The sequence below is a fragment of the Xyrauchen texanus genome, chromosome 7, assembly GCF_025860055.1.
Source record: "Xyrauchen texanus isolate HMW12.3.18 chromosome 7, RBS_HiC_50CHRs, whole genome shotgun sequence".
Classification (NCBI taxonomy): Eukaryota; Metazoa; Chordata; class Actinopteri; order Cypriniformes; family Catostomidae; genus Xyrauchen; species Xyrauchen texanus.
The window spans coordinates 44,471,154-44,615,332 of NC_068282.1; the positions used below are offsets into that span (position 1 = coordinate 44,471,154).

The 144,179-nt window shown below is 38.0% G+C and overlaps 4 protein-coding genes across 9 annotated transcripts; 3 read left to right on the plus strand and 1 right to left on the minus strand.

Annotated features, from left to right (window-relative positions):
• Nucleotides 1–228: 228 nt before the first annotated feature.
• Nucleotides 229–52,613, plus strand: ccdc88aa (coiled-coil domain containing 88Aa). Its single transcript, XM_052130611.1, is given in 28 exon segments — nt 229–752; nt 2,181–2,208; nt 2,211–2,280; nt 3,744–3,846; nt 9,654–9,723; nt 10,644–10,702; nt 10,863–10,946; nt 23,600–23,740; nt 24,736–24,902; nt 25,979–26,060; nt 30,374–30,532; nt 30,637–30,783; nt 30,938–31,088; nt 32,012–32,811; nt 32,925–33,052; nt 33,639–33,780; nt 34,012–34,170; nt 34,278–34,439; nt 38,478–38,755; nt 38,845–38,988; nt 40,994–41,180; nt 41,699–41,844; nt 41,963–42,055; nt 45,191–45,414; nt 47,724–47,807; nt 48,064–48,237; nt 49,111–49,167; nt 50,692–52,613. Coding segments are annotated over 28 exon segments (4,791 nt in total). The 5' UTR covers nt 229–692; the 3' UTR covers nt 51,384–52,613.
• Nucleotides 52,614–53,903: 1,290 nt separating this feature from the next.
• mtif2 (mitochondrial translational initiation factor 2) lies at nt 53,904–73,990 on the plus strand. 3 transcript variants are annotated; one of them, XM_052130768.1, is made up of 14 exons: nt 53,904–54,066; nt 54,552–54,726; nt 54,905–55,028; nt 55,167–55,338; nt 55,755–55,915; nt 56,137–56,313; nt 58,111–58,250; nt 64,572–64,696; nt 66,930–67,134; nt 68,798–69,050; nt 69,231–69,371; nt 71,057–71,221; nt 73,056–73,196; nt 73,569–73,990. In XM_052130768.1, the coding sequence occupies exons 2-14, from the start codon at nt 54,586–54,588 to the stop codon at nt 73,739–73,741; spliced, it is 2,118 nt and encodes a 705-aa protein (XP_051986728.1). In that variant the 5' UTR covers nt 53,904–54,066; nt 54,552–54,585; the 3' UTR covers nt 73,742–73,990. The 3 variants fall into 3 exon arrangements, with proteins under 3 accessions (XP_051986728.1, XP_051986726.1, XP_051986727.1); XM_052130766.1 differs by having other exon boundaries at nt 54,576–54,726; XM_052130767.1 differs by having other exon boundaries at nt 54,581–54,726.
• Nucleotides 73,991–74,813: 823 nt separating this feature from the next.
• rps27a (ribosomal protein S27a) lies at nt 74,814–77,893 on the minus strand. Its single transcript, XM_052130769.1, has 6 exons — nt 77,846–77,893; nt 77,678–77,742; nt 75,733–75,787; nt 75,570–75,655; nt 75,159–75,290; nt 74,814–75,055 (listed from the first exon to the last, which is right to left on the minus strand). Exons 2-6 carry the CDS (start codon nt 77,723–77,725, stop codon nt 74,906–74,908), a joined length of 471 nt encoding a protein of 156 aa, XP_051986729.1. The 5' UTR covers nt 77,726–77,742; nt 77,846–77,893; the 3' UTR covers nt 74,814–74,905.
• A 14,166-nt stretch (nt 77,894–92,059) lies between these two features.
• Nucleotides 92,060–110,527, plus strand: LOC127646681 (reticulon-1-A-like). Of its 4 annotated transcripts, none has more exons than XM_052130485.1 (7): nt 92,060–92,617; nt 101,316–101,526; nt 104,480–104,618; nt 108,296–108,365; nt 108,530–108,576; nt 108,725–108,783; nt 109,362–110,527. In XM_052130485.1, the coding sequence occupies exons 1-7, from the start codon at nt 92,224–92,226 to the stop codon at nt 109,402–109,404; spliced, it is 963 nt and encodes a 320-aa protein (XP_051986445.1). In that variant the 5' UTR covers nt 92,060–92,223; the 3' UTR covers nt 109,405–110,527. The 4 variants fall into 4 exon arrangements, with proteins under 4 accessions (XP_051986445.1, XP_051986446.1, XP_051986447.1 ...); XM_052130486.1 differs by having other exon boundaries at nt 92,061–92,617; nt 101,319–101,526; nt 109,362–110,524; XM_052130487.1 differs by lacking the exon at nt 92,060–92,617 and adding an exon at nt 96,307–96,511 and having other exon boundaries at nt 109,362–110,518.
• Nucleotides 110,528–144,179: the final 33,652 nt, after the last annotated feature.

Below are 144,179 nucleotides of genomic sequence, written 5' to 3' on the forward strand. Positions count from 1 at the left end.
CTGAATTAGCCTGTTATGATATTTTAACCGCTGATTGGGGGTCGGCTGCCGTTGTTATGGTAACAGATTAAGGTCAGAGATGTGCTAAACTACATGGAATTAATGCTGTCCAGATTAGACGGATGCTGCTGAAATGCAGAATAACATGATAAAAACACACTAAAACTTTTTACAATTTAGGTTTTAATGTTAATTAGAATATATTTATTTATTTATTTATTTTATTTTCAAGAAGAACATGAAATCACCATGAATATCTCTCGGTTTAATTCCGCTATTAAAATATATGTTATTTTGTCTCTGGTCTTTATTTTTTAACTTCACACATGTACAATGTGTGACTGACGAATCTCCAGAAGTCAACACCCCTCGCGCGCACTGCAGTTCGGGTTAAAGGATGCGGCAGTCGGGATGGAATATTTAAACGGCAACAATCTGCGTTTATTTTCAAGTAAACAACCTACACCAGTGTTTTGACTAGCAGAGGAATGAGCTACATGAATACGAACTCGTGGGTCGCAGTGAATTGCAGATTTTCTCTTTTGTAAAATGATGCAGCTTCATTACTCATCCTCCTTTGGATCGGGTTGAAATAACAGTGATCGATTTACACTGCTTTATTATTCCTCTCTGGGGTTTCTTCTTTATCATAAAGTTTCATCTGAAAAGTTACTCTGATCGTGTAATATAATATGGAGGGCAGGATTCCAGTCGTATTAGAGCAGTTCATGAGCAGCCCTCTTGTCACTTGGGTGAGTTGCATTTTTCCTGTTTGATGTTGTTGCATGCAAAAGATTACACACAAAGTGTTTTAAATTTGCATATATATATATATATTTGCTCATATATATATTTGAGCTGGAATAGCAATTATCTGTAGTGGAAGATCATATTTAACTGTTTACATCATCTCATAAATTGACCATCATATAAACTTTTAAACAGTAATTCAGTGAATAGTAGGTATATTCTTAAAAATGAGTTTATATGCACATAAATTAATGTCTTGGCAAAACAAGACTTCTTCTCATGTTGACTCAATAGTGGGGCATTTTTACACAGTATGGGGTAAGTTGTCACAATGGACACATTGAAAAATATCAAACCATTGTTTTGGTTGCCTGTTTAAAATAAATTAATTTGGTAATTTGCAATCAATTAATTAAAACATAAATCTATAAAAACTGTGACACTTCCCCCCAATTGAAATTGCCCTGATCTGACATTTATGGAAAGTACCCTTGTTCTGAAAACACAGTTTAAACTTTTGTTTAAAATCTACTTATATTATATAGTGAAATCTTCCTTAAATCAAAATAAACAATTTGTATTCACACATTAGACTTATTGCTGTTTACTTTAATGGTCATGTGGTGTGTCAAATACATTTTTTGAAGTCAAAAAAGTCTCTAAATGATAGTTATATAGGTCATAAAGGTATGTACTGTATTAGAGGTAAACCGATTTTGCCGATACCGATAACTCGAACAGGCTGATAACCAATTAGTCGGCCGATAGTTTTTTAAAATCGATTTATAGAGTAAATAAAAACATTCTTATTCTTCCCTTACTATGACAGGCATAGACCCAAGTGTCTAAAATGAATAACATCACAGATGTAGTTTATTGTTGAACCACAATTCCAATAATAACCAGAAATGTTTTTTTTATTTGGTTCATAATATGGGACTATTAACTATAAACAAGCTGGAAACATATTGGTGAATCTTATTTTGAAATGACAGAGAATTTGCTCTGTTAAAAAAGCTCTATATTTAAGTAGGCTATTTACCAAATAAAGCTTTTTATAATCTATTCACCAGATGAAGGGTTTTGTATAGATGGATGGATGGATAGATGGATGGATGGATGGATGGATGGATGGACGGATGGACAGACGGATAAAAACTATCGGCAACTATCGGCATAGATTTTTGCTTATAACAGATAGTTCCAAAAAGCAACTATCAGCACTGATTAATCTGTAAAACCGATATATCGGTCTACCTCTATACAGTAAGCTATTACATAAACAGATGTCATAACAATGGCATGTCTAATAACTATGCACGTATTACACAGTTAAATAAACTGCTTCTATGGTGTAAAGCATGTCACACTGCAGGACACTGATGTCATTGCTCGACATGTCACCCCTACTGTATGTGTCTTTTCCAAAGGTTAAGACTTTTGGCCAACTAGGTGACAAAGAGGGAACATGGTCTCTGAATACACTGAATTAGTGGATGGCATATTCTTGAACAAGGTCATGAACCAAATGTAAGTACTGTATGTCAACATTCAAACATACACAGTTATATCCCAGCAGTCAACTAAACATTGTTGTGGTTTTTATTTATCTCTGCCTATTATTTTCCATACATTTTAAAGCCTGTTTGGGACATATTTACAACAGATTTACTTCTAGCACAATTTAGTTAAGATGACCCTTTTCTTCCAAAGTAGTTCAACACTCAGTTAATTGCCTTGCTCAAGGGCGTAATGTTAACTGGTTTTCTCCACACCCACCACCCTTTGGTCTCATTTGCTTTTAATATTGGGCAGTTGTTGCAGACGGCATGTGTTCCAGCTTTTAAATGACCCAGTCCATGCAGGAGCCTCAAAACACTGTATGCTTTGTCATAGGAATGAAGGAACACTTTGTAGACTGTGGCTGTTTTGAAGGACAAAAATCCATAGCAGTATTTAAATGTTAAAAAACCATCTACGCCAAGCAAGTGTTACATGTGCATATTGCATTGCCATTAGTCAATAAAGACTAGCCCTTGTATTTACAACAGCATACTAATGTACACTGCAAAAACAAAAATTAAGATATTCAAATGTTGTTAGATTTATGCTTACAAATACATGTAATTCCAGATATTCTCTGAAAAGAAGTCTTAATATCTTATGCAGTTTTGCATGTTTCTGAAGTAAATGCATCTAGTTTGAAGGATGTTTATATATCTTTTACTGGAAAACAAGACAAAAATTATTATTAAAAATAGCGGTATTGCAGTGTAAACTGTATAGTATGATGCTGGCCTCTGTAATCCCATGGATTGGGGGAGGCTCTTGGATTAAGGCTTGTTCTTAGACTTTTTTATGTGATGGTGGAATGAACCATCATGGGACAGTAGAGTTTTAGGTCACTATGTCAGCTTGAGACTTTGAGCTGCTGTATGAAGCAAAGCAGTGCTTCTCAACAGGACTGTCTGTTAGGGTCACAGACAGCAGGAAAAAGATTCTAAAAGCAAAAAATAAAATGCAACTAAACTTATTATCATGCATTGTTAGGATAGCAAAATGCATAGGCTTATTGACCTTTAAGAGGGAGTTGTTGGTTCCATGTGTTAGATTAGTAAATCATACTTCTATATCTACAAAACTGTCATTTTTTTCTTATTCAGTCTTACTCTTGTCAGTCTTGTTATCAATATTGCATCCACTGCATATACTTGCACCTCTGTTTGTAAATTTGGGTCCTCCAGGTGATCTAATGTGTTAAAGTCTCAAGGCTTGAATTTAACTGAATTCTGCTGCTTTTGCCTCTGAATGTTTGTGTGCCACAGCGCTGGGTAGTTCAGGAATGAAGTCATGTGGAAAAAAACAGAATGAATGAACATATTGTGTTTTGTTGCTATTATTAATTTTGCCCTTGTCCCAGGTTAATATACTAAACAGATTTTCAGGAACAAAATGTCCCTGCATTTATGTCTTATATACCTTTGTTTTCACAGAAATCCCAAAGTTACTGCTCAAGGTTTAAACAAAGTGAAAGGTGTTGGTCAAAAAGCTCAAAACCTGTCTGTTCTCATTTTCCACATCAAATCATACTACCAGGTAAGACATTGAGAGAAATGCAGGTCGTTTTTGGAGTATTTATTTAGAGGGTTACATGTAGGGTTGTGAAAGGGGTCATGACATGCTTATTTTGATTATTTTAATGTGTTCATTGGGGCTAACTTATACTGTAATATTAATAAAGTGTTTTGCACAAAAAACAGTCATATGTTTGTAAAACATGATCATTTTACACATTCAGCAGCATTTTAGTGCTGCATCTCCTTTAAGACTTGACAGTAAACGCCCACTGTGCTGACTGGCTCTCTGCTCTTTGACGGACCTGCTTTCTACTTGCAATCTCACTGTTGTTGAGGTGGTCAAATCACAATGTTGAGGAAGTAGAGAACAAGACGTTTTGGCAGCTTGGTTTCAACAAATGCTCTTTTTGCAGTTAGGAGGAATTCTTAAGTTCTGAATCTCAAATTATGTTTTTATAGTACAATGACCTCTTATATGTCAAAAGATCAAGGAGAACTTGATGTCCTCATATCATGACCCCTTTAAGGGAAATTTTATGTTTAGCAATAACATATAAAACTTCAAAGACAGACCTATAAACTATGAGATTAATTCATTGATGATATATGCTTCAGCAGAAACTATAAGTAACTGTGATTTTGAAATAATAAAAAAAAAGTGTTTTAATTGCTAAACTATTGAATTACTTTAGAACTGCACTACCCTTAATCCTGAAGAGAGATCGACCAATCAATGAAGTTCCTGATTCCATGGAATCGGGAATGCTTCGAACTGCGGATTGCTTAAAATCAATAGTTTTATGGTGTATTTGTGGTATGCTGTAGTTGTAATATTGTGTTTTCTAACTTGATTATGTTGTTTGTAACACTTCAGGGAATAAGTAGTTTGTTGCCTCATAAAATACATTATGTACACAGTCTTATACATTTGTCTTTTTTTCTGATTTTCAAATACTTTTTCAAATTTTCAAATCAAAAAGTTGATTTATAATCAGATTCATAACATCAAATACATTCCTGCTGCATGCATCAGTTCAAGGCCAAGTTCTGGTTTCCTATTCTAGATTCTGAACATTAACAATCAGGGGGGTCTCTGAATAAAGGAATAGGATCTAGAGTCATTGCCTAAATTTCCTACTACCCCCTGCCCCTCCACAAAGAGCCCACCCTGCATCCTGCACATCTGTCCCAGTGGAAATAGCCCCACCAACAGACCTACAAGCTCCTCTTATGGAGACTAGCCTAGATATCAGCCAGCCAAAGCCAACATCTGTGTAATCAGTAGCTAGGAAACAGCAATGGCCTAGAGCAAAGCAGGACAATGACCCATTTTATATCCTTTGAGACCTGTTTCTCTCTCAGTCTCTCATGCTGTTGGCTAAAGCGCACAGAGTAATGCAATTACCCTAAAAAAATGACTAGCCAAATGATGGATTTATATCCTGTTGCCTGCTTGTGACTGGTTTTTAACTGGTCAGTTAAGTTGTTGCATTGTGAAACGCTTGTTGACTTAAAACAGTTCACCAAAGAGTGACATTTTTGTCATTGAGTTTACATGCACAATCTTCTATAATGCCTAATAGTAATGTGCCGTTTGTGAACAAATCAATCTTTTTGAAAAAAATTTTTAAGTAAACGAATCGTTCTCATTCACCTCCATACACTGACATATCTTCCTTTCAAAACCAATGAGCTTTGCTGCTTTTCATGCCTGTAAATACTGACATTAGCAAGAGCCAATAGCAATCAAGTTCGGACTGTGAAGGAGCAAATGATAGTTTGAACCACTGAACGAATATGCCCCATTACTGAACCAGTTACTGTAACTTGTTGTTTTCAACAAATTGAATGTACTGGTACACTAATTCGCGAACTAAATGAATGACTCGGTCATCTTGTTTGTGAACGAGAATCTGCTAAGCGATCGTACGAGAGGAGGCTTACCATTCGTTCAGTTCGGCATGTGAGTCAATCGCGTTCAACAAGGAGAGAAAAAGACAAGTTTATAAACATAATCCCCAATTTATGAACGTGTAAAAATTACTTAAGACCATTAAGTTTAAATTACATGAATTACGAATGGAAATGTTTTGCTTTGGGGCGCAGTGTAAGGCATTTAGGCTTTTCTAGAACTTATTGGTCTTGGTAAAAATTAAACAAAGCATTTGACAAAACATAGGAAAAATAAGCCATATGTGGTGAAAACAGTAATGGTGTTTAAACTCTATTTTAAAAGTGTCTTCGTACATTTGTAGACATGCAAATTCTATTTGTGTTGCTTTGTCCTGCTTTTGAAGATTTATTTTAGTGCAAGCATTAGAGAGCATGCTGTGTGGTGCATACCACTGGTTTGACCCACTGAACGAATACATCCCTTCACTGGTCATTTGAGTCTGAACGAATTGAGACATCTCTTTTGTGAAAGAATTGAAATAATCCGTAAACGAGGATCTGCTGAAATAATCCATGAACGAGGATCTGCTGACTGGCTGAAAGAGAGGAGGAGCTGCAAATTGTTTGTTCATTTCGGCAGTCTCAGCAATCTCGTTAAACAAGAAAAGGGGCCTGAAGAATTATGAATAAAAGTATATGATGACCACAAATTACAAAAACATTTGGAATTTTGAAACACATTTTAATAAAGGATAATTAGACTTGTTCCGGTCATGAATATCTGTGCTTTTTGTTCAATATAAATACTCGTTCAAAACGTACAAGACAGTCATTTGCTGCCATGTACAGGCGCAAAGGTGTAATTTTCAGACATAATCAATGATCAATTTAGAATGAATCTTTTTGGAGTACAGATTCAAAAGACCTGAGTCACTGAAATGAATCAAAATAACCACCACTAATGGCTAATAATCCAGCATCATGAGAAGTCATGTAAACGCTTAAACGGTTTTCCTTTATTGGTGTTAAGTCATTAACAATTAAAAAATTGACAGATCATAGCACTTAGATCAGATCTTTTTTTTAATTGACTTAATTTCTCCCTTGAGTTTTGTTAGACTGAGGAAATTTAGAGGGGTTAATCATTGTTCTAGCTTATTCAGGGAAATTGAAAACGATCTTGCCCAAGCAGAATCTGCATTAACAAATTCAGATAAGGAAAATTGGCAGGCATAGTAAGCCCACCTGCATTTTTGACAATTTGTTTTAACATAACTTGCAAAAGGAACATCTGATATATAAGGAACTGTTCCAAAAGTGATAATACTAGTATTAATAGCACTGCAATGTTTCCCTTTTATTAACTGTGTTCGCTACATAGAATTATTATTCACACAACCATTGATCTTGCATTTTAAATAGCCAGACTGATCTCACTGTAAATTCACCGACAGTAGATTGAAAGTTCTGGTGCTGAAATTGGTCTGTGCTTACTGAAATTCAAATCAATGCCCCCAGAGGCCACACTGGAAGTGTTGTTGAACGAATGGGCATTTGTGAACTTCAGTTTCCAGGGGAAATAGCCACAGAGGATGGTGATTAGATATTTTTAGGTTCAAAATGCATAGATAGTCAGCATAAAAGTAATCAATTTTATCTCCAGCGGTGACATTAATGTCTTCTAAAGTGAATTTATCACTTTGTGTGCGAAAAAGAATGATATTTAAGCACTTATTAACTATAAAAGATCGCTTCCAGTAAGGCATTGAAGAATGGCTGAATATACGAGGGTTCCACTGATGAAAGTGCGTTGGCACATTCCTTCGACTCATTGGTTTTGTGTCTGTAACGTGTCAGTTCATGTGCCATTGTAAATTCGCCATTTGTCAACACCTGACTGGAATTGATCTTTTATAGTTAAAAAGTGCTTAAATATAATTATTTTTCACACACAAATTGATTGATTCACTTTAGAAGACATTAATGTCACCGCTGGAGACAGGATGGATTACTTTTATGCTGACTATCTGTGCTTTTTGGATTTAAAAATATCTAAACACCATCCTCTCCCAGTCTAAGGACCTTCTGAGCCAGGATATTTTTCTACAAATCTTCAAAAGGGTTTTGCAGAAGAAAGATGGCATGAGAGAGTAAATTATCAGTGAATTTTAATTTTTGGGTGAATTATCCCTTTAAAGTGGCCATTAGTCCTGTCGTACCCTACTTGATGAAATTTTATTGAGTACTGTGTAATCTAATATATCTTATATGCTTCTTGGAAAATAACAAGATTGCACAAGTTGGTGACCACAACATTTGAGTTCATTTAAAGTTCCACATCAAAGTTTAATAATTGGCTAGGTTTAAACCATCCCCTAAGGGGCTGCACACAAGTTTCCTGAACTCTTTGAGATATCTCTGAACCATAACCCTTGTCCCCAGTCCTGCCTATAATTTACAACTTAAAACGGTTGGTTGCAAAGATACTGATGTCAGCTGGGTCTGTTTTGCTCTTTAAAAAAACAGAGCTGCTGTTTTAAAGGTGCACTCTGTATTTTTTTGCTCATTAAAAAAGATTAACTCTTAAAGATATGAATTTTAATTTTGCAGTATAAGAAGGAAATCATGACCACTCACATGAAAATTAAGACTCAAGTCATATCAGTAACCTTATAAAAGCTGTTCTATTCTACATGGAGAGGGTCCGCACACGGTGGTTGCCATGTTAGAATCAAATGACCAGCCAAATACTACTCGCTAAATCTCATTAACCGTCCTATTATTTGACAATTTCACTCATTGGTTAACCCTGGGACCCGGGACCTCATTCCAACCCCTGTACCTCTTTCATTTTTTGGAGTTGTGCCCACACCGTTTTAGAATTCCTCAATGTATCGCTTATAAATAGTGTGACAAATTTTTTGTTTAAGTTTTTTGTTGGTTTTTTTTTTGCACTACCATTAACTATATTTTAACTATCTCTTATCTATTTAAGTTTACTATCCCATGATATCTATTTCTTTGTGTATTACAAGAGAAATTAGTACTATATTCATACAGATGCTATATATACTATATCACGTTGACTTTCTGTGCAACAATGAACTATCAACAACGGTGAATTATTAGTATTTTATATGTGCATACACATACATAATATAACATGTTATTTCTTACTCAAGGTGGCACTAATGTTTTCAGTGATTGATTTGATTTACATTTGCCATTGCTATTTGATGAAGAAACAACATCGAAGTAAACTATAGCAAGTTTAACGCTTGAAAAGTATGATATGACTATTGTCATTTGGGTGTAGCCTACTACTAAAATAATGTAAGTCGTGCTTCTATTTAGACTCAAGTGCCTGAGAAAATACTCATAGGATACACATACATTACACATGTGTAGATTATGTGTTATGTGTAGCTCAATACGTGTTTGACAGCCAGTTGCTTCGTGTGAAATTTCAGTGTGAAAATAACGAATCCTGTTCTAGATTTGTCCTGATTTGTTGTATTATCTCTTTAATTTATGAAAAATAAAACATCAAAATATATCAGAATATATATATATTTGATTGTTTTCTAATTGTCTTGAGAATATTTTTATATTTTTACACTATCTGGGCATTTTGTGTATCCATTTTTGATAGATATAAGTGTCTTTAAAGACCCGAATATGTGTGTGTTTTGGGAAATGACTATGAATTTAAGGGTTAAAGTAATCATGGCTGACTGTGAATACTAAATGTCTACAATAGCATCTGAAATTGAAATATATTGATTTTAAATGATGCTGCATCCAAGCCGCTAGGTTTCAGTGTCCAAGTCCAAGATAACAAAAAGACAAAAGTTACTGAGTGCACCTTTAAGGGCAAGATTCTGTGTATCTCATATCTCTGTGTATCTCATATCTCTTTTTTAACTAATTTAGGACACCCTGCATCAGCTGATCATGATGCCTCCTCCTAACGTGCTGCTGCTGGGCAGGAATCCCGTTTGTGGTATGTCAGTTCTTGGAAAACACAGATTCTGAGAAAGTGCAGAACGGTTCCATAGGGTTGAAACCAATGACACGTAAATGAACAATATGTATCAGGAACTCTAAGAGAAATTACAATGTACTGATTGACTTGCATGCTTTTGGAGCGTTTTTGTCAGACGAATTAATTTACATATTATTTTTGAGATTTATTTATTTATCTAATTTATTAAATACATATAATTATACATGTCATTATAATGCTATATTGTTTCAACAGTAGATGCAATTTATGTGCTTATATTTATTTACATTTTATTTTATAATCTTTTTTAACCACAAAAAATAATAAAATTTATTTATTTTTATTTAAATATATATATTTTTTTTTATTAATTTATACATTTTATACAAATAAAGTTGTACTATATATAAATAATATACATTTATGCGTAATTTAATAGAATATAATTTTTAAGCTTTATTCATTTATTTAATAGAATATATTAAATCTTATGTGTCTTTATAATAATAAAGTCTTTTTCCAGCTAAAACAGAAAATTCTGTATAATTAATTTATATTTATTGTTAAGCTTTATTTTTTCATTTATTAGATTATTTATATATGCAATTACAATACAATCACCTTTTTACAACAACAAAAAGAAACAAACAAAGAAAGTAGAGAAACAAAAATGCTATAAATATTTTTTTCAGGGATGCAGTATATGATTATTATTATTATTATTATTATTATTATTTTTACAGTTTATTTTAAATGAATTTGTCTTAATGATTTATCTCGTATATAAGAATCAGCTTTCTCTGGATTTTTTTGTAACTATTCAGGATGATTCAGGTTGATCTATGTGTAATTCCATTGCATTCCATTAAAAAGCATAGATTTTGGCTTTGTTGATGAGAAACCTACTTTGTTTCTAGAGGAAGGTCTAGAAGAAATGAGGAAGTTGCTGTTACTGTTGCTTGGATGTGCTGTGCAGGTGATATTTCTCAGTATTACACAATATTTAAAATTTTCACAACACTACGTGGACAATTTGAAGCAGAGATCTTGCCATCTTTGTTCAATTATCTCTTTACACAAACTAAATCAATAACTCAATAACTCATTTTGGCTCACTGTCTGTTACTGTTTTGCAGTGTGAAAAAAAAGAGGAATACATTGAGAAAATACAAAGTCTTGACTTTGACACAAAAGCAGCAATCGCAGCTCATATCCAAGAGGTATCTGAATATATATAAATATTACAATAATACATATTCATATCCCATTTTGATCTGTCGCAAGGGTTGATTTGATTTTGTCTGTCAAATATGACACAATATGTCTTATTATGCAATTATGATCAAGTGAACTTCATAGGAAGAATGTTATGGTTACTGTTGTAACCTCCATTCCCCAATGGAAGGAACGAGATGTTGTGTCGATTGTAGTGACACAAGGGGTCTCTTCTGAGAGCCTTGCGTAGCTCTGAACTTTAACTTGAGAAAAGGCCCATGTCAAGTTGGCAGACAGAATTTGCATGCCCCGCCCCTGGACATACGAGTATAAAGGGAGCGGGCCAGCGAATGCCAGACAGGTTTTCACTGAGGAGCCGAGAATACGGTTATGGCGCATTACAGTGGTAGGGATAGTGACGTGGCAAGGGGAACACAACGTCTCATTTCTTCCATCGGGGAACGGAGGTTACAACAGTAACCATGACATTCCCCTTCTGTCAGTCCCTCGACGTTGTGTCAATTGTAGTGACACAAGGGGTCCCACTTAAAAACGACATGCACTAACCCGTGTTACGTGGCTGCTTAGCCAGGTGCAAGCAGGCTGTTGCGTGCTAGAAGCAGCTGGGTCGGGTGCACGTAACCCTCCCCAACGCCCCCAATAAAAGGTGTCATATACCGCTCTTAGGTTCCCCGTTCCGTACGGAAACAGGCGACATGACTTGCATGGGAGCCAGCCGGCCAGCCGTGCCTTTTTTCGCTCTGTTTCTCGTCATAGAGTCAAAAAGCGGCTGGGGCTATCTTAACGCTATAGATGCATTGGGAAAGGCGTCCTTTCCCGTTCCTATTCTTTCAGGGGGAAAAGGCCCTGCGGAGACCACGACCTGCCCAAACTGGGGGAGGTAACTTGTGGCTAATAAACACAGGGGTTGTCAGGCCACCCATGGACATGGTGCGGTGGTAGATCCTGCCTGGCAAGGGAGGAGTTGCTACAGACACGGCGACTGGGGGACAATGAGGACTGCCCATGGGAGAGGCGGGTCCTGCCAGTGGGGACGAAAATACGTCACAGGTAATTGACTGAAGTGGGAACTATGCCTGTGGAGCCCAAGCCCAACACGGAGCACTCGACTCGTGGTGGGTCTGGTGGCGAATTCCTCCACTGAATCTGCGGCCAGTGGGCTAGGGAGGAAGAGCATCCAGGGAGCAAAAGCTTGTTGGCTCACCTGGGAATAAAGGAGCACTGGATCAGCTTGGTGAAGGGCACATGGTGCAAGCAGAACACCCAGTCGGTTGTTCCGTATTACCGAGTTCTACCGGCTCAGACCTGTCAAAACATGGGACGAGACCGACTCAACCCTGAGGTTGTAGAACCTAGCAAAGGTGTTGCCCAGCCCGCCGCTCTGCAGATGTCTGCTAAGGAGGTGCCGTGGGCCAGTGCCCACGAGGATGCCACACTTCTCGTAGAGTGTGCTCAAACCTACAAGGGGGGGCACGGCCTGGGTGTGATAGGCTAGGGAAATTGCGGCAACACCCCAGTGAGCTAACCTCTGTTTGGAGACGGCGTTCCCTTTCCGCTATCTGCCAAAGCAGACAAAGAGCTGCTCAGAGCATCTAAAGCCTTGCGTGCGGTCCATGTAGGTACGCAAAGCACGTGCCGGACACAGCAACGAAGAGGCTGGGTCTGCCTCCTCCCTGGGCAGCACTTGGAAGTTCACGACCTGGTCCCTGAAGGGGGTCATAGGAACCTTGGGCACGTAGCCCGGTTGTGGTCTTAGGATGAAGTGAGCATCAGCCAGACCGAACTCCAGGCAAGTGTTGCTGACAGAGAACACTTGCAGGTCCCCAACCCTCTTGATGGAAGCGAGCGTGGTCAGGAGGGCTGTCTTCAAGGAGAAGGCTTTGAGCTCAACTGACTCAAGCAGCTTGAAAGGGAGGTCTCTGAAAGCCTGAGAGGACCACTGAGAGAACCCAGGAGGGTGTAAGGCAGGTGCCAGTGAGTCTGGGCTACTCCTCGAGAAAACAAAAGGCTCTCATGAGAATTAACATCTGAACTCTCTCTCGCAGATGTAACAGCAACATCCGAGATGCAACATACTGTGCAGCTAACACCTCCCTTCTAAAGTATCTTCATCTTACTCCTCCTCCTCACTTAAAGCTCACTAAAAACCTATGCAATGTGAAGTGTGTACAAAAAGTAACTATAACATGTTTGGTATCATTTAAAGTCTCTCAGTGCGCCTGGTAAACTGGTCTCATCCTCCCAGCCATAATGAAAAGCTAAAAGAAGTTATAAAATATGTGAAATGTGGTGTGCCCTCCCCCAGATCCTCCATACCTCCTGTATGTTAATCTACAGGAACCCCCTCAACAGGGGACCAAAATCTAATTATAATGACAGACACCACCATTTGGTAAGCATGTTGAATTATCTGGGTATTTAAGGAGAGGCCACACATTGCTCAGGGCTCTCTGTAATCAGACGATCCCAAACAGTTTACTGTTTGTAGTTTATTTCAGGTGATTGCAATTCGTATTTCTTATGTTTTGATAAAATGTCTAACTTTGACTTATCAATGTCTAATTGGAATTGATGAATTGATTATGTTACCTGGTCAATAAATTGTCAACATTTGATTTTATTCTGACTGACTCTGACATTGTGTTTCCCAAACAGATTAAACGATTCGTATGTTACCGCAAGTCTGCGTCAGATTAGTGACGACTAATATTTGGCATCGATTCAAGTGTACTTGGTTTGCAAAGACAAAAAGGGAATTTCCGTTTAGAACAGCAAACGCTGCTTGATCAATCTAAATCTGGGTGTCTTACCTCTGTTTTAATTTGATGTTTCTCCAGATAAGTGTACGTGGGAAACCACGCATGGCCAATCCAAAGCTATTATAAGAGAAGTTATGTTGGTCAACTTACATCTATAATAGTGGCCGTGACCTCTACTGAAGAAAACGTTAAGTTACATTCAAGTGTGTGCAATTCCATGGGGCTATACTGAAGTATCTTTGATTGTGTATACGTGAACGTGACCGATCTCAGGTATATAGCAATTACCTCTGTTTGATGATCCAATACTGACCGCTTGTGATCGTGAGACCCGCGGTGTAGAGAAAACACGCGAGGACCTCAAAGCGACATAGTTTCTTAATCTAAACGGGTAAAGTATAATTAAAGAGTTAAAGGAATAATCAAACATTCGCTCACTTTTAATGATACTCAGATATCATTAAAAACCTTTTTCATTTATGGAGTCAGATGAAATAACGAGATAATACATAAGAGAAAATGTATTTCATTTAATATTGTTGTGTTGCGTACAAGAAAGACTGTAACGCGCAGAGACCTTCACCCGTATTATTGGAGACCGTCATTGGACCGATAAACGGGCTTACAAAGTGGTGACAGCCCTTCCGTGATCTCGCAACCAGACGAGCAACGTCTTTCCAGCGCAACATTCAACTTGATCCCTGCCCGGGACATGAGGTTTGACCTTCTCACCTATCTCCAGCTGCTGTGGTAAGTCAATCTTTATTTGCCTTTAAGAAGTGTTGAGGGGGAGATTGTTTACACCTCACATCTATTAAGACCGGAACCGAAAACTCCGTTGGGCATAAGAATTAGACTGGAAACATGTCTTTCCAGGGAAAGCACAGCAGCGGTATAGACGGGGAAATTATGGATATTTTAGGTGTGCAATTAAAAAACCTCCTTGTTCGGTTAAGCGACAAGGGACTAAAATTAAAGTGGAGCAACAACGAATTAATATCCTGGTATTCTGCTGAGGGTGCGAAATTGAAATCAAAATCAAAATACAATAACATTCCCGCTGCAATTGTTTATTTGCTTCGTCGTAACGACCTCGAGACCATAACCGAGAACGAACGAACAATAGCAGATATCAAAGAAATCGAAAGATTGCGATCTGACGAATTGCAAAAGTTAAGAGCACAAGTCGAAGCCTTCACGTACGAGCAACAGGGGTGGGCTAGACAACGCGAAGAAATGGCAAAAACAATTGATCAAATTCAAAGAAAACTTAAAACCGGCAGGAATTACATATCTGCTCTCGAAGATTGCTGCGATAAATCCGGGTTTCCAGTAGCTGCAGTTAAACGAGCAGCACTGGATAAAACCTTTGAGCTAGAGACTCAAAATGATGATGACAATGCCGCGTTAGGAGACACTCGTAACCGAGCTCTTGTGAACCTGCGGCCTGAAGAACCAAACCTGCGAAGCCCAGTAAACACTCGAACAAAATCTAATGACTTGCCAAAGAAATCAGTTAATGTCGCTGTGCTTAAAACCATGACGCACGCGGATGATGAAATCACAACAATCAGCCGCCCGTTAACATGCGAAGAATGCTCTAGACATAAACAAGTCGTAGGAATTATGCCGAGAAAAGGGCCGTTTCAACCCTACTGGGAAGCATTGATGTTACAGGCCACGGTGTACAAATTAGAAACTAGAGATGTTTGGCAAATAGCTCTCTTCACAATTCCTGAGGAGCTCAGACCAAAACTAACCACAGAGATGAAATCTGGCAACATTATGAACCGAGACAATAACGAAACCGACGAAATGATCTACGAGCGTCTAAAACAGGCATTATTAGACATGAGGGACCGACACATGCAGATTGGAGAAAAATATTTGAAATCAAACAAGCCAGTAATGAGTCATTTGAAACGTATGCAGAACGGTTATGGGTAACATACAAAGAACACTCAGGCCTAGAAAATGCAAACCGTGACCATGACGCATTACTACAGCTTGTTAAGAAAAATGCCAGCATCCCAGTTCAAACGGCTTTATCCAATGGTGTCGACCCGGCCGAACACACGTTCAGATCAATAGTAGACTGGGGTTCAAGAATAGAAAGCAGGTGGAGATCAAAACCCCGTAGTGTTGCGTCTGCAAAATGGTTAACAGAAGGGAAAGGCCCAGAGAAACTTAACCAAAGATCTCAGAGCAAAATGCAATGCCATTATTGCAAAAAGTGTAACCATCTCATAAGAGATTGCCAAAAAGAGAAAGAGATTTGAGAAAACAAGCAAAACATTGCCAAAAAACGCCCTATAGCGACCTGTTGAAACTATTCACAAATTTCTTCACAGAGTTTAAAAAACAAAACTGCCAAAAGGGCGTGGCCCACAACGCAAACGGAATAATGGAAAATACCATCACCAATATGGATATGTGGCCTCCATCCCCATAAGGAGATGAATGGCAGCCTGACAGGCTGATTGTTCCTGCTGAGAGTGCGGTTCAGACTATTCCTATTAACTCAAAACAGTACCAACAAGAACTGTGGAGCTCTGATGGAGAGCTGACACCGCACCTGCAGCAGGACCAACTAGTCAAGGTCACTGAAGGCATGATTTATGACGATAAATACATCGTTCCAGAAGCCCTCCAGAAACCAGTGATAAAATCAGTTTAATTTATACTATTTTAATATAATATAGTTGTATTATAATCACATTATAATATGCATTATATTATAATGGCCATGCATGGCCACAGACGGGGAAAGGTTATGCATGGCATTGCAGATGTATATTAGACATGTATATTTGTAGTGACACTGCAAACCGAACAACCTTACCGGCCCTGAAAATTCTTGTGATTTGAATTTCATTGGTTCTCTTCTCAGTGCCAAGAGGGAGGAGTATCACGGTCGTTGTTTGCTGTGCACCAATGCAGTGGCACATGATAATGAACCAAATCATCTCTCGCTGAGAAGCACCAATTGAATTTAAAATCTGATCAGGGGAACCATTCCACTGGATAGACAATGAAAAAATTTGTGTAAAATGCTAAACATCAGGCAAAATTTCATAACCCTAACGGACCACCGAGATCATAGGTCATAGATGATCAAACGTGTGAATAGCATCCTTAAAAAATGCTAAGCAGAAGAAACATCACCAAAATGTGAATTGATTCTTTGACCACAGAGCTGTGTTGGGAGCAATAAAACAAAGCTCAGAAAGTTCCCCAGCAGAACTGGGGCTTATATTGCTCACAACAGCAGACTGTACAGACTCAACTGTGAGAACAGCTTAAGGTGCTTCACACTCCAAACTGCACTAAAATATCAGCAGTAATTCAGATCTCACCAAAGATGCTCAGTCTAATTTGATCTTTGAAATAAAATTTGCATTGGACATTGCAATGGTACATGTTTCTCCCCTGATGGCACAAACCATACATTATGAGACTAAAGCTGTCTGTAACAGTTTGGCTTTGACCATCGGAGGAAAATAAAGTACCACATGTCTAAATGCAAATTAATTAAAGGTTCAACATTAACTGTTTTCTCTTTCTGTAGTTGTTCATATTTCAGGTTACAATGTCGTGAGGGACAGATGAAAAAGAATTCTGATCCCCGGCCTCAAGCCAGGACATCAATTTGGCCATGCTGGAGATGGGTGCGAAAGCAAATCTAACAGGCCATTCACACCTCACAGCTCCACAAAAACAAAAATATCTGTACGGCCTCCCGGTTTAGCACCGGAACCAAAAATTATACAACACCAATTGCTCTAGATCAGGTTCCACCCATCTCCTAAACATACAGAGCACCCACTTTTATTACGACACATCATGGAACAAAATAATGGCCAAGATTCTGAAGATACTAATCCACTGAAGATCTGGCCCGCCTCTCACATACACATAGCCTCTCACACATAGGATATTACAAACCTGTTTCCATAAAACAGGCACTATTTACAACTTTCCTTTAAATACTGTAATATACATGGGACACGTGCATGGCTACAGTCACACATCGATGATTTAATTACTAATTGCAAGCAACAAAATTTCAACATTTCCACGTACGTATAAATCAAACCAATTGATTGTTGTTGGAATGGTTGCAAACCAGAGGGCCCCTGGTTTCCAACGCATTGCTAATAACAATATAAAAATAAAATAAGTTGACGATATGAAATGCAGAGGCTTCTATCGATCCACTTCACATTTTGAAAATAGACATGTATCATCGATTGTGACTTAGCCACCAAATCACACACATTAGATCATTTTGAATTAACACTGTTATTATTATTATATATGTCTGTAACTGTGATTCTAAAATCATAGAATTAGTATTATAACTATATGTTTATTGATGCCTGCCACTGATGGAAATACTAGTTATACTGACTTTGTGGTATGTTTCCTTTAATTTAGTATCCACTGTAATATGGTATATTGATGATACATGTTCTAATTGCCTTGAGCTCTGTGCCACCTTTCCTTTAATTAATTCAGATTAATTAGTCCCCTTTGCATTTTTAAATACACACTTGAGACCTGGATTACCACTCGCACTGGTGACATTGATTCATTGTTTGTCTTTTCATCATGTATTACTCAACCTTTTATTGTGTCAGTTAAGTTCTTCAGAGTTTCATCTTTACATGGTCATTTAAGAAGCTGTTCAGGTGTATATGCATTGCCAGGGAGAACTCCTTCACCTAATTGAGGTCTGCCCAGAAGACCACCAATGGAGGTGGCAGAGAATTCTTCAAAGAGTCAGATCATCATTAAAGGTACAACCAGAAGCAGATGTTTCTCCATGATGGAATGACATGTCCACTGAACAAGCCACAAATGCCTTGATGGACTCTATGAACTGAACACATGTGCTAACCTCAACCAGACACAGTGTTGCGACTTCAGATGCATCATCAGGTCTATCAACAGACATGGCACTTGCTCTCAGCCCCTTACAGCTGCCCACCTTACAAAGACTGAAGTGACACCGCAGGAAACCCTGTGTGTGGCCCACGGTGCCAAACGGGAAAAACTGTAAGGCAGGTGCCAGTGAGTCTGGGCTACTCCTCGAGAAAACAAAAGGCTCTCATGAGAATTAACATCTGAACTCTCTCTCGCAGATGTAACAGCAACATCCGAGATGCAACATACTGTGCAGCTAACACCTCCCTTCTAAAGTATCTTCATCTTACTCCTCCTCCTCACTTAAAGCTCACTAAAAACCTATGCAATGTGAAGTGTGTACAAAAAGTAACTATAACATGTTTGGTATCATTTAAAGTCTCTCAGTGCGCCTGGTAAACTGGTCTCATCCTCCCAGCCATAATGAAAAGCTAAAAGAAGTTATAAAATATGTGAAATGTGGTGTGCCCCTTAAAGGTGTGCCCTCCCCAGATCCTCCATACCTCCTGTATGTTAATCTACAGGAACCCCCTCAACAGGGGACCAAAATCTAATTATAATGACAGACACCACCATTTGGTAAGCATGTTGAATTATCTGGGTATTTAAGGAGAGGCCACACATTGCTCAGGGCTCTCTGTAATCAGACGATCCCAAACAGTTTACTGTTTGTAGTTTATTTCAGGTGATTGCAATTCGTATTTCTTATGTTTTGATAAAATGTCTAACTTTGACTTATCAATGTCTAATTGGAATTGATGAATTGATTATGTTACCTGGTCAATAAATTGTCAACATTTGATTTTATTCTGACTGACTCTGACATTGTGTTTCCCAAACAGATTAAACGATTCAGTATGTTACCGCAAGTCTGCGTCAGATTAGTGACGACTAATATTTGGCATCGATTCAAGTGTACTTGGTTTGCAAAGACAAAAGGGAATTTCCGTTTAGAACAGCAAACGCTGCTTGATCAATCTAAATCTGGGTGTCTTACCTCTGTTTTAATTTGATGTTTCTCCAGATAAGTGTACGTGGGAAACCACGCATGGCCAATCCAAAGCTATTATAAGAGAAGTTATGTTGGTCAACTTACATCTATAATAGTGGCCGTGACCTCTACTGAAGAAAACGTTAAGTTACATTCAAGTGTGTGCAATTCCATGGGGCTATACTGAAGTATCTTTGATTGTGTATACGTGAACGTGACCGATCTCAGGTATATAGCAATTACCTCTGTTTGATGATCCAATACTGACCGCTTGTGATCGTGAGACCCGCGGTGTAGAGAAAAACACGCGAGGACCTCAAAGCGACATAGTTTCTTAATCTAAACGGGTAAAATATAATTAAAGAGTTAAAGGAATAATCAAACATTCGCTCACTTTTAATGATACTCAGATATCATTAAAAACCTTTTTCATTTATGGAGTCAGATGAAATAACGAGATAATACATAAGAGAAAATGTATTTCATTTAATATTGTTGTGTTGCGTACAAGAAAGACTGTAACGCGCAGAGACCTTCACCCGTATTATTGGAGACCGTCATTGGACCGATAAACGGGCTTACAAGGGGAACAGGCTTGGCCGGGAAGGGTTTAACCTCCGGGCGCCTCTAAGGAACCTGATAATCAAGTTGTGCTTACCTAGGGACTTGCCGTCTACTGCGTCGTGGTGGGCTGCGATGGCATCGACATACACCTTCAAGGTGGAGGGGGACAGCCTCCCCTCCAGCCTTTCCTGCAGGAATGAAAGTACTGACTGAACTGCGCATCTCTGCGGGTCTTCAGATCTGGAAGAACACCAATTTGTGAACAGACGCCACTTGAGGGCGTAAAGTTGCCTGGTAGAGGGAGCTCTGGCTTGGTTGATCGTGTCCACAACTGCAGGTGGTAGACTGCTTAAGTCAGAAGTGGAGATTCCAGAGGTCTGGACACGGGTGCCAGAGGGTGCCCCATCCCTGAGAAAGAAGGTCCTTCCTCAGGGGGATTTACCAGGGAAGGGCTGTCGCGAGGAGCATGAGATCCGAGAACCAGGTCCGGGTGGGCCAATAAGGAGCCACCAAGGTGACCTGTTCCTCGTCCTCCCTGACCTTGCGCAGCACAAGTGCAAGAAGGCTCACTGGGGGAAATGCGTACTTGCGCAGCCCCCGGGGCCAGCTGTGTGCCAGCACATCTGTGCCAAGAGTGGCCTCCATTAGGGAGTACCAGAGCGGGCATTGGGAGTTGTCTTGAGAGGCAAAGAGGTCTATCTGTGCCCTGCCGAAACGGCCCCAAATCAGCTGGACCACCTTGGGGTGGAGCCTGCACTCTCCGCTGAGCGAGACCTATCGCGATAGTGCGTCCTCTGGAACTGTTTGAGAGGAACTGCTGTGCTTGAAGCGCGCAAGGCACATAAACACTGACTGCGCGTGCTCTGTCATGAGGCGCGCTGACATTGAGACCGAGTCTAACTCCAAACTGAGAAAGGAAATGCTCGGAACTGAAGAAAGCTTGCTCTTTTCCCAGTTGACCTGAGGTGCACGAACACCTGGTCCCTGTGGGCGCATAGTAACTCTCTCGTGTGCTAGGATGAGCCAATCGTCAAGGTAATTGAGTATGTGGATGCCCCTTTCCCGCAGTGGGGCAAGGGCTGCCTCTGCGACCTTGGTGAAGATGCGAGGGGACAGGGACAGGTCGAAGGGTAGGAGCTTATACTGATATGCCTGGCCATCGAACGGGAACCGCAAGAAGGGTCGGTGTCGAGGCAGAATCGAGACGTGGAAGTACGTGTCTTTCAGGTCTACCGCCGCAAACCGATCTTGATGTCGAACGCAGGTTAAAATTTGCCTCTGCATGAGCATTTTGAACGGGAGTCTGTGTAAAGTCTGGTTGAGAACTCGCAAGTCCAAGATTGGCCGCAACCCACCACCTTTTTTGGGTACGATGAAGTAAGGACTGTAGAAACCCTTTTTCATCTCGGCTGGAGGGACAGGCTCTATCACGTCCTTGAGTAGCAGAGTGGCAATCTCTGCTCGTAAGGTGCTGGCATTTTCGCCGCGCAACGGAGTGGAGCGAATACCGCTGAAACGAGGCGGGAGCCTGGCGAATTGAATCGCGTAGCCGAGTCGGATGGTCCTGGCCAGCCAAAGCGACTGGCTGGGAAGCGCAAGCCATACATCTAAGCACCATGCGAGGGGCACTAATCTGACAATCGTTTTGGATGTACCGGGTGGGGCCTCGCGGCGGGGGGAGCGGGAAATTGTACATCGGGAGGCAAATATGCATCCCGAGGCTTGAATGCTGAGAAAAAGCTCAAAGCACTTACCTTGCTCCGCGCACCCGGCAGGGTGGGTTGTAGACATAGTAGGGGGTCCTGTAGGGATGTCCTTGAGACTCGTCAGCGCTGGCCTGCTGGGGCTGGGCAGTCGTGGGTCCGGAGCCAGGACTGCAAGGTTTTGGTGCTGGGGTGCCGTGAGAACGGCGCGCGCTGGTCTGATGACCCAGGAAGTGAGTTTATTTAAAATTTGGGTACCGCAGCCCAAAGGGGTAATGAAAAAGGGAGTACTGAGGACACTCATCCCGGCCCTCCACCAGGGGACGGAGTGGTCTTGCTACCATCTCCGGAGCAAACGTCTGGCTTCCTGGGTACGCCGTCTCAGGAGCGTTTAGGGGCTTTACGGGCCCTAGAAGAGGTCCTGGAGACGGGGGGTGTACACCGCATGCGGGGCGCTCGGGTTGAAGCGGAGCTGCCGGTTGTTTCTTTGCAGGGTGATGCCCGCGACGAGCAGACGGGGGCGGCCTGCGCTGCGAGAGCGCAGCATGATGTGTTAGATGGCCTCCGTCTGTTTCTTCACCGCTGAAAACTGCTGGGTGAAGTCGTCGGTGGTGTCGCTGAAGAGACCGAACTTGGAGACGGGGGCATTGAGTAAGCGGGCTTTGTCAACGTCGTGCATCTCGACCAAGTTCAGCCACAGGTGCCGTTCCTGGACCACCTCGAGTGCTTGCGCGGTGACCTTCGTAGCCCTGAGTGCGAGGTCGGTGGCAGAGCGCAGTTCCTGCAGCACGTCGGGATTGGGACTACCCTAGTGCAGTTCTTTGAGTGCCCTGGCTTGGTGTACCTGCAGGAGAGCCATGGCATGCAAGGCGGAGGCGGCCTGTCCAATGGCTTTCGCTGTAGGCTTTCGCTGTCAGTGACAACATTGTCCTACAGGTCTTGGAGGGGAGTACCGGAAGAGATACCGGCCACATCCAGGAACTACACAGCGGCAGAAGGGCATCTTTAGAAAGACACATCCTGAAAAGGATGTTCAATGCCCGCTTGTGTTATTGCTCTTTACCAGAAAACAAACTCTTTTAGAGGAAAATAAACTCTTTCAGATAAGTCAACTCTTTTATGAGAGAAGCGCTGTCAAAGCGCCCAGGGGCAGAGACTGCACAACCTGCAGAGGGGAGAAAGCCACTGGAATGTGACTTCAGATCCAACAGAAAGCTCTCTTGCAGAGGTGGGTGAAACAGTCATGACACACAGCTCGCTGATCACACAACCATTCGGCTCTGAAGAAAAAATCTGTCTGGCATTCGCTCACCCGCTCCCTTTATACCCGAATGTCCGGGGGCGGAGCATGCAAATTCTGTCTACCAACTTGACATTGGCCTTTTCTCAAGTTCAAGTTCAGAGGTACGCGAGGCTCTCAGAAGAGACCCCTTGTGTCACTACAATCGACACAATGTCGAGTGAGTGACAGAAGGGGAACTTATTAACCACACATCATATCTGCCTGAACGCACCCACCAACAGACACACCATGTGTCTTAATATCATAACAGGATAATAAATTAGAGGCCCTTTTTTGTTTTCTGATTGTGAACAACTGTTCTTAGCAGGAGCTGTTTTGTTTAAAACAATACGGTTTTAGAGACCACAAAATGCCAAATAAGTCATTGTTTTGTGTAAATGCTTCACTCTAGGTGACTCACTGTCAGGACAGTGTGTTTGATCTGCAATGGTTGGAAACAGAGGGTCTGTGTCCAGATGAATGGGAAAACATCTGCAGAAGTATGACAATCAATCTCAAAATACTAGTGGACCAGAGAGACCGGCAATTTGAGGTATCTTCAAAAGTTTAATGAGATTTTCAGTTAATGGTCTCTGAAGGGATAGTTAACTTTTCTCCTTTGCTGTCTTGTCCTAGTATTTAATTCAGGAATTTGGAATTTTGTTACTTTTATGACTACATTCTAACCAAAAGATTAGAATAATATTGCTTCACACATCATTTTATCTTATCCAAACTAATGTTTGGACTTTCATAATGCCTTTTTGGTGGAGTCAAAGCAGTTTAACTCTTGGATGGACTCACGGATCAATTTGACCCATTTGAACTTTTAATACTAATTTACATAAACTAAACTTTAAGTTTTCCGCCTGAAATTTCATGACATCCTCCACATAGGTGATCTGAACCAGGCAATATATTTTTTTTAATGTCATGTATTTATAAACAAACCTACTTTGTACCTCTAGGTCAATTTGACCGGGTTCATATAAAAACGGGTAAAACGAGAAAGTATTTAATTCAGGAATTTGGAATTTTGTTACTTTTATGTGCACATTTTAACAAAAAGATTAGAATAATATTGCTTCACACATAATTTTGTCTTATCCAAACTAATGTTTGGACTTTCATAATGCATAACTGTTAATTTAGTGTTCATTAAAATGTTTGACATGTTCAAATGAGATATAAAAACAAATAAACACCTGTTTGAAAAAAATTATTAAATTCAAATTCAAAATATTAGTTATTTGATTATTTTGTTTACATTATATAATAATCAAAATAATATAATGTCTGCTCAGAGCACTGCTTCTGTAAGCCACAAGTAGCCACAAATATTTTATCAGCTCGTACTTTAGGTTGTTTTTTACAAAATTAGTCTATTTCTACTTGTCTGTCAGTTTGCCAGGGTACATAAAAAAACAGCTGAATTTGACCCAGCTGGTTCTAGCAGGGACTTGATTGTGAAGCTCATCCAAGGGTTAATTGCATAACTACTTAATTCTTCCCAATTACCCCAATGGCTCTTTCTGCCTCTGCTGGTAGACACTGGTGGAACTGTTGCAGGGGAAAGAGACGGTGCAGTCTGCAATGTTCAGTGATGACACCTACCTCTCCGAGTCCTACAGCAGTCAGCTCCCTTTATCCCAGCAGCATCTGGCACTAGAGCTGAGCGATGCTAAAGCCAAGATCAAACGCCTCAGACAGGAGCTGTAAGCATATGTACACACACAAAACTGACTTAGGCATGCGCAGATATCATGAATGACCAACTGAGCTTCAACGAACCCAGGGTGACTGCCTGTGTGTTTGTTTATAGGTGTGAGATTTTTTTTTCTCTGTGTCTAAAATACCCCATGAAATGAAAATGGTACTTTTGTGGCATTTAGTCCAGGTCCCAGCTTTAAAAAAATAACATTAAAATCAGTTAAACCAGTCTAAAATGGTTGGGAGACCATCGTAATCCAGCTAATACCAGCATAAGCCACCTAAAACAAGAAAACCAGGCTCTTAGGATTGAGCAGTGGACTGTTAGCTTTGTGGCCATCTATATGCTAGAGACAAAATAAGAAATACAACCATACAGGAAAGAAAACAAGTCAAGTGATTTCATTATGTCGTTAACACCTAGCTGATGAAAAATATATAAATGGCTATATCTATACAGATTGGCCCCATTCACTTCCATTGTAAGTTCACTGTAACCCAGATTTTAGTGACAAAATTCAAAATAAGTTTTGTGGTTATCAACATTATGCCACAAATGCTATTGATTGTGGTTAACTTGTATTAAACCTGGAAAATTCCTTTAATCAATAAGCAGTGGTTCTGTGGTTATGGTAAGAGATGTCTTTAGGAAGCTTGCCCCAGATTAAATAGACTGTGCAGTGCAGGGTCCTTCCTCATTCTTCTGACCCACTTTGATCCTCTTAGTGTAATGCCAAAGACAACCCCCCACCCCCCTCCCATTTCCACTCATCCATTCTTCCATCCATACATTTTTCCATCCCTCTACAAGACCCAATGTAAAATACCCCTCATACTGTAGCATTCTTGAGCTTCTATTTTGGAATATGTCCTCGGGTGGCACTTGAATGCAAAAGAACACAGCTCTGTCAGTGTTACGAAATGAAAATGTGATTGTGAATATTCTAATTATCAGTGATTTTCTAATAAAGATCTATTATCACATATATCACAATGTTACATATATTAATCATCTGGATGAAACTTGCGTGAATAATTGTTTCTTAAGCCTACCAACCTTCTGTTTGCTGTGTCTCAACAGAGAAGAGAAGAGTGAACAGCTGTTGGACTGCAGACAGGACCTGGACAATATGGAAGCAGAGCTTAAAAGGCTCCAGCAAGAGGTACTGAAAATAAAATTATATTTTACATGATTGTGTCTGATATCAGGCTCCATCTATGAACTTGATATTTTGAAGTATTTTATATTTTTAAAATAAGTTCAGCCGATAGGTTCTTTTAACTTGTTAACCAGTCAGCTCACTCACATGTGATATGTCAAGCCAACTGGCTCAATTTTAAATGTATCAGTTTGCAAGTAAGTCGGTTTTACGGCAGCACGCTGCTAGTTTTCTCAGAAACCCTCCTCCTCCCCAGCTCCACCTGTCTAGATCTGCAAACTGGGATTTGTATTTATGTCTAATAGTGCAGCAGCATTTCATATGACATGCTTGATGCAACATGTTTTGTGTTTCTCTAATTGTGCAGCAATAGCAGCATGTCCTCATGCATATCTCAGTATGTCTGTGTATGTTCTAGCAGAAGCAGCATCATAGCAGATCTAGTACATCAAGACCAAATTCCAATCAATATATCATACCCACATTGACGTGCTAAATCTTTTCAAGAGTTGTGAAAATTGTGTTGAAATTTAGTTTTATATGGCCATTTTCCAACCACTCTCTTATCCTTAGTATTAAACAGGTTGATTTTGCTAATTTTAAAAAGGAACACATGAAAATGACCTGTGTTATGATTTGCTAAACCAGCATAGTTCACAGTATCGTTCATGGGGAAAGTTGCTGAATACTTGTGGTGGGGATTTTGATTAATCTTAGTGGCTCGAGTCTTTTGAATCCATTCACCAAAAAGATTTGTTCAGATTAATTCATTGATTCATTTATTTCTGCAAATTACAGCTTTGCGTCTGTAGATGGCGCCAAATGACGGTCTTATAAGTTTTGAAGGAGTATGTACATTGAACCAAAAGCACATTAATGTCGGGAACATGTCTAATTATTTTTTATTAAATATTGCGTGTCCACAATTCAACAAAGAGCCTTTAGCATGGCAGAGTGTTTAAGCATGATAAGCATTTCCCCATAAATTTCAACAAAGCATATCTATAGTATCATATTGTGAACTATTGTGAACTGCTGAACACAACTCAAGCTATACAAAAAAAAGACAAAAATACTACAACAAAACCTAAAAAAAAAATAATTATGAGTTTCATTAATGGCCATATGTCATTGTAATGTGTGGTCATCATTCACTTTTATTCATAATTCATCTGGACTTGTTGAACGAGATTGATGAACTGAACAAACGACATGCAGCTCCTCCACTCATTCAGCCAGTCAGCAGATCCTCATCCACAAACGAGATGAATGATTCATTCATTTAGTTTGCAAATGAGTTTACCAATGCATTCAGCTCGTTTATGTCTCGTCTCTTTCAGACATAAATGACCGACTGGTTCAGTGAAAGGTTGTATTCGTTCAATGGGTTAAACCAATAATATGCTCCAAACAGACCACTTTCAAATGCTATTGGCTCGCACTAATGTCAGGCTTTACATGCATGAAAAGCAGTAGAGCTCATTGGCTTTGAAAGGGAGTGATGTCAGTGAATGAGAAATATGAGTCAGAGTACAGAGGCAAATGAGAACGTTTCGTTCACTTAGATGTCTCGTTCAAAAAGACAAACGAAACATCACTACTGAATACTGAATAGCTGTAGAATTGTGCATTTGCATGGTCATATTTTTGTTCTAATCCACTGATTCACTGCAAAAAATCATTTTTTTACTGATCATTTTTTACTTGTTTTTTTGGTAAAAATATCTAAACATTCTTAAAACAAGATACATTTACTTGACACGCGGCGCATGTGGCAGGGCATCCAGGCCATCACCAACTACAGGACAACATCAGTTGCCTGTGACAAAGATGCCTCCCTTCCAGATGCGCTGAACGACTTCTACGCTCGGTTTGAAGTGCAGAACGACGTGGTGGCGAGGAAGACCACCCCTCCTCCCAACGACCAGGTGCTCTGTCTTACCACGGCAGATGTGAGGAAAACTCTATGTAGAGTCAACCCACGGAAGGCTGCTGGACCAGACAACATTCCTGGCAGAGTGCTCAGAGGATGTGCAGACCAGCTAGCAGATGTTCTTACCGACATCTTCAACATCTCTCTGAGCAGCGCCGTCGTTCCAACGTGCTTCAAGGCCACCACCATCATCCCCATGCCAAAGAAGTCTTCAGTGTCCTGCCTCAAGGACTACCGTCTCGTCGCACTTACACCCATCAACATGAAGTGCTTCGAGAGGCTCGTCATGAGGCACATTAAGACCCAGCTGCCCCCCTCACTAGACCCACTACAGTTTGCGTATCGTCCAAACCGTTCAACAGACGATGCCATCGCCACAACCCTCCATCTGGCCCTCACCCACCTAGACAATAAGGACTCATACGTTCGAATGCTGTTCATAGATTTCAGCTCAGCATTCAACACAATCATTCCCCAGCACCTGATTGGAAAGCTGAACCTGCTGGGCCTGGACACCTCCCTCTGCAACTGGATCCTGGACTTCCTGACTGGGAGACCTCAGTCAGTCCGGATCGGGAACAGCATCTCCACCACCACCACACTGAGCACTGGGGCCCCCCAGGGCTGTGTGCTCAGTCCACTGCTGTTCACTCTGCTGACTCACGACTGTGCAGCAATGCACAGCTCGAATCACATCGTCAAGTTCGCCGATGACACGATCGTGGTGGGTCTCATCAGCAAGAACGACGAGTCAGCATACAGAGAGGAGGTGCAGCGGCTGACGAACTGGTGTAGAGCCAACAACCTGTCCCTGAATGTCGACAAAACAAAAGAGATGGTTGTTGACTTTAGGAGAGCACAAGGTGAACACACTCCGCTGAACATCGACGGCTCCTCTGTGGAGCTCGTCAAGAGCACCAAATTCCTTGGTGTTCACCTGGCGGAGAACCTCACCTGGTCCCTCAACACCAGCTCTATCACCAAGAAAGCCCAGCAGCATCTCTACTTTCTTCGAAGGCTGAGGAAAGCACATCTCCCACCCCCCATCCTCACTACATTCTATAGAGGGACTATTGAGAGCATCCTGAGCAGCTGCATCACTGCCTGGTTTGGGACTTGCACCGTTTCGGACCGCAACGCCCTGCAGAGGATAGTGAGGACAGCTGAGAAGATCTTTGGGGTCTCTTTTCCCTCCATCAAAGACATTTACAAAAAACACTGTATACGCAAAGCATCCAGCATTGTGGACGACCCCACACACCCCTCACACAAACTCTTAACCCTCCTGCCGTCTGGCAAGAGGTACCGAAGCATTCGGGCCCTCACGGCCAGACTGTGTAACAGCTTCTTCCCCCAAGCCATCAGACTCCTCAATACTCAGAGACTGGTTTGACACACACACACACACACACACACACACACACGTGTCCTGAGTTGCACTTTAATTACTGTCACTTTATAACTGTCTGCTACCTCAATAACTGCTATGTGCATAGAACACTATCTCATAGTATGTTATGTTTACGTTTTTAGAAACTGTCATCTTTTTGCACTTCTGTGTACTGGTCGGCGCTGCACTGTGTCTATTGTCCTGTTCATTATCTGTAATTTGTTGTACTGTCCCATACTTTGCACATGTTTGCATGTGCACTTTATATAGGTATATATATTTATTTTATATAGGTATTTTATTTCGTTGTGTTGTCTCATGTGGTCCTGTGTTGGTCCTTTGTTGTTTTTATGTAGCATCATGGTCCTGGAGGAACGTTGTCTCGTTTTGCTGTGTACTGTACTAACTGTATATGGTTGAAACGACAATAAAAACCACTTGACTTGACTTGACTTGAAGCACAATGACAAGATATTTTTCACTTTTATGCTTATAACAAGAAAAAAAACTATTTGCCAATAAAAAAACTTGATTCAAAAGGAAAATACGTTAAAAAAAATAGCGCATTGGCTAAATCCCTATAAACTTTGTTACATCTCTCTGAAACAACATTCTGCTTCTCGCTTATTTGTTTCTTGTTTCAAGGATGTTTAGATATTTTGGTCACACTTTTTTACATTTTACAATGTTCATGTTACTATGTATTTGCGTAGGTAATTACTGATTAATACTAATAAACTACATGTATTTGCTGTGTAATTATTTTGTAGAGCTGCTTATTGTTATTGTTATTTTAATTGTTTTTATAAATAAGCAGCATTCCAAGAGTTCTGATCATTTGTATAACAGTATTGGAACATTTTGCTGTTACATAAAATTCCAATACTTGATCCTGCTTTGTTTTTTTGTTTTATTTTTTGTCATTATTTTAATGTTAGTACAGAACTTTATACACTTTATACAGTCCCATGTCTTTTTGGGGGTACGTCATAGAACATGCAGCTGCTAACAGATGCGCGAGCGGCAAGAATGTACCGTGATGAGCTGGATGCCATGAGGGAACGAGCCATCAGAGCGGACAAACTGGAGAGTGAAGTCACTCGCTACCGAGATAAACTTCACAATATGAACTTTTTCAAGGTCAAACTGGAGGTGTGTATTTAATTATGTTTTTAGTGTGTATTTGTGAATGAGAGAGAAATCTCATCTTAACTTTCTTATAGTTTGACTTGTGGTTTTCTTTCTGTCATTGATAGGAGCTAAAAGAGGATAATCAGGTATTGATGGAAAGTAAAGCCATGCTGGAGGAACAGCTACAGAACATCATAGCACGATCTGACAAACTGCACCATCTTGAGAAACACAACCTTCTACTAGAAGCAAAAGTCCATGACATGGAAGAGGTGGGAAAGAAGGAATGATACCATCAAAAGGATCTTTTAATGTGCCTCAATATTCCTATTGTATCTACCATCACCGTACTCTCACCATTCCAAGCCATGCTTTGTGCAATTATCAAGCTTGGTGGGATTCATTCAGCTGCCTAATGTGTTATAGGAGAGAGATGTGGACAGGAGACACATAGAGGAGCTACTGGAAAGAAACATTGCACTAGAGCTCTCGCAGAAAAGAAGTATGGAGGAGTCACAACATCTGGGATGGGAGCTAGAGCAGCTCACCAAGAACCCACATCAAACTTTTGGAACAGGTACAGTATATAATTAATAAATGGGTAATTGACAAATTAGGTTGTCAGAGGTGATACAAATGAGAAATCTTAAAATACGCTTAAAACATGTATATCAAGTTTGTAGAAATTGAATCTTTGTGTCCATGTTGGTTTCAAAAATCTTAGCATTTTCTACAAAATATTGATTTAATGACTTAAAATTCTCTTATCATTTAATCACCCTCATGCCATCCCAGATGTGTATGTCTTCCTTTCTTCTGAAGAACAGAAGTGACCCAATAGTTTTGGGTGAAAACAGACCAATATATAACTCCTTTTTCAATATACATTTTCAATTCTCCAGTCTTCTTGGCGATCATTATTTCAAGCTTGATTACACTTCCTAGCGCCATCTAGCGCTCTGCGCATTCGTCAAGCACTAGGAAGTGTAATCGAGCTTGAAATCATGATCGTGCCTAGAGATTGCAATGGCAAGATGTACAGTAAACTGGAGACAAATGGATTACTTTTATGATGCCTTAATGTGCTTTTTGGAGCTTCAAATTACTGGTCACCATTTGCTTGCATTGTATGGACCTACAGAGCTGGTATATTTTTCTAAAAATCTTTGATTGTGTTCTACAGAACAAAGTCATACACATCTGGGATTTCATGAGGGTGAGTAAATGATGAGAGAATTTTCTATTTTAGTTGAACTGTCCTTTTAAGGCCCAGAAAGAAACATTTAAAAAAAAAAAAACACACACTTTGAACTCAGAAATTAAAAACATGTTCATCATAGAAGAGGTGTATTCAATTCAGTTAACTGTTTTGTGTGAATTGCATTTCTAACCTATGAACCAACATGGTAGCATGCAGAAAACTGCATTTTCTTTTGCCATTCCTTTGAGAATATGACAAATAATAAATAAGAATAAACTTAAAGGGTGTTTTGGTTGTAGAGCTGAAGTCTTTGGGCCAGGAGGTATCAGAGACGACATGTAGCAGGTTGCTGAAATTGGAAAAAGAGAACCAGATGATGAAAGCCCTGGAAAAACTAGGAGGAACCAGACACCCATCAGATGACTTTCATTCTTATACCAGTGAAGGGTGCCCTGCACAGGGAACACTGGAGAATGACACTAATGGGAAAGAACAGGACAATGGAAGTGCTCAAGTAACTGAATGCTTTTCTGAAAAGGAGAAAGAAGCAATGGACACCAAACATGAATATATAGTGGAAAATGGGGGAATAGAGCTAGAAGATTGTACTACTGCCATATTTTCTTCAGCATTTGCTGGGCACAACTTTCCAGTGACCACACAGACCCCCAAAAAGGAACATCTGCATGCATCCTTGGAAAACGGTAACTGCAAGCTCCAATGTCTTGAAGTAGAACTCCATGAACTAGAGATAGAAAAACAGATTCATCAACATAGTTTCAAGTCAATCTCCAACCAACACCAAGGACAACTGGAGATAGAAAACCAAGGTCTAGTGGAGAACAGACATGTAAATCAAGATAGGAATTGTATGGAGAAGGAGATTAGGAGACTACGGCAACAAGTGAAGATTCAGGAGGCCTCATTGGAAAGTAGCACTCTGAAGTTGGCAGTTCTGGAGAAGGAGAAACGTACCCTAGTAAAAAAGGCTTCTTATCTCAGTGAGGCTTGTGCCACGAACAAAGAGCTAGAGAAGGACAACCAGGAACTGCTTGAACAGAATGGAGTTGACCAGAAGATGTTGACTTCATTAAGAGAGGTCAAGAGTGCAATCAAGGCTTTATAAAATCTTAAGTTTTGGTGCTGTTATTTTTCCTCAATTATAAGTGGATCATTTAAAAGGATACTTAAAGGGCATCTTGTCTTCTGTAGGAACTGCTGGACCAGAGGTTCAAAAATGAGCAGAGGGAGACTGATCTTGAGAAACTGACTTATGAACTGGAGCGGTTGAGGTTAAAGCAGGAGACATGCATTGGAGACCAGGGCTCTGTAGACCAGAAGTATGTATATATTCACTCATATGTTCAGTGACTCTAAAGGTAATCCCATAGGAAAGAAAAATCTGAAATTATATATCTTTGATGTCTCAATTGTTTCTCCTGCAATGATATTAAATACAGAGTATACTCAGACTATACAGTATGTCAACAATTGTCTCATTTGTGTCTATTTCTATTTCTCCAAAGGAATTTAAGGAGAAACGTCTGAAACAAAGTTAACGCTTACATGAAACGAAACTGAGTCTTTCTCCTTGGGGGCCATTTACACTAAACACGAGTTGTACATTTGTGGTGTTTTACAATAGTTTTTCAATGTAAATATGTGCTAGACAGACATCTTTGTCTGTTGCGCTGTGTTTTGCTGTTTGTTCATCGTCTTCTGCAGGAGCGCCACATTTCTTATATGGCGTTTCAACTTAAAAAGAACTTTATCTTTTCAAAACGTGCCTCAAGACACCTATGTTTTGTTATTTCCGTCGCGCTGTGTCTTTTTTTGCATAAGAATGCGATTGGTCTAAATGGCAGCATTGACAGGTTTTTCACTCTCTCATTCTTTGTCTCGTGTCACTCTCTCGACCTTTCACAGCCTGTGTAAGCAATTGGAGTCCGAGATGGAGTCTTCTCTAATCAAATCTCTAAAGATTAAAAAAGAAAGAATGGCAGCCCTGGAGGCCCGTTTGCAGGAGTCTTCCAATATAAACCAGCAACTACGGCATGATCTCAAAAATGTGAGTAAAACCAAAGTCATTTTTAAGCAAGACAGATCACTTTGCAACCGTCTTGGTAACAAGACTGCCACTCTATATCTTTGGAATAAGAACAATATGTTCAATATTTTCTCCAGTGGCCCATTCAGGATCATGTTGAAAATACTTTCAATAGTGGAAGTCTTTTCTGACTCATATCTAACACATTACATGATAATTATGAGATAGTTTGTAATTAGTGAACTGTTGCAGGTCAAGCAGAGCTATGAGGCTTTGCTCCAGAGGGTGGAAGAGGAAAATGAGGGACAAAGATCTCCACCACAGGCTCCAAGCGCATGGCAGAGAGAGAACCATGAGGCCACGTGGGCTTTGCTCAAGCTCAAAGATCGACTCATTGAGGTGGAGAGAAATGTGAGCCTTCGAAGTATACACTGACCTTCAACAACAAATTCAGTAATTAATATCAAGTTTATTGCTTAGATCTTTATAACTACTCACCATTGGTTTCTCTTGCATAGAATGCAACATTGCAGGCAGAGAAGCAGGCATTGCACACCCAACTGCAGAGCCTGCAGACACAGTCAAATGGGTCGCAGGCACAAATTGTTGCATTGCAACAGCAGACAGCATCCTTGCAGGAGAACAACACAACACTGCAGACACACAATGCACAACTGCAGGTGAGTTATATTAAATGGACAGACTGATCAAAGTGTCGAAAGTTGTGCTACCGAAATCGGTCTGTGCTTACTGAAATTCAAAGCCACTTCCCCCATAGTGGCCATAGCTGGAAGTGTTATTGGGATGAAATGTCCACAGGGTAGAGCCAAAAGCGAGTTGTGATTTTAGTTGTTAACTACAAATACATTTAATATGAATGCATGTTTTTTTTTACCTCTACCCCTAACCCAAACCTTTAAACCTCAGTGGACTAAAAATTGTATTTAACCTTGTGCGACCCCGCATGTACAAATGCATGGACGTGGTAATTTGCCTTTGCCAAACACAACACATCATTTAAATTAATTTAATCTGATCTCAGTTCAGGAGAATCTGTGCTGTCAGTAAAGAGTTAAACTTTCGACTTTCTGACGTTGTTTTGTCATGTGACAAAACAACATGGTGCCGACCACATTGGAGTTTGTCTTTGGGAGAAATGCCAACAAAAGTACATCTGGTAAGAAACCTAATTAAGTTTCTCTAGTTTCATCCAATATGCCATTTTTAGAATTTGAGCGATTTATTTCGAAACACCAAGCTGCTAAACACAATGTACACTAATGTTGTCATGTGTATTTTGTTGATTCATGTTTTTTATGTCTTTTATTTTGAAAAGTTTAGTACCTGTTTCATGTCATGTGTTCCCTGGTAATGTGATTCCTGTTTCCCTCCATGTATTGTTTTCATTGGGTTATTGTGTTTTATCTTGTTATCAGTTCTGTCTGTTCATTGGTTTATGTTCCCCCATGTCTAGTATTTAAGCCCTCATGTTTTCCATTGTCCCTGGTCAGGTATTGTGTGTTTAGTAACGAGTTATGCTAAGTCTAAGTCAAGTCAAGTCAAGTTTATGTCAAGATTATGTCAAGCCAAGTTTATGTCTAGTCATAGTTTATAGTCACGTTCATGTTTATGTTTCACGTTTATAGTTAGGGTTTTTGGATTTCACATTTATTAATAAATTGCACTTGGGTTCTTCACTTCATCGTCTTCGTCATCGTCATTGCCAGCGTCAGCAGCAACGTTACAGAAATACCTGACAGAACAATGAACCCAGCAATCCAGCTCCTCCGCCTACATCAGGGGAATCGTCCCCTGGATGTTTACGCCAGGTGGACTTTAACGAGGTTTCCCTCAAAGACTGTTTCCGATTTGGACTAAATGAGCCCATCTCTATTCTGATGGCAGGCGGTCAGAGTACCCACAGCCTGGCTCAATATATTGACCTTGCCCTGCAGATTATTGGTTCCATGTTCACTGTGGGGGAGGTGGATGCCGAGCCAGAGTTCCACAACGTGGCCGCCAAGCCAGAGTTTCACACCATGGCCACCGAGCATAAGTTCTATGTCATGGCCGCTGAGCCAGAGTTCCATGTCATGTCACAGCAACGCCTCAGCCTGCTCCATGCCATGTCACAGCCACCTGAGCCTGCTCCATACCACGTCACAGCCAAGCCTGAGCTTGCTCCATGCCACATCACAGCCACGCCTGAGCCTGCTTCATGCCATGTCACAGCCACACCTGAGCCTCCTCCATGCCACGTCACAGCCACGCCACAGCCATGCCTAAGTCTGCTCCATGCCTTGTCATAGCCACATCTGAGCAGTTGGACCTAAAGATGGTTCCCACTCTTGGACCCACCCTTAGTTCTCTTGAGCAGGCAAGGGGAACTTTCAACCCGGCAACCCCAACTGGACCCTCCAAGCCCTGGAATCTGCCTTGGCCTGTCGGTCCCTCGACATCGCCTCGGCTCTGTGTTCCTTCGGCTCCACTGTGGTACTTCAGCCTGTCGGCTTTGCCGGGGTCTCTCGTCCCTCCTGCTCCTCCTTGGTCTGTCGGTCACCTGGCTCTGCCTTGGCTCTCTGATCCTCTGGCTGGGCCTCGTCTCTCCGATCCGTCAGCTCCACCGGGGACCTCCTTCCCTTCAGCTCCACCTTGGTCCCACCGGCTCCGCCTCAGTCTTCCGATCCCCCAGCTCCACCTTGCCACCTTGGTCCTCCCTGCCATCGGCTCCACCCTGGCCCTTTGAGTCTCTCACAGTCCCACGCCCTGTCATGCCAGGCCACACCCCATGCCTCAAGAACCCCCCCACAGCTCCCTACAGAACTTTGGGATTTATGTCATGTGTTATGTGTTTGTTCATGTGTTGGGACAATGAAAAACACAAGGGCTTAAATGCTAGACATGACAGAACTTATAACAAGATAACAAGACAATAACCCAATTAAAACAATACACATGAACATGGAGGGAAACAGGAATCACATGACCAAGGAACACATGCATGACATGAAACAGGAACTAAACTTTTCAAAATAAAAAACATGAATAAAAAAAATAAGCATGACAAATGCGTACTTTAGTGCATTTCTTCCTTAGAAATCCTGTATTTACTGAACATTATCACATTGAGAATCAATTGGTTCATCCAAAAGCTGAAAAATTTTGCTTTCAGAGACTTTATATGGCGTTAGGATGAAAATGAGTTGCATTTTGAAATGTTCTGAGATCAGTGCAGACAGACAGCACACATTCCCTAATTAGGGGAGTATAAGGGTGTATCCTATAGCTAAGTTAATTAAATCCAAACTTCCTATCAAAAGTTTAGTTTCAGGCTGTAGATGATGTTGGACCACTCAACATGTTGGCAGACATGGGACAATGGTAATCAGTACATAGATAAACAGAATTTATAAAGTAAAAATTGATATTTATATGTTTGGCATTGATTGAATGATGATGGCCATTACTTTGAATCAGAATGAATTATGCCCATTTCTTATATAATGTCTGTAATGTCTCAAAAACATGATTAACCAACATTCTTGGAAACATAATAAACTATTTAACTTAGTCCCACTTAACTTAGTCAGAACTTAGTCCCACTGTCCACATATGTCTACATAATGTTATAGATACATTTTTAGGAAAACTATTTGCTCTTGAAAGGATTATTATTATTATTGTTTTTTGCTTTTTTATTAGGTCTGACTAGTCACAAATTAAAAAGGGAAATGGAAAATGCACAGCAGTCATGCTCATGTCTCAGGAGGTTAAGAGTGAAAAATGTAACCTCAGAATTGCGCTTGTTTATGTGAACATTATTTACTTCCTGGTTTCCATGGGACCAGAATGTATGTCCTGGAGATTGCATGATGCTATCAGTAGCACCATAGAGAAATGTGCACCTGTTGAAATTAATGTAAAAATGTCTGATGTGGGATGGAGCTTGTCAGTAATTCGGCAGAATGGGGTCGGTTTAATAGTACATGAACATTCAGAAGCAACATGTCGATTTCACATTTGATCTTGTTGAATACAAAATGGGTAAATGTCCCCAAAACAGGTCTCATTTCACACTAAAATTCAAAGAAAATAAATATTTTGCACAAAGAAAATAAAGCCTATTTTTAAGACCATTGCTAATTTTTTACATTGTGACATTATTTTCATTACAATTAAACACATTGTAATATTACTGTAATGCATCCTAACATGTTACTTTTTAGTTTTTTTTTTTTTTAAATACAATTTCCATTATTCTAAATGATGATTCTAATTAGATTTTTGTTAATGTAATTCAGTACTTTTATTGTTAAGTGCTGAATAAATATTGGTTTTTGTTAGTTCATGTCAATTAATGTAGTAAACTAATGCTAACAAACACAACCTTATTGTAGTGTTACCAATAAATGTAATTTCTTATTTAAAAAATTTGATTTGGGTCAAAGATGACCCCAAAATTAAACGCATTTGGCAGGCTTTTTTTTCCCCAAAGCAACTTACAGTGCATTCATGGTACACTTTTAATCAGTTTGTGTGGTTCCCTGGAAACAACCCCCTCGAGGTTGAATTTTTCAGAGTTGACAGAAGGGTGAAATATTTATTGCAAAAATATGTTTTTAACAATAGTAATAAGATATGAAAGGTTAAAGTCAAAAACACCGTAAACAGTGCCACAGATTTGATCAAACATCAGCCTCATTTCATGCCTCTCCCAGGTAGAGAAGTCCACTGTATCTTCTCAGAATGCATCACTGGTGGCCCATAATGCCCAGCTGCAACGGGAGTGTCAAAGTTCAGAGGTAGAAAGAGAGGGTGTAGCACGAGAGAGAGAAGATCTGCGCACCGTTAATGAACTTCTCCTGCGGGATCACGAGAGGGTGAGCGTCCTACACGAGAGACAGGCCGCAGAGCTGGAGGTGCTGTCCCACAGATACTCCACACTGGAGAACAGCCATAGAACCCTGGAGATAGAGCACAGATCACTGGAAGACAGGTAAGTACACATACTCTTATTTACCCACAAACAGCTGTGACTGGTCTGCTGGATGGCTTTCTTAACATGATGTGTTCATCTGTTTGCAGGTATAACACATTACTTCAACAGAGTGCTCAGCTTGAGGGGTTAGAGAGAGCTCTGAGAGAGGAACAGCAAAAGATGCAGAATGAGATCTGCACACACAGGAACGCAACAGCAGAGTGCCAGAGACTCAGAGATGAAAAAGACTGGTCAGTGTTGTGTGTTTGCTTGTGAGTCTTAGCTGTCATTATGGGAGTGCATTTTTTGAAAATGTTTCTATAAAAATAATAAAACATGAAAAAAAACATCACGTTGGTATATCCCCACTAAATGTCCACATGTGCATTAAAGGAATAGTTCACCCAAAACATTTTATTTTGTTATTATTTACACATACCAAACTTGAATGACCTTCTTTGTTTCATGGAACACACACACACACACACACACACACACACACATAAAAAAATAAACTTTTTACAATAGTGCTGTGAGGTAATAGTGCTATCCACTGAGCAACCGTGCTATATAAAACATCAATTATGTTCATATTTTAGTTTGTTTGCATTTGACAGCTGAATAGTGTGTGGGACGTAGTTGTTAAAGGTGTAAGTTGTTAAAGTTGTTAGCAATGTGATTAATTTTTGATAAAGTAATGACTAGCATAATTAAATTACATTTTGAGAGAATTCAAAATCTGCAGTGGAGTACTTTGAGTAAAATGTTCATGACCAAATGTCATGATGTCAAACCATATTTAAAGAAATATTTCACCCAAATATGAAAATTCTCTCAAAAAACGTTCTAAAAATTTTTTGAAAAATATTTCAGCTTTGTTGGTCCTCACAGTGAAGGGTTACCAAAATGTTGAATCTCCAAAATGCACATAAACACAGCACAAAAGTAATCCATAAAACTCCAGTGGTTAAATCCATGTCTTCAGAAGATTGAAAAATATTTAAGTCCTTTTTTTATTATAAATTCTCTTCCCTGTCCAGTAGGTGGCAATATGCATGAAGAATGCGAATCGCCAAATACAAAAGAAGAATTTGAAAGTGAAAGTGGACATTTATAGTAAAAAAGGACTTAAATATTGATCTGTTTCTCACGCACACTTATCGTATCACTTCTCAAGATATGGATTAAACCACCGGAGTCTTATGGATTACTTTTATGGTGCCTTTATGTCCTTTTGGAGATTCAAAGTTTTGGTACCCATTCACTTGCATTGTGAGGACCTACAGAGTTAAAAATATTCTTCTAATAATCTTTGTTTGTGTTCAGCAGAAAGAAGAAAGTCATAAACATCTGGGAATGCATTAGAGTGAGTAAATGATGAGAGAATTTTGATTTTTATGTGAACTATCCCTTTAATTTGGGCAGTGCATACTCAGATCATCAATGATTTGATCTGAGAGTGAAAAATGTATAACATTTTGGTTTGTGATCATATGGCTTCTGAAGACTTGGAATATAGTGCACATTTCAGTAGTTCGCAAGTTAATGTAATCCTGCAGTTAGGATAGCGTAAACATATGTGGCTTGCTGTCCCTGGCAGAGGGCTTGAGACTCGACCTGAGCTCGAATGCCACCCGGAAGGGATTAGTATTGATGGAATAGATAGGAGGAGATGGGGAGGTGGTGGGATGCCAGAGACTCTCAATGCTGCGTAGAGGTAAGCATCTGTTTATATACGCTTACTCTGGCTGTGTGATTGGTCAGATTAAATTAACTTGCTCCTCCCTAACTTTGTTAATAAAACACCATATGGTATCCATTACTTTTACTGTGGTTTTATTGTGTTTTATTGTTTACCCGAAGTCAATATTTACTTATTTAAATATTATATGGCAAAAAGCAGTATAAAGACTTAAAACATTTTCCTTTTGTATTTTACAGAAGAAAGAAAGTCAGACAGGTTTGGAGTGACATTTGTGCGAGTACATAATTACAGAATTTTCAATTTTGGGTGAACTATTCCTGTAAGTTGTAGAACAAACACAAAAGAGCGGAAAAAAAAATAATTTGTGTGAGGACGCTTTCGCAAAACAAATAGTTTAAAATAAAACATAAAATGTTTGCGATAAAAAACTAACCCAATTTAATCTTAAAAATATACATGAAATAGTGACCTAAAACCTGTACAAACAAATGTTTGCTATTCTCTCATTTTTCAAATTTAGCACCAAACATTGTGCTTCGTCCTCTTCCCAGGCTGAATCAGACATACCAGAAGCTGTTGGCAGAAAACGAGCGACTTCAGGCAGATCACAACAGCATGAAGAGTCAGCTGAACTCAAGCAAACTGGAGCAAACACAGCTGGAGTCAGAACTGTTCAAACTCAAAGAGCACAACCAGCAGCTGAACATCACCACCATCAAACTGACCAACCAGTGTGAGGTACACAACATCAGTTAGACACGTTGTCAGATGAGCTGTAGACAGCAAGAGCAGTTCAGAGTGCATTCAAACAGAGCAGAACAGAACGTTTTGTGAGATGTTTTCTTTATACTTCCATACAGTAACTTCTGAGAAGGTCAGCTTAGACCAGCATGAATTTCCATGTTGGACCAGGCTGGTTTATGCAAGTTAGTGCTGATTTTGCACAACTCATGACATGAAAATCACCATCAAAATGTATCTGATGAAGTATTAACCAGCATGGTCTTCATGGTGAAGCTGTTTAACTGAGGAAGTCTTACTGGTTAAGCAAGTTAAGAAGCCTGGTGGGAACAACAACACACCAGCATCCAAACAAAACATTTGCTGGAGACCAGATGCTTGTTTTTTACAGCAGGGATATTTATACTAATCCACCATATCATCGTATTATCTGTCTGTTGCTTCTTACACACAGCTACTAATTAAACCCTGAAAGTCTTTGATGAGTCAACTCTTTATGTGGCTCCTCTGTTCAGTTGCTGACTCAGCTGAAAGGGAACTTGGAAGAAGAGAACCGCCACTTGCTGGACCAGATCCAGAGCCTGATGGTGCAGAACCGAACCCTTCTAGACCAGACTATGGAAAGCAAGGACCTGTTCCATGTAGAGCAGAGACAGTATATGTGAGTTTATTTGGTAAAAACGTTGATTTATGTAATATAGAATTTAATTCTCACAAAAGCACATTTCAGATGTTCAAAGCATGTAAGTGGTGTGCTAATTATATTTTCAATTTTATAGAGACAAACTGAATGAACTTAGGAGGCAGAAGGAAAAACTGGAGGAGAAAATCATGGATCAGTATAAGTTTTATGACCCATCACCTTCACGCAGGTACTTTTCTATAATGGTATGCTAAGAGGCATGTTTGGAGGAAGAATAAAGGTTATTTTATAATTTGTGATTCACAGCTATAAAGTTTGAATGTTTAAGTTCCTAGATCCAAGATTTTGAGAATGATATTCATAATATTATGTGAATGAAGTCGTAATCTTTTGAGAATAATCTCAAAATAGGAGATTAAAGTATTAGTATTTGAGAATAAAGTCTAAATATGAGAATGAAGTTGTATCATGAGTTTTTGTAATATTTTGAGAAATATTAAAATTAAGAGTAAATACATAGCATTTTGACATTAAAGTGGAAATATTTTGAGAATATAATAAAACTTATGAGAATTAAATCAAAGTGTTTTGAGATTAAAGTAGCAATACAGTATTTTGAGAATAAAGTCATAGTATTATTAGATTAAAGTAGCAATATTTTGAGAATAGTCAAAATTACAAGATTAAAGTATTAGCATTATGAGATTAAAAACATAATATTTTTTAAATAAAGTCAGTAATTACAAGAATAAAGTTGTAGTGTTTTGAAAATAAAGTAGAAATGTTTTGAGAATAATATCAGAATTATGAAATTAAACTCATAGCATTATAATATTAAACTAGCAATATTTTGCTAATAAAATCAAAATGATGAGAATAAAGTCTGAACATTATTAGATTAATGTAGCAATATTTTGAGAATAGTCAAAATTATGAGAATTAAGTCAAAACATTTTGAGATTAAAGTAGCAATATTTTTTGAATAAAATCTAAATTACAAGATTAAAGTCATAGTGTAATTAGATTAACGTAGCAATATTTTGAGATTAAAATCAATCATTTCAAGAATAAAATCTTAGTGTTTGGAAAATAATGTAGAAATATTTTGAGAATTCAAAATTACGATAGCAATATTTTGAGAATAAAGTTGAAATAACGAGAATAAAGTTATAGAATTATGAGATTAAAAAATTATGTTTTGAGAATAAAATTAAAATGAGTATGAAGTTGTAGCATTTTGCAAATAAAGTAGCAATATTTTGAGAATAAAGTCAAAGTTACTAGATTAAAATCATAGCATTATGAGATTAAAGTCGTAATATTTTGAGAATAAAGTCAAAGTTACTAGATTAAAATCGTAGCATTATGAGATTAAAGTAGTAATATTTTGAGAATAAAGTCAAAGTTACTAGATTAAAAATGTAGCATTATGAGATTAAAGTAGTAATATTTTGAGAATAAAGTCAGTTACTAGATTAAAATCGTAGCATTATGAGATTAAAGTAGTAATATTTTGAGAATAAAGTCAAAATTACTAGATTAAAAATGTAGCATTATAAGATTAAAGTAGTAATATTTTGAGAATAAAGTCAAAATTACTAGATTAAAAATGTAGCATTATGAGATTAAAGTAGTAATATTTTGAGAATAAAGTCAAAGTTACTAGATTAAAAATGTAGCATTATGAGATTAAAGCAGTAATATTTTGAGAATAAAGTCAAAGTTACTAGATTAAAAATGTAGCATTATAAGATTAAAGTAGTAATATTTTGAGAATAAAGTCAAAATTACTAGATTAAAAATGTAGCATTATGAGATTAAAGTAGTAATATTTTGAGAATAAAGTCAAAATTACTAGATTAAAAATGTAGCATTATGAGATTAAAGCAGTAATATTTTGAGAATAAAGTCAAAATTACTAGATTAAAAATGTAGCATTATGAGATTAAAGCAGTAATATTTTGAGAATAAAGTCAAAGTTACTAGATTAAAAATGTAGCATTATGAGATTAAAGCAGTAATATTTTGAGAATAAAGTCAAAGTTACTAGATTAAAAATGTAGCATTATGAGATTAAAGCAGTAATATTTTGAGAATAAAGTCAAAGTTACTAGATTAAAATCGTAGCATTATGAGATTAAAGTAGTAATATTTTGAGAATAAAGTCAGTTACTAGATTAAAATCGTAGCATTATGAGATTAAAGTAGTAATATTTTGAGAATAAAGTCAAAGTTACTAGATTAAAAATGTAGCATTATGAGATTAAAGTAGTAATATTTTGAGAATAAAGTCAAAATTACTAGATTAAAAACGTAGCATTATGAGATTAAAGTAGTAATATTTTGAGAATAAAGTCAAAGTTACTAGATTAAAAACGTAGCATTATGAGATTAAAGTAGTAATATTTTGAGAATAAAGTCAGTTACTAGATTAAAATCGTAGCATTATGAGATTAAAGTAGTAATATTTTGAGAATAAAGTCAAAGTTACTAGATTAAAATCATAGCATTATGAGATTAAAGTAGTAATATTTTGAGAATAAAGTCAAAGTTACTAGATTAAAAACATGGCATTATGAGATTAAAGTAGTAATATTTTGAGAATAAAGTCAGTTACTAGATTAAAATCGTAGCATTATGAGATTAAAGTAGTAATATTTTGAGAATAAAGTCAAAGTTACTAGATTAAAATCGTAGCATTATGAGATTAAAGTAGTAATATTTTGAGAATAAAGTCAAAATTACTAGATTAAAAACGTAGCATTATGAGATTAAAGTAGTAATATTTTGAGAATAAAGTCAGTTACTAGATTAAAATCGTAGCATTATGAGATTAAAGTAGTAATATTTTGAGAATAAAGTCAGTTACTAGATTAAAATCGTAGCATTATGAGATTAAATTAGTAATATTTTGAGAATAAAGTCAAAGTTACTAGATTAAAATCGTAGCATTATGAGATTAAAGTAGTAATATTTTGAGAATAAAGTCAAAATTACTAGATTAAATAACGTAGCATTATGAGATTAAAGTAGTAATATTTTGAGAATAAATTCAAAGTTACTAGATTCAAATTGTAACATTATGAGATTATAGTAATATTTTGAGAATAAAGTCAAACTTGCAAAAAAAAAAAAAATATGTAGCATTATTATACCTTTGAAGTAATGTTGTGTTTTTTTTTTATCTAAATATTTATACTTTATTCACAAAGTATTACATCTTTTAATCTCATAATTTTAAGACTTTATTCTCAAAACTTTACAACTTTATTCCCAAAATCTTTGGAGTTTTTATATTAAAGTGGCACTAAAATGCTCCGGGACCAAAGAACTTTTTCTTTCCCTAAACTCTTGCTTAAAGCAGACGTGGGAACTGGATAACACTGAAAATGAGGAAGTTGATGAAGACTCGGAATCGTGATCAGGAGAATGTTCACTGTTCTACTCCCCCGCTCCACTCGGAGTCCTGTGAAGGTCTAGATAAACTGAGCTGCCACGACAATAGTTCTTACACTGGCTCCCAGGGCTCAGAGGAATCTCCCTCCAACTCTCTCAATGGTGACACACCATCCCCCAAGAAGAGTAGCAGTGAGTATGACCTCAATGACCTGAGACAGTCACCCATTTCCAATTCCAGCCAGGAACATTCAGAAACAAGCCATCCAGTGAGCTGCAAGCTGTTTGCCCCAAACCCAACATCCCAAGGTCAGGCAAAGTATAGCAAAAAGGTTTATGGTGGACCCTTTCAACTGTCAAGGAATAATGATTCAAAGGATAGCTGCGATAATTGTAACACGCCCCACGCATCACCTCTGTTGTTAAAGAAAATCGTCAACTTCTGCTCTCCAGACCTTAGAAATGTTCGCTATAGGGCACTTAAAGAGGAGATCAGTGCCTCAAAATAAAACTTTATTCAGATATCTGGACATTTGATGTGTTTTCTCATGCATGTGAAGTATGTGCATGTTGTATGTGTGCATGATGGGGTTTCTTCCTGATTCCTTAAATAATCCATTCTCTTCCATGGTCTTCCACCCTTTTCCACACTGTTAAAAGACACTTTCTTGCTTACATCTTTAGGTTTTTATAGAAGATAAGCCTGTGAAATTTGTCACAATAATCATGGAAGGTTCTACAAAATCGAATTCTTTCCTATAAAAACTTTTTACACTACTGACCACAAGGGGAAATTATGACGGTGCTTTCAAGGCAGCATAGTAGCCTATTGATAATCCTCAGATATTCTGGTTAGTGTTTGTTCTAAACCCCTAACTCTAATACTAAGTATAACTCCTCTGCATTTACTTCACATCGACACTCAAATAAATTATTTTAATTATTTATAAGATTTATAAATTCATTAAAAAATCCATCCATCTATAAAAAAACGAAATATTTTAAGTTTAATAAATATTAAATTTAGTTAATAATTACACAATTCAATTTAATAGAATTTTGTTATGAAATTGAAATGAGTCATTCTAAAAAAAATATGCTAAAATCTTTTTTTAAGTGTATTGTGTGCTATCTTTTTTGTAAACTTTATACTAAAATTTTAATTCCAATAAATGCAGAATGAATTGTGAAAGATCTTTTCATTCTTTTATGAGAATTTTATGAGAAAACCATTCTTTTAACCCTTTTTAAATATTACTTTTATGCCGCAAAGTAGGAACAGAACCCACTTTGTGTGTCATGAGAAAGTGATTCTTTTTCCTCATTAAAAAAGTTTAAATCCTAAAGTCATGAATTGTAATTTCTCAATATAATAAAGACAAAGTCATATCAGTAACCTTATAAAAGCTGTTTTATTTTACATAGAGAGTGACCGCACACAGGGGCTGCCATATTCAAATCACATGACCAACCGAATAATACTGGCTTACCGTGCGTTCAGACCAGAGGCGGCGAGAGCGTCAAAATTCGCCAACAACTCTATGGAAGATTCGTGGATGCTCTGACGTAGTTGAAATAGGCGGCAAGATTCGTTGAGAATGCTTGGTTTTGTGAACTACATTTAAAGGGGCCCCAAAACATCCAGACATGTTGACCGGTATCTTTTTGCTGACATATCACAAGTAGCGTATATCCTCATGAAATCTTTTAATATATTATTAGATAATATTATATAAACCAAATTATCCACTTCATCAACTCACCTGGCACACCAACAATTTCAGACACCTTTGTCCACGCATCGTTTTTTATTTTTTATTTATATCCCTGTAAGCAAACAGGGACAGATCAAATAATACGGGGAAAACCTCGGGAAATACGGGAAATCCTCCATTTTGTCTTCGGAACTAATGGTTGGTGGGAACCAAAGTTTACACTGTTGTGTTCTCTAGACTTCACTAGAGCGGAACATTTCTATACTCCAATAGCTTACCGCCGAACTGCATCAAAGCTCATTACCATAATGTTGCTTGAACTTTCCTTTCCAGATGTGCCGTGCCGCTTCTCGCCGCGAGAGATGCTGGCTGCCATAGAAAATTTATGACTTCTGGTCGATTTGACGCTCTCGACGCCTCTGGTCTGAACGCACCATTAATCTCAGTAACCGTCCTGTTATTTGACACTTTCACTCATTGATTAAATGAATCATGGCTGACTGTGAATACTACATTTCCACAAATGGCATCTGATACTGAAAACTGATATTGATTTTAAATGATGCTGCATCCAAGCCACTAGGTGTCAGTGTAAGTCCAAGATGACACAAAGGCAAAAGTTGCTGAGTGCACCTTTAATTTCGACTGAACCACAACCTAAAACCTTACCTTAGTTGAATTTACTGCCATGCAAGCACTTATATTTCCTTCACAAAATGCTAATCTAGTTTTCATATTTTTCCTCCCTCTTTTCCTGTCTTCATGTGTTCCATTGTGGTGGTCAAGTCAACGCTCTGAAAATGTTTCATGTTAAACGTTCCAAACCAAAGGAGAAAGAAAAAGTCAAGTCTCTCTTTCGTCGATCTCTGTGTAAGACCTCACCTGTCTTTCCTGTTATGCCTGTGACTTTCATTGTCTTTAATTTGTTTTCATGGTTGATAAAAGATTGGCTCCAATTATCTTTGCATCAGCAATAGCATTGCTTTTAAATATTACCCAAAGTACTTGTAGCATTTCACACCCAAGGCAACGTTCATCCTTAGCTATCTTGAAATCTTCAGAAAAAGAGAGAGAAGGAGAGATCTCATCACTTGTCATCTTCATCTCTTGTCATGTTCCATCTCAGCCATGTTTGACCTGCTCCAGTCAGAGGGATGTTTGGATGGTGATTCTGGGCAGCTGAAGGAACAAGCAGGAGAGAAAATAATGCAGCACTCCATTGCCATGTCAAAAAAACACTCCACATCATCATCACTACTTCATTACTCCTACATTAGTCATAGTACTATTCTTAATCAAGGTACTAATTCAAAACTGTACATATCACATAGAAGTCACATTGAAATTGGTACTTCCTCTGACATATGGATTTGCTGCTTTACCGTTTTGCATTTTGCAACTCAAATAAGTCTTCAAAGTCATTATCCAACGTAGAAAGGTATAGTTCACCCATGAAATTCTGTCATTATTTACTCACCCTCATTTCTTTCCAAACCTGTATGAATTTATCATCTGTGGGAAACAAAAGGAAAAATTTTTAATGAGTATTTTGGTTCGTCTTTTTTAAATACAATGGCAGTGGATAGCGACACACCCCTTACAAAAACCGAGAGTTTTGGCAAATTTGCCGCAGCTTCACCACTCTTTATTTTCACATGCAAATGTGCTTTGCGACAAACTCTTCATTGTTGCCAAAGGTTTGCTGCAGGTTCACCACTACCGGTGAAGAGCTGCAAACTTCTGGAAAAAATTTTCCCGCGAATCGCTAGCTCATTTGCATGTGAAAATAATGAATGGGAAATTTGCTGCAAGTTGTCAGAACTCTAGATTTTTTTGTAAGGGGATTTAAAGCTTAACAAAAGGACCCAAAGGTATCATAAAGTAGTCAGAATCTTCTGAAGGCATACAATAGGTTTCAGTGAGAAACAACCCAGAATTTCGCAGTGAAAATTGTGGAGTCCGTTGAGTGTTCATGAGCACTGAAAGAAGTTTGTTCACAGTGGTTTGCGTGTTCACATGAGAACTTGTGTTGTGTTCATCATAAGAAAGTCATACAGGTTTAAAATGAAATGAGGGTTTGTAACTTATGAAACAATCGTCATTTTTGCATGAACTATTCCTTACATTAGATTTTCCAGCATCTAATAGTGTGTTTACGTATTTGACCCTTCAGGTAAGAATTTACAAGAAGAAGCGATTCCACCTAATGGCACTGAAGAACAAAGTCATGGTAAGAACTTTCTGAATTTCATTCCAAGTCCCACTTCATGATTGCTAGAAACCACAAGCCTATTGCTAATAACACTTCAGATAGCCTCATCTCTTGAAAATTGCATGACTGATGATGACATTTTTGCAAAATTCATTACACGTATCAAATAGTTTCATGGTGCAAAATCCATTTAGCTAAAAGTGAGTTAAATTTTCTCCCAGATGATGCAAGTGTATCTGGCAGCTTCAAGCGAGATGAATGAATACCCACTACACAACACACCTACTCAATGTGTCCCCCCTTGGATCACAAAACTATTCTATTGTCTGAAAGAGCCATTAAAATCCAATGCAATCGCTTTAGGATACATTTCGTCTTATTCGTGTAAATATTACAAAGAATAACTTTTAAATGATTAGTCACATATGAAATCCAAGATTTCCAAGATGTTAGCCTATTAGATTAGCATCTTCTTCTACTCCTCATTTTCGTCATGTTTCCTCTCACTGTGACCATCTACTGATATGGCAGAATGATTGTATTCAAATAGAAATTTGCATTGCAGTATATTTAATAATTTTTACAAACTTTTCATTTTTCAGTCTTTGTGGTTAGGATTGGATTAGGCATAGGGAAAGGTGTAATAGTAAGGTTGCTACGGGACTTCAAATAAACACAACAAACACAATGTGTAAATGTGAAATCCCACTGTTATAAGACTTTACCATTTCGCTGGTTATTTGAAGGGAGCGTAACTTGTAGTGGGCTGGCCTTGCAGGTCTTGCAGGACCCAAACAGACCATTCTTTAACGGATGAAGGTTAATGCTCTATCAAGTTTTAAATCAACAACACTGACCTCCTTAAACTAAACCTAAAACCTAAACCTTACCGATAGACCTCATTCACAGCAGAGCCATCTTCGATATTTGACGGGAATGACAACGAGGCTGTGAAGGATAGACGTACAGTCTCTTCAGTGGGCTGTACTGCAGTTTAAAGTGTTGATTGGATCGTTTTTTTTGAACCTCAAAAAAACATTGAAAAAAACATTTAGTTGACAACATGAGTTGTTGAAAATTAGGTGTGATCCATGACCTTTTTACAGCTTTATACCATGCGTGCCATTGAAGAGATGGAAAGTCTATCCCTCACAGCCTCGTTGACATTCCCTTTAAAAATCAAAGATGGCGCTACGGTGAATAGTGTAATAAAAAGCATATGTAAGATGAAAATTCAATTGCTGAAGCGATCATGACATTCTGTGGTGCTTCTATGACACGTTCAGCTCTCATGCCGACTTGCATGCTCTTCAGGACTTGTACTCCGGTCCATTGAATCACAAGTGCAACGATCTGTCAGTTGCTCACAAACAAGCTTGTTAATGTAGTTGGTTAAATGTTTCGCTTTACAAGTCATAGTCTTTCGTTAAAGAGTTTCGAAGTCATAAAATAGCATTGTGTGAGGAACAGGGTGAAAAGTAAGTATAAGCTAGGATAAACAGGATGTTACATCAGATGATGATTATTACTTATTACATTCAGCAGGCTTGAATGGCAAATCGTGTCGTGCCCCCAGTGCAAGCAGTGGTGAATTCAGTGTGAGCTTTGAGAATGAAGCCTGGTCCAGTGATAGCAGCCCCCATGTGGATCCACTCTCATCCAGACACCACACATCCAGTGACTCCTCATCGCCAGCCCAGCCCAAACACGAGGAACCCAAACTAGGCTTCTGCTCTTCAGGGAGCAGGGTACGGCGATCCAGCAGTGGAAGATCCACTAGGGATCATTCAATCCAAAAGCTGGACAAAGCGAGCATTGGACTGTATAAAACTCAGAGTGTGCAAAGCACAGAGGCTGATCCTAAACTTGCTCTTGAGACACAAGGAAAGTCATCCTCTGTTTCAGGGTGTCTGAACTGCTTTGCCACTCCAATGCAAAGCCCCAAACCAGGCCAGGCACTGGCCAGTTTACCCCGTGCCAGTTACGTTATCTCCACATCAGAGGGCAGCGCCCGGCGTGCTAGTGTCCACAGCACTATGTCAGGGAAATCTGTAGCATCTCAGTCCATTAAGAATGGAGCTGAACCTCAAATGACTCAACCTGAACCCAATGAAGAGGGTTTAAAAGGAAGCCCAGTATTGGAAGAGGAAGAACACAAACCGGAAGACATTTTTGATTCAGCTTTCACCATAGATTCAGTCTTTACTAACACTATTTTCAGTGAGTCAAGTTAGAGTAATACAAATCAGACCAGGCTCTATGTAGACACCTATGTAGTCCTGAATTTCCATGCTGTCCAGACATGCTGGTATTAGGTGGTTAAAGCTGGTCTAGCAGATTCAGGCTGGAATTAACAACACAGGAAATGGCAATGCTTTGGTATTGATCTTTTGGGTAATGCTAATTGGTAGTTATGTGAATGGTTGATGCATGAAGTCATATGAATTGGAACAAATTTGCCATATTTTAGTATTGAGATGAATTCTCATGAGACTATGTTGGAGAAAACCTCTTAAACTTAAGATGGTTTAGTTAGTTGGCCAGTTGAGCACCAGTTTGCCAGACTGGGAGACCATCTTAAACCTGCTAACACCAGCAAAAAACCTTAGACTGTTTGAAGATGGGGTTTTTTCTGCCAAGAGAACACTGATATGGAAAACTGGAAACTAGCGTTCAAAATACAACATTAGTTGTATGTGATGGACCAGTCATGCCAGAATCATCCAAATGAAAGACAGTTATATACAATGGAAACTATAGAGGTGAAGTCAGAGATGGTGTAATAAATCAGGATGCAAATAAACACTTTATTGATCTTGAATAATCACTGAATATGTCTTGAATATGTTGATTCTGTACTAAAGATATTTTGAATGATATCAAGCTTCATTATTTTTCTCTTATCTCCCTTTATTTTCCATTATTTTTATGTCAAAACATCTTTGTTATTTTGTTTGCTTTTATGTTTGTGTTAAATTATCCTTTTTGTGTTATATTAATTTGTGTGGAATTGCATGCATGAAAGACAGAAAATTGCCAGTGGAAATGGATACCAAGTGTCTTACCCCTGTTTGCATGAGCATCAAACTGCTGTTTCATTGTCCTGACTACTGTATATTACAGTCATATTTCCCTTTGCATAAAGCACAGTGTGATGGGTCTGTTCTGTTATTTTTATTTAATTGTAAATACACATTGTATTTGTTAAACCCAGCAATAATCTGAGACTACCTGTGTATTTTCTGCTTTTATTTTGTTTTTAGCATTTTCCCTGTTCCCATTGCAACATAATGATATATGCTAGTTTGTTTGCTTATGCACTCAAAATAAATATGTCAATCATAATTTAATGATTTACATATTTCAATTTCATAACAAAATTCCTTGTTATTGATAAAACAATATATTAAATGTTTTATTGTTTTGTTAAAGATTATTAAAATAAATTTAATTTAATGAATTGAAATGCGTACATCTTAAAAAATATATTATTATTATTATTATTATTATTATTATTATTATTATTATTATTATTAGTGTGTTGTGGTATTTTGTGTTAGTCTTACCTACTTTATACGAGGTATATGTTGCTCAAAATATGAAAAATAAAAGATTGCATGGTTTTTTTATTAAATAAAAAAAGTTTCCATTTTCTTTTGTGGAATTTATTTGAACTTTATTTGATAGCTGATAAATTTTTCTTGAATTAATAGTTCACCCCAAAAAAGATTAATTCTGTCATCATATAGGCTACTCAATCTCACGTTGTTTGTCAAAGGGAGAGTTTGGCAGAATGTAAGGGTCTTACGTCTCAGTCACCATTCGCTTTCAGTGGGGGCGGCAAAAGAAGTGAGTGGTGTCAGAAGCTAGCATGCAGCCTAACATCGTGTTTTGTATTCCACGGAATAAAGAACCTCTTACAGAAAATCTTAACTAGCCACAAACTTGCAACAAATTTGCCTCTTGTTATTTTCACATGCAAATGAGCTTTTGATTTGCAGCAAATATTTGCCATAACTTTGAAGCTCTTTGCCAGTAGTGGTGAACCTCTGACAAACATTTGGCAAAAATGTACAATTTGCCACAAGTTTGAGGCAAAGCTCATTCGCATGTGAAAATGATCAGTGGTGAATTTGCCTTGAACTTTCGATTTTTGTAAGGGAAGTCAGGGTTTGGTAAAACACGAGAGTGAGTAAATTATGGTACATTTTCATTTTGGGTTGAAATATAGGCCTACCTAGCACACAAAATCTTTCTCAATGGGGCTCAGGGTGGCCTATAAAACCGAAAGCACCACTGAGCAAAATTTTAATCTCTGGAGGTTTTTGTCTCTTTGTAGGCTTGTGTGCACTAAAACATATAATAGTTAACATGAATATGACATCTGAAATTCAAATGAAAATTGGCCTCAGCAATGAGTATTTTTTTTTAATCCTTCACCAGCAATCACAAATGACTATGTATGGTCCAACCCCACTTGCGCTGAAAAAGTAACAGACATCACGTGACATCTCCGTCATTTGAGTTACTTCAGCAGTGGACTGGAAAATAACTTACAACTAAATAATGACACAGGGAAACTTAATTAGTCATAGCTGAATTTAAAATATTAGAGTTATTATTTCTAGACCACTCCCATTGACTCGCTTATTTGCTTTCTGTAGCGTAATCAAAGAGTAACGACAGCGCGTGATCATGTCTCCCCCTTGTGTTTTGTGTTTTGAACTGCAGTCTTTACAATGCATTGTGGGATACACTGTTATGGCGGCGTCCATACAGCAGAAATGACATCTAACTACAGATTTAATGAGCTTCTGTTGATTTTTGCCTCCACATTCTGCCTTACATGTCGGCACATTGAATGAACACAGCGGTGGCCGTACATGTCTTATTGAGTGCGTTTCTCCTTGTTATTTAGTAAGTATAAAACATAACATAAAATGCAGGTTAATAATTATGCTGATAATCTGCTTTAAGATAATGTGATAATATAATAGTGTCGAATTTACAAATGAATGTGAGGGTGAAACACTTGATAGTCATTTTACATAACAGTGCTTGTGTATCCCCGTGTTTTTGGAAACGTTCCGTGGTTAAAAAAAATTAGGTTATACCAAGTTTTTGGATATGTACTATGGTAAAACCCTGTTTATTTGGAACAGTATCATGTTTATACCATGTTTTTGGATATGTACCTTGGTAAAACCATGTTTATTTGGACAAGTATCATGGGTATACCATGTTTTTGGATATGTGCCATGGTAATACCATATTTATTTAAACAAGTGCCATGGTTATACCATGTTTTTCCACTCATTTTACATTTAAATTGTGTACTGTCTAGATGTACTAAGATTAAAGTGCATTATGTAAATTATGGTATATTTGTCTCTTCATGTGAGCTAAAAAGTAAAATTTTCTATAAGAAAAGCTGCTATGAAGCGGATATCAGCCCTGATTGGCAGGACTGCATCATCCTGTTGGCACTATGGGAATCCAACTCCAACCCTGTTGCCTGCCTGGGCACCTGTACCCCCATACACCTGTCTACAAATCCGGCACCTGGCTGCAAAACAGGTGAAAAAGCAGTATACAGAGCCCACCAATATAAAACACTTCACTAATGCTTTTCAGAGTGGTCACAACAGTATGCAGAATGCACACAACAAGATTCCAGATTACATTACAAACATGACTGTTTAAATGCCTTGTGTGCTTGTATTGAGCTGAAAATCTTTTGTTGATTTTGCTGTAGAATAAAGGCAATTTTAAAGGTCAGAAGATCAAACCGAAACTAGAGAAACAGCAGAAGCAGGAGGTGGAGATCAAACAAAGAATGACTGTGTCTGAACTCGCCAAAGCCATGAATAAAGACATCAGTGAGTGCTAATAACATTCCTAACATTCAGTAATGAAGAAAGTTTTGCCTCCCCTTCCAACTAAAAAAATTTTGTGCCATAATAACACACAATTTATAGGTAGTATGTTAAATCTGTAAGTTTATCAACCCTTTGTAGATCATGTCTATGAGGCCCTGCTAAACACAGAAGTAGATCTGGATGAGTTGGAGCCCGAAACATTGCTGGAGGAGAAATGGATTAAAGAAGCTGTGAAGAGATCCGGCATGAAGCACAAATGGGCCAAACTGGTTGAAACCAAAGTCAGAGAAAACAAAGACATCCAAAGACAGTGAGAAGGATTTTAATCATCTAATGTTTGCATTCTGTGGTTTGTGATCCCTTTGTAATCAATTCTGAGATTGAATGAGATAAGACAGAGATTAAGTCAGAGGCAGCAGATCTGTAAAATGCTGTAGCATGTGGGCCTTAAAGATCACAACACAGTAAAGAAAGTCTTCAATTTTGGATTAATTCTGTCTTTTAAATATGTGTCCTGCATCGTACAACTGTTTGTAATGGACTTGTTTATATTAGTATATTTTAATTGTAATTTTTTTAAATCATATATATATATATATATAAAACAACATTAGTAATAAATACTTTTATAATTTAGTATTTTCATAATGTAGTATTTTTAATTTTATATTCATGATTTAGTCTATTTCTGTGGCTTATAAAATAAATTGCATGAATTTTTGTCAGACCTCCTCCAGATCCTGCTCAGTTAGTCGCTCGTCCTCCAGTGGTGACCATCATGGGTCACGTTGACCACGGAAAAACCACACTGCTGGACAGTCTCAGGAAGAGTCAGATTGCTGCTCAGGAGGCAGGGGGAATCACGCAGCACATCGGGGCTTTTCGGGGTAATGAACTATTAAGCTTATTAGTGCCATATGCCAGGGATTTGTTGTCTACACACCAGGAAAGCAGCAGTTTTCTTTAAAAAAAAAACAAAAAAACAAGCAAAGTTTTACCAAGGATAAAAAAAAAAATCACATTTCTTCAATATGACCTTAATACAAATGTAAAGAATGGCTCACGCAGAGATCTGTCATGATAATGAATGATTCTGTCTCTTGTTCAGTTCAGCTGCCCTCGGGTGAGAAGATCACTTTTCTGGACACACCTGGACATGCAGCGTTTTATGCCATACGGGCACGTGGAGCCATGGTCACGGATATAGTCATCCTGGTAGTTGCTGCTGACGACGGTGTGATGAAACAGACAATTGAGTCCATACAGCATGCCAAAAAATCCAAAGGTAGCTGACAATTGAAAAAATATTAGGTTAATTATTAAAACATATATTAAAACAATATTATATAAAACCATTATTGTAATGTATTTATTTAATTTAATACAATTGCATATTTCTTATATAATTATATTAAAATTATATTTGTTCACAATTTACTGATTTAAAAATATGATTATAATGTGTGTGTGTGTGTGTGTGTGTGTGTGTGTGATATATATATATATATATATATATATATATATACATACATACATACTCACCGATCAGCCACAACATTATAACCACCTGCCTAATATTGTGTAGGTCCCTCTCGTGCCATCAAAACAGCACCAATCCGCATGCTATTCTTCTCACCACAGTTGTACAGAGTGGTTATTTTATTTACTGTTGACTTTGTCAGTTCAAACCAGTCTGGCCATTCTCTGTTGACCTCTCTCATCAAAAAGGCATTTGTTGTCTACACACCAGGAACTACACATCAGTTGCTAGTGCACCTCTTGAGGTCAGGAGAGTGAGGTTTACACACTGCACAGCTATCTACCAGCTGGCTCCTGGAGGTTGTGGAGGTCATTTCCATCCACAGAACTGCCCCTAACTGGATGTTTTTTTGTTTTTGACATCATTCGTAGTAAATTCTAGAGTCTGTTGTGCATGAAAATTCCAGGAGATTAGCAGTTACAGAAATACTCAAACCAGCCCATCTGGCACCAACAATCATCAATGCGATAATCTAATCAGCCAGAAATATGTCCTTTTCTGCATATCACGGCACTGTTTTATGGTCCGTTCTGCATAACGCGGCGGCCCATTCGGCACGTTTTGTGGCCGACACCGGCACGTTCGGTTCTCCCGACGACCAGTCCACCAATGATCGGCCCCAAAGTGTGTCGGCCCACCGGGAAAATGCCTGGTATGCCAGATTGCCAGTCTAGCCCTGGGTGTACCTGGTCTGAAACTATGTTTAATTAGGTGGCGCATGTCCACCTGAATGGCCGGGCCCAGGATTTCCCAGCAGAACATTGCCCAGAGCATCACACTCCCTGCCATCACTTCCCCAGGTAAACGGCACACACGTACAATGCCGTCCACGTGATGTAAAAGAAAACCAGACTTATCAGACCAGGCGATCTTCTTCCACTGCTCCAAGGTCCAGTTCCGATGTTCAAGTGCCCATTGTAGGCTCTTTCGATGGTGGACAGGGGTCATCATGGGTACTCTGACTGGTCTGCAGCTACGCAGTCCCATAGGCAGCAGGGTGCAATGCACTGTGTGTTGTGATGCATTTCTCCCGTAAACAGCTTTACAATGTTCTGCGACTTGTAGACCTCGGTCGGTTTGCACCAGATGGTATAGCCTTATATTTAGGTCTTATAGCCTTTGTTGCCCAACACCCTGTCACCGGTTTGTCCCTCCTCGGACCACTGTCGGTAGGTACTCACCACTGCTGACCGAGAGCACGTTTCAGAGATGCTCTGACCCAGTCGTCTGGCCCTTGTCACTCAGGTTTTTACAACTGCCCATGTCTCCTGCATTCAACACGTTGACTATGAGAACTGATTGTTTGCTTGCCATCTAATCAACCCAGACCTTGACATGTGGCCTTGTTAGGAGATGGCCTTGTTGATTCGCTTCACCTGTGAGTGGTCATAATGTTTTGGCTTATCCGTGTATAGTTATATCATTATTAAAAAATCTTCTATTTGTAATATACTGATTTAATCTAGCTAGTGTCACAGTTCTGTGTTAATTTTGTGTCATACGTTTCAAGGTTTCTCTGTGTGAACGTGCTTTTATCTGCAGTGCCAATCATTGTTGCCGTGAATAAATGTGATAAACCTCACACCGACCCTCATCGTGTTAAAGAAGAGCTTTTAGCCCATGATGTGGTCTGCGAAGAGTTTGGAGGAGACATTCAGGCCATTCATGTGTCCGCATTAAAGGTATAGTGACAACCAAAATTATTTTAAGCCACACTTAAAAATGTTTGAATGTCATTGCATTTAGATTAGTATTGTCAGATTAAGAAACCAATATCCAACCACTAGTCCATGGTGCACCTTTTTTCCGAACTAACTTCAGAACAATTTTCTTTGCCAAGTTTTTAATTGCTTTTAACCAACTGTTGTCAAGGTGATTTTTAGTGAATGTATGAACTCAGTTCCCCCGCAAGTTCACACAAGTGTCCTAGTAAGGAGTAACCATGGACATGCTTCTCAAACACTGACAACCAGAAAGTGTCCTTTATTTTAAACAGTATATTGTTTTATTATTTAAAACCTAACAAACTTCTTGTGAAATATTTTGCCTGAAAATTGTGCTTGTGCTAACTTTCTTTATAATAAATGCCACTTTTGATATTTTGTTATCTAATGCAATGACACTCATACATTTTTTATTGTGGCTTAAAGGGATATTTCACCCAAAACAAAACTTCTCTTATTATTTACTCACCCTCATGCCATCCCAGATGTGTATGCATTCTTCTTCTGAACACAAAGATTTTTAGAAGAATATTTCAGCTTTGTAGGTTCTCACAATGCAAGTGAATGGGTACCAACATGTTGAAGCTCCAAAAAGCACATAAATGCAGCATAAATGTAATCCGTTTTACAAATCAATATATTTAAGTCAGTTTTTACCAAGCATTCTCCTCCCTGCCCAGTAGGTGGCGATATTCACAAAGAATGTACATTTCCAAAAACAAAAGAAGAAAAATGTTAAAGACGTCGAAGTGGAGATTAATAGTAAAAAATAACTTAAATATTGATCAGTTTCTCACCCACACTTATCATATCGCTTCTGAACAGTGTCGGGTTCGAGTCCACCTTAGACGCGTCCGAGTCTTTAAACAATCGTGTCCAGAAGGGGTAGAGTCGGACTCAAGACACAGTCCATAACAGGCCGAGTCTGAGTCGAGTCCGAATTAATCTGTTCATGGATATGTATTTAAATTGAAAACGTAAATTTAGCATCAATATTTTAAGTTTAATTTGACCTTCACAACTAAGAAAAGTTATTTTTTTATATAAATGCAACAAAAACACTTATTTTGTCTTTCATGTATAGATGTTATGATTATTATCCTGATGAACAAACTTCAAAGTGGGTTCAGAATGAAAGCATATGCTTTAGTTGTATGTAGACAAAACTGTCCTCAAACACTTTTTTTTCCTGCGTTTTGTTGACAATTAAATTATTTGTTGCTTTTTTTCCCTCTACTGAAACAGAGACTAAAGACAGTGAAAGCTGTGTTAGTCATTACACCCAGGGTTATTACTGTTCGGATGTTAATTTACTTTATGTATTTAATTTTCAATTTGTCCTTTCAAGTTTAGTTTTATCTAAAACGATCCTTGTCTAAAGAAATAATAGTCTATATTGAAATTTCTATGTACTGGTTTGGAAAAATACATACAAATGAGTCAACACAGTAGTAATTAGTACTCGCCGAGAAGTTACATCTCATGATTTGACTGCAAATGCTACATTTAAAATCACTGGAAAAGCCCACTGATAATATTAGAGCCATTTAATATGGATATGACAGTATTGTTTAGTTAATTAGTGGAACACGGCATAAGAATAAGATTCAACTTTATTGTCATTGTGCAGAGTAGAGTTACAGAGCCAATGAATTGCAGTTGTTTTTCCAACTAAGCTGGGGTCAGAGCGCATGGTCAGCCATGAAACAGCGCCCCTGGAGCAGATAGGGTCAAGGGCCTTGCTCAAGGGCCCAACAGTGACATCTTGACGGTGCAGGGGCTTGAACCCCCGACCTTTCGGTCAGTAACCCAGAGCCTCAACCGCTGAGCCACCACTGGCAAAGTAAATTTCACAGTGCTCTTTACAACTGTACATTCTTTGGTTTCTCCGCATCTTCCGCAGATTTCAGTTCTTCCCAACAGTGGCAATAATATATTGACATCCAGCTTTTGACACTTAGGACAGTTGAGGAACTTATACACAACTATTACAAAAGATGCAATCATTCATTGATGCTAAAAAGGCAACTCAAGAACCAAGAACAAAGGAGATGCAAATTTGTGTACATTTGAGTAAATTTGTGTTTTGTAGTTTCTGAAGGGCAATACTACATAAACCTGATTTCTTGTTTTTGTGTATATCTCATACTAAATTGTTTAAATCTAACATATATCTAACATAAAACAAAGGTAATCTGAGTAAACACAAAATACAGTTTTTAAATCCCTAAATCTATGAAACTGCATTCATAATGGGGTTCAGCTGGACTAGACACACACAGGCCTAATTACTGCCAGCCCTGTTCAATCAAATCAACACCTAAATAGAATTATTTCAGCAGCATGAAGTTGTCTAAAAGGTCTCACCTAGTAGCACACTATGCCAAGGTAGAAAGAATTTCCAGAAGTGATGAGGAAAAAGAAATACATCAGTCTGGGAAGGGTTACAAAGCTATTTCAAAGGCTCTTGGACTCCAAAAAAAACACAGTGAGAGACATTATCTCCAAATGGAGAACAATTGGCACAGAGGTGAACCTTTCCAGAAGAGGCCAACCTTCCAAAATTCCCAAGAGCACAGGGAAGACTCATCCAGTAAGTCACAAAAACGCCAAGGACAACATCCAAGGAACTTCAGGCCTTTCTCACATCAATAAAGGTCACACTGTTCATGACTCCACTATCAGAAAGACACTGGCCAAAAATGGCATCCATGGAAGTGAAAACCTCTGCTAACCCTGGAGAACATTAAGGCTTGTCTGAATTTTGCCAAAGCACACCTTGATGATCCTCAAACATTTGGGGAAAATGTTCTGTGGACTGATGAGTCGAAAGTTGAACTGTTTGGAAGACAGGTGTCCTGTTACATCTGCCGTAAATCAAACACAGAATTCTACAAAAAGGACATCATACCTACAATCAAGCATGGTGGTGGTAGTGTGATGGTGTGGGGATGCTTTGCTGCTTCAGGGCCAGGGTTGCCTGCAATAATTAAGGGAAACATGAATTCTGCTATCTACCAGAAAATCCTAAAGGAGAACATCCGGTCGTCGGTCCATGAGTTGAAGCTCAAACGCAACTGCATTATGCAGCAAGACAATGATCCAAAGCATAGGAGTAAGTCCACCTCTGAATGGCTCAAAAGAAGCTAAATTAAAATTTTGGAGTGGCCTAGTGAAAGTCCTGACTTGAACCCAATTGAGATGCTGTGGCAGGACCTTAAATGGGGAGTTCAGGCTCAAAAACCCAACGATGTGGCTGAACTAAAGCAGTTCTGCAAAGAAGAGTTGGCCATAGCGTTGAGGGCTCAGTGTTGTGAAAGAACTCATGTCAGGTACACATTTAAACAAAGTTCACAACATTGGACCCTAATATTAAAAATACAATCCCACATTTCAACATTTAATGCTTGCACTGTTAAAAAAGATAAGAAAAGTGCAGTGTAGTTGTCTGAATTTGAAATTGTCTGATTTACCTCCGTGGTCGTGTGGAAATGAACATTCACTGTAACCGCAAAACATCTTGCATTTTCACATGTCGTGTGAAGAAATTGATCGGCTTCTTTTAGCTCGTTGTTGAAAATGCATTTTTATTTGGGAATTTCAAACTTGCGCTGACTGATAGGATGACAAAGAGCGAGAGCGCCAAGCTCATGACAATATTGAGTGTGTGCGTGTGTGTTCAGGTATACAGTTGAAGTCAGAAGTTTACATACACCTCAGCCAAGTAAATTTAAACTCAGTTTTTCACAATTTCTGACATTTAATCGTAGAAACCATTCCCTGTCTTAGGTCAGTATGGATCACTGCTTTTATTTTAAGAATGTAAAATGTCAGAATAATAGTAGAGAGAATGATTTATTTCAGCTTTTATTTCTTTCATCACATTCCCAGTGGGTCAGATGTTTACATACACTTTGTTAATATTTGGTAGCATTGCCTTTAAATTGTTTAACTTGGGTCAAACTTTAGGGTAGCCATCCACAAGCTTCTCACAATACGTTGCTGGAATTTTGGCCCATTCCTCCAGACAGAACTGGTGTGACTGAGTCATGTTTGTAGGCCTCCTTGCTCGCACACACTTTTTCAGTTCTGCCCACAAATTTTCTATCGTATTGAGGCCAGGGCTTTGTGATGGCCACTCCAATACCATGACTTTGTTGTTCTTAAACCATTTTGCTACAACTTTGGAGGTATGCTTGGTGTCATTGTCCATTTGGATGACCTGTTTGTGACCGAGCTTTAACTTTCTGGCTGATGTCTTGAGATGTTGCTTCAATATTTCCACATAATTTTCCTTCGTCATGATGCCATCTATTGTGGGAAGTGCTCCAGTCCCTCCTGCAGCAAAGGTACCCCCACAAAATGATGCTGCCACCCCCATGCTTCACGGTTGGGATGGTGTTCTTCGGCTTGCAAGCCTCACCCTTTTTTCTCCAAACATAGTGATGGTCATTATGGCCAAACAGTTCAAATTTTGTTTCATTAGACCAGAGGACATTTATCCAAAAAGTAAGATCTTTGTCCCCATGTGCACTTGCAAACTGTAGTCTGGCTTTTTTATGGTGGTTTTGGAGAAGTGGCTTCTTTCTTGCTGAGCAGCCTTTCGTGTTATGTCAATATAGGACACGTTTTACTGTGGATATAGATACTTGTCTACCTGTTTCCTCCAGCATCTTCACAAGGTCCTTTGCTGTTGTTCTGAGATTGATTTGCACTTTTCGCACCAAATTATGTTCATCTACAGGAGACAGAATGTGTCACCTTCCTGAGTGGTATAATAGCTGTGTGGTCCCATGGTGTTTATACTTGCGTACTATTGTTTGTACAGATGAACATGGTACCTTCAGGCATTTGGAAATTGCTCCCAAGGATGAACCAGACTTGTGGAGGTCCACAAAGTTTTTCTGAGATCTTGCCTGATTTCTTTTGATTTTCCCATGATGTCAAGCTAAGAGGTACTGAGTTTGAAGGTAGGCCTTAAAATACATCTGCAGGTACACCTCCAATTCAGTACAAATCCTATCAGGAGCTAATTGTCTAAAGGCTTGACATCATTTTCTGGAATTTTCCACGCTCCTTAAAGGCACATCTAACTTAGTGTTTGTAAACTTCTGACCCACTGAAATTGTTATATAGTCGATTAAAAGTGAAACAATTGTTTGAAAAATTACTTGTGTCATGTACAAAGTTGATGTCCTAAACGACTTGCCAAAACTATAGTTTGCTAATATTACATTTTGACACGGAAAAGAGAGCGAGCTGCGGAAAAACTGCTGACACTAAACGATACTGATAACAGCCGCAACGGACACTTATCATAACATTCAAACAAACACATTCCAGCACGAATCACGAATCAAAACACACACAGATGAAATAGAAACTCAAGGACTAGTCAAGATCTGGAGATGTTTCATTTGGCTTATAAACATACCTGATGAAAGCTATTTCAAAAAGTGGTGAGGACAAGTCTCATCCATCTCAACCCATAACTGACGGCGATGTATCAAATAATCATTCGGTGAATACTTGGAAACAACTGAGAAATTAATCTTTTATCTCTTTTTGTTTTTTCCACGTATTTGTCCATGTGGTCATTGTTGTTGAGGAAATAAGCTCATCAACCCGCAAGAGCCCAAACACTGTACACACACTGCAATAATTGGTAGGCGACGAGAGTTCTCGCAAACAACAAATACCAGCATGTGTGTATGTTTGTGTGTGTTTGCTAACACTGTGAAACAAACTCTGGCTTTATTTCATTATTTATTTAATTATCGTTGTTCTTAATTTGTTTCATTATCTTTGTTTTGGAAACAAGTGAGAAAGGCTCGAGTCTGAGTCAAGACTGAATAAAAATGCATCCGAGACTGTGACAAGTCCAAGTCCATTAAAATTGGACTCATGACTTGGACTCAAGTCCTGCAGCTCTACTTCTGAAGATATGGATTTAACCACTGGAGTCTTATGGATTACTTTTATGCTACCTGTATGTCCTTTTGGAGCTTAACAATTGTGGCACCCATTGACCTACAGAGCAGAAATATTCTTCCAAAAATATTTGTGTTCATTTTCATTTTCATTTTTGGATGAACTATCTCTTTAAGTGGCCACATACATTGTGAGTTGTCCTCTTAAAGTGACAGTGATTTGTCAATGTTTGTATTTGTTCTATCTCTGTAATTTCGTGTAACCTGGTTTTTTGACTACTGTATCCCATAACAAGTAGGAATTAGCATATGTGAATATGGCAGCAATTACAGTGTCCTTTCTCTTCAGGGGGACAATTTGTTAGAGCTGGCTGAAGCCACAGTGACACTAGCAGAGGTTCTAGAGCTGAAGGCCGACCCCACAGGACTGGTAGAAGGAACAGTTATAGAGAGCCGCACTGACAAAGGCAAAGGGTGAGTATCCACATGGGGCAGATGCTAATAAGAATAGAATAAGAACTAGACTATTATACTTCCTGAAGAAAATTTGAGTGGTGCTTGCCCATGCAATACTTTCAGTCAATATGCTAGGATTGTGGAAGGTGGTTGTCTGGGAATTGCTCTGGTTTTCTAGGTGGTAACTTACTAGCCCAAGTCAAAATAGTCCACCCCCAATCTGTATGATATTCTCGGGTCCTCCTTCAATCGGGGCGGATCTAGAATTTTTACTGGGGTGGCAAGGGGGTGGAATGTAGACTATGAAGGGTGGCAACACCAAACCAAGCACTCAAGCATAGTTCTTATGGATTAAGATACCAAGCTTCATTGCAACAATTACTAATTCATTCATTCGAGTCATTATCATATTTAAAATGTCCATGGATTTGCGATACTACTGCATTTCCACAGGAACCACATAGTAACCATTTTGCAACATTAAAATAAATATATATTTTTGGCATAATAAAAAATAAGTAACAAAATGTATATCTCCAGTGCACCAAGATATTGTCTATTAAACATCTACAAATTCTAAATGTTCCTAAGCTTCACACATAGAACCAGCAATCTGGACAAAACATCACCACCTAATACAGGCAATTTTTTGTAAGTGTACCCATGGATGGAAAATGCATGCATATCCCATTTTATTCTGCTAATAAAGTCCTGTAGGCCTATCACCTTTGTAACAGCTGGAATAAGTCATTTGAAAGTGAAGATTAACACAAAGTTAGATCAAAATAACAAATAAACTGTGCCAAAAATTGAACTGTGGGGGGCAGTGCTGCAAAATTCAGGAATATTAATTATGTTATGCACAGTCAAATATTCTTTTAAATTACCTGTTTCAATCAACAGTCATTCTTAATGACCGATTGAAGTACTCACATATTTCACATAATATGATTATTTCATCTCTACATCTGCCACTACCAGTCTTGGGAGTTTGTTAATCAGTTGATGAATACATAGATCAGCACTTTGATTAAGAACATGACTGATTGAAGTTTTTAGAGGTTTTGAATTCGAATATGCTCAAATATAACTTTATTTTAATAAAACAGATAAATAGATTGCATATGTACATCAATGTATGGGTGTTACACTATAAAAATAAAATGCAATAACAGATGCAGGGAGACGAGAGTAGCGAAAACACAGACATATTTATTGACAGTTCTGTATATGAAAAAACAGCAAACTCAGAAACTTAGACAGTGACAATCACAAACTCTCCGCAGCAGGAACCTGGAAAAAAGTAAATATGCTCCTTAGCACCTTTGAATGAGATGACACAGCTCATGAACAACCGTCTCCCATTGCACAACCAGCCATGAAACACAGTTTATATAGGGAGGAAACACAGTGCACCCATCAACAATCAGCTCACTTGTATACAGCACACCTAAGATTAATTAATAATAGAGAAAGACAACACACACACACTCTCTACATACACACAAACAATATGGCCAAGAAGGTCATCACAATGGGTGAAACAGAAAAGAGAGCGAGCTGCGGGAAAAACTGCCGACACTAAACAACACTTATAACAGCCGCAACGGACAATTATCATAACATTCAAAATAACATATTCCATCACCGGATCACCAGTCAAAAAACACACAGATGAAATAAAAACTCAACTCAAGGACTAGTCAAGATCTGGAGATGTTTAATCTGGCTTATACACATACCTGATGAAAGCTATTTCAAAAAGTGGTGAGGACAAGTCTCATCCATCTCAACCCATAACTGACGGCGATGTATCAAATAATCATTCGGTGAATACTTGGAAACAACTGAGAAATTAATCTTTTATCTCTTTTTTTTCCACGTATTTGTCCATGTGGTCATTGTTGTTTAGGAAATAAGCTCATCAACCCGCAAGAGCCCAAACACTGTACACACACTGCAATAGTAGGTAGGCGATTGGTCGATGTTGTGATTGGCAGCTGCAGCTGCTGTAAAAAATCATGGGATTGGTAAATCCTGTTGTATAATTTTTGTGAAAAACGTAAGTCTTAGATAAGTAATAACCCACCTCTTCTCAGTGACTAATCAAATTTGATGTATCGTCATTCTAGCCGTTGCTCAAAACGATGCTGTATGAGTTACAAACCGAAGTTTAATACTTAAGGTTAGGGCTTTGTTCAAATCCCTAAACTTAAGTATGAGCAATAAAACTTGAAGTGATCTTCCACAGGCCTGTTACTACAGCGATCATCCAGCGTGGCACCTTGAGGAAGGGCTGTACACTAGTGGCGGGAAAGTGCTGGGCTAAAGTGCGCTTCATGTTTGATGAGTATAATCAATTGATGACTGAGGCCGGGCCTAGCATTGCTGTGGAGATTGTGGGCTGGAAAGATCTTCCTTCAGCTGGTGAGGAGATACTGGAGGTGGAATCAGAGGTATCTACTTAACGTACATTTTTAAGAAACAAATATTTAGAATTTTTGTTGTATTTTGTTTTCTAAAGTCCCCTTGTAATATTAGTCATGGTTTCAGTTGCACCTAAAATGTTATAATTCTGTTTTTCAGTGTGAGCATTTTCCAAATTTGACCCTAAAATAAATTACTACTGCTAAATTGCTACTGTATTTTTAAGGTTTCTATTTTCAAATGAACTCTGTTATGATTAGCTAACCTATGTGTATTGGTGCTGCTGATAGTTAGGTAGAAATCTTCTTTCAGTAAATGGTCACAAAACTTTCTCATTCAAAATATTTATCTTATATATCTTAAATGAAATGAAGAATTCCCAAAAATGAAAATTCTCTCATTATTTCTCACCCGTATGCCATCTCGAACTCGAATGACTTTCTTCCCAAAAACACAAATTAACATATTTGAACTGAGGTTGAATGTATGTTTATCCATACAAGTTTTGGTCACCATTCACTTGCATTATTAAAAAAAAACTAAGGAGCTGATAGTGGACTTAATCAAGAAATGGACTAGATCCTATACTAATTTCAGGATCAATGGGACCACTGTTTAGAATGCGAGTACTTTCAAATACTTGAGTGTGATTATCTTAGAAGATTTGACCTGGTCATCACATGTAAAACCGCTAATCAAGAAAGCACACCAACGCCTTTACTACCTTAGACACCTAAGGTGGTTTGGATTGCACACCCAGATTCTGAACACTTTTTGTACACATGACTGAAAGCATTTTAACTGGAGGTGTTATTGCCTGGTATGGGAATTGCATCCTACAGAACTGTAAATCCTTGCAGAGAGTGGTTAGAACTGCTGAAGGAATCATCCGGTATGCTCTCTCAGAACTGGAGGACATATACAACAGAAGGTGCAGGACCAAGGCCAATAAAATATTTAAGGACTAGAGCCACCCTAACAATAGTGTGTTTACATTGCTGCGGTCAGGACGCTGTTATCGCTGTCTCAAAGCATTAGATCAGGAAGAGCTACTTTCATCAAGACATTCAATTATGAATGAATGAATGAATGAATTTACATGGAAATTTAAACCTCATGATCCAATTGACTCTCTTATGCACTAGGTCACTTTGCACTCACATACGCACATATATTGAAATTTCGTATATGGTGCATATTATAGCCTACATGTAAATGAAAGTATGTGTATGTATATACAGTATATATGCAGAGTATAGGTGTGAATATAAATTAATGTAAGGGTGAAAAATTATGAGTTAATTTTAATATTTTGTTGAACTATTCCTTTGAAGGGTTAGTTCACCCCAAAATGAAAATCTGGTCATTACATTATCGTGTTAAGGCAGAATATTAGCCTCAGTCACCTTTCACTTTCATTGTATTGAAAAAAGATGCGGTGAATGTGGATGGTGGCTGAGGCTAACATTCTGCCTAACATCTCCTCCTGTGTTCAGGGTATAAACATAAACGTAATTTTTAGGTATTTTCTCTGAAAACAAGTCTTATCATCTTACACAAATTTCCCTTTCAAGTAAATGTGTCTTGTTTTTAGGGTGTTTAGATCATTTTATTGGGAAACGAGACAAAAATACGAACTTATACAAACTCATTAAACTGAAATCATACAAAGGAAATATCTTTTTCTCTTAGCAAAGGGCTCGTGAGGTGGTGGAGTGGCGCAGCTACATGGAAGAGCAGGACAAGTTGAAAGAGGACCAGCAGGCCATTGAAGCCAAGCAGAGAGAGCATCAAGAAGGCTATAAGAAGGAGAGGGAGAGCATGGCCCATCTGACCTGGAAAAAGAGAAGGGCGGTCATGTACCGAGCCAACAAACACAAACACGCCCACAGGGTCAGTGAGAAAATAGAAACCGAGGAACTCATGCTGCCCGTCATCATCAAAGGTGAGATGAAGGTCTTTAGTAGAGTTGATCAATTTTAGTAACTTTGAAAGATGCATGAGGATTGTAAAGACAACATGAAATAAAGATTTCTTAAAGGTGCTGTAAGCAAACATTTTCATTTGAACTTTTCACATTTTAGAGAGAAATTGAATTGTGATATCAGACTACTGTTTTTCTCAGGCGATGTGGACGGCTCAGTGGAGGCCATTTTAAACATTCTGGAAAGTTACGACGCTGATGACCAGTGCCAGTTAGATGTGGTGCATTTTGGTGTGGGAGACATCTCAGAGTATGACATTAACATGGCAGAGACTTTTTCAGGTGGGTATCCACAGAAGTCACTTAAAAAAAGAACTTCAAAGGGACAGTTCACCCAAAAATGATCATTCTCATCATTTATGCAAACTCGTATGACTTCAATTTTGATTTCCCACCCAAAGCAATCATATCGCTTCAGAAGACATGGATTAATCCACTCAAGTCATATGGATTATATTTATGCTGCCTTTGTGTCCTTTTTTAAGCTTGAAAAAAGGGCTCCATTGACTTGACATTGCACAAAAACACCTCATATACTCAAAATATCTTTGTTTGGTTAGACTTTATTTTAATGTGTCCTTGTTTCAATGTTATTACACAAGTAATTTCTGATTATTACTACTTAACAACATGTACTTACTATAGGTTTAGGGTAAGGGTTTGGTTTAGGAATAGTTGCTTGTAACTACTCATTATTTACTGTTAGTTATTTACTGTTACTGTTAATTACTATAGTAGATACATGTAGTATGTGTAACAAGGACACATTGAAATAAATTGTAACCCTTTGTTTTCATAAGAATGAAAGTCATACGAGTTTGGGAAGGTTTGAGGGTTAGTAAATGATGTGATCATTTTTTATTTTTGGGTGAACTATATCCCTTTCAATCACTGCTAACCTGTGAGACTGATATTGATTTGAGTGCATGCACTGTAAAAAAAAATTAAGATAAACTCTCAAGGCCTTGTTTTCAGAGAAATCATAACAAAACAACATGAAGTGGGTTAAGAAATATAAACTTAAAGGGATAGTTCACCTAAAAATTAAAATGCTCTCATCATTTACTCACCCACATGCCATCCCAGAAGTGTATGACTTTCTTTCTTCCACTGAACAATAATTAAGATATTTAGAAGAATATTTCAGCTCTGTAGTTCAGATCTGTCTCCATACAATGCAAGTGAATGGGTACCAACATTTTTAAGCTCCAAAAGCACATAAAGGCAGCAAAAAATTAAGTCATAAGTCTTCAGAGGTTAAATCAATATCTTCAGATGCGATATAATAGGTGTGGGTGAGAAACAGATCAATATTTAAGTCCTTTTTACTATAAATCTCAACTTTCACTTTCTTCTTCGTCTTTTGGCGATTTGCATTCTTTGTGCATATTGCCGCCACCTGGGCTGGGAGGAGACTTTACTGTAAAAATGGACTTAAATATTAATCTCACTCACACCTAACCACTGGAGTCTTGTGGATGACTTTTATGCTGCCTTTATGTGCATTTTGGCACTTCAATTTATTTGGTACCCATTCACTTGCATTGTGAGGACCAACAGAAGAAAAATCTTCAAAAAAAATCTTTGTGTTCAGCAGAAGAAAGTAAGTCATACATATCTGGTATTGCATGAGGGTGAGTAAATGATGAGAGCATTTTCATTTTTGGGTGAACTGCCCCTTTAATTCAAGGGGAAAACCAGTGTATTTTTCTCATACCATTGACACATTTTCTTGTTTTTAGTGTAAACCTCACTAAATTTTGTTAGATTTATCTGAAAACAAGACTTAATATCTCATGTCAAGTAAATGTTTCCTGTTTAAAGGATGTTTACAGTAAATATTTTCACTGGAAAACAAGCCATACATGCTAGTAATAAAATTATTGTTGCAGTGAGATTACTTTGATAGGATAAAATTGACCACGTATTATTTTGGGTATTCTCTCTTTATCTCATTTACTGGACAGGTACCATATATGGGTTTAATGTAGCTGCAAATAAATCGGTTCAGCAAATGGCTGCTAAGAATGGAATTCCCTTAAGATTACACAAAGTCATCTACAAACTAATAGATGAACTGAAAGAGGATCTGAGCAGTAAACTGCCCCCAACCACAAAGGAAAATATCATTGGTAAGCTTACTGTTTGACTATAATTGCACAAATTGCAGATAAACTTTTCTTTTAATTATTATTATTATTATTATTATTATTGTGCTAAAGGGTAATTTTTTTGCTTTTAAGAAATGAGAAAGCATTATTGCAAATAAATTGTTGGGTGTGTTGACAACTCATGTTGTTTGATACCTGTATGACCTTTCTTATTCGGAACACAAAAGGAGATGTTTTAATTAATATTGCAGGTCGTCGTCTCCATACAATGGCAGATAGCACCTCATTTTAAATCTTATAAAAGGTTTCGGTAACACTTTCTATGAAGCCTATATTTATAATGCATTCATAATGTCTCCTATAACACACTTTGTAAATGTTACTTCTCATAAATAATTGTAACTACAGTTATAATACATCTTAAAGTGTATAATGCATTAAAACACAGTTGACATCCAATTTTATCTGCAGAAGTAATGTAATATAAATGTTCGGTATTGTATTAGTGGCGTCATACAAAAGCTTTTTCTCCCCAATTTGGAATGCCCAATTCCCACTACTTGGTAGGTCCTCGTAGTGGCACGGTTACTCGCCTCAATCCGGGTAGCGGAGGACAAGTCTCAGTTGCCTCCGCTTCTGAGACAGTCAATCCGCGTATCTTATCACGTGGGTCGTTGTGCATCACACTATGGAGACTCAAAGCATGTGGAGGCTCATGCGACTCTCCACGATCCATGCTCAACTTTCCACATGCCCCATTGAGAACGAAAACCCATAATCGTGACCACAAGGAGGTTACCCCATGCAACCGTGTCAATTTGGTTGCCTGGCTAGAGTCACTAAGCACACCCTTTATTCGAACTCGCAACTTCAGGGGTGGTAGTGAACGTCAATACTCTCTGAGCTACCCAGGCCCCAGCGTCAACACTCTTAAGGCTTTATGACATGATCATATACCATTATAAGTGGTCTTGACCAACTTGAAGCAAAACAATGTCTTTATATAAACTGCCATAACATGAACTTGTAACATACAATACAAGTCAAGCCTATAAGTTATATACAAAATGCACAAAATACAATACATTTTGAGATCTTAAAGTATTTCCCATGTTTCCCAAAAGGATGTAGTTTTTGGCTATAGATCTAATGGAAAAATATTATAAATAAAGCTTGCAAATTTATGGAAGTACTTTATTAGTATTTGACAAGCTTGACATTTAATGTCTTATAACCTCTTAAAAATATCAAATGGATGTTTAGAAGAAGACATTTCCTTGGTCACCTAAATCATACCTAATATATATATTAGATAACATGTATAAAAAATAAGAACATTATAGAATATAGAAACATTATATTTTATAATGCATTAGATTTCAAAGTATAGCTATGAATAGGTAAGCATTATTATGTGTTATAATTGTAGTTACAATCATTAATATATATATATATATTATAAGGTGTATTATGAGATATTTCAAGTGTAATGCATTAGAAATATGGGCTACATAGAAAGTTTTACTGTATTATCGTATGCCTTCAGAAGACTTGGAATATGATGCACAAGTCACATGGACTACTTTTATGTACTTTATGTGAGTCTCTATCCACAGCCAATGTATTATAAAAACATACCAAGATATTAATTAAACATCTCCTTTTGTGTTCCTCTTAAGAAAGGCATACGGGTTTGGAACGGCATGTGGTTGAGTAAATTATATGAATTATATATGAATTATAATAATTTTTCCCTGATCAGTCATTGTTGACTAAGACTTTAAAACATTATGCTACATTTATAAAAGAATCGGTAGTTTGTCTTGAATGTTGTGTTTTCTCCTTTGTACTTCAGGTGAGGCCTCGGTTCTGGCGATGTTTTATGTGACACTGGGGAAAAAGAAGATTCCAGTGGCTGGCTGTAGAGTTCAGAAGGGTCAACTGGACAGAAAGATGAAATTCAGGCTCATCCGCGGCAGAGATGTTCTCTGGGAAGGTAATCCAATGGCAGTGCAACAAAAAATACTATGATCAAACATTTTGTTTGTTTTTTTAGTGTATGTTGTAAGGGCTGTTCACAACTAACCGTTTTGCCTCCATCTGCAGTGTTTTTCAGTTGTTTTTGTCCGTTACAATGCATCTTTTTTAGACTCCGTCTCAAGTAAAATAGAATAGTAAAAGAAAGTTTTACAAAGGTGTCTCGGTGTTCTATTATATTTCTTGCGCTGCATCGTGCTTTTAGTGCAAGAACGCATTCAGTCTAAACGGCCCCTAATAGATGCAGTTTTTTTTAAATGCTTTTGTTGAATTTTATTGGTTTTGTATAAAACCAAAAATCTGTTCTGAATGTTTCTTGTTTTGTCTTCAGGTTCTGTAACAACACTGAAACATCTTAAGGAAGATGTGTTGACAGTAAAGACCGGCATGGAATGTGGTCTTTCTCTGGATAATGAAGATTTTGAATTCAAACCCGGGGATGAAATAGTTTGTTACAGTGAATCTGAGACAAAAAATAAAATATCTTGGGATCCTGGATTTTAAGGGACAGATGCATAAGTATACTATGGTACAATTAAGCTGACATTAGTATAAAATAAAAAAACTCAAATCACTGCTACCAACACCATAACAAATATAACCATAACATCTACAGCAGTTGAACATCTGTATTTTGATTCAACTCTCTAAATAGATGTACATAATCTTATTTAAATAAACAAGTGAGAAGAAGAGTTCCCATGTTTTAATTGCCTTAGTTGTACAATTAAATCTGAAAATGATCAACATTTATATTTTTGTGGCTTTTTTCATTGCAAGGTTAAAATCTAAACTTAACCTGAAATATGAAACATTTTAAGAACAGAACACCAATAGTTTAGTGACAGAATCACATATACTATCAAGATTTTGAAAATGAAATCCCACAAAAATATATACATTAAAGAAATAGTTCACCCAAAAAATAAAACTAATTTTCTCAGCCTCATGCCACTCCAGATGTGTGACTGACTTCTGCAGAACACAAAAGATTTTTTAGTATATCTACCATAACTTTGAATCTCCAAGAAGCACATAAAGGCAGCACAAAAGTTAATCAATAAAACTCCTGTAGTATAATCCATGTATTCTGAAGAAATCCAATGGGTTTTGGGTGAAAACAGATCAAAATGTAACTCAATTTTCACTCTTTATCATGACATTTGCAGTCTCCTTAGCAATCGTGATTACACTTCCTAGTACCATCTTGCACTTTGCGCATGGACACAAGCGTAATCAAGGTTGAAATCAGCGCCTAGACACTCCTATGGTAAGATGTACAATGAAAAAGTGTCACACTTTGGTCTCCCAAATCTATAAGGTCACTCCAGAAGACATTTTTTTTTAATGCTGCATTTTGCTTTTGGAGCTTCAAAGTTTTGGTCACCATTCAGTTGCATTGTGTCGACCTACCGAGCAGATATTTTATATTGCCACTGTTTATGGTAATCATTTGAGGTTTATATTTGCAAATTGTGTGTTATCCAACTTGTCACTAGTGTATCTGATTTAGTTACCATAGTGTAATGGGCTGAATACATTTAACTTTCTAAAGAGTCAAGAAATTCAACAGTCATTTTTGAGTGACAGGCCACATCTTTATTTACAAAGTACAAACTCCATAAACAATCTCTTGTTTACAACAGAGCATGTTGTCAGGGCTGCACTTCACTTGTCCTCTGGTTTGTTGAAGCAGTAGGTCAGGCAGCACTTCCCGCAGTAATGGCGGTCGAAATGGCTGGCCATGAACACCCCAGCGCCACACTCATCTGCAGGACACTCACGGCGCAGACGGTGGATCTTACCATTCTCATCGACCTGGAGAGGAAATATCAAATATCATACAAGTATCTCAATGAGTCGAGAACACAATTCAAAATTAATCACATAATTGGTCCTAGACAGGTTCAAAGCAACTCACCTTGTAGTATTTGAGCACAGCGAGCTTGACCTTCTTTCTCTTGTGCTTGTTCTTCTTGGGAGTGGTGTAGGACTTCTTCTTTCTCTTCTTAGCGCCACCACGCAGCCTCAGTACCAAATGCAGTGTAGACTCCTGTAAAAACAATCAACATATCCAGACTTAATTGAAGTCAATATTATTTAAGAATCCAACATTTAAATCTTCATATGTGGGGTGCAAGACAATGTCTGCAGGTTCAGTCCCAAGTAGGAGCAACAAAAAAACTAGATGGGCATTTTAGTCTTTGGAAATTTGCTCTGAAGTGCCCAGACACAGGCATTTCATCATTAAATATAAATGCCTGAACACACTGTGACCAATCAGCCTAATCAAATAAGGCAGATTATTCAGCTTGGCCCAATATTTGCTGACCTTCTGAATGTTGTAATCAGACAGGGTGCGTCCATCTTCCAGCTGCTTCCCAGCAAAGATCAATCTCTGCTGATCAGGAGGAATGCCTGCAACAATAACATTTACCTCCATGAATAGTGTTTTAACAAATCTGCAATGTGCTTAATATAAACCTGATGCCTACCTTCCTTGTCTTGAATCTTGGCCTTGACATTTTCAATGGTATCAGAGGGCTCAACCTATAAATCACAAAAGTATTTTTATGAGATGTGCAAGTCAAAACACTAAACCGCAAAAGGACATAAAGCAAACCAACTTCTCCGCATTAATTTACAACCAACTTCATGTAATTGTAATATAGGGGAGACTGGGGCAATGGTAACAATTTTGTCTTTTCAATTACAATAATGCTAAAGTGATGCAACTTTCTCAGAATACACCCTAGATGTTCTGTATTTCTTCTGCTGTATACATTTTTTCTGCCTAGGTTGTCAGACAAGTTAACATGAATGAAAGATGCTGATACTGTTGCTTGGTGACATCCATACAATATTTCATCATGACAGATTTCAGGAGCAAGTTAAGAAATGAAAATTGTATGACTGAATTGATTGGTTTGATCTTTAAAATAGGCAATGACTTCTTATCTGCCAATCAATTGTAGCAACTATTAATGATATCTATTAACAAGTATCATTAAAAAAAAAAAAAAATCGAATTTAACATCTCAAATAACAAACAGCTTAAATTATTCCTGACGATTAAAAGAGTGTACCATACAAAATGATAGAACTGTTAGGCTAAGTATTACAGATACAATATCACTAATTGTGCACTAACTTGTACGAAGTATTAGTAGTAACACCCTTGTGCAACCTTTGGGAAATTTTTGTCCTTTTAATTTGTTTTTCGATCATTTTGGCTGCGTTAATGCAAACGGCATACATTTTGCCAAAGGTATGTATTTTGGGTTTTTTTATATTTCAACCTCAGTTCCTATAATACGTTTAAAATACACTGTGTACATAAAATAGTTACACTCAGGACCTTTAGGACAAAAATGTCCCCACTGAAACTGCTATATTTGATCCCAGTTCCATTAAACCTTGAATTCTATGATATTATGCTATCATTCCAGAGCCCTAGCTTCAAAATTTAAATTTTTGATATTTTACAACAGATGGATCTATTTTTCTCACGTTTAGCCTATGGAGCAAATAGATGCTTTTTTCCTATTTTGAGTTTGCTGTATTATAGAGCACTGCAGGCCAATTGAATAAATGATGCAGCTAAAATTGTGTGGGTGTGTTGGTATGGATGTCAGAGTGTTTTGTATGTGTGTAAAAAAAACAACAGTAGCATTATGTAAACAAACTGGAATTTAAAGGGTTAAAGTCCTGAACATGAATATTTGGTCATTATGATCAGGGTTGATGTTGGTTAAAAAGAGTCAGTTAAAGTAGAAAATATTTTTATGGCAGTTTTTGCCACATACATTTGTGTCCTCTAAGGTACTGAATGAGAGTTCTCTTTTGTTAAACCTGACACTGCACAAAAAAATGACATATCCCAGACTGTGATAATCACACACAAAAAAATATTACCCTTAGCATTTAGTATATGGGAAATAAAAAATGATACCATTGTTTTACTAAAGTAATATTGTGTGGTAACTATGGTTTAACTAAATATCATGGTTAAACTATAGATACTGTAGTGAAACCATGGTTAGTTTTTGTAGGAGTAAACAGAAGTTTAATAATTTTCTGTTTAGGCTCACAAATGTAAAATAAATAAATGATTTGAATTGTGACAACATATAATATTGTATATTACCCAAATTATCCCAAGAAACCGCAAAAAAAAACCAAAAAAACAGAAGTATCGATATCGACGATGTTGGAATTGAAAATATTGGTATCGTATCGAAAAGTGGTATAGCCCATCCCTAGTTACCTTGTAACCATATAATTCAAACATACATTCATATGTTTTACATATTGTATACTTTTAAACTTAAAACTCCATATAATGCAAGACTATATTTCCCACGACAGCAAATATTCACATTAAATCGAGTACAAAAAGAAAAGTATCGTATTGTGCCATGCTGCCGATCTCCGTCTCACCTCAAGGGTGATGGTTTTCCCCGTCAGGGTTTTCACGAAGATCTGCATCTTGATGTTCGATCCACCTGTGCATAACAGAAAATGGAACGTCTGTGGATTAATTTAAGGCAAAAATATATCCAAATACTCTATTTATTTGGTAATTATTTGTCCGCGTCAGAAACTCACCACCAGCGCGCAGATGGCGGAAACCGGAAAGGGTCCTTCAAAAGGCAAAATGTGCTCTTCAGGGCCCTAAATGTGCCCTAAGAACTGCCTGAAGGAAATGCCCACAAAAAAAAGAGTTAAATTCAATCTGCAGCATTTGTGGCATAATGTTGATTACCACAATTCTGACTTGTCCCTCCTTTTCTAAAAAAAAAGAAAAAAAAAAGAAGGTAAAAATCGATGTTACAGTGAGCACTTACAATGAAAGGGAATGGGGCCCTTTTTGGCAAGAAACGTGAAGCTTATAATTTTGGACTTACATGTCAAAAATATTTTGTATTATTTCAGCTTTAATGTTTATATCATTATTTTTACGGCAATTTAATGGTTTACGGTTCTACATCGTCATGCCAACAAACTTGTAAAATGGCATATATATTTACACAGAAAAGGATTGTACGCGATTTTAATACGCCAAATAAATATACTTTTGAAAGTATTTTAACGTTTACAAATTGGCCCCATTCACTTCCATCGTAAGTGCCTCACTGGAACTCAGATTTTTGCTTATTTTAACCCTTTAATTAAAAAAAGTTACTAAGAGGTCCTTAGAGGACAAAAATATCTGCGTCAAAAAGGTGGCATAATAATATTATTGATTATTTTCCACTTTCAATTAGTTAATATTTTTAACCAACATCGGTCCTGATCATAACTACCAAATATTCATTCATTTTCAGGATTTTAACCCTTTAAATCCCAATGTGTTTATTAACATTTACATTTATTCATTTGGCAGACGCTTTTATCCAAACTGACTTACAAAAGAGGAAAACATAAGCGAATCATCTTAAGGAGACAGTGGTATGAAAAGTGCCATATTACAAAGTTTCACTAGCATCAGAAAAGCATTCAAAACAGATTTAAGTGCAACAAGAATTGTTTTTTTGTGCTCTTGGAAAAGATGTGTTTTTAGCCGTTTTTTGAAGACGGAGAGTGAGTCAGCTTCACGGATGGAGTTGGGAAGGTCATTCCACCAACGTGGGATGATGAAACTGAGAGTCCGGGAAAGTGTTTGGTGCCTCTTTGTGTTGGTACAACAATGCGACGTTCCTTAGCCGACCGCAGGCTTCTGGCGGGAGTGTAGATCTGCATAAATTATTTTAGGTATGCTGGAGCAGACCCAGTGACCGTTTTGTATGCCAGCATCAGAGCCTTGAATTTAATATGTGCATCAATCGGCAGCCAGTGGAGAGAGACAGAGTGGTGTAACATGTGCTCTCTTTGGTTCATTAAAGACCAGACGTGCTGCTGCCACTGTTGTTTTTTTTTTTATGAAAAAAAAACAAAACAAAAAATATTAATTATTTTCCATATACTAAATGCTAGGGGGGTTATAACAGTCTGGGATATGTCATTGATTAGCAACAACATGCATTAAAAAAAATTTTCTTGAGTAAAATCCTCCAGAATTATATAATTGCATTATTGGTTGTATTTTTACAAAAAAAATAAGTTTCTCTTGTGCCGATTTTAAAAGTGCGTTGACAGGAGAGATGTTGTTTACACCAGGCAGAGCCGTAACTAAAGCTGGTAATGATTCTTTGGGTCCACAGGTCCACGGTGGGCCACAACAAATTTTAAACTGTATTTTTTCATATGTAATGGGTGCAGACCAATAAATACTGTCAGGGGGCCTAGAGTTCTTTGCTGAATCCCTGCCACCTGGGGGCGCTATAACTGCCCCAAATTGAAGAGGATTTGAGAATTACTCAACAGAAATGAAACTAGTTTCATTCAGTTCAGTATGTTGATCTGATGCGTTCAGTGGGCTCTGAAGTCTTTGACATACATGCAAGGTCCAATATAGTCTTCTTTATGTCTAGCAAGTGCTTGTGAAAGTTGTTCTTCCATTACATAACATAATTTCAGCCCTTGTTGGCGCTCCACCATATGGTCTTTGGCCAAATTACCCAGTTTACTGCATGAAGCTCTGTCAGTTATTATGTGAATACTGAGTAATCTTCATTTACCCTAGTAACCCTTGGTATCAGATCAACACACTGAATGCTCAGTATAAAATAGCACTTGTTTAATCTATAAAAACAAATTCTCTACTGAAGCAGACAGACATTTTCAATTTTGATGTGCAATAACGGGTTGGTTGAATTCAATAAGAACAAGTAAATCTATTTTTAAAGACCTTATGAGCAACCAACCAATGGTGGTATGTGATATTGATTACTCTTGACACCCACTACATGATTTTAAGTTGCTCCTTACAGAAGGAAAAATACAGTGCCAACCTGGAAACCGTGTGCACCAAGGCACGTAGTGTTCCAAATACAGGACTGTCTCTGCCCATTAAAAATGCTCAGGGAGAAAGCTGACACACTGCAGCTGCACAACAAGGGTGGAGCCAGAGCTAAACAGCAGTGTGTGTGTGTGTATGTGTGTATGTGTGTCTCAATGACAGATAAAAAGGGAGAGAGAGAGAATTTATTTGAGTAACAAACTTATTTGAGTATTTAACACCTTTAAGAAGTAGTACACCCAAAAAAAAAAACAAATCCTGTCATTATTTACTTATCCTCATGTCGTTAAATATCAACCTGGTACCATAGAATCATATTACTATACCTACATTTTTGTAAAATGATTTGAAGTGACTTGTTGGTGAAATGAACACTAGAGGCTCTATGACAACAATGACAATATAAACTTTACAATAACAATAACCAACTATATTTACAAGGTTGTTCGAATACAATCAAATTGTGTGGCAACTGATAGCGTTGCACTTGCGATGCAAAGAACCGGGTTCGACAACTAAGCAGAAAGTGTCAAAGAAGCACCACAAAATTAAGTGGTTGCTTCTGCAATTGTTCTTTTCATTCACATTTGCTTTTTATGACACTATTAGGTTTAAGGTTTAGGGTGGACTCAAGGGAGGTTGGTTTTGTTGATTTTCAACTCAGAACATTAACCTTAAAAACCTCATCTGTTTTGGAGAAAATTGTACTCACACACAGTGGACATTTCACCTCGGAACTGCTGCATTGTGTGCAAAGAGCCACGTGAATGCTGATTTAATTGCCATATGAAGTCTCACCTCTCATTTAAGGGGATGTCTGGCTCAAGGATTGTGTTAAACTCCTTCAGCATGAAAGCAAAATTGATGGGGCGATCACTTCTGAATGAAACACTAGTCCGATGCACAGAAAGTGACTGGAGTTTATTGGAGTTCTTAATTTTTATATTTAGTTTATTCCGATTTAAAACATTGAAATATTGGGATTTGTACTAGCTTCTTTCTCATTCATCTGCATTTGACTAGCACAACGTTTCCAGCCTCATTGTGAGCAAAGACTGCAATGTTCTGTGTTTGTTTGTGAGCTGGTTATGTATTGATATTGTCAGTTAGATCATTTTTCAGTTCTCAAGGCAGTGGAAAAGTGGGTATTTGACATGTCCCGCCCCACTTCCTGTTTTCAGAAGGAACTATATCAAAACACCATATAGAACTGCACTTGTCTAGGCACTTTACTGTGATTATAATCATTTACTGAAGATCACAAGAGCACAGTTAGTTCATTGACCGTGGACACATTTCACAGCAGAAATTCACTAATGAATACCAGAAAGATTCTTCTTCCAAATTTGGAAGGGCGAACTCCCAAAACACCCTGAACATGAGAAGACTAATATTACTCCCGAAGAAACTACCTCCTGAAATGTCTTGGAGGATGTACATATGAATAGCTGTTTTATACTGATACATAAAAGCAGTAAAACCAGAACTGTAAAATGAATTGTTCCACCTCTGATTGAATGTGAATTTCACTAAGGTATAAAATCAGATAGAAATTCTCTTATATGTAAAGGTCATGAAAATTCACTGGTCAAACGTAATGGAGTTAACACAGAACGTACGGTCCTTGATGTATATTAATTAATGCAATGTTCCATACTTGCTATAATACACAATATAGTAACATTAATCATGCAAAACTCCTGTTTATCAGTATCACTGTACAGCACTCATAGAGGCCAACTTTTAATCTAGTTAACATGTCAGGGATTATATTTTTTGTGGAAGTATGGCACTTAATGGAAAAAAAAAAATGTTTCATGAAAAAATGTGTCCCTAATATTTGTATTATGTAGCAACCATTTTATAAAATCCATAAGGCTTACAAAGTCGTACCACTTCTAGAACTAGATAAACATAAAAATGACATCTAACCTTAGATTACAAGCATTATGTTGGTAATGTTTGAGAAAGGAAGATAAGGGAGTCTCCCACCATACTCTACTACTTTAAGTATGACTAAGAAGACTTGTGTTCTGAGAAGGGTACATTAAAATATGTATTGCAACACACTGACTATTGAATTTCAAGGCAGCTAGTCTACAAAGATCACACACTTTAAATCAATGGCATGAGTAAGATAACTGTTAATTGCGTAACTGTAGATAGTATTTTTTAAGGAGTAGTTCACCCTAAAATTTTAAAGATGTTTTGATGTCTTTTCAATACAATGACAGCTGATTGTGACTCACTTTAAAGCTTAATGACACAAAAGTATTATTAAAGTATCATTAAAAAAAATATAAACCAATCCAGTCATTTTTATGATAAAATCTTGACGTTCTTGTGAACATGACAGAATTTTCATTTTTGGGTGAACTTTACCTTTAATCAAATCATTAAAAATATATACTGCTGCTGCCATCTTTCTGTCACACCAAGTTAACCCTTGGAGGGCCCATCCAAGAAAAAAACATTATCAAAATATGAATAACTACAGTCTTGACCAATACAAAATAGGTATCGTTTAGAAGCTTTACTTTACAGTGCATGTAGGCATTTTGGCCAAAACTGAACAAGTGCTTTGAAATTTGCAGACAAATCATATGTGTTCCGTTTTGATCATTTATTAATAATTTTGCACTGCACATATTAATATTATTGTAATTGGTAAAAACATCCACTGATCAAATAGCCATGTGTAATATATCGTTGGAAAGCTCTCAAAGAGTAGAATACAACCAACAGCCTATTTATAGAAACATATTGCGAGTAATTGTTAAGTATATGTCTTTGATATACATGTAACATGTAAACAGGTTCTGCGTTTTTGCTAATAACTTCACAAAAAAATAGACAGAACATAAAACATCACATACCAATACTTAGAGGATGCAATTATCTTTACAACAAGCCCACACACAATGCAATTGGATGCATAAATCATTAGATAATCCACAAGAAGCACAATGTGCACACAGTGCTAAAATTTGCAATTTGGCTAAAAACACGTTACCTTTCCTGGATCAGACGACTTCATCACAAATCATGTTTTACATTTTCCAGCATCATGGAATGCTAAACCAATCATATTAGGATTCAGATTGCTTCAACCAGAGGTGAAAGTTATCCAAATATGGATCGTTCACTGTAATTACATATGGCCACCAGGAGATGACATAACACAGACACAATGATGACTCAAATGTCACAGAATGGAACTGAATGATATCTCATTACTCATGCCTGCATGCTTTGGAGAGAGGACATACATTTAGTCATTGTTGTATTTGTATGAGTAATTAGTTCTCATGTATAATTATTATGTTTTATTTGTTTGGAGAGGCTCTTGGACAAAGCTATAACTTTAGATTGCTTTGTCATATCAACACAACATTTTACAGGTGATATGATTGGGAGCAAAACAAAAGAGCTACCTTATTTACACTTTGAGATTTATAATGTAAAATTAAGAAAAATAAGAAAAGATAAATATTTTGGCTAATTTTTTCATTTATTAGGCTGAGAGTCTCAGAATTTGTCAATATATCTCTCTTTTTTTTTTACTTTTTCTTTAAAACGATACCAAACGCCTGACCCTCCTGTTTTTTGTTGAGTTATAAGCCTTTAATTTTGGGTAAGCCACTGAAACAGGAAATATTTAAAAATATTAAAAGGTTTAAACTGAAGTGTGTAATTTTTGAATCATTAGTGTCTTCAAATGGAGTAGCAAAAATAATTACTGTTTTCAAACAGGTGTCCCTGACATCTCCCTCATCAGCCATTGGTCAGAAAACAGATAGTACAGCCCCAAACTCACAGTATTGTTTGAGCAACTGTTCCGGTGTCGTGATGGCCATGATTGATCCAAGATGGTGGCGCGGTAGCACGCAGTGGCCGCTTTGGATCCAAAATGGTGCTATTTTTGTTTCTTAGCCTGACTTTAATGGCACATGGACATTGGAGCAACCGGTGTTCGTGTTAACCATCACCAGACACTGCTCAAATACAAGATTCATGCAACAACCAAGCTGCATGATGATCTGCAGGAGAAGCTACGTGACCTCTGCTTGCTGCAGAGACCAGGCCTCCAGTCTTCGGCATCGCCTGATGCTGGTGACCGGGGGAGTGGACATCATAAATGGTGTGCGAGGAAGCGGAAGCATGGCAAGAGGGCAGGGGTCCATGCTAGGCTAAAAACAAACCCTAGCTGGCCGGCTCTCCCGTCTATCCTGCTCTCAAATATTTGCTCCCTGGACAATAAACTGGACTACATCTGACTCCAGTAGACTACATGGCGTGAGTTTAGATAGTGCTGCGCCTTTGTTTTCATGAAGACGTGGCTCAGCAACAAAGTTTCGGATGCCGCAATTCACCTAGATGGGCTCGCATCATTTTGTGCCGACAGAACTAAAGCTCTATGTGGTAAGACTAGCGGTGGTGGCTTGTGTGTTTACATCAACACGGAATGGTGCAAGAACTCTATTCTAGAAACTGTCTACTGCTCATCGCTGGTGGAACTTGTGACTGTTAGATGCAGACCTTTTTATTTACCGAGGGAATTCACCACTGTCATTATAACCGGAGTTTACATTCCCCCTAGTGCTAATGCTATGGAAGCGCTCTGTTAACTGTATGGGGCTATTAGCGAACTGCAGAACGCTCACCCTGACGGACTTTTTATTGTTGCCGGAGATTTCAACCATGCAAATCTCAAGACTTTGCTCTAATGTGGAGCGAGAGGGGCGAACATGCTAGACCTTGTTTACACAAACATCCCAGGTGTGTACCGGGCGGAGCCCCGCACCCACCTCGGCTTCTCAGACACATCTCTGTTATGCTAATCCCAGCATACAGACTGCTCGACAGGTGCACAAAACCACTTCAGAAGCAGGTGAAAACCTTGCAAGCAGGAGCCATCTCTGCTATTCAGGACTGTTTTGAGTATACTGACTAGCACATGTTCAGGGAGGCTGCAACATATGGCGACTCTACCAACTTGGAGGAATAGACAACATCAGTGATCATCTACATCAGCAAGTGCATTGATGATGTCACTTTCTCCAAGATCGTCACCACACGCTCCAACCAGAAGCCGTGGATGACTGTGGAGATGTGTGCACTGCTGAGGACCCGTGACTCTGCCTTCAGAGCAGGCGACAAGGTGGCCCTAAGAACAGCGAGGGCCAAACTGTCCCACGCCATCAGAGAGGCAAATCGCGCAAATGCCCAGAGAATCCACAGTCACTTCCAGGACAGCGACGACACGCGAAGCATGTGGCAGGGCATCCAGGCCATCACCAACTACAGGACAACATCAGTTGCCTGTGACAAAGATGCCTCCCTTCCAGATGCGCTGAATGACTTCTACGCTCGGTTTGAGATGTAGAATGATGTGGCAGCGTGGAAGACCACCCCTCCTCCCAACGACCAGGTGCTATGTCTTACCATGGCTGATGTGAGGAAAACTCTACGTAGAGTCAACCCACGGAAGGCTGCTGGAACAGACAACAAGTCTTCAGTGTTCTGCCTCAACGACTACCATCCAGTCGCACTCACACCCATCATCATGAAGTGCATGGAGAGGCTCGTCATGAGGCACATTAAGACCCAGCTGCCCCCCTGACTAGAACCACTGCAGTTCACATATTTTCCCAAACGTTCAACAGACGACGCCATCGCCACCACCCTCCATCTGGCCCTCACCCACCTGGGTAAATAGGCAAGGCGAGGCAAGGCAAGTTTATTTATATAGCACATTTCATACACAATGGTAATTCAAAGTGCTTTACATAGAAGAGATTAAAATAAGAATAAAAAATAAGAATAATTGAAACTCCAATTGTTTAGAATAAAATAAAATAAAATACAATACAAACAGTCGGACACACAGTGGCACAGTGCTCATTCAGTAAATGCACAGCTAAACAGATGTGTTTTGAGTCTGGATTTGAATGTGACTAATGTAGGAGAACATCTGATCTCTTCTGGAAGCTGGTTCCAGCTGCGGCTGGCATAATAGCTGAAAGCAGACTCTCCTTGCTTAGAGTGAACCCTTGGTATTTCTAGCTGATGTGATCCTAATGATCTGAGTGATCTGTTGGGTTTATATTCAGTGAGCATATCTGCAATATATTGAGGTCCTAGCCCATTGAGTGATTTATATACCAGTAATAATACTTTAAAATCAATCCTAAATGTAACTGGGAGCCAGTGTAAAGACCTGAGGGCTGGTGTGATATGTTCATATTTTCTGGTTCTGCTCAGAATCCTGGCAGCAGTGTTCTGTATGAGCTGCAACTGTCTTATGGTCTTTTTGGGAAGGCCAGTGAGGAGTCCATTACAGTAATCCACCCTGCTAGTGATGAAAGGACTCATATAGGACTAATATGTTCGAATGCTGTTCATAGACTTCAGCTAAGCATTCAACACAATCATTCCTCAGCACCTGATTGGAAAGCTGAACCTGCTGGGCCTGGACACCTCCCTCTGCAACTGGATCCTGTACTTTCTGACTGGGAGACCTCATTCTGTCCAGATCGGGAACAGCATCTCCACCGCCACCACACTGAGCTCTGGGGCCCCCCAGGGGTGTGTGCTCAGTCCACTTCTGTTCACTCTGCTGACTCACAACTGTGCAGAAATGCACAGCTCGAACCACATCATCATGTTTGCCAATGACACGACCGCGGTGGGTCTCATCAGCAAGAATGACGAGTCAGCATACAGAGAGGAGGTGCAGCGGCTAACGGACTGGTGTAGAGCCAACAACCTGTCTCTGAATGTGGACAAAAACAAAAGAGATGGTGGTTGACTTCAGGAGAGCATAGAGTGACCACTCTCCACTGAACATCGAAGACTCCTCTGTAGAGATCCTCAAATTCCTTGGTGTTCACCTGGCGGAGAACATCACCTGGTCCCTCAACACCAGCTCTATTACCAAGAAAGCCCAGTCTCTACTTTCTACGAAGGCTGTGAAAAGCTCTCTTCCCTCCATCAAAGACATTTACATCAAACGCTGCATCCGCAAAGCTGCCAGCATTGTGGATGACCCCACACACCCCTCACACAAACTCATCACTCTCCTGCTTTCTGGCAAGAGGTACCGAAGCATTCAGGCCCTCACGTCCAGACTGTGTAACAGCTTCTTCCCCCAAGCCATCAGACTCCTCAATACTCAGAGACTGGACTGACACACACCTGTACACCATCCAACTTTTGCACATGTCCAGAGTTGCACTTAATTCATTGTGGCTGCTACCTCAATAACTGCTATGTCCATAGAACACTATTTCATAGTATGTTACGTTTACATTTGGCATTTTTATAAAGTGTCATCTTTTTGCACTTCTCAGATAACAAATGTGTACTGGTCACTCACTGTCTCTTACTGTGCCTATTGTCCTGTTCCTTTTTAGTAACTATTGTACTATCCCGTACTTTTTGCACATGTTTGCACGTGCACAATATGTAGGAATGTGTGGGTCTTCTTTAGTCTGTGTATCATGTAGTTCTGTGTTTGTCCTATGTTGTTTTATGTAGCACCATGGTCCTGGAGGAACGTTGTCTCATTTCGCTGTGTACTGTACTAACTGTATATGGTTGAACGACAATAAAAACCACTTGACTTGACTCATTTCGCTGTGTACTGTACTAACTGTATATGGTTGAACGACAATAAAAACCACTTGACTTGACTTGACTCATGTTGCTAAAAAGAAGCAAGGTTTTGATAGTCCCACAGTGTTTACACTTTTCAAGGAAATCAGCCTACAATTGGCTTATAGTTGTCTCTGCACATGTATTTCACCATAAAAAAAGGCACACTTCACTTTTAAAATGTATTACAGATCTGAGTAGATGTGTACCAGGCACCCGTATGATGATCAGTTATAGGGGCAGAGGGCTGGTTATCATTATCAGTCAGTCACGTTGACTGTCTGTCTCTGTTTGTACATGCACTTTATGTAGAAATGTGTAGGTCTTTTAGTTCTGTGTAGTCTCATGCTGTTCTGTGTTTGTTGCATGTTGTTTCATGTTGTTTTTTGTAGCATCATTGTCCTGCAGAAACATTGTTTCATTTCATTGTGTACTGTACTAGCTGTATATGGTTGAAATTATAATAAAAGCCACTTGACTTGGCTTGACTCCAGTGCAGTACAAAGACCCTGCAGAACCGGTTTGGTACTTTGCTTCCCCATCGGCGTCTGTGTGACAATGGAGAGGACAGAGGACAGACTATCCAACAAATCTGCTTTTGTCTCAGTCCAACAGGAAAGGAGGATGGACAATGACTTTTGCTGATTCACCAGAGATTGCAGGACAACAAGATATAAGGAAGATTATTTAAAAAATCAAAAGAGATTTGATGTGACTTATTGTGCTAAAACAGCCAATGATCAAAGTACAGGTCATAATTTGTGCTAGAATTTGAAATGTTATTAAGACAAGCATCACCATTACTAAAGGGAAGAAGCCTTTATTTTGTCACACATTATACATTTGTACATATACAGTGAAATTATTTTTTTCACATATCCCAGCTAAACTGGGGTCAGAGCGTATGGTCAGCTATGATACTATTGCTCATACTTAGAGGTTTTTCATAATGCCAAACCTTAGTATTTAATTTTGGACTGTAACTCATCTTACACCATCTGTGCTACATACATAATATCTCAAATCGGGTGGCTTATTGAGAAATTGTCTGCTAAGAAGATTTCAAGTTTTAAATTTAAGTCAGTATTTCATCAAGAGGTTATAGGCCTACAGGCACTAAACACACGGAATTAATCTGGCTTCTTTTGTTTATTGATTTTTTCATCAGTTGCACAGATAACATTTACAATTACAAATGTTGATGTGTGTTCCAAGTACACAATGTTCAGCATTCCCTGGGGCATGGCAGAACAGACTTAAAGGGATAGTTCACCCAAACATTTTTATTCTCTCTTCATTTACTCAGCCTCATGCCATCAAAGATGTATATGACTTTCTTTCTTCTCCAAAACACAAATGAAGATTTTTAGAACAATATATCAGCTCAGTAGGTCCATACAATGCAAGTGAATGGGTTCTAACATTTTGAAGCTCTTAAAAGCACACCAAGACAGCATAAAAGTAATCCATAAGCCTCCATTGGCCAAATCTATGAGAAACAGATCAATATTTAAGTGCTTTTTCACTAAATATTCTCCTCCCTGCTCAGTACTCCTTTAAAAAAGACTATCTACAGATAAGCAATTAGCAGTTATCTAACTCATGCCATTGATTTAAAGTGTGTCATCTGCCTGAAGAATGCAAATCGCCAAAAACAAAAGAAGAACGTGAAAGTGGAGATTGATAGTAAAAAAAAGGACTTAAATATTGATCTTTTTCTCACCCACACCTATTATATCAGTTCTGAAAACATGGATTTAACCACTGGAGTCATGTATATTACTTTTATGTTGCCTGTTTGTGCTTTTGAAGCTTCACATTCTACCTTGCATTGCACTTGCATTGTATGGAACTACAGACCTGAAATATTCTTCCAAAATCTTCATTTGTGTTCAGCAGAAGAAAGAAAGTCATACGCATCTGGGATGGCGTGAGTGTGAGTAAATGATAAGATCATTTCAATTTCTGGGTGAACTGCTCCTTTAAGAGAACCACCTAAGCACATTACAAAATGATAAATAAAACACTACAGAAACAGTCAAATTTTATTATATGAGCCTGTTGACAGTGATACACATTAGCAAACACTTGTTTGGAGGTGTGCTGTCTAGGTCTCCCAGTCTAAACTGAATTTCATATTCAACCAAATTTGGTATTTGTCCTGTTATTATGAGGGTTTAATTAAATAATCAATACATTTATTAATCAATAAATCTCTCATTAAAAGCATCAATATATTTGTCAATATATCTTTCAATAAATAAATCATGAAATGTGTGTATATACACTGGTGACCAAAAGTTTGGCATAATGTATAAATTGTGTTATATGGAAAGATATTGGTACTTTTATTCACCAAAGTGGCATTAAAGTGATCACAATGTGTAGTCAGGACATTAATTACATTTTAAAACTACTTCCAAGATTTCTCATTAAAAAAATCCTCAACATGCAGCATTGACAGCTTTGCGGATCCTTGGCATTCTAGCTATCAGTTTGACAGATACTCAGGTGACATTTCACCCCACACTTCCTGTAGCACTTGCAATAGATGTGACTGTCTTGTCGGGCACTTCTCATGCACCTTACAGTCTAGCTGATCCCACAAAAGCTCAATGGGGTTAAGATCCATAACACTCTTTTCCAATTATCTGTTGTCCAATGTCTGAGTTTCTTTGGCCACTCTAAACTTTTCTTTTTGTTTTTCTGTTTCAAAAGTGGCTTTTTCTTTGCAATTCTTCCCATAAGGCCTGCACCCCTGAGTCTTCTCTTTACAGTTGTACATGAAACTGGTGTTGAGCAGGTAGAATTCAATGAAGCTGTCAGCTGAGGACATGTGAGGTGTCTATTTCTCAAACTAGAGACTCTGATGCACTTATCCTCTTGTTTAGTTGTACATCTGGCCTTCCACATCTCTTTCTGTCGTTGTTAGAGCCAGTTGTCCTTTGTCTTTGAAGACTGTAGTGTACACCTTTGTATGAAATCTTCAGTTTTCTTTGGCCTCAAGCCTTCATTCCTCAAAACAATGATTGACTGATGAGTTTCTAGAGAAAGCTGTTTCTTTCTTTGCCATTTTTGAGCGAATATTGACCTTAAGACATGCCAGTCTATTGCATACTATGGTAACTCAAAAACAAACACAAAGACAATGTTTAAGCTTCATTTAACAAAGCAAATAGCTTTCAGTTGTGTTTGATATAATGTCAAGTGATTTTCTAGTATCAAATTTGCAATTTAGCATGATTAATCAAGGATAAGGGGTTGCAGTTATTGCTACTGGAAATGGGGACTGTCTAGATTTGATAAAAAATGACTTCTTACAAATAGTGATGGTGCTGTTTTTTTACATCAGTAATGTCCTGAATATACTTTGTGATTAATTGAATGCCACTTTGGTGAATTAAAGTACCAATTTCCTTCCAATCTGTACATTATTCCAAACTTTTGGCTTCCAGTGTGTATATGCTTTATCTTTCTATCTACCAATTTCTATTCAAGCTTGAACACTTGAATACGACTTACAATATTCAAGGCACAAGGCCAATGCACATCCAAACTTCAGGGCTTTCTTTCTTTCTTTCTTTCTTTCTTTCTGTCTAAACTTTCAGGCAAGACTTTGTTACACCAACATTAAAGTTTATTAAATCTTATTCCTTTGAATAAAAATTAAAAACAAATCAGTGTTGTTTATTAACTGCCAGCTGTTCTCAACATTGCAAACTAATTTCCTAATATACTGTACATTTGTTCATAGCCATATGGATGCACTGTATGCATGTAGCAAGATCAGTTCAGATTAGTCTGAATGTCAATGCTAAATTGCTTTTCGGTGCAGATAAATTGAAAGTTTCTAATGGGAATTTTTTTTTAAATGGATAAATATGTCAAAAGACATATTAGCCCACACTTCTCTATTTATTCATTCATTTGTAAAGAAAAAAAATCATTACATCAGTTCCCTGATGCTCGGACTGCTTATTGTGCCATTGCATTGACACAATTTTCAACTCACTTTGAGTGTTGAAATGTTGATAAAAATATCAAAGCATCAGTCAGCTCAGCCATTTTTCACATACTTCGCCCTTCACTCAGGGAGTGGACATGTGGGCGGGGCATTTCCGCCCCTTTCATCGGTCAGCCAATAAAAATAGTCGCTCACGTTCTTGAACCTCCCTTAAAGAGGAACGAAATGAAGAGATTGGGCGTGACCAAGCCGCCCTCTCTGCTCAGCCAATAAAAAAGTTGCATAAATGCACATGCACTTTCCGCAACTAAGCGTCTAGTAAGGCCCGTGTTGAACCCGGAAGCGTTCATGCGTAGCTTTGAAAACATATTTGCGTGAATCAAACACTCAAATCGATAAGAGCTCGCGTGAGGACACTTTTTGAAGCAGTTATTTTTACCTAACCACATACATTTATCCTTAACCATGGATGATCATATGGAAATAAGCTCCACGACACCTTCTTACGGCGTTCAGAATGAAGATCAAAAATTCGAAAGAGATCAGCACGTGAACTCGCTGGTGGATTTGAGCAGAGAAGCAGCGGCACATGTACAAGAGGAGGATGATATTTTAGATCTGGCCGGAGGAGCGAAAGATGCGATCGAGAGGCACCGGTCCACACTGCGACGTACCGAGGAGCCACTGTTGGACTTAAAGCAGCCAGAACCATCAACAACCACCTCTGATCCAAAACCAGAAGCGGTGACACCAGCACCGATCAGTGCATTTGGTGATGCAACAACAAAACAGACGAAAACAGAGGAAAAAGAAGAAAAAACAACAGTCACACCATCTAAACCTGAATCTAAAACTTCATGTAAGTACTATGTGCATTTGAACTGGGCATTTTAAAATGTATATGTATTGCAATTGGTGGTCGGTACAGTAAGTGATCTAACCAATTAAAATGGTCCATCAACATATAAGCCAAGTTTTTTTTTTTTTTTTTTTTTTAAATACATATAAGCCAAGTGTCTAGCCATCACGAATAGAAAATGACGTCAGATCCGTTTAAATGATTCACATTTTTCATGGATTAATAACAACGGAGTGACTTTTCCTATATGCTACACGTGGTTTAGGTTTTTAATGGTAAAATTATCTGACAAGTGTGTTTATTAACCCTTGTGCGATCTTCGTGTTAATGCTAACGTCATACATTTTGCCAAAGGTGTGTTTTTTGGGCGATTTTGATAGTTCAACCTCAGTTCCTATAATACATCTATAATATACTGTGAACACAAAATAGTTACACTCCTTAAGGACAAAACTGTCCCCATTGAAACCCATTAAAATCGCAATATTTGATCCCAGTGCCATTAAAGCATAAAATAATGAATTCCTATTATATTATTCTTTTCATTCCTGATCCCTGGTTTCAAAATGTAAAGTTTTAATATTTTCCAACAGATGGCGCCATTTTTCTCATGTGTAGCCTATGGAGCAAATACTTTTTTTTTTTTTTTTTCTTTTTTTTTTTTTTCTTCCTATTTTCCATTTGCTGTATTTAGAACACTGCAGGCCAGTTGAATAAATGATGCAGCAAAAATTGTGTGGGTGTGTTTGTATAGATGTCAGAGTACATGCTGTGTGTATGTGTGTTATGTAAACAAACTGGCATTTAAAGGGTTAAAGTCCTGAAAATGTGTATCTGTATGTTTGGTAGTTATGACTGATGTTGGTTTAAAAAATAAACTCGTGGAAAATATTATTAATATATAAAATGATGGCAGTTTTATGATGTGGAAATTTGTTCCTTACATTTTTTTATTATTATTTTTTTAAATTGACTCAAGGGTTAATGATGCTTAGTCAAGTATTTGTAGTATTTGTCAAAGGTTTAAAAATGACTCTGTGGCAGGGCGGAGGGCAGGGCCGGGTCGTGATCCTACACACCCGGTCCCGTATTAGGCTAATTATGCCTCCGTGAGGTTTAAAGGCTGACTGCAGAGGGCCGTGCGGGAGAGAGAGAGATCGTTAGTGGACATGTCCGTCATGTGTTAAGTTTACCATTAAACTATCATTTATATTATCAAGCCGGTTCTCGCCTCCTTTCCATTGAATACGCTACATTGGTGCCGAAACCCGGAAGGAGGAGGATACTGTAGTAGAGTTCTCGCCACCGCCCACCCCAGACGGAGCAGCCGCGCCATCTGCCGGGGACTGAGGAGTCCCAGCCACCTGAGCGAGGGCGATGGCCGCCCGACGCGAGGCAGGAGGTGCTCCTAGCCGACCGCCTGGAGCATTCAGGGCCGCTGCCAGCGGCGGAGGAGTCGCCTACCGCCGCTGAACGCAGCGGGTTTAAGATCGCTCGAGCGCGGCGGGAGGAGCTCACTGCCGACCGCCTGGGCGAGAGATCGTCTGCTCAGGTGGCGGGAGACCCTTCTAGTCCCCAGGCAGACGGCGCGGCTGTTCCGCTCGGCCAGGGGCTGCGAGGACTGCTCTCGAGATCCGCCTCCGTCAGGCGTCGGACCAATGTCGTTCCGATAATAGGAGGCGAGAACCGGCTTGATAATATAAATGATAGTTTAATGGTAAACTTAAAACAAAGACACAAACACACATGACGGACATGTCCACTAACGATCTCTCTCTCCCGCACGGCCCTCTGCAGTCAGCCTTTAAACCTCACGGAGGCATAATTAGCCTAATACGGGACCGGGTGTGTAGGATCACGACCCGCCCCCGCCCTCCGCCCTGCCACAGACTCTTATTAGAAATGGGATATAAATTGATTATAAAATATGTTGGATTAGTTACGGACTGTATGAAAAGCTTTATGAAATTGATAAATGAGACATTTTCAAATGTTTTTACGTCACTTGTCCATTTACCACCACTTTGTGGAATCCGTGTGGAGGTGCAACACAAACCTTGAGACACTTTGCAGTTTTTGTGACGTAAATTAATCTAAAATAAAAAACCCATTAAGCCATTTGTTATAGAGTACAAACACCATGTATAATGTTTACTTCCATTTGTGTAAATAATACACCATGCAAAGGTCAGTAGTTCAGTAAATGACCAAGTTTACTGAGAAGTGTCCTTTACTTTCAGGAGAACACTATGACCGAACTGTTTGCATAAATCAGTTGTGGACTCACAAGACCATGTTAGAATACCAACCTGCTACATTTTAAGAGGAATAGTTCACATATAAATGAGAATTCTGACATTTATTTACTCACCCGTGTCATTCAAAACATATATGCTGGCATTTTATTTTCTGTGGATCACAAAGGAGACAATTTAATCTTAAAACTTATCTTAATCCAGATCTTTTCCATAAAAGGACAGTTCACGGTGACCACAGCTACCAAAAAAAGTACAAAAAAACGAAGCACAATAAGTTGTCTTTTAAAGGGATAGTTCAATCAAAAATGAAAATTAATTTACTTCCACATCTGAGATGGCATGTGGGTATGTTATGTGTTTCTTAACTGCTTCTTAACTAACTTGTCTGCTGACACAAATGAAGACTTTTTTAGAAGAATATCTCAGCTCTGCAGGTCCATACAATGCAAGTGAATGCTGGGCAGATATTTGAATGTCCAAATATCACAAAGGAAACTAAAATGTTATCCGTATGAATTCAGTGGTTAAATCAATATCTTCAGGAGCGGTTTGTTAAGTGTGGGTGAGAAACAGACCAGTATTTAAGCATTTTTTTAAATTTTATTTATAAATCTTCACTTTTACATTATTTACGTTTTTGGCGATTCGCATACTGCCACCTACTGCGCAGGGAGGAGAATTTATAATAAAAAAAGGACATAAATATTGATCTGTTTCTCAAACATGCTTATCATATCACTTCTGAAGACCTGTTTTTGTCCACTATAGTAGTATGAATTACTTTTATGCTGCCTTTGTGCTTTTTGACCTTTCAAATTCTGGCCACCATTCACTTGCATTGTATGGACCTACAATGCTGAGATATTCTTCTAAAACACTTTTGTTCAGCAGAAGAAAGGAATACACATCTGGCATGGCATGAGTGTGAGTAAATGAGAGAATTTGGGTGAACTATCCCTTTAAGACTCATGTGACATTTTCCAAGCTTTTTGAAGTCATTACACGCTTCATTACAGTATTACTGAAAGCTCTGAAAAAGCTAAAAATACGGCACATTGACAAGTTCATCATAGTTGCCAAACGTACTTACAAAGTTTTGTAACCAAAAGTAAACCGGTTTGGAATAACATGACAGTGAGCAAATAGTGACACAATTTGCATTTTTGGGTGGTTGAGCTATTAATTTAATTTACATGAACAAACTTTTCTTTCTGAAGCACCGGTCTTAAAAAAAAAACACAATCAGCAAAAGCAGTCAAATGTCTTCTAAAAGCCTGTGTCCTAGTTAAACCAAGACTGGACCAACTTCATAGTTGTTTTGCAGCTAATGTTGTGCTAAAACCTCATGTTACTACCTCTGGAACGCCATGTTCAACACCTTTTGAATGTGGTCAGCTGACTTCAGCAGTGCTGGCCTTTGCAGAACGTGATCAGGCAGCTTTGCTAGGACAGCCATAGCGTCTCTCTCCAATCTTCAGTCCTGTCCTGCCCCAGCCAGAGGCTCACACCTCCTTCCTCACCCCAAACCACCTCTTCAGACTCCTGACTTGGAATATATGACTGATGGAGCCCAATTCAGATAACACGACTCCAACGACAACCTTAGGGATGGATTTTAATCACTGGAAAAAACAGGGTACATGCTTGTTTTGCCCTAATTCTGCCTGCAACTGGACTTTTAAAAGCTAGTTTTCTGCCTACCTTGTCCATGGCCTTTGTTAGGTAAAGCTTTTGCTGCATTTTTTGGTCTTGCTTGCATATGTGCTTGGGGGAGAGAACATTCTAGTTGCGCTCAGTAAATGGCCTGGGGTGTCTTGATTACAAGCATATTGCAACGGCAAGCATTTATCCCTCTGCCAAAGACTTCTCTTGGCAAACTGCCTGTGTGCTGCACAAAATGTTATACGGACAACATATGATTTCAGTGTATTTTGAAATATATTAGAAATCTGCGATACACAAAAATTTTCCTTTTATGTGAGGGGATATTTAATTGCAACAATTTGTTGCTAATGTCATATATAATTTTGTGTGTGTGTGTTTTAAACACTTTGTTCATTAGAGATGTTTTTTTTTTTTAAAGCTTGGGTGGGTTTCTGGCACAGATTGTCAAATCAAGGTGGGAACAGGTAATGAAGTGTTAAATCTTCAAAAAATTATATCATCTAAACTTGTTTAAACCTTAAATATGGCTTACCATATTTTCTAAATAGACTCCTGTCCCGTGTATGACTTTCTTCTGCAGAATACAAGCAAAGTGTTTTTAGAAGAATATCTCCGCTCTATAGGTCAATAAAACGCAAGTGAATGGTGACCAAAACATTGAAGCTCTAAAGACAGTATAAAAGTAATCCACATGACTCTAGTATCTTCTGAAGTTATCCAGTTTGTTTTGGGAGAGAACAGACCAAAATATCTAATCTTTTTCGCTATAAATCTTGACATCAGCGTTCTCCCTGGCGATACTGCTGATGTCAAGATTTATCGACACTTGCACTTCCTGGGCCATCTAGCCTCTTGCATACATAAAGCACTAGGAAGTGTAATTGAGCTTGAAATCATGATCGTATCTAAAGACTACAATTGCAAGGTTTATAGTGAACAAGGAGTAACATTTTTGTGTGGTCTCAACCAAATGTACTTGATTGCTTCTGAAGACATGGATTAAACCGTTGCAGTCTTATGGATTACTCATATCCTGCTTTTTGGAGCTTCGAAGTTTTGGTCCCCATTCACTTGCGTTTTATTGACCTATAGAGCGGAGATATTCTTCAAAAAATCTTCGTTTGTGTTCTACAGAAGAACAAATGTCATACACATCTGGGATGGTGTGACGCTAAGTAAATGAGACCCATTTTCTTTTGACAAACTTTCCATTTAAAACCAGTTTAGTCATCAATTTTTTTAAATCTACTGACATCCTTGTCAATAGTGCACACATTTAGCTTTTTATATATATATATATATATATTGTTTTTTTTTTTGTTTTTAAATATTCAATTCATATTTTGTGTAGGCTACATCTTATAAATCCATCTCTAAATTGTATTATTGGCATTATACAGTATATCAGCCACCCTGCTCTCTAGAGATGTAGATATCGGTCAACCACTTCCATCTTCAATATGAATTATAACTGAATGTAACTGAATTTTCAGGAAAACATTGTTCATTTAACACTTATGTTGTGTTCTGGTCATTTTGATCCGACAACTATTATTTTTTACTAATTTTATTTTTACTTAATCCAGTTGGAATCAAATTCCTTGACTTCTGAAAACACACAAATAAGATTGACCAGTTTCTTTACATTTTATTGGTTTTATTTAACTTTGTTACACCTGTAGTGTTCAGGGCCAAAAATGACCAGCCATTGGAAATGAATGGATTAGACTGCAAAATACAGAAATATTAAGTGTTCCGTAGTATCCCAGTCCTTTAGATGAGCAGATATATGGATGTTTTTCCACACACAAAATCCTGTGCACGAATACAATGCCTTTTTGTGCATCGTCTTTCCATGTACACTGTGAGGAATATATTAAGATCTACTTATCTTATGTTGTGTTTGGGCTAGTTTTAATTGGGATAGTCTACTGGAAGTTACAATATGTCATTGCCTGTATATGCATGTTTCAGGAAGTTATAATGGGGAAAAACGTGACAGACACTCCTTTTTTATTATAGTTGTGTGTCAGTGGGAATTTCATACACTAAAACAATTTGCTCATTGCATTTTTCTAAATGAGACATTTTCAAGTATATATAACGCATGGCTATCTCAACTTTTATGTTTTTACCAACTCTCAATATAGTTGAGATAACAAATTGGCAGATTAGATCAAACAGTTCTAATTTGTCAGCAAATTGAATCGGTAGGATCAGCTATATGCATAGTAAAAGAATTCTGCAGGGAGTGCCCTCCACTAGGCCTGTATAAGCTTCGTTCAATGAATCCTATCAATAAATGTTTTTTTTTTAAACGTGTTCAAAAATACGTCATAATTACTAAAAACAACAAACATGTATAATTCAGTATATTGGGATAATATGAGAATTTATTATCAATCTTATTGGGCCGGTCATTTTTGACTGGACACACGAAAAGTGTTGGGTACAAACGAACACTACACAATACAAGGGTTAAATTCAGCAATTGTGTGTACATCTTATCACTCTTTATTAGCAATACATACCAAACTGGACCCATTTCACAGATGGTGATGTAATTGTCTATTTTATTTATTTTTGCTGTTGGAGCAAATGGTAAAAAAAACTGTATGAACACGCTTTGTATCGAGACATGCGTTTAGCCTAATTTTGTCAATTTGGAACCTCTTGTTTTGTTTATTTGGAAATAATAGGTCTGTGCTAACTCCACTCTCCATTTTTGCCATTGCTATGGCTTACTAAGAGACCTTTGTTTTGAAATCGTACAGCTCTACGGGAAGCCGAATATGTCATTTGTGTTGCGAACTTTGTTCATGTCCCAGGTTGTCTGATCGCAGATGAACGTGATTGATTCCAAACAAGGTTGGTTAGTTAGTCCGTATGTCTGTCGGTCACTTATCTTTTAATTGCATACCTTCTCCATTCACCACAGTTTATTTGTATAAATGATAAGTGTGTAGCACTCCGCGTTCATGCTGTTCTAAACTTAAGTGTATCTGTTAGAAGTTACTGGCTTTATTTTTGAAATTACATATGTTAGCCAGCAGGTGGTGGCAAAAGATAATTTATGTGTGTGTAATATGAGCCAGTTGGTGACGTAAAGTGAATCCGTACATAGAACTGCACTCCGTGAACACTCTTATTACTAATACATTACCAAAACTAGGAAATGGCTTTAAACGGCTTGAAACGGACAACTTCAGGATTAAGGCTCATGCTGAGAGAGACAACCGACTGATTTACTGCGGACCGGCTACCATGAAATAGAGAGGAATACCCCTTCTGGGATGTCTTTTTTTCCACTGTTACAGCTGACACCATCACTGATTGGGTGTGGCAACAGGTGATTGCACACGCACACACCCAGCCATCTATCCTTGTTTATCCAATAACTTGTTAGAAACAGCACAAGCCATGATGCTATTTCTGAAGTGAACTTTTTGAATACTAACCAAGTCTTGGAGGCATCAGTTGTTTTGAACCAGCAACCGCAGATTCTGATCGGTCGCATAAGTAGTTCCATGCACAAATGCATTTTTATGACCATACTCGTGTTTTTTTTTTTTTTTTTTTAAATGTACTTGTTCATTTAACTGTTGTATAAGCAATATCACACTCGTAATCGTGCTATATGGCCTTACATCAGCACTGCTGTAATTACCTACGGCCGATTCATAGCAGTGCTTATGAAGGGCCATATCGCACTCTTGCTCTGGTGATATTGCTTCAATATATATTTAATATATGTATGTGTTATTTATGTTTATATAAACATATGTGAAGTTAATGTCTGTTTCAGTTGCATTAGGGACCATTTAGGATGAAAACCATGATGTTAAATTTTATTTTTATTGCCTATGGTTTTGAAAAGGCCGAGAACACGCGGAAAAGCTTTGTCTGCTGAACAAACCCACGTGCTTTTGAATTATTGATTAAATGCTTTGGCATTTGGATGGAAGATGTTCAACTTTAGAAATGCAGTGGGATAAGAACTCTGATCTCTATGTTGGCACACATTAGAGATTAGTTTAATCACTGAACCTCTGCATAGGGTCAATGTTTGAGGTTTCTGTCCTATTTTTATCCTCCCTCAAGCAAGAACGGCCTAAGTTAGTTCCAAATGAACTTTGCTAAACATGATCATCCTATGAAACTTGGCGTTATTGCCTGGTTTGGTGTGTGCCTCGTCATTTCTCTTTCAGAAGGGCGTTTGGATGTGTATATTAAAACGACAACCTAAAGCAGACTTCAATGCTTGTCAGTGTTTATTCTTGAAAAATGCATGGTTTCATTTTCAGGCTAAGGCTTTATATCTACAGAAAAAATATGCATACATACTTAATAGCTATTGAAATATTCCCATTTACTAAATATTTTACACAATAGCTCTTGCCATTTATTGCAATTAGCAATGGGTCAATATATTGAACAGGCTGATTAATTGACAAATATTTGGGCATCTGGAGATAATTGGCATTTGTCAACTGCATGATTAATACGTTATCAGAAGTGGACATTTGGCTTATCAGTTCTGAAATCTACTGTCAGTAGACCCTTGAATCTTTGTCTTCAGACTTATACAAACCAGAATAGTGACTAATATGATGCATGCATAATTGAAATGTGTCCCAAGTTCTGATATGAATCAGATTTTTAATGTTCAAGTAAACGTGCTCATTGTTTTTTGTATTAAACCAGGAAGTTGCAGCATCTTACTCTTGGGGTGTGTTCTCATCTCATCACTGTGCTCTTCCTTCTCTTTGACTTAGCAGTGGTGGACCTGCTGTATTGGCGAGATCTGCAGAGGACGGGGGTGGTGTTTGGAGCCAGTCTGTTCCTGCTGTTGTCCCTCAGCGTGTGTAGTATTATCAGTGTCTGCTCCTACATCGCACTCGCTCTGCTGTCTGTCACCATCTCCTTCAGGATATACAAGGGGATTTTACAGGCCATTCAGAAGTCGGCGGATGGACACCCCTTCAAGTGAGAACACCCATTGAAACTGTATTTTTAGTGATGTTATTTTCCATGTTAAAATTAGGGGTGTCAATCGATTTAAAATTTGTATCGAATTACATGACTTGTAATGTTGAATAATGAATCAGACTGAATCCCAATTTATTTGAGAGAATCCCAATTTATTTGAGAGAATGGACATTTTGGGAGTGTATTTTTGATTATTGTATCGGTTCGTTTGGATCTACAAGGAAAAAACGTATCGCACTACATTGCTACTGGTTAATAAATGTAGCTTGTTACTAGGGCTGGGTAAAAATCTACATTTTCTGACACATCGTAATCTTCATTTAAACTTTGGTTGTGTTCTCATCTCTCATTTCATCACTGTGCTCTTCCTCCTCATTGACTTAGCAGTGGTGGACATCTTGATATTGATCTTTGGGCAACCCTTTATAATGCAAGTAAATCACTAGCATGTGCAGCCAAATCTCACACTGTGACAAAAATCTGATTAGCCACTGGATAGAAAATGTTTATATTTTACTCCGCAGTGATTTAGTATAGTGAAGTTATTAGCACAGAGGTCCTTTCACTGCATGTTGAGAGTAAAAGATTTTCAACTCTTATCTGTGAGCCCAAAGAAGAGATTCCCAAATCCTTAACTCAATAAATAATGTCTCTTAATACCATCTCTGTTTTTACAGTCAGTTGTTTTAAAAACGACAACATAAATGAAACCTTTAATTCTAATAACACATGGATGCACTAAAGAAATTATGCACATCATCCCTTGTTATATGCCCTTGTTATATATATATATATATATATATGCATATGCGCACCGCCATATTGTTTACACTGCAAAGCAGCATGAGATTCTTAGTTTGTGATCGAAGCATAGAAGGTTCTATAAATCTAGCCCTTCCACTTTCCCAGCACCGGAAGTGGTAAGAATGAGTGACGGACAGAAGAGTAGAAGGCACGAGTGGACTGACTAGTTTTGACGGCAACGGCTTTATACTTCTATTTGGTGATTTGTTTGACTGTTTGTAGCATATGAAAAAGATGTTGTGATGTGGAAAAACTTAGTACAGCTGGTTCATTGACAACTGCTTGAGTCCCTCTTTTGCTGGCAAACAGCAGCACGAATGCAGATCACACCGGTTTGATCATACACGTCTGAGCCCAGCCTAGTGTAATCACACTGGTTTGATCGCACACGTTCTACAGATCAATGTAAATACTGAAAAGAGTACATGCAAATATATATGCAACATAATATATGCAATTTCAAGACATTAATTTATGCAATGGACTGAAATTGAAACATTTTCAAGTGCTAAATGTGACCAATTTGATCAAATAATTCAATTTAATTTGTGAAGTAAATATTTTCAAATTGTACATAGAAGGGTTGCTTAGAAGGTTACTTTAAAATTGAGAGCATTAACTGTGAGATTTTCTTTTGCAAGTAAGCAAAATGGACAATTGAACAGAAATATACCCATATGAATCGGAATCAAATCGAGAATCGAAAGCTTGTGAATCCTAATCAAATAGGGAAATCTGTATACCAGCCCCACTTGTTACTAAAAAAAGCTACTGTGTTGAAAACAGATGAACCACACTCAAACTACTTAGTGTAGTTAAATTAGTCCAGTCACTACATAGTAAAACACTGGTGCAGGCATATTGTAATTGCACTAATCTTACACTTGCGCACCATGTTTTGTTCTCTTTGCATCGCCTGAATGTAAAATATTGGAGATAATCCCTGCTTTAATCAGTTTGTTCCATTTTATGTAAAGAGAGCTTAGTTACAGGGCTTACAAGAGGTGCTTATGTTTGAACTACACCCAATATTTTTGACTTAATGCCAAAATGTTAATTCCCTGCTGTGAGTTAAAGCAGCAGAATACAAAAACTTGAAACATTCTTGCCAAGTCTTTTGAAAGTTATGAGTTCAAAATATCTGTAAATCTCTTCGATGTTTGCTGTAACAGGAAAATATGCTTTCTAATTTATGTTCTGAAAACTAATGAGCTGCTTTCTATAGCAGCTTTTTAACTGAAATGTAACCTCATACGTGACTTATTTGGAGCGCTGTACATGGGTAACAACTTCTTGCGACACACATGGTACTGGTACTTTGCTCGCAATTGATTGCAATTTTGATGTTAGCATGTTGCTAAGCTAACAACGAAATAGCATTCAATATAAATAGCGTGCACCTATATCATGTGAAAATTACTTTTATGTAATGTGTTTTTATTGATTATCTCTTGCTTCGAAACCATCATGAAATATTTTTTTCATTGAGCTCCTCGTGATTATTTCCTTTTCAAAGTCGCATGTAACCGGTCAGGTTTAAGTTTTTGCACATTATTTTTTTGCACATTATTTGATTGACAGGCGAGTAAGCGGAACCGCACTGCTGTTTGACAGGATGAGCGTTTACACTACCTGACCAATGTGGTCACAAACATGTTCGACTACCTCCAAATCTATAACATTTTGACCCTGTTTAGACCAGGCTTAAGCATCATCCAGTTTCAAACGGATTGCCCAAAGCGCATCTTATTACCAGGAGTAAAGGAGGCCGAAAATACGCCTGAAGGGCCATTCACACCAAACACAGATTTGCGTTTTGTTTTTTTTGCGGTCGATTCCCTTTTTTTTTCAGTATCTCTTATAAGAGTACTGCATTTTTGCCAAGATATCTTAAGTTAAAAGAACTTCAGCTTTTGAAAGTTTGTTTAAAGAGTCCTGGGTTCTGTTCTATTCGTTGCGGTGCCTCTAGCTTTTTTTTTTAAATGCAAGGAGGCATTCCGTGTGAACAGCCCTTTTAGACTAATAAAACCAAACTATGTATCTTAGAAGGCTGCATAAGGTCTTCTGTTTGCTGTCTTCATGTTGAGAGTGTGTATGTGATATTAAAGTAGGAGTCTCGTTGTAAACCTCCCCAATCTCTGTACAGGATGTATCTGGATAAGGATATCACAATCCCGACGGAGATGGTCCATAAGTACAGTGATGCTACTCTGGGGCACATCAACACTGGCATCAGGGAGCTGCGACGGCTCTTTCTGGTGGAGGATCTGGTGGACTCGCTCAAGGTTGGTCTCGTTCTAGGAGAACAATGGAAATAAAATCCAGATTATGTCCTTTAAGATCACAGGCTTTCATTTGATTTGGGGCATCCAAAGATGCACTCAAAACGGACATCAACATTGATTTTCCAATCTTCTGTCTTTTTTCCCCTGAGGCTTTGTGGGTAAAAACAGTGCATTTGTAAGCTTTACCGTTATGCATAGGAATTTGATATCTAGATGCATATGAGGAAAAATTGCAAGAAATTGTCCTTTTCCAAAAACATGACCCTTCCACAAGACTGTTAGTGACCGGTACATTACAGAATGCCCACATCAGGTGCTCTGTCCTTTTGGAGTGAGCAGAGCATAGGGATGATAATTTTTTTTATTGGAATTTGCCCATTATGCTAGTTGTCATTGTTAAAATCATTTATACAATTTACAAGTATGTACATGGAGTTAACTAATTTGTTCAACCGCTAAATTCGTACTGTCTCTTTATGAACACCGGCAGTTCAGGGAGCATCTGTGCGGGGGGTGTGTATCTCTATCATCAAAGAAATGTGGAAAATTGACTTGCACAGGCAGGCTAATTGCATAGAACAAGCACAAACACTTTTCAAAAAAGTTGATTTTCCACTTATTCCAGTACTTGCATTTTTAAAAGTTAAATTCAAGCATGGCAAGGACGAATGCTGACCACAATCAAAAAGTTTTAACTAGAGGTTGACTGATAGTGGATTTAGCAGATATTGATTACTGAGGTAATTGAAGAGGCTGATCATTTTATTTTATTATTTTTGTGTTTTTCTTTGCTATGAAGGGCACAGACATTGGGACTACAAGAGTCCAAAAAGAATGAAATCCCACATTTTGTACAACCAAAATCACAAGTATAACTAGAAAACGTCATATTTGCTGCATATTGTTGTTTTAACTATAAACAAGCCAAAAATACAAGCGGGACTCTAATTTTGAAATGACCGACACTGCTCTATATGGAAGTATTTACCAAATTATGCTTTTTATAGCCTATACAGTAAATTCACCAGTTGAAGTTGTGTATACTCTGTGGTGAAACATACATAATGTGTAATGATGAGGAATTAAAACCCTCCACAAACTAACATAATTGTTTTTTGCAGATTACAGAGTTACAAAAAAAATCTATCTCTAAAATGAGAAGCAATAAAAAGTCATTAAATCTATAAAATAACACGTATAGAAGTGTGCCAGTTATGTAGTGAGTTTTTTTTTTTTTAAATTGTATTTATTTATTCTAATTCCGTTTTATCTTATTCAAAGCAGTCAACCTTTACCTAGATTAAATTTGAACAGAGCCTTGGCCTCCAATTTGTTTTTGGTAGGAATGGCTGGCATTCAGGTTTGTGGGTTTGGTCAAGTGTAGCACGAAAGGGTCACAAACGACTCCACAAAGCAGCCTTTGTTGTCCAGGCTGAGGGGATTTGGACTGAGCTTTGACCGTATAGAAATTGTGCCTCTCGCTCTTTCTATCTCTCTCTCTCGCCACTGCCAGAAACTGTGGTTTAAATGTTGGTTTTAAAGGGGGATCAGGGGGTTTAAAGTCTTGGCTGTGAGGAATCTTAATGAAATGCTGGTATATAGTCATGTGATTCCCTGTTTTAGACCCCAGTCACATGATCGGGCTTACCGCAGGTTTGAATGGTCGTGAATGAATAACTGGACTACTCCTTTCACCTCCCAGTGTGTTGCTGTAATGACTGGTTTGCCATGCTGAGGGCATTCCAATTATGTCGAGTGAGCCGTTCAAAGAGCTGCATTTGTTTAGTCTGACCTGTATATTGCTACATTTTGTTATATCTAGTTTGCTTTTTGTGGCATTTGGGGCAAACTAGCACCTTGGTATCTGAAATGACAATGGTTTAACTAGTGTGAAAATGCAGACAATGTAACCTAGTATGCCAAGACTAACCAATTATTCAAAATTGGGGGACCAAATTTAATAGCTTAAGAGTAGGCCATTGGAAATCACATATTGGATGACCACTTATCTTAACATTTTGCCGTGACTTTTTAAATGTCTTTCGATGTAAGTCACTCTGTGTCGTAATGGAAACACGCAAATATCATTAATGTTAAATCAGCACCTCCTGGCTTTTCTTGGCGCATTGACCTGTGTCTCAAATGCAGGGCAGCCCAGCATTCCAAACCATCAGTGTAAGGAGATTTACTGCCCCGTGCAGGGGGGGCGGAGGTTATTGGGGTCTAGATAAAGTTACAGTCAGATGCCCCCTGCCCTTTCACAGTTCTGGAGGTCGATTCCATCCCAGCATTCACTTGCTCTGTGCTCAGGCAGCTATATTGAGTGATGTCCAATTACGAGCCACCATTTGTGCTGATGGTTTTTAAATGGGCTCTGCCATTTGTTAGATCACTCAAGTTGTAGCTTTATTTCCTTTTTGAGTGAGTGGAATGCATCTGTTGTTTACAATGTAAATTTACCCAAAGGTTGCAATTTATTATTTTGGCATTTAAAACTAGATTATTAAAAATCCATTATGGCTACCTTTTGAAAGGGTCATATCATGCATTACCCCTCCCCCCTCCCCTCCTGGGGTCCAGCAATAACGGTCAAGTTTTTTATTTTCAGAATTAAACAGACCAGTTTTCCAGAGGTTTCTTTTACATATGTGTAAACCCACAGGTTTATTTGTGAGGTGTTTAGGTACAGATAAGGACAGTATCATGTATACTTTATGGTGGGATGTCTGACAGTCAAATGGTTGCTTAAAGGTATAGTTCACACACAAATTTAAACACTCCCATTTACTCACCCTCATGCCATCCTAGATGTAGAGACTTTCTGTCTTTAGTAGAACACATTTGAAGAAACATGGAATAATATCTCTCTGGTCACTAGACCTTTTGAATCTTCAAAAAGAACAGGCAGTCACATAAATATCATCCATATGACTCTGTGATGATTGATTTATAGTTAAAGTACATAAATATTTATCTTTCCTCAACAAAAGCGATCGTTTCGCTCTAATTTAACCAGTGTAGTCGTATGGATGACTTATGCTGACTGCCTGTTCTTTTTGGAGATTCAAAGGTCTATGCAACCAAGAAATTTGCAAATAACACAAACTTCCATCGTGGCATCCCTAGATGTGTGCAACAACATCGCTGATATGTAAATGTGGTGGTCATGGGTTAATGTATTAAACTTTCTTGTGTCAGTAATCCAAAGATTTTGTAAGTAGTCATTTTTGACTGCAGGAGGAAGTTTTAGGTTCTGAAACTTGCACTGTAAAGTGTTTGAAATTGTAATGGAAAACGAATGGGGGGGGGGGAAACTTAAGTGGTTAACTGGTAGTTACCATGTAGTGATGTTCTATTTGGTTTTATAAGCTAATATATGTAATTTTACTAATTTACCTGCATTTTTAGGATTTCGGTGTATGTTTTCAATGAACTGTCCTATTTTAAAAGTTTCCTATTGCAAATTTTCCCAATATTAGCCTTTTAAATGTAATGTAACCAGTCATTGGCACAAAAGTCCCATCACCATGTTCCCATCAAGTCATGAGGTCATCTTTAAAGGTTTTCTCTTCCTGTGCAGCTTTGTAAAAATGCATTTCATACATGTCACTAAACGTTGCCTCTAGGCAGTTCTCATTCAGTTGTATGTTGACACATGCATTGCTTTTTACCTTCAGTTTGCAGTTCTCATGTGGATCCTGACCTATATTGGTGCCTTGTTCAACGGTCTCACCATCCTTATTTTGGGTATGTTGGAGATTGTAAACCAAAAAAAGCCATGTATTAGTTAAAATGATGTGGTACTTTTCTTGTATGAAAGGCAGAAAATCAATCTTACATTTAATGTATCTGATTAGGAGTCTTAAGTGAAGTTTATTTTCCACCCTGATAATATTTTTGTCATCCTTTAGGTCTCATTGGTGCTTTCAGTTGGCCAGTCATCTATGAAAAACATCAGGTACGTTTGCTGTGTTTCTATTTGGCATGTAAAGACAATGCTAGCTTCTGGCTCCGGCAGGTGTCGTGGTTCATTAAGTATTTATAGGAGTCCTCCATGATCATATACAACATAAATCTGTAATTTTTCTCTGTCACTCCTAATACAGGCACAAATTGACCATTACTATGGACTGGTGAACAAGCAAATCAAAGATATTGTGGGAAAGTAAGTGCATTTTTATATCCTGAATTGTTTTCCTCAATACCAGCCACTATGTCAGTATTTTACTATTGTGAATGTCCAATTATGCATCTAGTTTATAGACTGATTCTGTTTAATGCAATATACAGACCATATAAAGTGTTTTGTTCCTGTGGAAACCCACTTTATATTGGGTGCCTTTAACAACTCTGTACTTAAGCATTTGATACAAAGTACTAATGCACATATAGTATGTGTTGTTGCATTGTATTTACATTACAGATGTAATTAAATGCAGGTACTGTAAGTTACACGGTTAACCTTACCCCATGCCCTAACCCTACCCCAATCCTTACCAAAAACCTAACTGTACTCCTAAACCTCAGTATAAATGTATTGGTGTTAGACAGCCCATTTGATCTGTCAAGTATACTGGCCTACATAGCCAAAATGCAGTAACTATGCCAATACTAAGAGTAAAATGGATTAAAATCTGAACATGGTTGGGCTATACCTGTCTGTCACAGGACCGATCAGAATGATTTCTTCCCTTGAAAGGCCTGTCTTCTAATGATTTCTCCTTTTTGTTTACTCATTACCAGGATCCAGGCCAAGATTCCCGGTGCGAAGCCAAAGACAGAGTGAAGAAAGTTAGACTGTTTTCTGTGCATGAAATGTGATTAATGGTGGAACAAGAGATGTGATGGACAGAAAGAATCGTGTTTTGATTTAAGAAAAAAGGCCTTAGACGATGCAATGTAAACCTTTCCCCTCCCCCAGTGTTTGAAATCTTGGCATAACCGAGAATTTGAATCATTTTTTAAACCACTTATCAGTTGCTTTCACAAGGAGTCTTCACTGTCTTTAAACATGGAGAGCTAGATCTATTTTGAAAGGAAACGCAGATGGATATCTGCGAAATACGCACCATTGCAATATGTAGATACGCACCATTGCAAAATGTAGTCTGAGGAGCTGACGTTGATGAAGGCAGGATTTGATGAGGTCTTTTCGTTTAATATTCGGTCAGTGAGTGTTCACCTTGTTTGAAGGTGACTGTACGATAAAAGTGAATTCTTTGTTACGAAGTTCCTTCAAGTCTTTGTTTTTAGCCTTTTTTTGTTTGTGTTGGCGTGATAGAACACAGTGGTGTTGTGATGTAACTGTTAATATTGAGGAAATTAAATCATTAAAGAGGCTTCTAGTGTCTTGTAGCAGTTTTATTTCGCACAGGGATCGGTTACATCATATTACACCTTTTATATCCATTGAAGTTTTTAGCTGTTTAGTGAAAAAAATAAAGGCCTGTCTCATCACCACCTTGTCTTGTCAGAATCAACCGGCATTAGCAGAATTCGCCATCGCCCTCATAGATCGAATACCTGAAACGGCAAATGCTTTTTAAGAACTCGCAAATTTCAAGCACTGTTTTTCATGCAGGTCATTGTAAATTGTAACTCTGTTTTGATGAAAATATGCTAAAGAATGTCTGTGGAATGCATTGTGAAATATAAGCCAATAAAGCTTGTAGACAAACTTGTTTTTGTTTTTTGTGGGTGCCAATACATCAGTGATTCCCAACCAGGGGTACGCGTAATCTAAAACCGAATTTATGACTTTAAAATTGGGTTCAATTAAACTAGGATTAAAACTGATTGTAAAACTACAGTACTACTAATGGATTAAAATGACATATAGCTGTAATTAATATAGTTAATGAAATGTGTTGCTTCCATTTAATATATTTCTGTGACTGGATGACATTTGAGGCAGTGTGTGTGTGTATGTATGTGCGCTTGGTTTTTCACCACCTATATCTACTAGAAGTTCAAAGGTGGTGGTAATGAAGGAGGGGCTTGAAAAAACTGCAATCTTTTAGACTGCCTTTGACGCCACTTAGTGGTGCTACAGGGAATTAGATTTTTTTATTTTATTTTTTTTTTTCTGTTTAGTTGGTTGAGCTTCAGAATCTTGTGAGGTACAGGAATTTACAGTAGAAATCTGTCACATTTGATTTAATAAAAAAAAAAAAAATGACGTTCAACTTGTTCATTCTTTAGGCTATAAAGAATTTCAATTATGTAGTTCATCAAAGAGTATGGACCATTCTGTTGATTAGAGGGCAAGTTGTAACTTTTTACGCTTACTTAAATACTTTTTTTTTTTATTATTAGTTAATATTCCTCATAGTAGGGTTATTTTCGAGTCCACTTCTGTATTGACATATTACCTAGATGTCTTGGGTACAAAAAAAATCCCACCCAGGAAAAGTTAACTTAACCCTTAAATGCATGGTAATTTTCCAAAACACTGACACATTTGGTCTTTAGAGACCCGACACTTGTATCTATAAAAAAATGATGTACAAAATGCCCAGATAGTGTCAAATTTTCAAAATATTTTCATGACAATTAGAAAATAATAAAAAATATTTTTGTTGTATTTTTCATCAATTAAAGATGATACAACTCCTTTTTCACTGAATTTTCATGAGTAGCAACACTTACTGAGCTACACATAAGACATAATCTACACCTGTGTGATGTATGTGTATCTTACATACTGTATATTTTCTCAGGCACTTGAGTCTAAATAGATGCACAACTTGCATTATTTCAGTACACACAAATAACATTAGTCATGATATATATATATATATATATCAAGTGTTAAAACTTGCTATAGTTTAATTTGATATATGTGTGTATGTGTATACTTTGCAAAAATTTTCACAAGTGCCTAAAACTTTTTCATAGCGAGGATATCTTAAAAAAATAATTAAATCGTTTTCATTTATCACTTAATGCCATACAATGTCCAGTAAATGTAAAGCTAATTCAATATTTGGTCTCTGTATGTAATCTCAGACTGACTCGATGTTCAGTGGGGGGCTTTGTGTGGGCCATGACATCTGTTGCAGGGCTCCCTGTTCTTCTATTCTAATCTTTTCTATTTGGAAAAAGTAATGTTTAGGGAGTCTAAAATGTATTTTTCCCTGTACATCTATACCTAAAGCGGAATATGTTCATCTTAAGACAATTGTTTTTTGTGAAACATCTGAAGTGCCTAAAACTTTTGCACAGTACTGCATATATAGTTTTTGCAATTATTTGTGTTACACTAATTTTAAGAGATAGATTTGAGGAATCCTAAAGAGGTGTGGGCACAACTCCAAAAAATAGATGAGATACACGGGGTGGAATGAGGACTCAGGTGTCTAAAGGGTTGAAGAGTTTACACAACCTGTTTGCATTTTTTTTGTGTTTTGTAAGTGGGGTAAATTTCTGTATATTGAGACTGATTTGAGAATAATACATATTTTGAAGTATGAACTACGACCTAGAATTTTAAAGGCATCTTCAGAGTACAAATCATATTTAATGACTTAAATACAAATAGTATAAATAGAACATTGCTTTTGCTGACAGATATTTTATTAAAATTAGTACAAGTAAAACAGCAAGAAATGGTTCTTTCACAATGTGACTTGAGTATGTAAAATACCCTAGTCATGAGACCACAGATCAACCTTTTGGTTAAATTCTACCTTCTTTATATAATGTATTACCATTTTAGTTTTGAGGATAAAATTCCCCAAATATTGTTTTTTTTTATTTTTGACAATTTTGAGATTGGTATTTGAAACCAACTAGTGTAACAACAATTTTTCCACTCTTTACATGTTTTAATGAGCTTGAAATCATGATGTCCAAGGAGACAGCTGTCAAGATTTGTTATAAAAAATAAGTTCTATTTTGTTTTATAAAAAACTGACCGGTAAGCATCAGAAGACATTAATTAAAACACTGGAGACATATGGATTACATTTATGCTGCCTTTATGTGCTTTTTGGAGTTTCAATGTTTTGGTACCCATTCACTTCCATTGTGTGGAACTACAGAGCTGAAATATTCTAGAAAAATTTGCTTGTGACTCACTTTCTTCTGCAGAACATTCACATTTGGGATGGCATGATTTTCATTTTTGGGTGAATTATCCCTTTAAAGCAAAATTAACAGCATTCGTGGCATAACGCCGATTCCTACAGAAAACTATTTCAACGACTCCTGGTTACAGTAAGCACATACAATGGAAGTGAATGCTACACTGAAACACTGTTTCAAATGTATAGCCACTAGATGTAAACATTTGATGTATTAACAAAATTATTGTCTGATAAAATCACTTACTAACATTATCTGTGTAAAGTTTCTGTTGCCATGACAACTAAACCCTGTAATCCTTGTATTGGATATAACTTTACACCGGTATCATTAGTAAGTGATTTTATCACAGTAAAATCATGTTACCACATATAATGTTTACGTCTAATGGCTATAATTTGATGCGTGTGTAAGCATTTATGGACTGATCCCATTCACTTTCATCATATGTCTTCAGAAGACTTGGAATATGATGCATGAGTTGCATGGACTACTTTTATGATACTATCAACTGCCATTTTATGTCGGTATCAACTGTCATTGGATTGAAAAGATGGACTGTGATATTCTGATTTTGTGTTCCGCATTAGAAAATCGTTATGTGTTTAGAAGGACATCAGAGTTAATGATGACAGTTTTCATCTTTGGGGGATTTTCTTAATTTTTTAAAAAATCTAGTTTGAGTATATATTAAATATACACAAAAAGTCCTTGTAGCCTACTCCTTACTCCTAAACCAGTCTCCTGTGTTTGTGTGTGTGTTTGTGACGCGTTGCGCAGAGATTCATTTGAATGAAGATTATCACCCTGTTGTGCTGGAAAGGTCATTAGGGACAGGTACGTGTGCAGCCAAACCGATTAACAGAGCGCCTGTCTGAAATGAACTTTCTATTGATTGCCGGGCTGTTTTTAGGGGGGGTAGGGGAAGAGAGGTAAACCTTGTTTTCCTCGCGTCTCGGCTGAGCACAGATGCTTCCGTGCTGGGAGGATAATTTGCTGCATGGAGGGCCGCTTTCCTCTCATTGGCACGCGTATTGTACTGCTCATCATTCCATTCGCATTAGGCTTGTAATTAGAAAGTTGCATCAAATGAAAAATACCAGGGAGGCCAGAGAAGAGCGTTCATATGGCACTTTCAATAAAAACGGGAACTAATCTTGTATTCTGAGGATTCTAGTATTTTTCCTGAGGTGATTTTATGACCTAAGTCAAGAAATAATAATAATAATAAAAAATAAAAAAATAGGACCCCGGCAACGTGCTGTCAAAGTTGATTTTGACAGAGAATTGTCAAACTGATGCTGAATAAATCTTCTAAATCTGCGACCCCTTGTATGTGCCCCCGTCAAAGCAGGTTAACGTTTCTCTAAATATGATAAGACGAATACAGACAGCACAGTCAACCCAACACCCCAACCCCCCATAAAACACACAAACACACTCGCGCTGAGTTGTCTGTGTAAAATAAGCTATTTTTCCACAGGCATAGAAGACTTCGTCACACCACTAAGCGATAATTCTTGTAATATGAGCACGTCTGTACACGTGTGTCCAAAACTAGATACGCAAAACAATAAATTAAATGAATTTGTGTCACGCGCTTCAGAAGCAGGGCCCGCCAATTTTTACCACTTCTCTTGGTCTTGACTTACACTCGCAAAATAGGTTTCTCCATGTAATAAGCGAAAAAAGAAGAAGAGTATAACTTAGAATTGCTGCTCTCTAGATACGTGTTCATCAAGCAGGCGGGGAGAGAGGAGTAGATAAAAGCGGCGCTTGGTGGGGAAATTTGGTTATTTTAATTTCCCTGTGACAATACTGACAGATAATTGAAAATAATTCTGAGGTAATAGTCAGTCTCTCTCTCTCTCTCTCTCTCTCACACACACACACACACACACACACACACACACACACACACACACATGTTGGTCTACCTATCATTATGAGGACTTTCCATAGACTTAATGATTTTTATACTGTACAAACTATAGATTATATCACCTAAACATAACCCTCACAAAAAAACTCAGTGCATTTTTACATTTTCAATAACCCCCCACACACACACACTCTTTATCTTGTTGAACCTCCAGGAAAAAGGTAATATCAGAGGTATTATATACAGCAGTAGATACTGAAGAAATTATATGCTTTTCTGAACTTAACCGGTATAGTTGGAATGGCATATACTACTTACTATTTCTGCAGTATAAAGATCAGGGAGAAATAGTTATAGTATTCTAACCTAACTTAACATAACCATACCGGAATAGTTGGAATACCATACAGAATACGCCTTACTAATTCTGAAGTATATACACTTGTATATATTGTATGTATGTATACACTTTGCTGTTTTGAAAGGAAATGATACTTTAATTCTCCAAAGTGCCATAAAATCAAAATCTGTACATTATTACAGACTTTTGGCCGCTAGTGTAAATACATGAGAAATGGTAACTATTCTGAACTTGGCGGGCTACCATACTACATACTATTTCTGCATTATAAAGATAAGGGAGAAACAGTAAGTTTAGTATGCTAATTCAAACTTAACCTGTAGCCTATAGTTGAAATCGCATACTACCATAATCCTTCCCATATTTCTGTACTGCAGAAATAGTAGGAACAGTACGAGTATGCTATTCTGAACTAAGCATACAATGGCAACGTCACTGCCTATGACACAGATGGAAGTGGTGGCAAAAAGACCGGCATGAACAGTAAAACAATCCTGTAGTTAGCTGACCCAACAGTCCTCAAAAAGTTAGCTGTTACCTTTAAATTGTCTGGTTAAAGGTGCAGTATGTAAGATTCAGAAACTCTTGTTATTAATGACACCTGTGGCCGTTAAGTGAACTGCAGCCAGCTACCTGTTGCTCGTGCACACACTCCACAGGGACGTGAGCGAGCGAGCATCAGCCAAAACAATGATGTAACATAGAAAGAGGCTAAATGCGATCCACCGGCGTCATGCTGACAGATGAGGTAGCATAATTAAAATTTCAGTTATGATTGTTTTACTACAAACTTTGAGACTAAACTAAAACTACTTATAAGCTAACATAGTATATTGATACACACATACAGCTATACTACCGAACTATACCAGACAGTTTACAGTTATGTTGGACTATAGTATGTTTTGTATGTCATATGTTGTACTATGAATAAGAAACCAGTGTATTTGCTTAAATTGACCCTGTATACCTGACTTTTAGTATAAAGAGAAGATTGTTGAAATTATTCGAAAGTTACAAAGCAAGGTAGCTTGCAATTTGTCAGTGTTAGCAAGCAAGATCAAGTTAGCAAACATTACTCAGATCAGTCCTTATGGCACTATATTTCACATGCTTTGCAGTTATGTATGCTAACCAGTCTAATACAAAGAACGACAATTCAGGTGCAGTTTTGATCACGTTACAGCTTAGCCAGATGGGATTCAGTAGACAAATTATTATTTTTGTTTTTGTTTTTGGCATACTCTGAGTTTGTGTAGGAGTTGGTGTTGTGCTGGGAGCAGAATGTTTGCTGGATTCAGTCTCTAAGAAAATGTTACCTAGTGTTGCATTTTGTTGTCGCTTTTGAATAACGGAAGAGAAGCTATTACTTTCTTAGGCAAGGCTCTCTGGAGCGTGCATAAATGTCACATCCTTTGGATTTTCCTGGCAAAACTATGCCTTTGCATGAAAATGAGTCTACAAGCTTTAATAGGCAACCTAGGAAGTCCGGGTAGGGCAAATATTTTAAGTTGCGTTACAAGCCGTTCACACATTGGCAAAAAAAAGGCAAATTTTACATGAAAATTGTTACATATTGCACCATTAAGCTAAATGAAATGTCATGCTGCACTGCTGGCTGTCAAAATGACAGTGGAAAAAACCAAGGGCTTCGCTTTTATCGGATTCCTTCAACAGTGATGACTGGACTGAGAAGATAATATCAAACTCACGGCTTTGCTGCTAACATTGTTACAGGTATATTATTAACTCATTTCACTTTAATAATAGTATAGCTAAGAATATTTCTTTATCTATGATCATTTTGTGATATACTTTTGTTCAATCAATGATTATAGCCAGAGACTATTTAGCAGAGACGGGACACTTCTATTAAAATGAATGGGAGAAATTAGAACGCCCAATGGCAGCCAACGGTCAGTGGATGTAGAAAGGAAGTCCCACCTTACAGGTAAAAGAGCAAATCATTTAGATACAGACATGGCCTGTCAATAAACTTGAGAACACACATGTGCATAAGCTATAGCACAAGCAGGAAAATTGCATTTTTTAGTGTAATCCGAGGTAAAAAAAAATTAATAAAAAGCACAATTTATGATACCAGTGTTATCAGATTTTGCTGCTGATTTGAAATATTCTTTGATCGTAAACTTGACCAACTATTTTGGAGATTTCAGTCTTTCCCCATTCAAGTAGATATGAGCTGCACTTTCATGACAGGAAATTGGTTCCCAAGAGCGTTCCAAACATGGCCGACAGTGGACTGAATTGCTATAAAGACTTTGTTATAGCTGTGTGTTACTAGCAATAGTTTACTCAAACCTAGCTAGCTTTTAACCTGGAGGCTTTTATTCTATATTATCTTTTAGCAATATTTAGAACTAGCTATCTAATCGGTCAAATCTAGAACAACAGTGTGCCAGCTTTCTGCAGCATAACGCTGCAATGTTTGTAAACAATGGGATTGGTCTATTAAACAGATATAACTGGTTTAGCATACTAGCATACTTCTTAATATTTCTGCAGTATATATATAAAGGATAAATAATGAGAGTATTGTGCTATTCCGAACTTAACCTGTATAGTGCGAATAGCATACTACCATACTACTTTCTACAGTAGATCTGCAGTATATTAAGGTGAAATACTAAGAGTAGTTGTCTATAAACATGCAACGTTATGAGGTCAGGAAGTATACAGTATGTACTGCGTAGTATTCAGTTAGTAGTAAGCTAGTATTCCAATCTGAAAATAGCCTGCGTGCTCACCTGTGCATGCAGTATGTGTCTGTCTTTATACCCAGGGCTGTAATCTCATTCTCACTAACTCCTCATAGATTTTGTTTGGATATGTGGCGAACGCTGAAGTTCATAACCAGCAGTGAATATTACCCCCTCCACCGCTGCCCATGGTGTTAACTTACCTTGCCATTACAGACACATGCAGTAAAGCCTGCAAAGAAAAACACAACTACTGCAACATTGCGTGTTAATATAGATATTTTTCTAAGCACATCAACAATCTCCAATAACCTGACATAAGGGTAACACATTTTTGCATGTCCCAACCTCTGTTCAACATGATCACACTGGTAAATCGACATGTTGCTTTGAAAATTCATGTATCAACCCTCTTCAGCAGAGTTACTAACAACTGCCATCCCCACAATAGAGCGCAACAGTCTGGTTCCGGAAGTAAAAATCCCATACATTTTTCCATAGACAAATTGATTATCAATGCTAACATATAAAACTTTAAAGAAAGAGCTACCATGAGTTCTGAGGTTGTTTATCGATGGCATATGCTTAGTCTTTTATCTGAAAACTATATTGTTTTCTATACTTATAATCAACAACCTAAAATCAATAGTTTTATATATTTCCATAGTTTTATATTCACAATGCTTCATGGGATTGTAGTTCGTGCCCTCATAAAATACAGTACGTACACAGACTTGTACCTTTGACTTTTTGTCAGATTTTCAAATACTTTTTTGCCTTAAAACAAAGTCTGTAATGTTGTGATCCATCACAAAGCTGGTTGGTTTTAGTTCATGCTTTACAACTATTTAATGGAGGATTTGAAAAGCCTATGGAAGAAATTAATGGGGAAAATACTTCCGGAAACCAGATGGCTGAATAAGTGGGTGGGGCAATGTTGCGCTCTATTTTGCATCAGTTTAAATGTGATCTATTTCATCATTAACAACTAAAAAAGCAACTCACGTTATTCTGTGGACATTTCCCCCAGAAACTGAAGCTCAAACGTGCACAAACGTTTAACATCACTTCCAGAATTGACCACTGGGAGGCAGTGATTCGAATTTAGTATTGATTTCAGGCAGCAGATTTTTTTACCTACTGTCTCCAAATTCACAGTGTGATATTTCCTTGCTATATTTACATTTTGTCTTTATTGTCTATCTCTGTTTATTTATTTAATTGACATTATGTATTAAAAAGACATAGGTTGTGTCATTTTGTGTATTAACCCTGTTACCATCATATTTGCAGTGAATCAGGAAAGTATTCTTTTTCCATATTTTGTTATGTTACAGCCTTATTACAAAATTGATTAAATTCATTATTTTCCTTAAAATTCTACAAACAATATCCCATAATGACAATGTGAAAGAAGATTGTTTGAAATCTTTGCAAATTTATAAAAAATAAAAAGCGAAAAAATGACATGTACATAAGTATACACAGCTTTTGCCATGACACTCAAAATTGAGCTCAGGTGCATCCTGTTTCCACTGATCATCCTTGAGATGTTTCTACAACTTGATTGTAGTCCACCAGTGTTAAATTCAGTTGATTGGACATGATTTGGAAAGGCACACACCTGTCTATACAAAGGTCCCACAGTTAACAGTGCATGTCAGAGCACAAACCGAGCCATGAAGTCCAAGGAATTGTCTGTTGACCTCCGAGACAGGATTGTATCAAGGCACAGATCTGGGGAAGGGTACAGAAAAATGTCTCCAGCATTGAAGTTCCCAATGAGCACAGTGTCCTCCATCATCCGTAAATGGAAGAAGTTTGGAACCACCAGGACTCTTCTTAGAGCTGGCCACCCGGCCAAACTGAGCGATCGGGGGAGAAGGGCCTTAGTCAGGGAGGTGACCAAGAACCTGATGGTCATTCTGACTGAGCTCCAGCATTTCTCTGTGGAGAGAGGAGAACCTTCCAGAAGAACAACCATCTCTGCAGCACTCCACCAATCAGGCCTGTATGGTAGAGTGGCCAGACGGAAGCCATCACTCAGTAAAAGGCACATGAAGGACTCTCAAACCATGAGAAACAAAATTCTCTGGTCTGATGAAACAAACATTGAACTCTTTGTGTCATGTCTGGAGGAAACCAGGCACCACTCATCACCTGGCCAATACCATCCCTACACTGAAGCATGGTGGTGGCAGCATCATGCAGTGGGGTTGTTTTTCAGCAGCAGGAACTGGGAGACTAGTCAGGATCGAGAGAAAGATGAATGCAGCAATTACAGAGACACCCTTGATTAAAACCTGCTCCAGAGCGCTCTGGACCTCAGACTGGGGCAAAGGTTCATCTTCCAACAGGACAACGACCCTAAGCACACAGCCAAGATAACAAAGGAGTGGCTACGGGACAACTCTGTGAATGTCCTTGAGTGGCCCAGCCAGACCTTTGGAGAGATCTGAAAATGACTGTGCAGTGACTCTCCCCATCCAACTGGATGGAGCTTGAGAGGTCCAGCAAAGATGAATGGGAGAAACTACCCAAAATTAGGTGTGCCAGCTTGTAGCATCATACACAAAAATAACTGAGGCTGTAATTTGTGTCAAAGGTGCTTCAAAAAAGTATTCAGCAAAGGCTGTGAATACTTAAATTTGCAAAGATTTCAAACAAACTTCTTTCACGTTGTCATTATGGGGTATTGTTTGTAGAATTTTGAAGAATTTTAAAAAGAATTTTCTTTTTAAAGCAAAGTCAGTTTGTTATAATTACAGTATTATCCTTTCAAAAGGTGGACTTTTGAAAGTCTTCTCTTTTTTCAGGGGTCAGTGAGGAATAATCTTCAGCTTAGCACCTTGATTTTGTATTAATTTATGTTTATTGTAATTGAAAAGGGAATTTTTGTAAGAATATATTTGAGCACAGGGCTTGTCAAATGAAACTGTAAGATTGTCAACCCTTTTATCTTTGGCATAATAATATCCTAACATTTATAAAAATTTTAGCATTTTGCTCAAAACAGCACAATGCAATTTATTAACTATTTATTGAACACATTATTTGTCTGATAGAATGTTAAAAATCATACATAAATGTTCTTTCAAATCACCTTATCATCTGTTTGATAGAATCATTCCAAAATGGTGCCCTCTTAAATGTTGTTTGAAAATCAAAGTGCTGTAGTCATGTTGGTTTTATTTAAAGAAGCATTAAAAGAACATATTCATTTAAGATGTTAGGGATTATTCACTCTCCTCTCCAGCAGGTGGCGCTGTAGGCCATGTCTGAATAGCAGTTGGCATGGCTCCATCAGGAATGGACTTGAGGTGAATACACCTCACCATGCTAAAGAGAGCGTGTCTGTTTCATCACTCGGGTCCATCCTGTCATTTCAGATCTGTGCAGTGGAGGAAAAGGAGAGATACACTCTTTTACACTGAGGGATGTGTGTATTGTTTGTAGTGTTAAGGGGAAAATGAGGTTTTGTCTAGTGTTTTACACTTACTCGAACTGAAAAAGGAAATGGGGGAATGAGAGAATTTTACCAACCCTTCTAATGTTTGTTTGTGTCTCACTAAATACCTAATCCCCACCCGTCAAAGTCATCTTCTCATTTATTAAAAATAGACATGGTGTTTTTTTCTCTCCTTCCTTGGGAAATTAAAATGTGGATCAAAGGTCGGCTCTGTAATCCAGGAGAGGCTTGTAGGAAGTGTCACTTGGCAGGAGTTAATTAGAGACCACCTCTAGGGTACGGTTACTAATACCATCCTGTAATGTAATAATGAGCAGGAAATTCAATTGTTCTCTATCTGTCACAGATTCCCAACAACAAAAAAGAAAGACATGTCTTTGACTATGTGTGGGGCAGCATAGGGTTAAATGTATTCTTAAAATGAAAGTGTGTAACTTTCATAACTTTGGATCTGACCTTTTATTAAAGTAGTTCACATAGTTTTAGTAAGTTTTTGCTTATTTGTTAAATGACTTATAATAGTGTAGAATCTTTTCAAATCTTTATAAATTCCCCATATTTTTAAAGATTTTGGACCCCACTGTATATTATACAGTATATATATAATCCATGCTACCCCAGAGAACGCTGCCACCCTTGGGAACTGCCTATAACACCTATACATATACACTTTCCAAAGAAAAATGCTTGCCTTTTTTCATCACAATGTAATAATGTGTAAAATCTTGTGGTTGTGAAGGCTTTTTCATGATGACTTTAATAGATACTGTATACAGCACAAAGACTTTAGTTTCTCTCCATCTCTTGAGATGGCGTTAGGAGGTAATTGTACCTGAGAAACATTTCAATCTAAGAGAGAAAAATGGCTTTCCCCAGCCTCAAATGAGTCAAAACTGCTATTACCTTTACCTTAAGGTAGCCATTTTTTGCAAAGCAGGTTTATTTTTTGCTCTGTGCTAGCATAATAAAAAGCCTTCTCACCCAAAGGGAAATATCACATTCATTTGGCAAGACTGATTTAGTGGCTTTTAAGATTCTAAGCCACATATTCTGAAGTGAAAAGAAACCTTTGGCAAATGAAAAAAGTGTGGTGTTTTTGTATATACGTATACCTCTTCTCTTCTCATCACCTTTAGTATTTTTCTCATCTTTGTCTCGTTCTCTTCGCCTTGTCTCTTCTGTCTTGTCTCCTGTTCTTGTTTATTCTCCTCTCCTTTCTTCTTTATCCCATCTATCACTTCTCTTCTGTCTCATCACAGCTAGTCTTTGTCTCATATTTGTTTTGTTCTCTTCGTCTTGTCCCTTATGTCTTGTCTCTTGTTCTTAATTATTCTTGTCTTCTTTCTTCCTTGTCTCATCTATCTCTTCTGTCTCATCAAATCTCGTCTTCATCTCATTCTCTTCTAATTTTTGCCTCGTCTATTCTTTTCTGTTTCATAATGTTGCTTCTGTCACGTCATGTTTTGTATCTTCTACATCTCATCCACATCTAATTTCACCTTTGTCTCGTCTCATCTTTTCTCTGTCTCTTCTTCATCTTGTTCTTTTCTTGTCTCATCTCTTCTTGTCTCATCTTGTCGCTGTCTCATCTATCACATCTTTTCTGTCTCATAACATCTCTTCTTGTCTCATCTTTGTTTCGTTCTCTTCATCTTGTCTCTTCTGCCTTGTCTCTTGTTCTAGTTTATTCTCGTCTCCTATCTTCTTTGTCCCATCTATCTCTTCTCTTCTGTCTCATCACATCTTTATCTCATTCTCTTCTCTTTTCTCTGCCTCGTCTATTTCATCACGTTGCTTCTGTCTCATATTGTCTACATCTCATCCTCATCTTATTTCTCTTTTGTCTTGTCTATTCTCTTGTCTCATCACGTCTAATATTTCTTCTCTTCTTTTCTGTCTTATCTCCTCTTCTCTATTCTCGTCTTATCTCTTTTCTGTCTCATATACTGTATCTCTGGTGAATCATCATCTCATATTTGTCTCGTTTTCTTCTTCTTTTGTATGGTCTCTTCTGTCTCTTCTTTGTCTCATCGTGTTCACTTCACATCTCATATTAGTCTAGTCTTTGTCTCGTTCTCTCCACGTTGAATCTCTGTAACATCTCTTCTGTCTCTTCATTTTATCTTCTCATCTCTCTATTGTCTCACATATTATCTTCGTCTCATCTTTTTTCTGTCTCTTATTCATCTAGTCTTTACCTTGTCTTCTTTCGTCTCTTATCTTTTTTCTTCTTTGTCTCATCAGTTTCATCAAGCTGTGTCTCTGTCACATTACGTCTCGTCTCTTCTTTGTCTCTTCATCTCATCCTCTTTTAATCTCTCCTTTGTCTTGTCTCTCATAACATCTCGTCTTTCTCAGTCAAGTCCCTTCTCTGTTCCTTATTCATCTTATCCTTTTAATGTATTGTCTAAACTCTACATCTCATCCTCTTCTCATTACTACTTTGTCTTGTCTATTCTCTTCTGTTTCATTTTGTCTTGTCTCTTCTCTGTCTCTTCTTCATCTCATCTTTTCATCTTTCCTTTGTCTGTTCTGTTCTCTACTGTCTCATCATGTCTTGTCATTTCTCTGTTATGTCTCATCTGTTCTGTCTCTTATGCATCTGGTCCTTTTCTTTCCTTGTCTCTTCTCTTCTCATCCTATCTATTAATTGTCTTCTGTCTTTGTCTCGTTCCCTTCTCTTTGTCTTGTCTATTCTGTATTGCCTTCTGTTCTTGTTTATTCTCATCTCCTTTCTTCTTTGTCCTGACTATCTGGTCTCTTCTGTCTCATCATATCTTGTCTTTGACTCTTCTCTTTTCTTTGCCTGATCTATTCTTTTCTATTCCAACACATTACTTCTGTAATATCATGTCTTGTTACTTATTCATCCTCATCTCTCCTTTGTCTCTCTTGTCTCAGCTTGTCTGATTTCTTCTCTGTCACTTCTTGAAAGAATGAATGAATGAATGTTACATTTATATAGCGCTTTTCTAACACTACATTCAGAGCAGTGAACAGGGGACTCTCCTCAACCACCACCAGTGTGCAGCATCCACATGGATGATGCGCCGGCATCCATAGTGAACTAGTATGCTCACCACACACCAGCTATTGGTGGAGAGGAGAGAGTAGCATTATAGAGGCAATTCATTAATGGGGATTATTAGGAGGCCATGATTGAGGAGGGCCAATGGGGGGGGGGGTGGTGGATTTGGCCTGGACACCAGGTTTACACCCCTACTCTTTATGATAAGTGCTCTGGGATTTTTAATGACCATAGAGAGTCAGGACATCAGTTTAACATCTCATCCGAATACGGGAATCTCATCTATTTTCTCTTCTCTTTTCTTTTCTCTTGTCTCTTATGTCTTGTCTCCTCTTCTTTTCTATTCTATCTCTTTTCTCGGTCTAATCTATCTTTCCTGTATCATCACTTCATATTTGTCTCATTCTCTTCTGTTAGTCTTGTCTTTCCTGTTTAATCTCCTGTTCTCGTTTTGTCTTCTCTTCATGTGTGTGAGTGTGACAGACAGTCAGAGAAAGACTATACTGTACATATTTAACCTCATATGTAAGGTCACCTATAGGTCATGTCCCTTTCTTGAGGAAAGTCCTTTAAGGCCTGTCCATAAATGTTTGAACTGCTTGCCTGCATGCACGTATGTGTCTGAGTTTTTGCTGACCCCAGTATATGTGTGTTTATGTGGTCTAAACGCATTTCCATCACAGCATCACTCAGTGTCTTCATATGTGCATGTGCATGACTTGTTTCTAACTACACAGTGATGCGTTCATGCTCTCCGGCACGCCTGCTCGCCTCTAGTGCAGTCCGGGGAGTGACCGTCTCTCTCTGGTAAATAAGCATCTCTTGTCTGCGTGACCTTTCTGAGTCTGTCCAGTGTGCAGCAAAGAGAAGCAGGCAGATAAATGGAGAGAGACACAGTCAAGCCAGCACTATACTGACACCACTAAGAGAAGGGGACAGAGGGGACGCTGGCACAACAATGAAGAGACAGAGAAAGATGGCTCTGAAAAAAGAAAGAGGTACAGGGAGGGTCTCTCTCATAATATCCCTCTCCTTCCCTCTCTCCCTCCCTTGCTTTGTCCAGTCCATCTGAAATACGATACTAATTACATTTATTGCCTCCACAAACTCCATCTGAAATTACAGAACAGAGAAAGGGGAGGGGGTGACGAGGAGCAATCGCGGAGGGAGGGAGCGGAGGAGGAAGAAAGGTCAACGGGACAGGGTCTAAAATAGAAAGCAAGGCTTCCATAAAAAAAGGCATAAAACAGAATCCATACTTCTAAAATTCTGAAATTAAAACAGAGTGACTCTTGTCAAAACAAGGTCAAAGCGCATCTTTGGAGAAATGGACTAACTGATTCAAGGTCATAGCTTTCTTTCTGTCCGAAAATTATTTTGAACAATGTTTCCTCTTCTCATTCCGTTAAGAGGTGACTCATCAGCTTTTCCTAGAAGGAGAAGAAAAGGAGAGAAAAGGATTAATCAAATACTTGAAATGAGTAGGAAAGTCATATGTTCTCCTGAAGTTCAAATCAAGCTTTTGTTGCAGATGATTGCAGGTTCATTTGCCGATTGAGTGAAACTCAAAATGAATATTGAATCTCTTCACTGTGTCTTTTCAGTTTTGTCTCTTGTTCTCTATTCTCATCTCTTCTCCTCTGTCTCACAACATCTCTTCTTTGTCTAGTCTATTATGTTCTGTCTCATCACACCTCGTCTCTTCTGTGTCTTCTTCATCTCATTCTTTTCTTGTCTTGTATCATCTTTTCTCATCTCGTCTCTTTTCCTCGTCTGTCTTGTCTCATCTATTTCTCTATTTGCATCTATATATTGTCTCATCTATCTCTACATCTCATTGTCACATCTTTGTCTCATTCCCTCATCTTCGTCTTGTTCTAATCTCTTCACCTCGTCTATTCCATCATGTCTCCTGTTCTTGTCTTTCTCATTGCTTCTTCATGTTGTCCTTGTCTTGTCTCATCTATCTTTTCTCCTTTGTCTCATCACATTGTGTCTTCTTCTAGTCTTTTTCTTGCCCCCTGTTCTTATCTATTCTCAACTCTTCTTTGTCCCATCTATATATTCAAGCCTCATCTTTTCTCATCTCACCATTTTCTTGTCTTGTCATTTCTCTTCTATTGTCTTCTATTCTCTTCTCTTATATTCACATTGTATGTTGTAGTATATTTGGTGCAGAAGAATGAACAATTGCTATGCAATATGTCTTGAATCCAGGAAAACCCAATCTTTTAATCCTGAAATTCTTCAAAGCATTGAAACTAAGAGACTGCCCATATGGCACCCCAAAGTCTGGCATGGCCCAGCTAAATGAGATGGACCACATCTGGCCAAGAGAGCAAACATAGGAGACTTGTCCAAGATCACCTCATGTTAATAATGTTTTGCATGACTATCGTCAATATTCAAGACACAGAGATTGAACAGACTTACTGGATCTGAACTGTTGGACTTCTCTTTAGCAGAACAAACTAATGCTCATAATATCAATTGTACAAATGAACTGTGTACAAATGAAGTGTATACAAGTGTATTTCAGGACATCTCATCTTAATTTTAGGAACTTTGACACAATCACAAAACTTACGTTACTGTAAGTTTATCCTGCACATAATCTGCCAAAATGCCTAGGTTTGGTATGTAATTGATTGTCTCTTAAATTCCAGAATGATGGTGTGAAGTATTTTCGGGTTATTTGCAGTTATAGTTTTCTTATGAAATTAATTATAAAATGATCAGTTTTTGAGCGGAAAACTGACAAACCTTGGAACAAAAGCCATAAATGAATTACCTTGAGGGGAGGACCACGGCCCTCTGAAAAGCCACCTCTGATTGGCTTAGAGCCTTTTTGGGATGTGAACAAACTGAATGGGTTAAAAGACCAGCCTGGAAAACCCCCTCGATTTATTCTCTCTTCTCTTGCTTCTTCACTTCCACGATCTTGCCCTTGTGGCTTGCAGCCTCGATCAGAACCCCTCAAGGTCCATACCATGTAGAATCCAAGAAGGCTCTGAGCATAAAGTCCAGAGGAAACCCTTTTCATCTCTGCGCTATGACTAACACATGACGGGAGTCGCAAGTCTCCCTTGCGGAATGCCACACTTCAAAGCCCCGCCTCATCATCCCATCAACAAATATCCACAATCAAACAGAGGTCCAAAACTTCGATGGAACAACCAGAACTTTCTAAAAAGAGCCAAATAACCAAGCAATGCAAGGAAATGCAAGTACTTACAGTACATCTCCAGACATTGCTGAAAGTGCAAGTCTCTTTAATATAATTCGAGTTACCTGATTGCAAATCGAGTTAGACAATTAAGGATCAATGGTTCTCAAGGTATTGTCTATAAACTCCATAAAGTTCATTTTCTTTTACAATTCACTCACAACCTGTTTTTCATGTTTGTGTCTATGTGTTAGATTAGTTTTTATATTTAGATTAGCAATAAAGTCTTGTTTGTTATCAAAGTTAATTTGACTGTGGCACTTGATTTTTTCAAATATCTTTGCTCTAAAGCTCAGAACCATATCTAAAAGATTTGTGATATTATTTTCAATATGCCATGATAATAATATTACTCCAATAAGTTAATTAATCATAATTACCTTTTTAAAGCTAATTCCTTACAATATAAATTGCGAGGAGATACATTGAAACTTTACAATTTTAATGGTGGAGAATTTTGTTCAGACAAATAATCTCATTATTTGTAATTTATCTTTCTTATAATGGTCGAACTTGACTATTTCCATTATAAAATTCCTTACATAATGATGTAGACATATGGACAATTTAATTTAATTCTTAACATACATACTGTTCCCTACATAAATATGCGGGCACTTTAACCCAAACTGTGTACATCTATACAACCAAGTTTCCATACAATGTTGATCTTTCTTTTGTGACGAAAAGCCCAAACCCATCTCTTTCTTTTCAAATATATAACACTCAAGGAAATGATGCCTTCATTTTATGGCCTTTGAAATATGGCTTCACAGCAGATTAACTGAGCTTGATTTACACAGATACACAGAGTAATTATTCATATGACTTTATTTGGTGTGAGGCCTAACCTTTTGGGATCGCCTGTTGAAGGTCGCTTTTGATCAAATTACAGAGGACCCTCACTGAGAGAAAGTGTGTGCGCGCCTGTGTTAAATAAAAACACTGTCCCTCATGTGGTCAGCATACCAAGCAGTGTTTGTCATGTTAAGATGCATCCTGCATCTTTCCTACCTCCTCTAATGACCTAGCTTCACTCTTCTCCTCTCCTGTTGCACCACAAAGATGATTAACTGTGTGTGAATGTGTGTGTGCAAACCACTAAAGTCATGAGAAGTTGTTTGATTAAAATATTTTTGCATAAAATGCATAAGATAAAGGCCTTGAGTCATTGTACCTTGCCCTAAATGCCACATATGAGGGAGAAACCCCTCTTTGGAACTTCAAAAACAATGAAATCTTGTAACTCTTGTTTGGCCACTTCAGATGCCCAAGGCCTTTTGTGCTGGGTTCCTGTTTGCTTTAATCCGAAGTGAAGCATTTATTTAGCCTAGTGGCATTTCACCATTACATATTCTGTCAAGAGTGAAAGGACCTATTAACATAACATCTGTCTAAGACTTTGAGATTTTAAGAACCTCTTCCACTCAGAAATACATTCAGACAGTGTTTTCAATGTTATACTAGTGTACTGCCTACTTCATACTGCCTTATAATTCATATGTGAGAGTACATATTATGCATCGATAATCATTTGAAACAGTAGTATGCTACATTGTGGTCACATGACCTCGTTATTTGCTTATTTAAAGTTTAAAGTTTTACAAGAGAAAGAAAATTCTACAGGTTTTAAATGACATGAGAGTGAGTAATAATGACAGAATGTGAGTGCTGTCAAGCTATCAACTCTGAAATAATTATTTTGCATTTTGTGGAAAAATGTTTGACAGTGTGATCCAATAATGAAAAAAGTTATGATTGAAATTAGTCATTATTCACATCAGAAATGGTAAAGATGTGCGCATGGCACTGTGGCAGTATATTCCACACAGTGTTCTTTGTTTTATATATCCGGGTATTCCATGAATACAGTACATTTGTATATTGACATAGTGTACATGCACACTATACACTGAATATTACTCTCCAAAAAATAGTAAGTAGTATGCCATTTCAACAGGAGCATTTACATTTTGTCACATCCAGTGTTGGCTGGTAATGGACTACATGTAATCTGGATTATGCAAAAGGATTGCATATTGGCACTTGGGCCCTATTTTAAGAGCGCTATGCCTTAAGCGCAGCTGTAACACCTGAGACTTTCGCTCTAGCGACCACCAGAGGTCGCTAGGAGTTTAGTGACTTTTAATTAAAAGTTTTGTGTTTACCTTCTTTTGTCTCTGCTCCTGGTTCCTGTCCTTATTGTTCCCAGATGTTTCTCGTTTACCTTGTTTGCCCCAGTGTATATAATGTCCTTGTGTTTGCTCAGTCTTTGTCAGTTGTTGTTCCTTTTATCCTTCATGGATGTGATGACCACCGGAAGACAAGATGGACCAGGTGGCCAAGATGGAGCGGAAGGGAAGTCGGTAGACCAACGTGAACCAGGAGACAAAGTAGGCTGGGGCAGACCAGGTGGATGGTGTGGGAATATAAATTTAAGAATGAGTTTAATAATAAGTTTTTTATTATATGTGTATCATATATGGTTGTTTAGAGAAGCAACAGCATCAGCTGCATTACACTGTTAAACAGAGCTGCTAAGTGCCATTACACTATGATATGTCTGCAGTAAGTACAAGTTTACCAAGTAACACTGAAACCATTTTTCCTGTTTCATTGTCTGTGTAGTTACTGTAAGTTAAATTTTGTCTTTGCAGAGCAACTCTGTCTCAATATAAATGCAATGTTAGTTCATATCTGTGTTGTGTACTTTAGCACTGGTGTTCTGTATGCTCACTCCAGAAACATTTTGTCATTGTTTGAGGGCTTCTCTATTGCTCAGGACACTTGGGTATGTGCATGTAGATCACCCTAACTCATTCTTTCACAGGTATGGCTCATTACTGTCTGTGTGTGCAGAGCTTGATGTATCAACTGCACACTGTGCGAAGAGTTATGAGCACTAAAGTCATCTCCTCTCCTCCCCTTGCTTTTCTTGACTGTCTTTATCACCCATCACCGCTGCAACACCCGCAGAGCAGCAGTGTGTGTGTGTGTGTGTGTGTGTGTGTGTGTGTGTGTGTGTGTGTGTGTGTCTCAAAGCCACACCTGACAAGTGGGCCATGCAGTCCCCTGGGTGTGCGGTTCACCTGTCACTGAGCCTGTATGCATTTCCTTTATCGTCAGTGACCTTCAGAAGGTCACGACTGCCCGGCAGACGACGTCTCTTGCCAAACCCTCTCTCGTGCCCTTTGCATTCACCTGGCCGCTGGTGATCTGTTCTATTCAGTCTGTAGATAATCAATACAAATGAACTGAACACAGAGCATTCATAAACAGAAGCATCAGGACTGAACCAGAGCTCATCTATAATGTGTGTGTGTGTGTGTGTGTGTGTGTGTGTGTGTGTGTGTGACCTCTGGGTTCTTGTCCTTGGGGATTAAATTGACACTGAAGCAATCCACAAACCACTGGCAGGCTGTGGACTTCTGAAATGAATACGATTATAAATTAATGTTACAGTTCCACTTGATGTTTATTAAACAGAGTTTGATGTTTTGGAAACATTTTCCAGGTTTAAGGCACACGGAATACCATTTACCTTACACTATCATGAAGCAAACTATACTATAATATTACAAAGGGGTCATGAAATGCTTTTTTTATTTATTTAATTTATTTTCTTACACCAAAACAGTCATAATTTTGTAATATAATATATGTTATATGCAGCCTCTCAAATCCAGCCATATTTTAAACTCAATCGGAAGAGAATGAACAAGCTCCACAACATTATAAAACAACATTTTTGGGTTTATACATAACACACATCTAACACATTACATTAGAATATATTAAACTGTTCACTCAAGCAGAGTAGCACCATAAACTGTCAAACACTCATGACATTTGAAATATTAATGAAAGAAACTGGTTACTTACAGTTTTGCAGTCAGGTCCAATAGTGTTTTTAACTTCCCCGTCCTTCAATAACAGTTCCTTTGCAACACTTGAATCATATTATGACTGGTTCACAAACAGTCCACGCTGATACGTGTACAGGTGCATAGTCCAAAGAACGGCGCACATCGTTGGAAACACATCAAAACAGTCAACGATGTCAATCAAGTGTATGTTTACATACACACCAAGAATTAAAAATAGCACAGATAGGCACAAGAACACGTTCTGGATGAATTTGTTCTCAAAACAGCAAGAGGCAGAGCAGCTGAATGAATCTCCTTTTCTGAGTTTTAACTTGACATTACATCTTTTAAAAGTGGCAAAATACATGACAACAGTCAAAGATGTCTGTCTAGTGCATGTTCATATAAAAAAACACTCATTTGCAAAATGGTTTGCTTCTGACTGCAGGCTTGTTCAATTATACGTGAATAAAACAAACAATAGGACATAGACTTCTAAAACATCTCTTTGTATTGTCAAAGCAATGCTTTACTGATATATAATGCAATATATTTAAATCTAAATTATAACATTCTATAATATTTATAGATTATTTTTAATTATTATTTATATCCTTATTTGGGGGCCTTTCTCTGAAAATCTTTATACATGTGATTAAATATTTTAATCGATGGACAGTTCTATTTATGATACGTAAATTATTATTATAATATAATAATTATATAAGTAATATTATTAACTTAATTTAGTTGAATTTCTTTACTTTTATGCAACTGTGCAATGCCATATGGTTAACCTGTGAGTTTGACAGAAAACTCAAGGAAAACAATGCTCCATCTGTGCTATTTTGTAATGGTTGGTCTGTCTACATGCATCAGATTGAGGTCTTTGGCCATCGCAACTTGCTCTCTTATCAACATTTTGTACCATAAGCATTACCACAATTAGGCGTTTGAAAAACACATTGCAGGTATTTTAAAGCTTAAAACGACTTGATTAGCGGTACACTATTTGTTTGCCTGATTTTATTATTATTAATATTATTAGTCACCATCTTTTCAGATCATTAGTCAACAAATGCTCAGTAAAGACCGCAGGCATAATGAAGGTTGTAGGCATTGAGGTGCAACAACAGCAATGTGTGCAGACATGTAAACACCTTAAACTGTTTTCCTTGATCGGTGTAAGATTGGGGTAACAAAAACAAGTGACACAGGTTGCTAGGTGCCCATTATCCTGATTTTTCGTTGCATGTAAACAGCTTTACCTGCATTCTTAGCAGCTTATCCAGTGTGTTCAAGTGTTGTACACATGCCTGTTTATGTTTTGACATCAAAAGCAGAGAATAACATGATGATTTCAAGTCTCATGTAAACGCAGTTTTCTTGCATTGTGTGATTTTTTTTTTAATTAGCTGATTTTTGGTCATTTCGGCATGTCGGTGTGCATTTAAACATGCCCAGTGACCTCTGGGTTCTTGTCCTTTTAGACTTGATTGACACTGAAGCAATTCACAGACCCCTCCTGTAGAATCACACTGTTTTTTGTTATCCTTTCTCTGCAGTCTGCAGTTGAACTCGATGGTATGCATGCATGTCTTGCGGTTTTCTGCTTCTCAGCATTTTTCTGGCCTTTGCTAATTTACTCAGTCACTTTTTCTCTCCTCCTTTCTTGATACATCCTCCCTATCTTTCTGTCAAACATTCTTCTTTCTCTACAGCTGCCAAAACCACCTGTCTCATTATATCTGTGACGCCTTGTCTTTTATTTCTGCGTATATTAATTTATACTAAGTCCCTTGTGTACCACAAACACCCAGTTTCTACCCATCCTGTCTCGCTCTCTCTCTTCCTCTCTGCGTGATTGCATGTTGAATGTGTGCTATCGTCATTTCAGTCCGGAATGTAATAGTCCTTGTTAAATACTCATAATCTGTCTCACTTACGAGGCACTGAAGCGGTTAGAACGGGTCACGCCGCATTTCTACCTCTCTAGACCACACACACACACACACACACACACACACACACACACACACACACACACACACACACACACACATACAGAGTCTTCCTGTGCCACACACACACATTTTGTTGGAATTCACTGTGTACGTTCACTGTGAAGTGTATGTTATACACTGTAGGCTGCGGTGGGCCTTGGGTATTGCTTTAGCAACCTGTCAGCGCTGATTTATTGAAACGGGAACGCACAGCTGGAAGTCACGATTGCTTGGGTGCAAAGCTGAAATTATATCAGGAGTCTGTACGAACATCTACACGACGGCTGTCGGAAACATCATGTGCGCGTGTACTATACGTGTGCACCTGGTTTGAGCATGACAAAATACTAACCTACCAAAATTGCATGCTTGGTTGTGCATGGGCTTGAATGCACGGTGAACTGTGTGTTTGTGAGTTTAAACAAGCATGGCCTATAATAATGAGAAATCCCAAATGAGGTCTCTTTAATATCTCAATTGTTTCTTATAGACAGCAATGAGATTAAATGGAGCACAAATGGAGACTTTTGCTACAAAGGTGACATAATGTGAAATTTATTAGGTGTTAAAATACTTTTTCCTTGCCCAGCTTAATATACAGAGACAACCATAAGTAATAGCCATTTGTATGTTGATTTGACACATTCACATTTATTGTACATCTCTGTGGTGGTGTTGTTGTATGTAAATAATTGTCTCATTTATGTCTATTTTAATGTATCTTCTTTTTGACATCTACATATTAAGCTCAATCAGCATCATTTTGTGACATCATGTTGATTACCACAAAAAATTATTTAAACTCATCTCTCCCTTTCTTTATATATAAAAAAACTGAATCGAGGTTACAGTGAGTCACTTAAAATGGAAGTGAATGGGGCCAAATTATGGAGGTTTAAAGGCAGAAATGTGAAGCTTATAATAGTATAAAACACTTACCTCAATCCTTCTGTGTATTATTGAGCTGTTAAGTTGTTAAATCATCGTTTTTATTGTCATTTTAGGGTGTAGGGCGTTATGTCGTCATGGCAACAAAGTAGTAAAATTGGATATAACTTAACACATAAAAGATTAGTTAGTGATTTTATCACACTAAAATCATGTTAATGCATAAATTGTTTACATTCTGTGGCTATACTTTTTAAACAGTGAGTATTTTAACATTTACAGATTGGCCCCATTCACTTCCATTGTAAGTGCCATGAAGTCTAAATAATTTTTGTGGTAATCAGCATTATGCCACAAATACTGCGACTGAGCTTAACTTGTATTAAACCCGGAACATTCCTTTAAGTCTCGTGAGCTCTAACAGAGCAGCAGAGTTTTTTTTAAGCATTTTTTAAAACTGCATGCATTGCCATATTGCAACAGCAGTACCCACAATCACCACAGGGTGGCACTGTTGCTCTTTCAAAACCATGCTCTGCAAACTCGCGCGACCCGACGACGAGGTCTCCCCATATTATCACTAGTTGTTTCTTATCTACATTGGATCCCTCCTATTGTACTACTTTATGATAATTGAAGTGTGTGTCTGACAGCTATCATTCTATACAATCTCTCAGATACGCTCAGGGTTTGACAGCGTGAAGGCTGTTAGTGCAGAGAGAATGAGGGAGAGAGGTGAGGAGAGATTAACAGATGGCTCCATAGCCAAGCTGTAATTGACCAGTGGCAACAAACCACTGCCGTTCTCCTTTTCTCGGCAGTTAGCTTCATGTTCTCTCTCCATCCTCCTTTCCGCCACTGTTACTCTATGTCCTGATCCATTCTTATGGTCTATTTGCTACAGAATGTGTTTTAAGGAAGGCTGTGATACCTGAAAGGAGACATTCGTTAGCATTACCGTTTGGGTTTGGAAAGACATTACGGTTAATAAATGATGAAGGAATTAAAATTTTTTGGGTGCACTATTTATATATGTAGATAAATATGTATAGCTACTTAACACATATTAGTAAGCACAAGACACAATTATTAATTTTAATTAAAAATAATAAAATGAGTGCTCTGTGTAGGTTTGTATTCCTGTAGCTAAGTTTGTAGAGTATTGTGCTAGCATCGCAAGATCATGGGTTTGTTTCCCAGGGAACACATACACTGATTCAGTTATGTAGCTTAAATACACCATAAGTCACTTTTGGATAAAATCATCAGCCAAATGCACGGATATAAAGTTTGTTAATGTTTAAGATAATATATAGCTAAATTTAAATACATTCTGTCACCTAGTAGGCTGATTAAATAATTTAGAAAACTAATTAGGTTTTACAATTTATTCATAGTTTTTTTTTTTGTTGGTTTGGTAATAAAGTCAATTATAATATATATATATATATATATATATAAAAAATAATTTAAATATTATTTTTATTCTTAAAACATGAGTTTTTCATGGTGCACTTTGCTTTTTATGACACTATCAGTTAGGTTTAGGTTTAAGGTTTAGGGTAGGGAGGTCGGTTTTTGTTGATTTAAAACTTTTAAAACCTTAACCTTAACCTCACTTTAACTCACAAAATTTTAACTCACTTTTAGCAACACTCAGTGGACATTTCACTTTGAAAATGTTGTGACACTTGTTAGGAGCCATGTGACATTATTTTTTCAAAATTCTCACCACAGTCATGTAATTTTAATGAGATCAGTTTCAAAAGTTAACAATCTATATTTATTGTGATAAACAAATCATCTGTTTTATGGATTTGTCTCAATGACAGTTGCTAGGCTGGCGCATTCCACGTTGGAAGTAGATGACTTCCGTGTTTTTTTTTTGAGCCAATCACTTTAGCAGTACATGTCATGTGACTTATTACCCTGGAGCCACAGAAAAATGACATCCTGACAACACTGCCTGATGGCATCACAAGAACGTGCACAGTCCCAAGCCCATTTTTAGCTTTTAAGAGCCCTCCAAAAAATCAGACACTGGCAAAACATTTAGTATAGTAAAATGATATATTTGCTATTTATAAGTTGCTCACCGAGAGAGAGAGAGAGAGAGAGAGAGAGAGAGAGAGAGAGAAAAAGAAAGAAAATTAGTTCAAAATCGTGTCTACTTTTGAATGGCCATCAATGGCAAAATATGCTGTTTGCTCTCATAATGGTGTAGTTATGAGATCTACCAGGAGGGGCTGAAGGCTCATTCTAACCAGCCAAACCACTTGGTTTCAAGGAAAGATTTTCTATTGAGCTAGGTCAGGTATATTTGTAGTGTGTGTGTGCTTTGTGTATAGTGTTATATGAGACAGAGATTGTCATAATTCATTAACTCTTTCCCCGCCAAACACGGAATTTTCCGGTATCCGTGTTTTAGGTGGTATACGGTAAGGAAGACCGGCACGCATGTTTTGAAAGAGTACGCAACTCTTTGATCAAAGAAACAGACTGCGATCGTCTCAAACGTGAAAGTGGAACACCATACTAATACTAAAGCACTTGTTTGATAAAAATGCCTTTTTCTCAGCTTTTTGTCCGAAATGTTTTTTTGACAAAACCTACCTCTGTTCAAGTGGCAATAAAAAAGAACAAATGAAGATAAAATAAAAATTTTTTGCCTAAAAGCAGAGGCTCAGATCTTTATTTTGATATATAGCATCTTCATATATTCATGGAAGAAAATATTCTATGGGCCATTAAAGTTTAGCTAAAATCGTCAAAAACCCTGGCGGTGGCTGGCAACTTTTTTTAAAAACGCTGGCGGGGAAAGAGTTAAGGCAAAAACAGCCCCCCCGACCCACCAATGCAAAATTAATCAACACTAGATGCCCTTCACTTAACATTGCAGCTGACCAAGAAAAAAAGGGCAGGTAAAGTATTTGTTTGTAGATTAGGATGTAAATCAATAACCTTTAGGACTCCGAGCTCAACTGCTGTAATGGAAACTGACAGCATGGGAATTAGAATTTGATAATGACAACCTGATATTTCCTCGTTGGAGGAAGAGCCCCCATGTCAGATGCGTGCGTGCGTGTGTGTGTGTGTGTGTGTGTGTGTGTGTGTGTGTGTGTGTGCGCGTGTGGCTTTCCCCCTCAGCTTCCTCCAGGCGTTTCTTGCTTCCTGTAAATCTCATCACATACTCAAAAAATATTCTCCAAAAGCATTCGAGCGTTGAGAGGTGTAAAGCTTCAAGCACAACAGCAAAGTAAAAATTCATCTGATCAAAAAGCCCTTTACATGGCCCTCTATATGCAAAATGAAAACATGCTAAAGACTTGTACTGAGTGTGTACGATGCATGGATCAGTGGTTTGTGCATCAAACCTTACTGCAACATTTGTTTTTGACATTTTTGACATTTCTTTGGAAATGTAGAGCTCTCTGAAAATATGTACACTTAAAATTGTTTGTACACCCAAAAACGATAATTCATTTAATCACTCTTTTCGTTCTAAACCTGTATGACACCAGGAAGGTTGTTTTTTGACTCTATATGATTTGCTCTATATTCCCCTAATGCCACACCATATACTGACGCTTTATGTGAGGAACAAAAAAAACATTTAAATCATTATTTGCTGAAAGTCTTACCTCCACAACAGCTTTAAAATCATATTCAAATACAGTTAAGTCCAGAGGTTCTTTAACCTTCTCGGCCCAGGACCCAAATATGACATTTTGTGTTAACCTGGGACCCACACTTACAAAATCATGCAGTATGCTGTACTGTATGTACTATATCTGTTGATTAATACACTTTTTTTTATGACTAAAACATACAGTACAACCTAGTCTCATAGTCTGAACATAACTATTCAAAAGTTTTACGTGTTGCTTTCTGCCATTCCCTGGTGAAATTAACGCTAGAGGTGCTACAACAGCTGTGCGTTTTATTCAGTTTCACACAAATCACGGTACTATGGATGAATATGACTTTATTAACACTTTTATTCTGCTCTTTTACTCGCACACTGCTATGCTATAATAAAACACTTTTACTCTAATGTATAATTTGAAAAACTATACAGTTTAACACTTGTATTACAGACCCACCTACATTTACACACTTTCCCCAAAGTGATTAACTAAGGCTTTGGAGATTGAGCCTTGAGCCCAGCCAAAAAAAAGTAAAGTAAAGTGAAAATGCCATAGAAGTTTCACAAAATGTCATAGTTGCTTCAGTAAATGTGCTTTTCATGTAGAATTTGCTTTTAAAACACTATCGGTTAGGTTTAGGTGCAGATTAAGGGTTTTGTTCACCTCGTATTTATCTTTTAAGACGATATTGGTGAGGTTTAGGTTAAAGTATTAGATAAAGGACATTTTACTTATTAAAATTTCCATCTCATATTCACCTTAAAAACCTTGTCTGATTACGACACTGTTTCACTCGCTTGTTGCTCCCCCGCTGGACGTTTCACTAGGAAACTAAGACAACGTGTAATGAAACACGTACATTTTGGTATGCAAAGATTTGCCATATTTACATAATCTCGTGAAATCAGGCTGAAAACAACTGTGATATAGTCTGACTCAGAAATTATATTTTTTCTTTAACAAACAAACAAAAAACATTTGAACTAAAATAAATAAATGAGACAATTTTGGAACTGAAACTCTAAATCCAGTTTAAATTAAAAAGCATGTGCCACAGTTTCTGCCAAAATACCATAGTTATTACAGTTATTGTTAATAAAATAAAATATATATAAACAAATATGAATATATTGATACATCAATTCTTAACAAACATAATGAAGAACTGCTTTTTGTCTATTCTGACAACAGTTTTGTTGCTTTCTCTCAAAAGTATTTTATTCGCTTTTCTCTCGCCACACAAGGATTTAATCTTATTTTGTTTTTAAGAGCAACTCAATTTGAACTTGTACATATAATGCATTGTGGGTGTTCCTCACTTGGCCAGTGAACACGGTAACCGCAGTGTTGCGAAAATATCAAGGTGAGTAAATGGTACATGGTCTGCACTTATATAGTGCCTTTTTAACCTTAATCATTTCAAAGTATTCAAAGTGCTTTACACTGTGACACATTCACCCATTCATACACCAATGACGGCAGAGCTGCCATGCAAGGTGCTAGCCTGCCATTGGGAGCAACTTGGGGTTCAGTGTCTTGCCCAAGGACACTTCAGCATGTGGTGTTGTGTTGGCCAGGATTCAAACCACCAATCCTGCAATTAGTGGCCGACCCGCTCTACCAACTGAGCCACAGCCCGAGCCAGTGACCCACTGACCACATCATCTAAGCACCTGACAGTGCCTCTGTCTCGATATTACGGAGGGAGTGTGTGCCTATCAAATGATTTTGAGGAGCGATGTCATCATAAGAAAATAGTTGAAAGACAGCCTGGAAGAGTGAACTGAAGAGAATGCATTAGCTGAAAATTCAGTAACTCTTACTAAGGAAATAATTGCACATTTATTAAGAAATGCTGTTTTAGTCTGAGAGTTTAGATTTTGAGATTTGTGGCTTTGGTTTTGGCAGCAATGCTTCTGATAATCCTGTCTTGACTTGAGATGAGATCCCAACATGCTACTGCATCATTGCATTCCCAAGTCTCCATGGTTACCATGTGCTAACTGGATGGCCTTCATCAAATTGCCAAACTGAGATGTCCATCCACACATTTCCACCTCACTGGAAATGTGAGGATGGATATCTCCTCTCTCCTCTCTCTATTCCCTGTCTATCTTTCTCCCACATGGCATCACATGAGGCACAGTCTTTCACCGGCCTTTCTCTGTTGATGGTCTTCTGTTTGCTTTTATACATTTATTTTCTCATTCCCTTTCTTCTCTCTGGCGTGCACCTAGAATTCCCCCGCGAGCCAGTCGTTCCACCAAAGGTCAGCGCTAGCGAGTGCAATAAAACAGACCTGAAGATACTTCTCTGGCTGTTAGAATGGGCCCATCAGACAGTAGAAGGATTTATGGGCCTTCAGGCCTGTGAGAGTGGAAAGCCTGGGAATCTGGTAATTACCCACCCCCGACCGAGGCTGCCAGCCAGGGTCAGAGAGATTGAGAGCTATAATTGGAGTGTAGTAGTCAGGTGAAGCATGTCAGAAGGAAAAAAAAAGTTTGGCAGGCGTGAGTGCATGTGTCTGGTTGCTTAGGGATAGTTAATCCAAAAATAACAATTCTGTCATCATTTACTCACCACCACGTTGTTCCAAACCTATTATGCTGAAATCCAGTACTGCAGCTACGTCAATAACTTGAAACCTCATTGGTTCTTGCATGTCTCGTGAATTCAGCCAACAAACATTCATTAAATTATCTTCTTTTCTGCTTTGCTGAAGAAAGTCAGACAAGTTTGAAACAACATTAGAGTAAGTAAAAGATGACACTTTTTCTTTTTGGTGAACTATCCGTTTAAACATCCATTGTGAATGAAATGCATCAGATATAAAGCAATTATGTCAGACATCCTAAAGTCATAGTGAAATTAAAGAGATCATGTTATGGAGTTTTCTTATAAAAAAAAAAAAAAGGTTCACCCAAAACTAAAGGTTCTGTCATCATATTCTTGTTGTTCCAAATGTTTGTGACTTTCTTCTGTAGAACACAAAAGCTTCATTTAATTTACTCACCCTCAAGCCATCCTAGGTGTATATGACTTTCTTCTTTCAGCCAAACACAATCAAAGTTATATTCAAAATATCCTGGCTCTTCCAAGCTTTATAATGTGAGAGAATGGTACCTTAAAAATGTAATCCATACTGCTTCATGGGGTCAATAAAGGCCTTCTGAAGCGAAGTGATGTGTTTTTGTAAGACAAATATCCATATTTATAACTTTATAAACTATAATTACTGGCTTCTGGTATTTTTGGGTGAACTAACCCTTTAAGCATTTGATAAAATGTACTGATGTACATACGTTTTGTTGCATTGTCCTTACATTTAAAGTACCTGCTTTTAATTTGTAATTACACTGCTTAACTTATCCCTAATTCTAATCCTAACCTACCCTTAGCCTAAACCCTAACCCTAACCCTAATCTAATACTAAATCTACCCGTACCTCAGTAGCAGCAAATGTGAATCTTGTAAGAATTTGTAGTTGCACAATAAGTACATTGCATTGAATGTAATTTAATGTTAGTACATAGTAGTTAAAAGGCAAACTAGGCAGTCGCTATGCTTGGAAACTATGCCGTTTTCACACATCGATTATCGGAAGATTTTCCTGATGATTATCAGGATTTTTCTCAGATATAAATAAAGCTGCTCGTTGCACAATATTCAAATGTATATTTGTATCTTCAGACATATTTCTCAACACAACTTTAATAAAGTGTGAGCGGCAGGTTACATTAAAGGGGGTCGCACACCGGATGTGTCTGGCTGATGACACGGTGCGTTCTAAAATACATTTTTTTTTTTTTTATTTTCTATGAAAAGTAAGCACGCACCACCAATGCTCTGCATCAACATTATGAAGTGCCATGGAGCGCAACTCGCACAGTTTTCCATCAAATCATTATCAAAGGACAAAGATTATTTACTCTAGCCATCACTGGATAATATATTATGAAAATGTATCTTTCATAGAGCCTAGACAATGTATTTTCAGTTACAATTATTTAGTGTTGTGGTTTGATAGCTTGAATAGCGGTGTAATCCCAGTGTCCTGTCCAAATTCCCCCCATTGGCCCTTCTCAATCATGGCCGCATAATAATCCCCATCCATTAATTGGCTCTAACACTCCACTCTCTCCTCTCCACCAATAGCTGGTGTGTGGTGAGCTTACTGGCACTCTATGGTTACCATCGCATCATCCAGGTGGATGCTGCACACTGGTGGTGGTTGAGGAGAGTCCCCTGTTCACTGTGTAAAGCACTTTGAGTGTAGTGTCAGAAAATCACTATATAAATGCAACGTTTATATAAAAGACCTATTCAATTTCATAAAAACTTTTCCATTTCTAATAATTCAGTTTGTGCAGTTTCACCAATTTCATAAACTAGCTTGCAAAATCAACATCAATTTGTTAGTTTATGAAGAATTACAAAAGATTTATTTACTCTGGACAGCCATCTCAAAGCTTGTTCTGTGTGTGTGTGTGTGTGTGGGATACATGTTTTATCAGCCTCTTGTGGTCTCCCAAGGCTGTTAAACAGAGGAAGCACACCAATTGGGCTTCTAATTTAAATATTGGCTAATCTTAATATATTGATGCCTTAAAAATATATAGATAAAATAATGTGCTGATCAATAATCAATATATTGATATTTTATGACTTCCCTAGCAGTCACCTAGGGTGCCATCTGCTGGGGTGGGGGGTGGTGCGTTAATGTTTAAGCTACCCTCCCCATGACTGACAACATCACCAATGATGAGAGCGCTCTTGTAGATAGGAGCTGCAATAACGAAGTCGTAATGCAAGTCGGCAATACAGAGGAGTGCCGCCCAAGTCGCCAAAACCCCGTCAACAACAGCGTTCTCGCTGCTAGGGCACCAAAATGGTCAGAAATGGAACTGGTAGTTAAAGACACCTAAGTGGGACAGAATAAGCTGCTCTTTACATATTCTAAGAAAGTTAAAGGGGACTGGGGCTGTCAAGTTCCAAAATTACAAAAAAGCACCATAAAAGTATTACAAAAGGGGTCTATTTATTTCAAATCGTCTTAAGCCATACAATAGCTTTGTGTGATGAACAGACTGAAATTGAATTCATTATTTACTGAAAATCATCTGCTTCACTGTGGCTCTCAAATTAAATATGGCCTCATTAGATGCACTGTGTCAGGTACTGTACATCCTCAATGAAGTTTTGGTCAGGACACACAAGAAGCAAGTATTTATCAGGGCAGGCCAAGCTGAATAGCAAAAAGCTAACAATGACTTGACTCCATTTGATGGATGTGGGCAGTCATGTGTTCAAATGTATTCAACTGATGTCAGAAATGTTTTTTCATTGGGAAGGATATTTTGAGTATTGAAACGGTATGTTTTCATAGTACAATGAACTCTTATCTCAAAAGATCAAGGAAAATGTTATTACTCATGATATGACACTCTTTAATCTTCTTTTGTCTTATTACCATCCTTCTTTCCCTGGCAACGCACACACACACACACGCACACACACACACACACACACACACAGTATTGTTTTTTGGGGCGCTGGCAGTGCTGACCCCCCTCCGAGTGTTTTGTGAGTTTGTCTCATTTCCGTGCTGTGTTTACTCTCCATCTGCCACAACGAAACCTTCCCCCCCACAGAGAGACACCACCTCGCACCAAAATACCAATCACTTCTCACTGCTCATCAAATCTCTGGCCCACCTCCTCACCATAATGACCTGCCACTGAACTGTACATAGCTCTGCATGGCTTCTCTCTTCACACCAGCACTCTCTCTTTCAACACTTTAGTATATTTCTTTATCACCCTGTCTGGTCAACCCACACAGTTTTAAGCCTGCCTTGGTCACCCACTCTATCTTTTCCCCATTCCTTTTGTGGTCTCTTACACACAATATTCCATAATGGGGAATGATGCCTTGACAGCAATTAAAGGGATTTTGTGAGATAAACATAAGAGACAAAGTTGATACTTATATTAGACATTACTGAAAATCAAGAGAAGTCTTATGAAAGCGCAACCTCTGTGCAATAAAATATTATAAAATGTAGTCTTAAAAGATGCTTCTCAATCCAAAATCTCATTCTTGACTATTTTTGAGACAACTTCATACTTAAATGAGAAATAACTTAGAATCAAATTTAAGTCTCATGAGTTTTGAAAGAGCAACATCTGAGCATTGAAACCTTCCTAAAATTGAGTCTCGAAAGAGATTCAAGACAAGAATGAGACCTTCCGAGCTTCTTTAATAAAATTTGTTTGATCTCAGAAGGATCTAATTTCTCTCTTTTATGAGAAACATCTGAGATAAACATGATACTTAAATGAGACATAACTGAGATTAAGCATGCCTCATGAGTTATGAAAGAGCAA

Bases quoted from the DNA above. Each gene is read 5' to 3' on its own strand.
- mtif2 (XM_052130768.1), top strand. From the start codon at position 54,586: ATGAAGCGGATATCAGCCCTGATTGGCAGGACTGCATCATCCTGTTGG. The intron at 64,697-66,929 runs GTGAGTATCCAC...GATCTTCCACAG, and splicing joins CGCACTGACAAAGGCAAAGG to GCCTGTTACTACAGCGATCA. The intron at 67,135-68,797 runs GTATCTACTTAA...TTTTTCTCTTAG, and splicing joins TACTGGAGGTGGAATCAGAG to CAAAGGGCTCGTGAGGTGGT.
- rps27a (XM_052130769.1), bottom strand. From the start codon at position 77,725: ATGCAGATCTTCGTGAAAACCCTGACGGGGAAAACCATCACCCTTGAG. The intron at 75,291-75,569 runs GTCAGCAAATAT...TTGTTTTTACAG, and splicing joins CTGATTACAACATTCAGAAG to GAGTCTACACTGCATTTGGT. The intron at 75,056-75,158 runs GTGAGTTGCTTT...TTTCCTCTCCAG, and splicing joins CTGTGCTCAAATACTACAAG to GTCGATGAGAATGGTAAGAT.
- LOC127646681 (XM_052130485.1), top strand. From the start codon at position 92,224: ATGGATGATCATATGGAAATAAGCTCCACGACACCTTCTTACGGCGTT. The intron at 101,527-104,479 runs GTGAGAACACCC...ATCTCTGTACAG, and splicing joins GCGGATGGACACCCCTTCAA to GATGTATCTGGATAAGGATA. The intron at 108,784-109,361 runs GTAAGTGCATTT...ACTCATTACCAG, and splicing joins ATCAAAGATATTGTGGGAAA to GATCCAGGCCAAGATTCCCG.